The 121,896-nt window shown below is 39.5% G+C and overlaps 1 protein-coding gene across 2 annotated transcripts; it reads left to right on the forward strand.

Annotated features, from left to right (window-relative positions):
* Nucleotides 1–41,323: 41,323 nt before the first annotated feature.
* RNF180 (ring finger protein 180) lies at nt 41,324–120,601 on the forward strand. 2 transcript variants are annotated; one of them, XM_055699559.1, is made up of 7 exons: nt 41,324–41,520; nt 48,127–48,262; nt 50,571–50,666; nt 54,444–55,370; nt 94,650–94,875; nt 99,027–99,152; nt 117,361–120,601. In XM_055699559.1, exons 2-7 carry the CDS (start codon nt 48,161–48,163, stop codon nt 117,561–117,563), a joined length of 1,680 nt encoding a protein of 559 aa, XP_055555534.1. In that variant the 5' UTR covers nt 41,324–41,520; nt 48,127–48,160; the 3' UTR covers nt 117,564–120,601. The 2 variants fall into 2 exon arrangements, with proteins under 2 accessions (XP_055555534.1, XP_055555535.1); XM_055699560.1 differs by having other exon boundaries at nt 117,364–120,601.
* The last annotated feature ends 1,295 nt before the right edge of the window (nt 120,602–121,896 follow it).

Genomic DNA, 121,896 nt, shown 5'->3' on the forward strand with positions numbered 1-121,896 from the left:
AGTCTGTACTATACAGAACTTGTTTATCTTCTTGTGGACAATTTTCTCCTTTATTACCTTTAAATTTCTCTGCTTTACAATAATACATAGCAAATGCTAAAATGTTGCCCAAGATCACATGACAGTATTTTACGTTCCTTCTGCTTTGATGCCTACCCCATCATGCAAGGTAATAGAGAATTATTCTTTTAAGGACCTAATCTTCATGTGAAACAATAAAGAAGAAGATTCTATTTCACTATTTCATAAATATGAATGGAAAAGTGACAGAGTTCCTAATTTCTGCCTAAAGGTTGTGAATCACTCCTGCTATGCAACACTTAAAGTCTGTCAGCAATGTCTTTTAAAGGTGTCTAATCTTTTAGAAGTCTCCCTGCAGTATTTACTGATTATAAAAATAATATACAGCTGCATGCCATGCATCACATGGGGGGGAGTGTGTATTCTTTAAAACAGATTTATTCAGCCATTGTGCAATAGTTTCTGCAATGGAAATCATGTTTAGTGATGAATCACTTTCTATTGGAACCATCTGTATCTGCATGAAATCACTAAAATAATAAAATAGTTAGTCAAGATTCAAATTTAAGGCAAATAAACCTATTAGATACAATACCAAATATTTATTTGTCTCACTGCTTCTCCATATTTTTCTGACTTAACAGAATACCAGAAAGAATAAGGCAGGTACGGCTTCTCAAATCTACAATAGACTTTATACAGCCAGAGTCACAGTAAGCACATAGCCAGACACATGTCATAAAAATAAAACACTCATTCCATTAATGATCCTCAGACTTGTTAGAAATCAATTCCACCAACAGAGGAGAAGAAACCCCTTACAATGCTCCTCTTTCCTTCTCAGTAAACCTGTACCGTATGCGGTGTGTTGTCCTTCAAAACAGGGCATCCGTTCTGTCTCTGTAGGCAGGATCCCAAAGACCATGCTGATAGCATAGGTGGATTGTAGCTCCTTTGGGAGTGTTGTGCCCAAATTCTTGGCAGCACTTACATGTTCACAGCTCTCCGCTTGTGTTACTAGCCTTTTCCCAAGGCCTGTTCCCATGTGCCCTAGATAATCCAAATGGCAGTACCATGAGCTGGCAGGGACTTTGGCCTGTGGGAGGAATCCTTCCCTTGGTCATTTACATTTGTCAGGTATAAATTCAGAAGGAATCTGCTAACTCCATCATAACCTTCAGAGACAGTCTGAGTATGAATCTTAGAGGTCACACCCACTCATGTTGAACAGCTGGTTTTTTCCTTCTAGTACCCAAGAGTGTGCCTGGGGATTTTAAGTGGCTTAAGTAACTCCTGGAGATGCCATCTTGTGTGTCTTCTCCTCAGCATGTGTTCCGAGGAACAGATATATGTGATATGGCCCTTTCAGAAAAAATTCTGTCATCACAGGTGTTAATTCCATATTTAATCCAATCTGTTCAAAATAAATTATTTAAGATGTGGAAGGATGCTTGCCCTCTCTCCCTTTTCCATGCCTAGATGGCATTACAGAATTCTCTTTCAGTCTTCTCCCTGCATCCTTGATTCCGACATTTACCACAGTCACACCGTCAACTTTATACAATTATACCTCAAGAAATGTAACTCACTTTGAAAGTCCAAATATACTTGCAAGTTTTCTCATTCACAATGATCTACACAAGCATACTTGCCACATAGTCTTCTAGGAACAAAACTTTCAGTACTATCTGTGATCTGAGAAGCAAGTTAATGCCTGCATGCTAATGCGTTTCATCTACTCTTCCCGTGAGAACTCCAGGGTCTGTTCCACCTTCAGTCAAGAGACCTCTCTCTGTGTTTGCCACTGAACTAGGTAGATGGTGTAATATCAGCAAATATTAACAAGTAAATTTTTATGCCACCACTACATAAGTGGGCAAGGGTCTGGCATGAAGGACAGGGATCCCAGTGAAATACATAGAGGAAATGTTTTCTCAAGGCTTGAAAGAGCAGACAGAAAACACAGTAAGATGCACTGAAACTTGGACTGTTAAGCACAGATAAAATTAGCGAATGAAATATAAAAAGGACATTAAAAAAAATCAGCAGTTGCATTTTCTCTGCACTGAATTCTCAACAGTGAAGATAATTACTTTCTGCTCAAAGCAGGACTTGCTTATAGTCCTAGTCATGAAAATATTGTGTATTTTCACACTTTTACCTGTATCCACAGTACCAAATTTTATTGTCTTCAGATCACAGCTGAGTAAACTTTCTTATCATTACAGAGTTCTCATATACATTAACAGAAATGTGATTCTGCACTTTTTTCCTTTATTTGATGGAAATTCATGGCTGATATACGTTGATGTTTTATTCACCTCTATTTTATCCAACCTGATCTCTCCTGCCTGTTCACTGACAGAGAATCATAAAGTTACAGAGCAAGATCGGGATGTCCTTTGAAAACAGATCTTTCTTTTGACTTCCCCCTGCTTTGCTACTGCAACTGTGGAAACTTTTACCCAATGCTTCTGGTTTAAATGCTTCTGGTATTTACCACAGTTTTGATACCTTCAAAATCCAGTCACCTGTAGACAACTACAATTTGATAAATCTAAATTAACTTATTCTCCCAAAGCTATTGGTCCATTTTCTTGCTCATAAAGCCCCATAACAAACATACTGTAGCACAGTTCTGTATGAAGAGAGTTTTCTATGTATCTATAGCCTGACTATCTAGACAGTTAGAAAATCCAGAGTCCACAATGCCTCAAAAAAAGTTATTTTCTGTTTTGTCTTAAGGAAAAGAGAAAAAAATCCTGACCTTGCCATTAAGCCTGGCTAAAGTTGCACAGTCTTCTAGATGCAACAAATTCTTCTCCCTTCTAATAAAAAACAGTTTTTCAGTATTCAGACATCTGTTATGATTCATCATGCCAGGAGCTGCTTAGAGTAACAACAAACTCCCTGGGAAAGTCCTATGGAATGCAAAAGTGAAGAAATCAAGGATGAAATTAGAAAATCAGATTTCAGAACTTACTCAAACAAGCTGATTTGTACTCAAGAAAGACATCCCTCCAAAAGGATTTTATTTACAAATTGTATGCTCTTGGATGATTCTTAAAAACCTCTGTGAAGTAATCATTTTTCCATTAAGTTCTATTAATATTTCCCCTATAAATGTTACTTCTGAAAAAGCGAATTGAACCTGGTATTACAGCATCACAGAATCACAGGATGGTCAGCGTTGGAAGGGACCTCTGGAAATTACCTAGTCCAACCACAGGCAAAAGCAGGTTCACTGAAAGCAGGTCGCAAAAGATCACATCCAGGTGGGTTTTGAATGTCTCCAGAGAAGGAGACTCCACAGCCTCTCTGGGCAGCCTGTTCCAGTGCTCGGTCACCCTCAAAGTAAAGAAGTTCAGCCTCATAGTCAGGTGGAACTTCCTCTGTTGCGGTTTGTACCCGTTGCCCCTTGTCCTGTCACTGGGCACCACTGAAAAGAGCCTGGCCCCAGCCTCTTGACACTCAACCTTCAGATATTTGTGGACACTGATAAGATCCCATCTCAGTTTTCTCCAGGCGAAGCAGGCCCAGGTCCCTCAGCCTTTCCTCAGATGGGAGATGCTCCAGCCCCATCACCATCTCTGTAGCCCTTGATGGACCCTCTCCAGTAGTTGCCTGTCCCTCTTGAACTGGGGAGCCCAGAACTGGACACAGCACTCCAGGTGCTGCCTCACCAGGGCAGAGCAGAGGGGGAGGATCACCTCCCTCGATCTGCTGGCCACGCTACTCCTGATCCCCCCACGATCCCACTGGCCGCCTTGGCCACCAGGACACACTGCTGGCTCATGGGCACCTTGCTGTGCTCCAGCACTCCCAGGCCCTTCTCCGCAGAGCTGCCTTCCAGCAGGTCAGCCCCAGCCTGTGCTGGTGCGTGGGGTTGTCCCTGCCCAGGTGCAGGACCCTACACTTGCCTCTGCTGAACTTCATCAGGTTCCTCCCCACCCAACTCTCCAGCCTGTCCAGGTCTCGCTGAATGGCAGCGCAGCCTGCTGGGGTATCAGCCCCTGATCCCAGCTCTGTATCATCAGCAAACCTGCCGAGGGGACACTCAGTCCCTTCATCCAGCTCACTGATGAGTAAGCTGACCAGGACTGGACCCAGTACTGACCCCGGGGGAACACCGTGAGCTACAGGCCTCCAGCCAGACTCTGCTCCGCTGATCACAACCCTCTGAGCTCTGAGTTCAGCCAGTTCTGCATCCACCTCACCGTCCACCCATCCAAACCACACTGCGTGAGCTTACCTATGAGGATGTTATGGGAGAAAGTGCCAAAAGCCTTGCTGAAGGTAGACAACATCCACCGCTCTCCCCTCATCTACCCAGCCAGTCATTCCACCATAGAAGGCTATCAGATTGGTCAGGCATGATTTCCCTTTGGTGAAGAACCTGTGTAGACTACACCTGATAACCTGTTTTTCTTCCGCATGCTACAAGATGAACTCCAGGAGTAGCTGTTCTATCACCTTTTCAGGGATGGAGGTGAGGCTGACTGGCCTGTAGCTTCTTCCTGGGTCCCCCTTCCTGCTCTTTTTGGAAGACTGAAGTGACACTGGGTTTCCTCTGGTCCTCCGGCACCTCTGCTGTCCTCCATGACCTTCCAAAGACGATGGAGAGTGGCTTAGCAGCAACATCTGCCAGCTCCCTCAGCACTCAGCAGTGCATCCCATCAGGGCCCATGGACTTGGGGGTCTCGGGTTTGCCTAAATGACCTCTAACCTGATCCTCCTCAACCAAGAGGAAGTGTTCCTTTCTCCAGACTTTCTCTCTTGCTTCCAGGGTCTGGGATTTCTGGCGGCAAGTCTGGGCAGTGAAGACTGAAGCAAACAAGGCGTTCAGCAACTCAGTCTCCTCTGTGTCCTTCATTACCAGGGCACCCACCTCATTCGGCAGCAGGCCTGCATTTTCCCTGCTCTTCCTTTTTTTACTGATGTACTCAAGGAAGCACTTCTTGTTGCTCTTGATGTCCCTTGTCAGATTTATTTCCAAAGGGACCTCAGCCTTCCTTGTCACCTCCCTGCAATTTCTGACAGTGCTCCTATATGCATCCCAAGTGGCCTGTCCCTTTTTCCACATTCCATAAACCTCCTTCTTCCGTTTGAGCTTTGCCAGAAGCATCTTGCTTATCTGTGCAGGCCTCCTGGCCCTTTGCTTGATTCCTTACTCATAGGGATGCACCGATCTTGAGCTTGGAGGAACTGATGCTTGAATTTTAGCCAGCTCTCTTTAGACCACCACCACCCCACCCCACTCCACCTTTTTCAGCCCTAACCCATGGGATTCCTCCAAGCAGGTCCTTGAAGAGGCTAAAGTTAGCTCTCCTGAAGTCCAGGACTGCAATCCTACTTACTGCCCTGCTTCCTCCATGCAGGATCCTGAACTACCATCCCATGGTCACTGCAGCCAAGGCTGCCCCCAACCCTCACATCCTCAACCAGTCCTTCTCTGTTTCTTAGTACAAGGTCCAGCAGTAGACCTTGCCTTGCTGGCTCCTCCACCATCTGTGTCAAAAAGTTATCATCAATGGTCTGCAGGAACATCCTGGACTGCCCGTGCCTAGCTGTATTTCCTTTCCAGCAGTTATCAAGGGGTTGACGTACCCCATGAGAACCAGGGCCTGTGACTGTTACCCTCCAGTTGTCTGTAGAAGGCCTCATCAGCTTTCTCTTCTTCATCAGGTGGCCTGTAGTAAACACCCATAACAGTGTCCCCCTGGCCCCTTAATTCTTACCTATAAGCTCTTGGCTCACTCTTCATCCACCCCTAGGTTGAGGTCAGTACATTCCATTAGGAAAAGTTAACTTGATATGAACTTTTAAATAAAAGAAACAGGAGGAGTTCAAATGCGTCTTGACAGTTGAATACATAACAAACACAAGCAGAAAAGTAACTGTCTTCCATAACCCCAGGAAATAGAAAAAAATCTGTTACTGTAAGATTTTATTCTTTTTTTTATATCTCAGGTTTCACATGTACTAGAAAACAGGTTCTTAGTTTGGGACTTGTGAGGAGATTGGGTGGTATTAAGAACATCTTTCTCTTAACAGCTGGATGAAGATGTTGAAATTCAGGGGCCAAATATACTTGAGAACAAATCACATAATAGTGTGACGATAACAGCACTAACATGCTTCCTTGGCCAAACTTTTGCAGATTTTCTATTTCTATTTTATTATATTGAAATATTTCCTTTTCACTTTTTCATCCAGAAAAGTACTACTGACAATCTAGTGCCCAATATATTTAAGTGTTTTAAAGGAAAATACATCAAAAGTGGTACCTACCAAGGGCAAACCTATCTCACAAAAAGACTGAATTTGGAAAATGTGTTTTACAGAAAACCTCCAGCGAGATGCCAGCTTTTACTGGAAGCACTGTATTGCATTTGTGTGGCAAGTTTTGGTAGAAGCAGGGCTACAGGGGTGGCTTCTGTGAGAAAACACATCTTCCCCCATGTCTGACAGAGCCAATGCCAGCCAGCTCCAAGATGGACCCACCACTGACCAAGGCCAAGCTCATCAGTGGTGGTGGTAGCACCTCTGAGATAACATATGTAAGAAGAGGGGATGAAAACTGCTGTGGAACAGCAGCTGTAGAGAAGAGTGAGACTGTGTGAGAGCAACAACCCTGCAGACCCCCAGGTCAGTGGAGAAGGGGAGCAGGAGGTGCTCCAGATACTAGAGCGGAGGTTCCCCTGCAGCCCATGGGGAAGATCGTGATGAGGCAGGCTGTGCCCCTGTAGCCTGTGGAGGTTGACAGTGGAGCAGATATCCACCTGCAGCCCAAGGAGGATCCCATACCAGAGCATGGATGCTCGAAGGAGGCTGTGACCCATGGGAAGCCCAGGCTGGCACAGGCTCCTGGCAGGACCTGTGGCCGTGTGGAAGCAGGAGCCCAGGCGGTAGCAGGTTTGCTGGCAGGACTTGTGGCCCTGCGGGGGACCCACACTGGAGCGGTCTGATCCTGAAGGGCTGCACCCCGTGGGAGGGACCCATGCTGGAGCAGGGGAGGAGCGTGAGGAGCCTCCTGCTGAGGAGGAAGGAGCAGCCAGCATGTGATGGACTGACCGCAGCCTGCTCCCACTCATCACAGCAGGGGAGGAGGCAGAGAATTCAGGAGTAAAGTTAAACCCAGAAAGAAGGGAAAGGTGGGGGGGAGGTGTTGTAAGATTTGGTTTTATTTCTTATTACTCTACTCTGATTTGATTGGTAAGAAATTAAACTGATTTCCTCAAGTTGAGTTTGTTTTGCCTGTGAATGGTAAAAATAAGAAAAACAAAAACAAAAACAAAAACAAAAAAAAACAACAAAGAAAAAACCTACTGTAATGCAGGGGCATCAGGATGCCATTTTTGATAATTTCACCTCCAGAGAGAGCTGGGTATAATTCAGGAAAAGCTGATACGATCTTTTTAGGAGATTTTGTACACACTCTGGCAGTGACTCCTTTGAGAATCAGTGCATGGTGTTTGTATTGGACAACTAGATCAAACACATCCGGCAAGGCTGAATCATCTGTGTTATATTCCATAATTTTGTAAAAAAGTAATACAAATGACACAGACTCACTTCTGGAAAAAGAAGATAATGGGGAGAGGAAGCTGAAGTGGGAATAGCCAAAGAGAAAATCCCTTCCTTCCATGGACAGATCCACTTCTGTCACATTATGTAATGCTTATGTGATTTGTGGACTCTGGTGGTATGCTATATGTACCACATACTAAAGGTTTGGACTCATCCTACTTTTTGTTAAGCAGGTCCTAAGATGCCAAGAAAGGCTGAAACATCAATGAAACAGCAAATCCAATATAATTATTTTAAAGTGCTAAACATAGCATTTGATGATTCTACTGTACAGCTCTTGCATGCAGTATGAAGAAAAAGAAAAAAAGAAAAAAATAATTTGCTTGATTAATTTTAAGTACAAGGTAATCCCTTTTTCTGAGGAAAAATGAAAGTCTGGCAAGTTTTCTTATAAAACCTTGTAACTGACTACCCACCACCCACCCAGATCTTGTTAGTGTAGGCACAGACTGCCTCTGAGCATAGGATCTGATACAATTGCACTGATGACATCTGCCTAAAGCCAGGTTTAGGCAGTGGAGAACAAACCTCAAACCACTAAGTCAATTAAATTTGAATTAAGCTGTGCCTGATTAAAGCACAGATTTACCAGGAAGACAAGAAAGGTGTAAATAGTCTATTCTTTAACCCCCAAAGTTGCCTAATACCATAGTAATTTGTTCTTGAGGGTAATGTAGTAGCTGCTGCTCAGTAGAATACAAATTCCATCAGCAGTGTTTGAATGCGTGTATAACTTCAAGTAATTTCATTTTCTGTATTTCAGATTTTCCTGCCTGTGGAAGAAATGGAATGATTGCCTTTCCAACACCGACAGATTTTGACAATTCCTCATTCCCACCCCCCACCCCACCCCCAAATAAATTACAGTTGCTGTGGAAAAATCATTAATAATTATCATCAAAATCTGATCTCAAATACATCATGAAATGCAAATAATTCCTCCTTTTGCCTGTTGTGCTAAAGGTTATGCAGAACTGAACAACCCTTCAGATACCATGATGTAGAAATTCTAACTGGAATTTTTTTTTAAGCTGGGTAGAAGGTATGCTTCAAATGACTATTAGCAGTTCACAAGGAAACCTAAAAAGAGTAAATACTGTTTAAAACTGTTACACTTATCACTGGCTACAACAAAGGAAGTCTTTAAAAATTATTACGTGTAGCCACGTTCAGCATTTTCAGCATTTATTACTGCTTATTCTCATACCCTGATTTTCTTTCCTGAGTATCTTTTGAGCTCAGCAACTGCAGTTTAGCTATCGTTCTGTGAAAGCTTTGCTATGACTGGATATAGTGCAGATGGATTTGCTTAAGACATTATCATTTTAGATTTACTGAACAATCTTGAATGTCTTATAAGACAAAATGTAACTAGGATCACTTCTAAAAAATTGCCACTGAAACTAGATTCTTTAGTTGCTGGCTAAGACCATTGCAGGGTGCATTTAGAATATGGTCTCATACTACTTTAATCTCAACATAAATGCAGGTTGCTACTGAAGGAGGTGACTTACATCATCCACATAATCCTCATCAGCACATTCACAGCACACATGAACATTTGTTTGGTCACTAGATGGATCAGAACAGGAAACTGATCCTGCTGAAAATTAATCTTTTAAGCTATTTGTTTGTTTTTCTGTTTCCAGCTGGATCACTTCCCAGGCCCAGCTCACTCACCTCAACATGAAGATCTGGACAAGAAAGGAACTAGGAACAAGTGGCTGGAGGTAGAGGAAAGGGCATTCGTATCAGATGAAAACAACTGTGAAACCACTACCTCAGAGCACAACAGTCAGTAGCTGTGCTTCTTTATTAGGGTGCTAGCTAACACCTTTTAAATCTGTCACTTTTTGAAGGAAAATTATAATCTAAAATATTAGATTTTGTCAAACAGAACTCTGGGTAAATCAAATTCTTTAGGTAAGAGTTTATCTTGACTATCTAGTACATTCAAAATACAATATGTCTGCATTTTCAAAATGATATTTTAAGGTTATTAATTAATGTGTACTAAAAGCAAACAAAAAATCTCAGTTTTACCTTGAGGCAGATGTACAGAGAAGAGAACCAATACAAAAATACCTTGTGATCCTATTCTATCAAAGACCATTACAATAATAAAATAGTTTGCAAGAGGTGTTTTAGATGAATTGCACAGAACTTAATTGGTAATCTGTAAGTGTCAAGACAAACTGTGATATATACGGTTCATCAGAGTGCAGCCTATGATATGAGCACAGGGAAATCTTAATTTTAACTAAGAACTTTAAACATAGCCTTGTAATCTTTTGGGACTGAATTGGAAAATAAGGACAACATTTTTCATCAAAAAATATTTTACTCCTGTGTATTATTGCCAAGTAGCCCAAATAACATTGCATTTCTAAAGCCAAAGGAAAAATCATGTTTAATGGGCTCCTGTTTTCTAAGTTGCTGAAGACAAGCATTTTCAGATTTTCTCTTACTGCTCACCAAACTATAAAAAGGCCCTTACTGTAGAGACAATTTAGTTGAAATCTTGTCTATGTCATTTTGCAGAGGTAACTTACTGACTCAAGTGAATTCAGTTAAACAATAATTAAAATAGATTAAGCATGTTTTTGTTAGGCCTTTGAACTTCTCTGTGTAAAGGACAAAATGGGGGACTGTTGTAACTGTAAGAATCAAGCTGCAGTCTGAGCTAAGGAATCCATGACTCAATGGTTTGAAGGGACAAGCAGGAACAGAAAACAGAAATACATACACAAGCACTAGATAAGACTATGGAAGGTTGTATAAGCCAAATGTCAGGAAAGGTCAATGTTTTTATAGACAAATTATATAGTTTATAGCTTTCAGGAGGCAGCCTTTTGTATATCATGTCCACTAATACACCCAGCCAGGCAAATCTATTGCTGAATGCTCTTCCATATGTGGAAAAGCCCCTGGTCAGGGAATTAAGAAATATTCTCAACTCCAGAACTTTGGATGCTGACTATCTCTCTTGAGCACCTTTTGCATCTTGAAGAAAGTGTGGAAAGACAGAATGACCAGTTCAGTAATAAAGGAAATTCTATCAGAATCTATTCTAGTAATATTTATTGAGTAAAACAGGTTGATACACCAAAAAAAGGAAAACCCCTCTAAACTAATTGTAAAGAGTGGAAACTTGAAGAGATCAGATGAAAATTCTCTCATATAATTTCATAGTCATTTTAGTGGAAAAGACAAACTCAGCAATTTTTATTTTGCTCATACATCTTGCCAAAGAGAAGATTCTCACAACAGCCCTCTTCAACAGTTTTCTTCATGCAGATATCTCAGTTTGTTGTAACTGGGCTTCATCTCACTTGAGAAAAATACTCTTTCTCCTAATTTCTTTCTGGCTAGTCATGAAGTGTGGATTAAGAACAGGACTCTTAAAAAAGCAACCTGTGAGCTTAAAGCATGTCGCTACTTTTTAAAAGTAAACCAGATAGATTATTTAAAAACTATCACTATATGTTTGGAGTTCTGTGTAGAAGCAGGATGATTATGTTCTAACGTGTCTTCTGTTCCCATGAGACACATTCTTTAGTTTAGGTGATCTATATGCATGGTGAAACTATTTTTTAATTCTTATTCCTCAAATCAGTTTGGGGTTGTTTTTTTTTCTCTCATTTTAGACATAGGGGGATTAAAGCAAGTGTATCCATGCATCCTAGTGCACCCTCTGCCAAGCACCGGCACCACTTTTGGATCTAGAATCAATCCTCAATGCCTTAGAGGTTCCATGCAAGGGCTTGGTGGGGCATAGTACTAACACAGCTGAAACCCTCAAAAGTTGTCTTCTTTCAGGGTAACTTTGGAGAAAGATGCTGGAAGAAAACTACTGTAATGGTAAAAGATTGCAGTCTTTTACCATTTTGTATTGTTTCAATACTGATAAAAGAACATAGCTGTTCAGTTGCTGATGTGTACAAACCACCAGTTTTACTAGTCTGGGAATCTAAATTCTTCCCTCATTGCACAGGGTCGTGTTCAGCGAAGTATAAGAAAATCCAACACGAAAAAAAGAGGCTAGTCTCTCCTGTGCCTATTAGTGCAACAGAACTGCTCAGCTACAGAGGAGAAAGAAGGATTTAACTCCTTACCAGTTACATGTGACTCATGCAGAACTACATCTTTACTGAACACTGGAAGAAAAGAACAAAGTTTGATTTTCTGATCCCAATTGTGTCTGCACATGAAGACCGGTGAGGGTGGGGGGAAGTAAAATAAACAGTTTTGAGACAGAAATAACTATGATCTTTTTAAAGACATTTCCCTGATCAAGAAATCATTGTGATGTTTGAAACAACAGTGCATTGAACACAGTGGACTCTACCAACAAAAATAATGCATTTCACAATTGCTATCAGATTTTTGTATGGCAATGAGAACTTTCATGAAGCAGACTGAAAAACTATGCAGTTCTCTACACGCTTGAACAGGCGTGCACAAGCTGTCTAACTCAAAAAATCACTCCAGCCAGTAGAGATTTTGTTGAATTATGATATTGAGTAGGTCTCTCATAATACATATTCTAGGGCTCAAAAGCATCTTAAATCAGATTTTTATTTTTATTATTCTGAGTTCAATCACATTGTTGCAAAGAAAATTCTAAAGAAAGAGAAAATAACCACAGAAGTGCAAATTTTATTCTGTATTTTTTTGAAAAGGGAAAGATGGTTTGTAGTAACTCACACTGAGATCAATAGAAAGCAGATTAATCAGTTCTGTTAAAAATCCCACACATAAATGTCTTCTCTAAAAACTTGCACTCCTCTAATTAAACCTCTCATAAGAAAATTATTTTCAGAAAACAGCAAAGGTGAAAAATACTTATTTGTATGACATGCCTTCATGATTCATGTGATTGCTTACAATGGCAATGGGATTGTTCAGCCTGAATAGGTGAAAGCTCAGGGGAGATCAATGTATATGAAAAGAGGACGGAGCCAGGCTCTTCATCGTGGTGTCCAGTGAGAGGACAAGAGGCAATGGGCACAAACAGAAATACAGAAGGCTCCCTCTGAACATCAGGAAACACTTTTTTACTGTGACAGTGACTGAATACTTGCACAGGTTTCCCAGAGAGGTTGTGAAGTCTCCCTCCTTGCAGATATTGAGACCATACCTTGAATATCTCACTACAAGAAAGACACTGAGGTGCTGAAGTGTGTCCAAAGGAGGGCAACGAAGGTGGTGAAGGGTCTAGAGAACAACTTGTATGAGATGCAGCTGAGGGAACTGGGGTTGTTTAGTCTGGAGAAAAGGAGGCTCAGGGGAGGCCTTAGGGCTCTCTACAACTACCTGAAAGGACGCTGGGGTGAGGTGGAGATCTGTCTCTTTTCACAGGTAACAAGTGAGAGGATGAGGGTAAAATGGCCTAAGCTGTGCCAGGGAAGGTTTAGATTAGGTATTGGGAGAAATCTCTTCACCAAAAGGGTTGTCAAGCATTGGAACAGGCTGCTCAGGGAAGTGCTGTACACTTTTTCTGAGGTATTCATTATAATTTGTGAAATATATGACTTGCAGTCAGAAGAATTACAGTATTTTTCCTCCCCTTCTATCAAATCCACAAGCAATTAATTGTATTGCCAACTGTTCTTAATATCTCATCCCTGTGCAATTTTAGCACAACTTTAGTCGTAGGGTACATGAAGGAAATACGCACAGCTTTAAAAATAATAAGCAGCTTAAATGCTAACACATTTATTTTCAATGGACAAACACTAGACTAATATGAAATCCCCATTCAAAAGTTATTGATACCTTATACCAATGACCTTCAGAGGGAAGGACAGAGAACTTTGAAAGTGGTTTCTTCCAACAGATAATCCTTAAAATTACTGAAGTCTTCAAAACTGTTTTCCAGACAAGTGCAAGAAATACTGTTCAGAAATAATTCCAGATCTTCCCACATTTGTAGTAACAAACTTTCAGCAATTCTTGATTCTGTACCTTCATTATTTGGGTCTTTGATTCTTTCAGCTAGAATCTGCAGCACCACAGATGTAGCATGTTGCAAGCAGAATACTGTGTTATCTAGGAAGAAGAATGAGAGTGCTCCAGAATGTAGAAGGACATCAGAATAATGGATAAAGGATACCTTAACAATTAGCAATTATGATATAAACTCAAGGCTTCAGTCAGTGCTTCAGTGCCACTTAGGAATTGAGGCAAAATAGATTTGGCCCTAAAGTGGGAATTCTATTTCCATCACAAGTGAAGACACGAAATGTTTGAATGCTTATTTCAGATTTCTGCAGAATATATTTAACATAAGACAGGTGTGATTAACAATTCAATCTCTTGCCTTCTGTGTGTTCAAGAGTTTCTCTGATGTCTTTATATTTTAACAAGTATGAAAGCCCTTAATAATATGAGTTAACTATTCTCATTGAGCTACATCACTGTATTAGCAACTGTTTTCAAGTAAAGCTAAATTATCTTCTCAGAGTACCTTAAGTCAGAGTAGTCTACTCTTTTAGAGTTAATTTTCTTCTTAGTAGCTGGCGCAGTGCTGTGTTTTGGCTATGTTGTGAGAACAATGTTGATGGCACACTGATGGTTTTAATTGTTGCTGGGTGATGTTTTTACTTAATCAAGGACTTTTCAGTTCCTTGGGCCCTGCCAGCCAGAGGGCTGGAGGGGGACGGGTATTGGGAGGGGACACAGCCAGGACAGGTGACCTGAACTACCCAAAGGGACATTCCATACCATATGACATCACGCTGAGTATATAAACTGGGAGAAGAAGAAGGAAGGAGGGGACATTTGGCCTTATGGTGTTTGTCTTCCCGAGAAACTATTACATATATTGGAGCCCGGCTTTCCTGGGAATGGCCGAACACCTGCCTGCCCATGGGGAGTGGTGAGTGAATTCCTTGCTTTGCTTTGCTTGTGTGCAGCTTTTGCTTTACCTATTAAATTGTTCTTATCTCAACCCTTAACTTTTACATTCCTTTCCAATTCTTATCCCCATCGCTCCAGGAGAGGGGGACTGAGCAAGCCTCTGTGTGATGCTGAGTTGCCAGCCAGGGTTAAACCACAACAGATGGGTACACACAGAGCAGGCACCTGTTTTAGAGTGATATTCAGAAACATAGCTTGTATCCTGCCTGGTTTATGTCTTTGGGATTTCTCACTTATAACATCTAATGAAGTTTTCTGCAATAATGTATGATGTCTGTGATTTTTAGTGTGCATTTGCACTTTTAGCTTGTTTTTTATTGCCTAGTTTGGGTGATAAAATGCATTCACAGATGCATTTTAAGAAGCAGAATCCATGCTTTCACACTGGTAAATGCTGTGACTGGGAGCTAGCAACCATCTGTGCATTAGTATGTAAAGACTTTGTTACAGTGCGTATCATCACTTTGGGTTGAGATTTGAGGGAAAGAAGTAAGCAGATTCATCTATCAGCTGGTCTTAGGATGCTCAGCCCAGATGTCAAGAGGCCAAGGTCATTCTGGATGGCTACCGTGAAAGGGGAACTAAGTGAACCTTACAGAGTGAGATTGTTACTAGGCCTTCATTACACCAATGAGCAAAATGATGCAGTCTTTCTTGTGTCACTTGATATATTCCTGCATACCGGTTGCTGACACCAACAAGGAGAGGATGGTTCACTTCCACACTCCTGAATTATCTTAGCCTCTAAAGTAGCATGGGCATGTACAAACTGCCTGACGCAAATGATAGTATAGTAGTATATCACAAACTGAGCTTGGAGATTGTTTGGAACACCGCAAGCTCGTGTGGACCAAAAGAATGCTAGGAACCACAGTAAAAACTTCACAGCATGTACAGTTGAATGTCAGTGCTCAGGAGTGTTCCCTTGCACTGTTCCATTTCCTAGTAGGTTTCAAAAAGGCAATTGATAACAGTGGGGTTCTTTTGCCCTTTAGAACTGTTTGAGGTAGTTTGTTTGGTTAAGTACTGGTATAATCTAGACAGGCATGCAAGTTTCTGTGTATCTGAAGTGTGCTGGCTACAGCTACTTCCTGTAACAGAATAACAATGTTTAAAACAACAGCTGAGCTGGGTAGTCATCACACTGAAAGAAAAATAGAATTGCTCATTTGTTTTCCTCTGTGAGAAAGTTGTATGTGTGTATATATATATATATATATATAAATAAATATATATATAATTTCAACCCTTGCACGAGCAATTCTCACCATTTCTTTGCAACAATAATAACACCTACATGGTAAACAGTGTCAAGAGGTTTTTCCCCAATATTCCTATGCACACTTGTTGAGAGCTCCAGAGAGCCGGACAGTCTCTGATGCAGAAGTTCTTCAGTTTCCTCAAAACTTGCAGAAGACAGAAGAGGAAAAAAGCCTAATCTGAAGCATCCTGAATTATCAAAGAAATTCTAAGCAAAAGAAAATGGGTGGTATTAGAGAAGTCTAACTGACTTAAGTATGTCTTTATGATCCATGCCTTTGCTGCTAATCTAAAAGTTAAAAGCATTTGGGGCTTTACTGCTAAAGCTGCATTTAAAAAGAAAGTATCTCAGAGATTAAAAGGATGTGCACAGAATGGAAATTTTTTATTCCCATTCACCTTCTGGGATGTCTCCTGTTTTCATATAAGCCTGAGAATTCTCAAACTAGGAAAAGCTAGAGCAAATGAGCTTCCTAGCAGAAACCTTCAAGGGGGCAGAAGAACAAATAAAATACTGTCTTACTTAAGATGCTTTGAGTTTGGAAGTGTACAAGACTTCTCAACCAATGAGAAAACACTCCAGGAAAGATAAGTGTAAAATATTATTGGAAATCCAGTTCAACCAAAAAAATAAATGGTCCGTCTGTGCATTTTTAATATCTCTTAAAATTTTACATAGTACCTAAACCTTCTTTCTTTGCCTTTTTCATTTTGGTGGGTTTTGGGGTTTTGGGGTTTTTTGGGGGGGGTGTGGGGTGGTGGTGTCTTTTTTATTACTGTAGGAGAACAAATTTCCCTATGTTTTCTGAATTTCAAAGATTTCTATCAGGATTTGCTTAAATTTTGTGTACTTAGCAGTTTTGCAGATCAAGCCTTTCAGATGCTACTTCCTGTATCTGCAGCTGTGGCTCTGTGCTTGAAACCTGTGTGTGATCCAAATGAGAATGCAGCTCAGTGATGTGGAACAAGAGTACAGAGGAAGGAGTTGAAGGGCATTATTTATGTGTGAAGTCTTAATTATGGAGTCAAATGGAGGCATTTGAAATACCAATACTGTCAATTCTGTTATATTCGGAGGCAAAAAATTAATTTGAAGGGACATTCCAGGGGGATGACAAAGCATTAGGGCTTGAGGGTTTTATGCCTCACTATGAGCATTATTGCCAGCTCTGGAACTTGAGCCAGTATAGATGTTACACCATTGTACCTGCTCACCACTAGGAGACTCCTGCCCTCCAGTTAATTGATCACAGCGTGCAAAGGGTAGAAACAGAATAGTTAAGCTTTGGACATACCGATTCAGATTTCTTTTACAGAAGCTGAGATTGTTCCACATTTCCAGCAGTCCTGGCAGTAAATGCATGGGTGTGGAGCAGGCTTCTGTGAAAGGCAAGCAAATAACTGCCTCTTCTGAAGAGGTGGAAAATAGCTTCCTTCCAGTCTTGCTCTGCTGCATGAAACACCAGCTCAAAAGTAAGTCCTTTTAACTGAAGTTTTGGAAAGTAAAGAGCACTGAATTGCCCTCTTTTTGCAGAGGTAAATCTTACTTATATGTAGAAGTGCCAAGTTAGGTTGCTGAATAACACCTGGAACAAAAGGGCCCCACTGTGCAGATGTTCCAGTGGTAAAAAATATTCGTGGCTAGGTGAAGTATTAGCTAGAGAAGACAGAGCTGTTCCCTTATCCTGTTGCCTTTCTAAATCGTTAATGAGGGTGTACAGCTGATTTGTCTTATCAGTAGAAACTTTTGCCCCTCCTTCTCACCATGCTTTGAGAAACCACAAGCTGTTCCAACTATTCTCAAGTAACACCTCTGCAGGAGGGGAGATTGTTCTGTAGAACTAACACCTTAGACTTCTTCCATACACTGAGGAGGTTCAGAGGAGCAAGCCTAGGTACGAGGCAAATTTTAGCCCAGCTAATTTTATTACTAGACAGTGGAAAAATCCTTTTCAGCGTGGGCTAACACGATGGGTAATCTATCTGTTTGTCATCTAGTAAGCAAAAAGGGAGTCTGTAAATCTTAGAGCAGATGGTAGATTTTGCTACAGTCTGTGTTCTTTTCATGGGATTTATTACCATATGTGCTGCTTCTATTTTACCATCCTTCTGTTTTGATTACTGATACAACTCTATTTGAATGCAAGAAGGATTAGGGCTCACTGTAATGAATCCAAGTCGGGTTCCAAAAGAGCAATACACAGTGCACTTATCCTTATGTAAAGATGGTACCAGATCAAACGTTAAAATTATATGAAAGAAATCATCAAATTGGTATAGTTATCTCATTTTTAAGATGCTATACCCTGGAATTTTAGTTCATCAAAGAAAGGGTTAAAGGCCATCATAAGCTTTTAAGAATTTTCATGCTAAATTAGTATTAATTAGCATTAGTATTACATTTGGCTACACACTCAAATCCATACGGCAGTCAGCAACTTCTGGAAGCCTTCTTGGATGGACTACTTAGGGGTCTCCTCTGTGTCTCTTCATTCCAAGCTGCAGTACTATTATTCCCATTCTTCCTTCATCCTCTCATCCCCTTCCTGTCTCTCTCTTTCTTCATTTCAGGTAGTTCACTTCAACAGGTGGGAGAGGAGCAGCCAAAAGGTAAAAACATTCAGCTGAAGATGAAGTCAAATATACTTTTTATTTCCCTGAAGAAGTAAGGGCTTGTCACTAAGTTGCAGATTAAGAAAGAGACTTAGTATATCCCACTGAAAGTGGGAAATATTTTTGCAATAAAAGCAGCCCAGAAGAGATCTGTGATTTCAGTATCAATTCTAGAAGTTCAATAAGAGGCTCTGTTTGAAATCCTAAGGCTCAGTGTTCTCTTGCATACCTTTATAATAAGGAAAAGCATGGCCAGCGCCTAGCCCATAAAAACCAACGATGGTTGTGGTGCTACCTGTGTTGAGCTATAAAGTGCCCTAGGCTGGCCTGTAAACCCCATCATCTTTCCTGGTGTTCATTTGGTTTAGTTTGGTTGAGGAAAAGGGGAATCTACCTTTCTAAGAATCTGTTCTGTGTTTTTACCTCCACCAATATTTTGGAACGAAAGAGGTTCATTGCACAGTATTGATGTCTTATTGTAGTTGTCTTCTGTTCAGGGAAAAATCTGTAACTTCTGGACAGCCTAGGACAGCTAATAATCAGAGAGTGGTGTATTTATTTGTTCTATTTTGGTGTGATATAAAAACTAAAGTTAGGGCACATGTTGGAGAGGGGAATCACAGTCCATTCAAATCTGTGTACACTTTACACATGAAACCTGGCAGAACCATTAGGAGCCACTAAATCCCCACTCAGAGCATCCATTACTGACACACATTACAGTTTTTATTTAAAAGCACTTGCCATGCCACAGGGTAAATTCTGGCAAAAATCAGTTAGAAACAAAAAGCCTCAGCTAAAGTTCAGTTGTCTCCTATCAAGGCACTTTATAAATAAAGGTAACTTTCAAAGAAATTACAATAACAGAAAGGGAAACCACATTTTACAGTGAAAGCCTACTGCCAGGATGCTTGAGAAACCCTCAAGTGTGTATACAAGTCTGCTCACACTCAGCACCATTCAGCACCAGTACTAGCAATCATCATGCTAACTAAAAAGAAGCTAGCTCAGGAACCTTTGATAGCCTAGCCACAGTCACACAGCTCAGCAGAAGTTAAATTTAGCCTGGTAAATACCAGTTCTTAACTCAATGCTGCTTTGAGTGGACAGGTTTTGATTCTTAGGCCAGGTTTGGTACACCTCTATAGTTTGGAGCAAGTCATGTCTTTACTAGCCTGTAGAAAAGCACTGCACGATGACCTGGAGAGTATACTGAGAGAAAGATCCTGCCTGATATAGGAGAGGGGAGAAACAACTTTCTGAACTAGTTATGAAAAGGAGACACTTGAGTGCAAACCTTTATCACATCTTTGCATTGGAATGTAAAATTTTCATTTAACTGATATCTGTGTATGCAAATGTTTGTTACGCATATATTCATACATTCATTTTTTCTCTCAAACATTGGACCTCACTCTCTTAAACACTGCTCCTTTAGAGCTTTTAGAAACTACACAGTTACTGTGCTTTGGCAAACACATTGCAACCTCCTACTAACAGTGATAAATAAATTTTGCAAGTTGACATACAAGTCAACATACAAACCAAGCAATAACATCCACCTTCATCTTTTTAAGCTACTACAAGTTCTTTTCAAAGTAAATACTACTGCTAGTGAGCTGACAGCTAATTAGCTAATTATACCAAATATAAAATGGTGACTACAGAAACAATAACAGCAAATCCATCAAAGATACTTCAGATGAATGTCTAGAAAAATTCATGCCAGAGAAAGGAAGGCTCTTTGGGGAGAGTAATGGGGAAATACAAACTCTGCTGAAGGAAAATATCTATTTTTACTAGTAGTGGTTTCTCTTGGGAAGATCCAATTATAAAAACTCTGTTTCCCCACTTCTGTCAGTAGGTTCCAATCTCTTTTAAGTCTACCAAAAGCATTTACCAAATGGTAAGTTACTAATTCCCAGAAAAATCAGAGGAAAACCAATGTGCCAGTCATTTTGACTGTTCTGTTATCGCAAACCTGATGTCCTTTCAAAACCATACAAAAAGTTGAATATATGTTTTTTAGTCAATTTGCATTAGTGGTCTTTTCCACCATGCATTATGTTTCTTGGAAAAAAGTATCTCCAGAATACAAATAACACTAAGTGAACTCTGTATTCTGGGGGATGTTTTGGAGCCAGTTTGATGGTGAGACAACGGTGGGAGTTAAGATACATGATTGAAGTGTCATTGGTATATCTCACATTAAAAAAAAGAGATTTCATTAGACAATTATCTAAAAGTTAATTAACCTCGTGGTGGCACTGCAGATTTTGATGCCCAAAAATCAGTGAAAATTCCCTTCATTGATGAAAATAGAGTTGTGGGTGAAATTAAGTAAGTATAGCAACATGTCTGAATGAAGTCTTTGTCTTGGTCTTTTTCTTGCAAATACTTAAGACATTTATATCATGATAAATGGGATGTTGTCTGTAGTCTGATGATGTCTCTTTTAAAGAATGTCAGCCATCTGAAATACTGATTTATTTTTTTCTGATCACATCAGGCAGTCTAAGATAAGCTATTAACTGTCCCTAGAAACCTGTATCATAGAATAGAATCATCAAATTGTTTAGGTTGGACAAGACCTTTGAGATCATCAAGTCCAACTATTAACCCAGGACTGCCAAGTCCATCACTAAACCATGTCACTAAGCACTGCATCTATACTTTTTTTAAATACCTCCAGGAATGGTGATTCCACCATCTCCCTGGGCAGCCTCTTGGAATGCTTGACAACCCTGTCAGTGAAGAAGTTCTTCCTAATACCCAATCAAAACCACCCCTAGCATAATTTGAGGCTGTTTCCTCCCAAACAGAAGTGTTCCTCCAAAACAGAAGAAACTGCCTCAAATTAAAACAAAAATAATAAAAAAGACATTTGCTGGCAAAACATTTCCAAACATTCAGTCTATCAGTAATACTCCTTCATATATTTAATAACATATTATGTCTTTCAAACCCTCTAGCTATGTAAACAAGTCACAAGAACTGGGTTCTTAAATTCTGTATAATATAAATCCTAAAATAATCACAGCGGCTAGAGCCAAAAATAGCTAGTGGGTCACCAACCAAGCATCTCCCTGCCAATATTTACATTTACTCTTGTGGATGTTACATGTTGACCAGACTTAATGACATAATGTAGAAATCTTTATATTAATCTTTGTGTTCTTTTGAGAATGCCAATGCATACAGTCTTTACCATCCCTTAATACTTCAGGTTTAATATTTTTTACGGCTAACAACTGAAATCTCCTTTACCTTTTGACATTTTTATTTTCCTTTAAGATCTGGATTACATGGATTCTAGTCAAGAAAAGAAATTAAGATGAAAACATCGCCTGCCTTTCTGAGGAGAATACAAATTTGGCTGATGTTACCAAACTGCTAATTCCTAGCCTTATGTTCAGACTGCAACAGACTGTTGAAGTAAGTGACAGGTATCCATCGCTTGATTTAATGCTTCTGTTTTATTAGATGACAATACATGTAGGATTGCACTCATTGATGGTTCCCAGCTTGAGACAGGACTTTTTAGAAGTATTCTGTCTCAATATGATACCAAGCACAACAGGCCTCCCTCCCTCAGCTGTGGCTACTGTGAAATTAATATAATATTTTGCAATTAATTATGTTGAGCAAGATGTTTGTGTGTTTTCCCTTTGAATAGTATTACTAGGTATTCATAAAGTATCTCCTTATGACCAAAGCCATGACGAGTTCTATTGTGGCAGGTGCTGAACAAATACATAGTAAATAACTAAACAATGTTGATAATTTTCAGATGGATTTGCTGGGGGGTTCCATCACCTTTGCATTGAATTCTAGAAGTATTTCTATGTATTAAATAATTTACATGCACAGTTTACAATAAGGTTTTAATATATTGAGAACATGCTATCAAACCAAAGTAATCCCTGCTCAACAAGGAAAAACATCCTTTCACTACCTATCCCAATGACAACCGTCTAAGTAAATAATACCTTGGCATTTGACATGACCTAAGGATCAATACCAGTAAGTCCCTTCAGCCAAGTTTCAACCAACCTGTACATACTACAGATTGGATTACTTACCCAGAACTCCACTGGGTGTGTTTCAGATTGTGATTTAGTATTGCCTATTGTTGAAGAACTTTGTTACAGTATGTTTTCTGAAAATGATACGGTATTCTATAATTTCCTTTTACCTTGTGCTTTGATCTAAAATGGCATCCTAAAGCATTGCCAATCCATACATTAAAAAGTTACTTGAATCATTGAATACTTGAAACAAGGCACATTGAATGCTGTTGTTCCCAATATTGACTTTGTTGAATCCTGACACTTACCTCCCCACAATTAGTCTGAGTAATTATTCTATAGTTCGCAATAATCAAGCCCATTAATTTTGTTTCTAATCTAGGCACAAGAGGGCTGTTTCCCAGCAGACATATTTTTAATAGAACTGAAAATTAATTTCAGTAAATTATGGAAGTGTCCTGGTTTCAGGTGGCATAGAGTTAATTTTCTTCTTAGTAGCTGGTGCAGCGCTGTATCTTGGATTTGGTGTGAGAGCAACGTTGGCAACCCACTGATGTTCTTAGGTGTTGATAAGCAAAGTTTATATTAAGTCAAGGACTTTTTAGTTTCTCAGGCCTGGCCAGCAAGAGGGCTGGAGGGGCACAAGACACTGGGAGGGCACACAGCCAGGACAGGTGACCTGAACCAGCTGAAGAAGTATTCTGTACCATGGGACATCATGCTCAGTATATATACTGGGGGGGGGTGGGTGGTTGGCTGGGGCTGCTGATTGCTCCCTGAGGACCGGCTGGTGTCAGCCAGCTGAAGGTGAGCAGTTGTACTGTGTGTCACTTGCTTTCTCCCTTCCCTTTGGATATTATTCCTCTGCCCCTCTCCCTCCTTTTCATTATAACTGTTATTATCATTATTATTGTTGGGGGGTTTTGTTTTATTTTATTTCAATTATTGAACTGTTCTTATCTCAACCCTTGTGTTTTGCATTCCTTTCTGATTCTCTTCCCCATCCCTCTGGGTAAGGCGGGAGCGAGCAAGCAGCTGTGTGGGGCTTAATTACTGGCTGGAGTTGAAAAATGACAGGAAGGATGTGCAGATACCAAAGTAATCGCAAGCTGGTTTGGGTCAGTTTAATTCCTGGATTGTTATTCAGGTCAGTCCACTTTGTCTGTACCTCATCTCCATTCACTCTCCTCTGATTCCAGTAAAAACTGAGAGAAACCAATAGCTAAATAACTCAGCACAGTCCACACCTTTCTTAGAGCTCATTACAGCTAGAGAGCAACGACTGCTTGCAAAATGCTGACGGCAGTGGTAGGTCAGCCTGCCTTTCCCACTCACTCCCAGGAACGTAATTCAGAAACATCTTCAGAATCATTAAGAACAAACATTCTGCAAAAACATCCAGAGAGTCTTGCCTTGTTACTTACTCAGAACATACTGATCACAATGAGATTCTGTATGTCCCAGGCACTACCTGGGAATTAATTACTTATTACATGGGTTGGTTTTTATGAGTTGGGCTTTTTTGAATTATTTGTTTACTTAATTTCCATAGTTAGTGGTGATTTTTTTGTTAAAACAATAAGCATTTCAGCATGAAGAAGAATTATATTCCGGTAATGAAATAAATTTCCCTGTTAAAGACTTAACCAACACCTCACCAGTACTTGATTCGTAGCAATCACGAAACCAGCCACCACCATTGCTCAAAATTATTTCCTCCGTAACATCTCGCAGCTCTAGTCAGCTCACCCTTATTTCTGTATTATACTTCTCCTAAATTCCTCAGGCTTTCCCCCCAGTTAAACACCAGTCTCGCCCATTCCCGGAGAGCGTTTTGCGGTGGGGCAGTTACTCGCCGTGCCCAGCGGCGCCCCCCGCCCCCCCCGCCGCCCGGGCCCCGCCGAGGCGCACTGCCCGTGGGAGGCGCGCCCCCTGCCGGTCCTGCCAGCCCCTGCTCCCGCGCAGCCCGCCCTCGCCAGGCGCAGCAATCCATGCCGCTCCCTCGTCCCACCCGCTCGGGCCCGCCGCCTGGCAGCGCGGTCAGCGCCTCTCCTTCCCCCACACCCCCGAGCACCCTCACACCTCTCTTCATAGCCAGCTGCTCTGCTCTTCATAGGTGCTGCCCGCGTTCTGCTGAGCTCAGACAATGAAGCGTGAGGGATGTAACAGAAAGAGGAGCTACCTGGTGAACAAATACAAGAAGAAAAGCCACGCCAGATTAAAAAAAAAAACAACCACTGAAAGGAAATAAGAAAACGGTACATAAAAATCGGAACACAAGAATAATACTACCTTGACAAGCTAAGAGATACAAAGATTGCAAAGGGGACAAAGAAAAATCTGAAGGGTACTGAGGGAGCTGGTGGAGGAGCTTGCCAAGCCGCTCTCCATCATTTATCAACAGTCCTGGCAAACTGGAGAGGTCCCAGAAGATTGAGGTCAGCCAGTGTGATGCCCATCTACAAGAAGGGCAGGAAGGAGGATCCCAGGAACTACAGGCCTGTCAGCCTGACCTCGGTGCTGCTGGGGAAGGTTATGGAGCAGATCTTCCTGAGTGCCGTCACATGGCACGTGCAGGACAGCTGGAGATTTGTGAAAGGCAGGTCCTCTGACCAACCTGATCTCCTTCTATGGCAAGGTGACCCACCTAGTGGATGAGGGAAAAGCTGCGGATGTTGTCTACTTGGATCTTAGTAAAGCCTTTGACACTGTCTCCCGCAACATTCTCCTGGGGAAACTGGCTGCTCATGGCTTGGATGGGTGTGCTCTCTGCTGGGTAAAAAGCTGGCTGGATGGTGAGCCCAAAGAGTGGTAGTAAGGGTGTTCCCCAGGGCTCAGTACTGGGGCCAGTTCTGTTTAATATCTTTATTGATGATCTGCATTAGAGGATCAAGTGCACCCTCAGTAAGTTTGCAGATGACACCAAGCTGGGCAGCAGCGCTGATCTGCGGGAGGGCAGGAGGCTCTGCAGAGGGATCTGGACATGCCGGACCGATGGGCTGAGGCCAGCTGGATGAGGTTCAAGAAGGCTCCGTGCCGGGTCCTGCACCTGGGTCACACCAGCCCCACACAGCGCTACAGGCTGGGGCAGAGTGGCTGGAAAGGGCCTGGTGGGAAAGGGCCTGGGGGTGCTGGTCGGCAGCCGGCTGGGCATGAGCCAGCAGTGTGCCCAGGTGGCCAAGGAGGCCAGCAGCACCCTGGCTGGTATCAGAAACTGTGTGGCCAGCAGGACTAGGGCAGTGGTTGTGCCCCTCTACTGGGCACTGGTGAGGCCGCACCTCAAATACTATGTTCAGTTTTGGGCCCCTCACTGCAGGAGGGACGTAGAGGGGCTGGAGCGTGTCCAGAGAAGGGCAGCAGGGCTGATGAAGAGTCTGGAGCACAGGTCTTACGAGAAGCAGCTGATGGAACTGGGGTTGTGTAGCCTGGAGGAGACTCAGGAGGGATCTTATTGCCCTCTACAACTACCTGAAAGGAGGCTGTAGGCAGGTGGGGTGGGTCTCTTCTCCCAGGTAACTAGCGATAGGATGAGAGAAAATGCCCTCAGGTTATGTCAGGGGAGGTTTAGACTGGATATTAGGAAAAAACTTTTTCACTGAAAGGGTGTTGAAGCATTGGAACAGGCTACCCAGGGAGGTGGTGGAATCGCCATCCCTGGAGGTATTTAAAAAACACATATATGCAGTGCTTAGTGATATGGTTAAGTGATGGACTTGGCAGTCCTGGGTTAATGGTTGGACTTGATGATCTCAAGGGTCTTTTCCAAGCTAAATAATTCTATGATTCTATGAAAATATTTTAAAACTATTACTACAGGAAAAAAAAGAAAAACCAAACACCAAAAAAACCCAACCACAAACCCATAAAGGCTAAGCAGGTATCAAAAGTGTATTAAAATACCCAGTTAGGAGAAACATGGGAAATACAAAAGCCCAGGGTCAGATACTTGGAGCTGGATTCTGTGGCTACCTCAAGCATGCACTTTCTACAACGCAGTGTAAAAAAATTATGTATCCTGTGTAGTGCAGAATTTTAACTGTGCAGGACCATTAGTTTAGAACAGGGCTGCACTGATCCTGATCGCTGACAACTGAACCTCTTGGAAGATTATGGACAGCTGAAAATACAATTTGCCTGACATTTCCACTTCATTTAAAAACTGCTGCATTAAAAAGATGCCAAAGCACACATCTAATTTCACAGACTTGAAGATGTGTGGGCATGGTTATGGGCACAAGTGTTCTAATGACATCTAGTTGTTCCTTCCCTCAGATGCAGAAACAGCACCTTTAACTCTTTTGGTCAGTGATGTAGCACGTCAATGCCACACCACAGGTGGATTGCTTCAGGAGATGCTTGTGTCTCAGGATCATTCAGAAGCATCCAGAGCAGTGACAGATGTGCTGCCTACACACAGTGACACATCAGGAACAGAAAACCAAAGGGCAAGTGCCTAGGAGGGAGAACTCCAGTCCACAAATCTCTCCAGCTGTTATCCTGGAGATTTCCAAGCACTAGCTTAACTAGGCTCTCACTGCCTGATGCTCTCACTCAGCCTGACTCATGCAATACTCCAGGTGGGGAATGGGATTCTTTGACCCATCTCCTAGCTTCTTCCTGGCATGTTGCCCGGTTGTGAGAATATGCAGAGCACAGAGGACTTTGTGACATTTAGATCCTTTTAGCCATCTATTTAGATGCTTTAAAGACTTATTTTTTCCCAACGTTTTAGATGAATCCATGTTTTCAATGTAATAGGAAAACATTTTCTTTCTCATTTTTATTAATGCAGAATTACACTTTCAAGAATTCAGCTTTAAAGGACAGTAAAATGTTACTACTACCTGCATCTCTACAGTCCCATGAACTGGACAGGGACTGCTGTAGCAAACTAAATTTGCTTGCAAAGTACTAACAGCTCTTATCACTTCACCTTACCTTACAATAGTTAATAAGAATTAAATGTTTTTGTGGAAGTATAGAAGGATTTTACTACTCATTATCAAAATTAAAGAACAGCTTCTTAAAATCCTTATTATTTACATTGTTTATTCATTTAAAAATATTTTGCTGTGCTACACTTAGCATGAGAAACCACAAGCTCCCTTGTAATTTCTAACACTGTCAATACAGGAATCAACAAATATTGTTTCTCATATGTTAATATTAGTATTAATATTAACAATATAGCCAAATGTGGGGGAAAAGTGCATCAAAACAAAAACCTGAAACTTACACAATCACAGAACTTAGATTCTTGCAGCGGAGAAAAAGAGGTGCTGTAACAAATACTTAGCACATTCTGAAACAGCGGTGTCATGGAAAAGGACAAAGCATTGGCTGAAGACTGCCATTTAATATAAATGTATTACATGCCAACTGTATATTGCATTGCCACTGTTATACAGTACCATTCTTCAAGAGTTCCAGTCACAGATCCAGTCTCTGTCATGCTCATCCTTGAAGATACACACACACACAAATTGCTACATCTTCCCTGAGGATTTTCAATTTCAGTAGAGTGGACCATCTGGATGTGGGAAGTGAGCTTTCCATGTACTATTATGTTATAAAGACTGTACAGGTCACATTGATTGTAAAGATTGTAAAGATTACGTTGTGAAGATTTTGTGTTTCATGTTATTTTTGCTATGTCATGACTGACTGGACATCTACTGTGACAAAAGAAACTCTTCTATCATTTTTAGTATAGTTAAAATAACATAACTCAACAGCAAATTTATTAAGAGGGAAAAACTATGGGAAAAATTGAAAGTAAGAAAATCTCCTTTTAATTACCTGGCTAACTTCCAATCTTTTATGTGTGAATAAACAAGTCTTTCTTTAAGCTTGATAATTTTAATAAATTCAAGTTTAATAAACTCAGGTTTTATGTGTATCTGGTATTTATGAACTCAAATATTTCTGGAGGCATTGAATCTAATATCATAGAAACATAGAATAGTTTGGGTTGGAAGGGACCTCTAAAGGCCACTGAGTCCAATCCCTCTGCAATGAGCAGGGACATGTTCAACAAGATCAGGTTGCTCAGAGCCCCATCCAACCTGACCTGCAGTGTTTCCAGGGATGGGGCATTTACTACCTCTCGGGGCAACCTGTGCCTGTGCCTCACCACTCTCATCCTAACAAAATCTCTTCCTTCCGTCTAGTCTGAATCTACACACTTTCAGTTTACAACCATTAGCCCTTGACCTGTCCCAACAGGCCCTACTAAAAAGTTTGTCCCCGTCTTTCTTACAAGCTCCCTTTAAGCACTGAAAGTCTACAATAAGGTCTCCCTGAAACCTTCTCTTCTGCATCCTGAACTACCCCCAACTCTCCCAGCCTTTCTTCACAGGAGAGGTGTTCCATCCCCCTGATCATTTTTACGGCCTTCCTCTGGTCCTGCTCCAGCAGGTCCTTGTCCATGAGCTGTGCTGAGGACTCCAGAGCTGGACACAGTACTCCAGGTGGGGTCTCACCAGAGTGGAGTAGAAGGGTAGAATCACCTCCCTCAACCTGCTGGCCATGCTTCTTTTGATCCAGAGCAGGATATGTTTGGCCTTCTGGGCTGCAAGCACACATTGCTGGCTCACATCCAGCTTTTCATCTACCAGTACCCCTAAGTCCTTCTCCTCAGAGCTGCTCTCAATCCCTTCATCCCCCAGACTGTACTGATAACAGGTGTTGCTGTAACCCAGGTGCAGGACCTTGCACTTGCCCTTGTAGAACCTCCTGAGGTTCACATGGGCTCACTTCTTGAGCTTGTCCAGGTCCCTCTGGATGGTATCTCATCCCTCAGGTGTGTCAACTGCACCACTCAGATTGGTGTCACCTGCAAACTTACTGAGTGTGCACTCGATCCCACTGTCTATGTCATTAATGAAGACATTAAACAGTACTGGTCCCAGTACAGACCCCTGAGGGACACCACTTGTCACAGATCTCCACCCGGACATTGAGGAACTGACCATTACCCTTTGAATGTGACCATTCAACCAATTCCTCATCCACGAAACCATCCATGCATCACATACCACCAAATATCAAGTACCTCTCCAGTTTAGAGAGAAGGATGTTGTGGGGAACCATGCCAACAGCCTTACAGAAGCCCAGTAGACAACACCCATAGCTCTTCTCTTGTCCACTGGTGTAGTCACTCCACCGCAGAAGGCCACTAGCTTGGTCAGGCAGGACTTGCCCTTGGTGAAGCCATGCTGGCTGTCTCAAATCACCTCCCTGTCCTCCGTGTGCCTCAGCATAGCTTCTAGGAGGATCTGTTCCATGATCTTCCCAGGCACAGAGGTGAGTCTGACAGGCTGGTAGTTCCCAGGGTTCTCCTTTCTAGGCTTTTTGAAAATGGGTTCAATGTTTCTCTTTTTCCAGTCACTGGGGACTTCACGTGACTGCCATGACTTTTCAGATTTCATGGACAGTGGCTTGGCAACTACATCAGCCAATTCCCTCAGGACTCTTGGCTGCACTTCATCAGGTCTCATAGGCTTATGTTTGTTCATGTTCCTCAGGTGGTCATGAACCTGATCTTCTCTTACAGTGGGAGGGACTTTGCTCCCCCATTCCTTGCCTTGCAGTCAATCCACTTGAGAGGTGAGGGAAGAGACAATGCCAGTGAAGACTAAGGCAAAAGAGTTGCTGAGTACCTCAGCCTTCTCCTCATCTGCTGTTATTAGGTGCGCTAACACTTGTTTCCCTGATGAATTTTTTTTCCCCATGGTATAATTCAGTAAGGGTTTTGGCTGGTTATTGTGAGAAGACAAATCTTTTGTAGAAATACATATTTGTCATAAACAAGACTTTGAGTTAAATCTTTTTTACAGTAGAAAATCCAAATATAAAATCCAAGACTACTTTTTTAAATAATGAGCATGTCTGTGTAATTAAGGCTTGAGAAATACAGTAATTCGTTATGGAAGCTAGAGTGGCTGCATATGCCACAGGATGTACCTTTTTGTACCAAATTTCATCTCTCTATAGGTGTTTCTATATTTCAAAATTCAAAAAATTGTTGTTTGTTCCCATACAAAACACATACAAAAACATTTTGTATGCCAGGATGTGAGAATATGTCTTGCTACATTTAGAGATTGCAGGAATTGTTTCCTTTTTTCTTTCCCCTCCCCCTTCTCCCTTTCCTTTGCCCTCTCCTGTTCCTTCTTTTCCTTTTCTTCCTCCTTTCCATTTTTTAAACTTTTTTTTTTATGGTAATCATGATAATTAGGTCAAGTTTCATACAGGATGAAGGCTTCCTGAAATTCAGTCTGCTATACCTTTTCTACCACATATCTTTTAAAGATTCTGCTGAACGGTGTCAAATATTCATCACCTGATCAGCTTGCTATAAATCCTGACTTTTTTCCATATTTGGAAAGTCTTGTGTTTAAACCATTATGACTGACTACTATACATTTTGGGCTCATTCAACAGTACCCGTGTCCTGAGAGACTGCCAGGGAAGCACATTTATCACAGTGTGGAACCTAAATGATGTATATGAACAGTCAACTCTACCGAGTTAATGAAAGCTGTTCAACATCAGGATGCTGAGTACATTTTAAGTCTGGGTTTGGCAAAGCAACCCGCAGTCAGGGGAGAGAAGGCAGATGGAAATAAAACTTAACTGCAGGCAACTGTTATCTTACAGAACAGTGTGCTGCATGATCACATTCTCATTATCTTGTGTAGAATGATTTTTACCTGCAGATTTTTTTCCCCCGCTATTAACAGCAACCATTTTTTCAGTTCCTTGTTACTCATTGGAAATTTTGACATTAGGATGGTGCCCTGTGCCACATCCACCTCCCACCGGTGGCCCCATTACAGTACCTGGTTCAGCCAGGACAGCAGGGGCTCAAGGATCTCTGAGCAGTCCCAGAAAAGGCCTTTGCAGACCTCAAGCTGGAAGACCCAGCATGTAAGTCCTGGGCACTAGCCTCACAAAACACTGCTCATCGTGGTGGCCAGCAACCAATGGATCTGAGGGGTACTGAACAACCACGTCAAAAAAATTGTCCTCTGACCACACAGAGTAAATGATGGTGTTGACAGCCTGCCTGCAAAGGGGGGGACTCTGGTTTCCTCTTTGCCCACCACACAACGCATCCCAGGCGGCACTGGTGGAGACAGGGGTCGCGTAAGTGACATCATCTTGGGCATTGCAGCAGATGGGGCAGCTCCACTCTGTCTGCACAGCCATGTTTACTTGTTGCAGCAGGCCGGGGAGAGCTGAGGACAAGGAGCTGCTCTGCCTCACTGGCACCACAGCAGCAGGTGTCACATGCTGCAAAATGGAGACAGGTCACTGTCATTCCCTGCCCTGGGGAGGGAAAGGAAGGGAGGGGAGGAGAGGAAGAAATGTCTAGATCCCTAAGGACACCCTCCTGGCCCACTGCGGCTCAGGTATTTCCCAGGTACTTCCCACCTAGACAGGGTCAGGCTCAGTCTGTGAGGCCAGAACCTTCCCAAGCCCTATTGCCCACCTCATGGCCATGCCAGGAGGATTCTTCTCCAGACAGCCCACCTCTGTTGCTGCAAGCATGCCTTGTGGTGCCTGACTGCCTGAACCAGGCAGGACTGGAGACAATGCAGGTGATGGCTCCAGGGACAGGCACCAAGAACTGCTGATGGCAGCCCCCAAATCAGGACCCACTACCAGCAGAAGTCTTGCTTGACCCTCCAGACCTTGCAGGCAAGCTCAGCAGGAGTCCAGGCAAGAGCCAGGCTGGGGGCCACTGCAATGCCACTTTCCACTCCCCTCACCTTGTGTCTTCTGCTTGCCATTGGTGTTTCACATCAGTCACCAAGGCCTCAGCTGTGTTCTCCCAGAGTCCCATCAGGCTGCTCTGGCCATGGTGCTCATCTCTGGCAAAGCTGAGTCAGAAGGCTGTTTAAAAGGTCTTACTAACCTGAACACCTCCACAGTAACTATTTCCAGGAAGTGGCATATCCCACAACATGTAAAAGATGGCTTGGTTTTTTACCCATTGCCCCCAGAACATGTCAGGTCTTATGAAAATGAAAGGGTTTAAAAGATTTCTGTTCAGACCCAGTGAGTTAAATGGAGAGTCAGTGGAAGGCAAGCTTTGGTGTGATCAGCAAAAAGGCACTAACCCCTCACTCAGCAGGACACTAGTGAAGACACCAGGAGAAAACCCAGTGTGAAAGAACCACCTTCAAAAGCACTCTTTTCAAGCAGTGCACCTTGCATCCACTCCCTGTTCAGAACTTCACCTATAGTTGGCTGTGCATTTTAATCAGCTTGGATGTTCTAAGTTATACTGATCTAAGCGGATAAAAGTTTCCAAAGGGATAAAACTTCTTGGTAAGTCTCAGGCCAATCACTTGCATATAATCAGATGAAGCATGTGTAGGAATGAAGATGCTTTAATATCTGGTTGCTTTTATCCCTTCAGGCCCTGCCTAGGGCTATACTGTACAGGAATACAGGACACAATGGCCAAGACCATCACAACATTTTTACATCAATTAGAGAGACGCAGAGAATTTTAAGGTACCTTAATTACAGTGAGGTATTTCCTCGTAATGTGTAAGGATAAGACAAGTCCCACAGACTAGTACAGGAAATCTCAAAATAACTATTCCACAGTTTTTTTCAATTTTCAAAAAGTGAAGTATAAAGTGGGCTTTCTTGAAAGAATACTCTTTGTATTAAGGAAAATCTAAAATGCTAGGCTGATGTCTAGCTTCTGCACTACCTACCTAGTAAGATCCTACAGAACTGCTGGGACGTCAATACCTGAGTCAATACAACATGATGTTACCATATATTTCAATTCATGCATAAGGCTAGACAACAAACACTATAAGGTACATGTGGGCAGATGAAAAATGTATTAATTCCCATATGCCTTGAACTCAGAAACTAGCCACTCTTTGTCTTGAACATGTTTGACTGAAAGCAGAAGGTGTCTAGATATGACATAGCTGAAGCAGGATGGATGAGAAGAAGCCATCAATAACTTTACTGCTTAACTGCCGTTAGGAAAGCTCAAAAGCAAAGGCACAGTTTGCACCGAAATTCCCTTGATATGGCAGAAGCATAAATGTCACTTTCAGAGATGTGCAGAGTCATTTTGTGTATCATCCAGATACAGGAGCTGATGCCCAAAATGTTTTCTTTTACTTTCCTTTCCTACTCATCTTCCTTGAAAACTGAAATACTTGGGCAAATGAGAACAGCTTCTTTTGGAGCATCTCAAATACACTTCAATGGAATATTAGGACTTTGTTCAGCTGTCTGTAAATAAGCTCCTAGAGCCATCTGAGATGCCCCTAGGTACTGAACTTGACCTCCAGCTGCTGCTCCAGAGGGCTATGTCATATCTGCCAGTATCATAAATACATGAGCATTTTAAGTAGCATTGAAGACATATGTGTGGGTATCTCAATTCAACCCTTGTATCAAAATCATAAAAAAGACTCAGAACACCTGCTTTCCAAGGCCAAGCAGCTATTAAAGTGCCTGTAGTTTATGATGTCCACATTATGAACTACAGAATTGTCTAAATGTTTAAGCCTAGTGTCTCGCTCAGAAACTGTGGGCACATAACTTTGTCCTTAATTCTGCTGTGGCTTAAGCCTGAAGTGGGGATGTGACTAAACCATGTCAAAGGTCATAAAAGAGACCACTCTGATAGTTTGCATCATCTACCTAAAGGGAGTGCAGAGTCATGATTACATGGGTGTACATTCTTACTCACCAGCTCTGGCAGCATCCTGCTCCGTGCTGGAACAGAGAATCACTCTTTAAAGAATCTCACTCTTCACTGATGCTGCAAGGCACATAGCTGCGCTGAATCACTTCACTAAAGCAGGGAGTTTCCTTTCAGCCCATCAGTACTTATTTTTGGCAACCAAAATGGTCACTTTAATAGGTCCCTTGTCGGGATAAACCAAAGTTCATATCTAAGGATTATAGAAGGGTTTCCATGGCAAAAGGAGTGAGGTAACACTCAATTTATATAGCATATGGTAACAGATAAATAACTAAAGTGAAAACATTGCTTACTGTAGCGTCTTACTACATTACACGTTTTAGATGACTATATGATAAAGAGAATTTTGGATCTCTGTGAGATCAGGCAGGAGAATTTATAGGCATAATATTTCAGTAATAGCAAAAATATTATGCATAATCCCACATAAGTGTAGGAGGTTCTTTAGACTACAAGAGAGTATTTACATACAGTATCATGTTAGAAAAATAAAGCTTCAAAGTCCTCTGCTTTTGTTATGCCATCAAACTGCAAACACCAAGCACAGCATAGTATTTGTCAGACATAAAAGCGATCACTCTGATAGTTTGCATCATCAGTGCTCAACTCAGAAACTGTGAATATAAAAAATTGACATATTTTTCCAAAATGTAAAGCCAGAAAATACCTCAAAATTATTTGTCTTCAACTGAAATGGATATCTGAATGAGGATACCATCCTCTGAGTGCAAGACAAGTAAGTTTCACATAATTGAACATTTGGTCATGTAACTTAAGCCGGAACATGTACATAAACAAGCTAACTCCAAATTAATTTAAAGATTAATTTATTCCCCATTGATTTATTACATACCAAGTTTTATAGTTTATAAATTCCACCAATGTAATAGGCTAAAAAGAGTACAGAATGTCATTAACAGAAAATAAAAAATAATACAACTGCAAAATCTCTGTAAATCATTATTTAAGCAAATATATATTCACTTAAACAGGTCTTATAAAATTATTATTTTGACTTGTTCTCAAGAAGAATGAGATAACCTAGGGTGTCTTCTAAAATGAAAAATAGATTACATTGCTTTCTTCAACAGTCAGACAACTTGTTTATTCTACTTCTTATGTATTTAATATTTGGAGTATACAAGGTTACATATATCAGGCATACATACATTTATGTAAAAGAAGAACAATACTTAAAAGCTAAACTGACTTAATGTTCCTGTACACTAAAAACAATTTTCAGTTTAACAGGATAATTTATTTGTATCTCAGCCTGAGAACAAGCCTGTTACATGTAGGCATTAGCACTAATGAGTGAAAGAAACTGTCACTGCTTTCTATCAACCTACTGAAAAAATGAAATTGGTAATTCTAGAAGGGGAATTAATTTCAGGCTACTATCATAAACTATATAACAGTGGAATAAAAAAAAAATGCAAAGATTTAATTTAGACAATGGTAAAACAGCAGATGATGCTGGAGTCATATGAAAGCTAAAATTTCACCAAATAGAAAGTACTATGCAGAGCTGTTCAGAATGTTTGAATGACAGCATCACTGGAAAAAAACCAATCTCCTTTATATCCCTTCTGAAGGATATAAAATATATTTTTGTGCTTCTTGGGAAATTGTATTTTATATACATATTAAGCACTGACGAAGCAGTGCCTCTCCTGGGACAGGAAAATCAAGACTAAGCACAGACACACTCAGTTACAAGGTAGCAAATTACGAAGGGTAATCTCCTTTTCCCTGAAAAGCGTAAGATTTAAAAAAGCAACAAAAAAACCAACCAAACAAAAAAACCCAAACTAAACAAACAACAACAAAAAACCCAAAACCAAACAGCTGGGAGTCTAGTAAGACAGGACTGGAACAAGCCTTCCAGAGCATCAAGTCCCACCAGCAGCTGCTGTAGGCTTCATATCATACAGCTGTACTTCATTTTCAAGTAGGTTGGTGGTTTTGTCCAATACTTTTCTTAGGAAGCTTTTCCAGTAATCCCCCTGGTGGAACAGCTACAACTTTTCCATTTCCACCCTAAATTTCTTAATGGCCAATTCATACCTACTTTTTTTTTTTTTTTTTAATGCATCTTCTAGGGTATGTAAGACTGTCATAATCTTTTATTTCCTCACTGATGAACTATCAAGGAAACAGTTCCACAGTATTTGTTTTGCTGAACTGAGTAAGCAAAGCTTTTTCTGTTTTCCCATAAGGCAGGCTCTATCCATCTTGATCATCTTAGCATTACTTCTTTGTGCTTACTCTAGCCCAAATTTATTTCTTGAAAAATGGATTATTACAACTATCTGTATTATTTCAAATAAAGACTTGCTAGAGCATGTACTGGAAATATACCCACAGTCCAGGTCACAATTTGCCTTTCCAGAGTTACATCGCACTGTCAAAGCACAGACATCCTGTGACCAATTAGTATACTCCAACATGTATCTTTATTGCTTCCATTTGATGAGTCCTTGACTGACAGTAGATAATCCCGTCAGCAGCCTCCAAGTACATACCCCTACACATTATTCACCTGAACCTTATTCATTTTCCATATCTCTAATAGCCAAGGTTGTAAAGTTCTTTCTTAATACTCTGCAAATTCTATTCAGCTTTGATTTAAACAGTTTTTATTCCTGCTCTATATTCTAAGAAGTAATGCTATTTGCTGATGAGTATTTTTTAACTCCTTTCAGGTTTTTTCTATTCCTTTAAGTGTTCATGTATTTATAAAATCCTTCTTTAAGTAACTATTCATTGATGTCTGGCATTATTTCTGGAAGTCTTTTCCTTCCTCAGATGTAAATTCTTGGTATTTCAAATAAATTTAACTTCTATTTCAGATATCCTCCCATTCAAATTGTTGCACAGTTCAGACTGCCTGAGTTATGATTGCAATTTCTTTAGCTTATCTAAGCTCACCCTTCAAGTCAAGCACTTTACTCGAAGACATACTTTTGTCTTTCCATTTGAGCTAAACTGAATCAACTTAGTCAAAAGCCCTGATCAAAATTTATAGTGACTGGCTTAACTGTAATGTTATTCTTAGTTACCCAAACTAAATATAAAATAGTACAAAACCCTCGCCAAAAGGTTGTTGATATATTTTTACAGTCTGCTTAGTGTAAAACACTTAAGCTGGTCCTTGAAGGTCCCTGAAATCCCTTTTTCCATGTGAGTTCTAAAATTCTTTGGGCACATGTTCTCTTCCATCCCTTATAGTCCCACAGATCATAAATTCTTTGAAGCTGTAGCACCATCAAGAAAAAGAAAACATGTTTTTATCTTTATCTGGGTAACCAGTATGTTCTCCCAAGTTATGGGAAATGTGGGATGGATAAGCAAGTTATAGAGGGAAGTGACCTTTGGTCTCTTTTCTTTATGAACACTTTCACTTCTGGGAACTAGTTCTCAAGAGGTGATAAACAGAACACATCTAATAAACTTCACTGCCCTTACTCATTTGCAGCAAATGACTTCTTTATGGCATTTTCTTTTATCCTACTTCAAAACAGAAGGAACGCTTGATTAGCAGGATTCTGAAGCGCAGAGAGGATCCCTGTATTTAACACAGTTCTGGATTCCATTTCAAGGAACAGCAACCACAAACTAAGAAAACACCATTAAGAATTACCTTATTAGATCTAGTCCTAAGTGACTTAAAGTTCCTAGCTCTAACTCAGCCTATGACCATACAAAGGAATTTTAGATCGCTCTGATTGTTTTTAAAAAACAAGCAAAAGGAAAGCAAATGATTCATTCATTGACGTATATTATGTATAGGCTTTAGACTTCTTATACGAGTATGACGGGCTTTAAAAATCAGATTTGGGACCTTAACTGCAAATATAAACCACAACGTTCAAAGATAAAGGAGAAGAAATGTCTTTTTCTTACAATTTCCATTGTAATAAGAAAAGCTCTTCAATGGTAAGTTAAATTTAAAATCAGGGTGTATTTTTGAAAGGGCAATAAAATGCAAGAAGATGCTCATCTCCACATAGTGAAACGTTATGCTTTATGGCTACTGTAATGTTTTGTGTTACCAAAGTTTTTCCATTAATGAATCCCATAGTGAAGGGCGAAACAAGTCAGTGTTGCTCAGTAGGCTTCTCCTGATACAATCCTGTTCAAGTATGCAAGCCACTTACAAAAACCAAACCAAACCAAACCAAACCAAACAACATATTATGGCAACAATAAATGTCCTCCTGTGCTCGATACCAAGTCCCAAAAGTTCTACCCAACAGCTTTCATGTCTTCATTAATTTCTCTTCATGCTCCCTCTCTCACCATATTCTAAAATATTTTCCTCCAGCACAGATGATCAAATAATAGATATGCAGGTCTCAGAGATGACCCCAGCTGATGGGAACAGCCTAATGGGTCAAGGATAAGGGATTACGTAATTAGTGCACTATTGAATATCTGGAGAACATGTAAATTCTTCTATTGGAGAAGATGTATTTGGGGAAAGAATGCAACTCTACAGGAGTAAAAGTCAGGTCATCTATTGTCCTAGGCAGCTAAGGATTATTTCTTCCAGCTTCATCAACACTATTGGCAAGGAAAACAACATGTCCCTGCTGTGGCAACTGGAATGCACCACCACGTATTAGAAGTGTTCATAGAGCACCGGTGAACTGGATATACTATCCGTGTGCCATGGATGTGAACACAGTATGTGCCACTGTGTAGGCACAAATCACTACACAGGCAGTATTTCACAGCCTGCAATATAATCATCCTGCTACACCATCCTTGTGTCAGAACAGCAAGTAAAAAAACCCTCTGGATTGTGTTTTACTGTGTGTCAGTTTGGCACTGATCCTTAGACTGCTCACTATAGACTCAAGGGGCTATCCCAGTAAAAACCACTTCATATAATAATATTCTGCCTTGGAATTAACTTCTGCACCAGGGTGTCATGTATCCTAAAGCCACAGCACAAGCAACACCCATTAACCCTCTTAGTGATCACTTTACTCACTCTTAACCCACTCCCCATCCGGTGACACTCTCTGTAAATCAATAAATACAGATAACCGCACAGCTGAACGGCACATTCTCCTTGCTTAACAAAACCAAATATGCTGAACAAAATTCTCAAAATAGGATCAAGGTTTTATTTTTCTCATTCTGTTTGCTCTTACTGTGACATGAGCCATATGGTGAGTTTCATTTTTTATTTCCAGTGCCATCTTCACTGCTATTACTCCTTAACCATGGAATGCCATTAAATTAGAATAGTCCAACCCTACATCTTACTTAAGCAGAAGCAAATGAGATGACAAAATTTTAGCAGAATGGAAGATCTCTCCCCTAATAGTTTCAATATTCTTTTATGTCAGAAGGTGAAGCCTTAAATTAGCAGCTAGTAATTTTAACCTGTATTTGATTTCCTCCATTCATCTCCCTATTTCTCTTGTTTCCATACGCCTTTACCAATTAAGTCTGCTAGAAAATGCCTTATAACCTGCAACTCTATGACTGATAAATAGTGCTTTTTTCTAAGTAGTCCTGTAAGTTTAAATTTGAGCATGTTGTACCATGCTACAAATTATTTCAAAATAAGTTTGTCTCTTCTACAGATAATTACTGTACACCCACGGCAGAGCAAAACAGAATTTAATTATTGTGAGCATCATACTTGTGAACTTCTTTACGCAGATCTTCTTTACAGGGTCTACATTAAGCACGAAAAAGTGGCAATTACCACAACATCTCACCAAATATAATAATCACTAAAAAGACCCTAACAAACCTCTCCTCAAAAATAAAACCAACATCTTTCCTAACCATGGAGTGGGAAAATGGTAGGACAGAAAAATGGTTCGTCATAGCCTAGGGTAATTTGTTGGGGGTTTATTGTGTTTGTTGGTTTATTTTTAAACCACCATATCCAATTACTGTTTAAGCAAAACCAAGTATAAAGTAATTTAGCTAGCTGTAACTACTGAAAAATGTAAGCCTTTCTGAATGAATAATTCTGCTGTTACAAGGCAGTCTGTTAGAATAGTAACGGGGTAGCAAAGATTAGCAAAAAAAACCCCCAAAAAACCCCAGGTAAATGAGAGCAATGGGGGAAAGGAAAAAAGAAGTGGTCGTAGTGCACTTCTGCATCCGTGAGAGCCCAAATCTTACGGTGACTCCAACATCATTCAAAATAGCTACCTGGTAACAAAACTTTTTGTTCACCTACAGGAAATGTACATTGAAATGCAAGAAAAATCACAGGAATTAGATACTATAAATGCAGGAGAAACAGTGAAATGGAGGTTTCAGTGTTTCAAACCATGACCACAGGCCAACAAGTGGGCAGACTCCAAATTATTTTTTCCCCAGCGATTTTCCAGCCTTTCTTACCTTCACACTGTCCCAATACTCCGAACCCTTCCTGTGTTTGAAACGGAGCAGTTACTATCAGCAGATAGTCAGCTATGAGCACGTTAGCTCCCGATCAGGTCAGGCTGTTACCAGGACAGGCGGCAGCACAGCGGAGGCGGCAGCGCAGCCCACCAGCCCACCGCGCTCCCTTCCCCACCGCGGTGCAGGCGGCACCAGCAGGGCCCCGCCGCGCCCCCCGCTCCCTTGCCAGCCTCCGGGCGCACGCCTGCCTCGCCTCACGTGCAGCCGCGCGGCAGCTGCCCACACAGGTCCCCAGGTTTACTTAACCCCCCTCCCCATCTCATTCAGAGCTTCCTCTCTGGTCCTCCAGCCTGCTAAAACAGCGGCTACTGACGGCAGCGCGGCCAGTATGTGACTGCTTGCTGCGCTCATCGGTCCCTCTGACGTCGCTGGCCCCGCTCCGTGCACGCTCTCTGGGCCTGGGCTTGTTCCTCGGGCCTGGAGGAAGTTATTTTGTGTCCCGATTTCTACGGCAAAGCGTTCATTCCATTCCCCCTAACTCCCTGCCGCGCCTCCCCACCCCTGTCGCAGGCCGCCGCCGGGGCTGACCCCACCCCGGCTCCAGCTCTGCCAGTCAGGAGACGGGAGGACGTGCCACCCCCGGGCCTCGGCACGGCGCGGCTGGCGCGGGCGCTGCCCTCCCGCCCGGCGGCAGCAGGGCTGGCCCCGCAGCCGGCGATGGGCCCGGCCTCCCGCGGGGACGCGGCGCGCAGCGGCGGCCTGCGAGGACCGGCCTGACCGGGGAGGACTTCTGCGGCCGGCCCGGCGCCGCGCTAGCGGAGCGCTTTCCGCCGCCGTTTGTCTCCCGTCTCTTCCCGTTCGCAGGAGCAGCTGCTGCTGCTGCGCAACCCCTTCCCCGCCCGACCGCTCGCCCCAGTGGCGTCGCCGCCTCCTCTCAGCCTCGCGCGGCGCGGCCCGGTAAGCTGAGCGGGGCCGGCGCCGGGGGGCGGGGGGGCGGAGGGAGCCGCCGCCGCCTGTTGGGCCGAGCGGCGTCCCGGGCTGGGGCTCGCCGGGCAGCGGGGGCGTTGGGGCCGTCGGGGGCGCGGGGCGAGCGCCGTGAGGTGCGGACACCTGCGCGGGGCTGGGTGGGCGGCGGGGCTGCCCGTCCCGGGGCGAGCCGGGCGCCTGCCTGAGGGGGCGCCGGAGCGCGGCAGCGACAGCCCCGACTTCTCCTCAGAGTTAACTTAGCGGTGCCGCCGCCGGCTGTCAGCACCCGCAACGCCCGGGAGCCCAGCGGCGTGCGGAGCTTCCCGCGCCGCTCGGGGGGCGGCTGCCGGGCCCGCCGCGGCCCTCCCGCCCAGCCGGGGGGCGGTTCGTGCCCGGCCGCCGAACGGGCTCGCGGCCGCGCCGCTGCCCCGCGGCGGGGCCTGGCGGGCGCAGGGGCTGTCCGGGCTGCCCTTTGCCGCCAGGAGCGAGTGTTACGCTGGGAGGCGGCACGGTGTTCCTGCTCCTTTCGCCTTTTGTGCAACAGCTGGTGTTCGTACGTGCAGCAGCGTGGCCAGTAGCGGTCTGCGGGGTCTCATGGAAGAGGCGACACGCCAGTCCGTGGTTTTCCGTTGACCTGCTAGATCTGTTCCCAAAGCGATTTAAGCAGTCCACGTTCTCTTGCTGAAGTCAACAGGTCTACCTGCAGCATGCACTAGGATTTTTTTTAGCCAGTGATACTTTGCCAGTAACATTCTTTCCCATTTTTCTGTTAACTGTCTTTTAATTACATGGGCCACTCTTGCTGTAAGAGAAGGAGTGCCACACCCAGGCCACCCTCTGTCATCAACTAGAGGTCACCAGTATGGAAGCTGATGACACAACAGTGGCTGAACTGGTAGAAATGTTGATCATTGAGCAGAAGCCACTACAGGAGGAGATGGCACAGCTCTTCGCTCATCTTACTGCTTTGCTTCTCTGGCAGCCTGGAAGCAGTTCTTTAAACTTTCTTTTCTGTCTTCCCATCTAAGTGCTATGTTATTGAGAAACATGGGTTAAGTATGCTTTTAAAAGTGTCTCTTTAAGCAGAAATACTTTGGAGATCAGAAGCTAGCAGCAACTTTTTATGTCTACCTGAATGCCTTCCATGATTGTTTTTCTCTGTCCAGCAGTGTCAGTTCCTCCTCCCTTTCTGTGAGCAGGAATTTCTGGTATGGATTCTTCTCTCTGTTATTCTCCTTCAAAGCTGCCACACATCTAATATTTTTTCAAGACTGAGTAACTAATGCCCAGGTTTCTGTGTCCTGATTTCTTGCTGCAACCTAACTATTATGTGGTCTTCATGACTGCTGTGTTTTGAAGGGGTCACAGGTGACTTCTGAACAAAAAGGCATTGAGAACCACTTGTCCTGCTGTACTCATTTTCTTACTTTTATGCATTTGAGGATGAGGGGCAAGCTAGTTGAAAAGAAATTCTAAACCAGCTTTTCAACAGAAATTTAGGGTTTTTTCACACTGAAAACATGAGAATTTTTTCTTGGGCTTTTACTTCATGTTTTCTAGCAATCTTTTTGAAGAAGAAATGGCCAAAGCTTAATGCATTACACATTTTGGACTGTATAAGAAACTTAGATGTAAGTATCAAAGGTGACTTCCTCCTAGTGAGAGATGCCAGAAGGGAAAGCGTCCCATTCAAGGAGTGATGAATAAACAGGAAGCTGATCAGCTCTGTACCATTCCTCTGGCTATGTTTGCTGCTTGATCCTTCACCTGTTTTTTGTTGATTTCTTTGTGAACAATTCCACTAACTTTCTGTGGTGTTGCTCATAGGTTTTCCAGATGGAGTGGTACGAGGAGAAAAATTACAGTTCCTGTTTCCTCTTCCCTTAACATATTGATGAGCATGTATGAATTTGAAGATCTTAAGGATCTCATGCTGAAATTACTTAAAAATTGTTTGCTGCTGGGGAGTTATTTAATCTTCCACTGTTTTTCCTGCCCTTTTAAATGTAAGAAACAACACTTTCAAATGGATCTAGTGAATTTTGTGTTAGTTTCTACCCTAGCAAGGCATTCTCTGTTCTTCTTTCCCTTGGAAATGTATAGACTGTCTAGACCACTCAGTGATGGTAAAGCTTCATTTTGAGTTCTACATCCAGATTTGAACACTCCTGTGCAAGAACAGCTGACCCATTTGAAAGAGTTCACAAACTAGCAGTGCAGGTGGTGATCAAGAAAGAATGATCTGTGACAAAAAAAAAAGGAAATAACTGGATTTATTTAGCTCAAAGACAAGTTTGAAGGGGAGCTAATATATAATAAGTGTTTAGAGTTGTAAAATATTCTTGCACAGAAGAAAAGGAGCCATTTTGTTCTCAGTATTCACAGCAAATAAGGGAAATTGCAAGAAAATTCAGGTCAGATGTTAGGGGAAAAGGTAAAATCATAGAAGATAAGAAGGTAATGAATAGTTTGGGAAGGCTGTGAAATCTTCATCACATCAAAGGTCTGTAAGAGAATGTTAGACAGTTTTCAAGAAAGGGAACTGGGACTGACTTGGGAAGGAAGTCTTAGGACCCCCTGCTTCTGGCTTTTATGGGACTGAACCACAGGAAAATATGTGAAGGACATAAAACCAATAGTCACGGAGGAGCATAGGCTTTTAAACACTCGGATATGTCTACCTGCTATTTTGAAGGCAAACATGAGCTCACACAAAGCAACTGATCTGAAAGCAGTGCAGCAACAACATGGCCCAGTGCCAAGCTGGAAAGGCCCACTGAGAGTGATACTATCTAGCTCCTGAGTGCCAAACTGGAATCTTTTATCTTCATGTTGGCATTGTTTGCTGAAAGACAAAGCAAGGTGAGAACAAGATGTCTTCTAATAGTTTCAGGTGCAAAACAAGACAAATAAAAAACTTAGTAAAATATATCCAAACCACTATGGTTAAACTGTGTTCAACTGTAAAAACACTTGAAAATCTTGTGTTTGTATGCTTTTATTTGAGTTCCAGTTGAAGTTATGTGCAAATCAAAATAAAAATTAATGCTTATGTGACAAATCAGAAATATCTCATTTGCTGTTTTCTAGTGTGATACATGTGGAAATGTGTACATCTGTAGTGGGTTTGCATGGCAGAGTTTTGGTAGCAGGGATGCTATAGGGGTGGCTTCTGTGAGAAGATGCCAGAAGATTCCCCATGTCCAGTGGGTGGAACCAATGCCAGCCAGCTCCAAGATGGACCCACCACTGGCGAAGGCTAATCCCATCAGTGACAGCAGTAGTGTCTCTGTGATACCATATTAAAAGGGGGGGGGGGGGGGGGGCGGAATCTGTGCCAGCAGAAAACAGGAGTGAGACTGTGAGAGCAGCTCTGCACACCCCCAGGTCAGTGCAGAAGGAGGGCAGGAGGTGCTCCAGGCACCAGAGTGGAGATTCCCCTGCAGACCCTGCAGAAGATGACGGTGAGACCGGCTGTCCCCTGCAGCCTGTGGAGGTCTACAGTGGAGCAGATATCCACCTGCAGCCCATGGAGGACCCCACGCTGGAACAGGTGGATGCCCGAAGGAGGCTGTGACCCATGGGAAGCCCAGGGGGGGACACATGTTGGAACAGCCAGTTCCTGCATGACTGCACCCCATGGGAGGAACCCATGCTGGAGCAGTGTGTGAAGAACTGCAGCCCATGGGAAGGACTCGCGCTGGAGAAGTTCATGAAGAACTGTCTCCCATGGGAGGGACCCCATCCCATGCTGGAGCAGGGGAAAAGTGTGAGGAGGAAGGAGCAACAGAAATAACATGTGATGAACTGACCATAGCCCCCATTCCCTGTCTCCCCTATGCCACTTCTGGGGAGAAGGTAGAGAAATCAGGAATTAAGTTAAGCCTGAGAAGAAGGGAGGGGTGGGGGGAAGGTGTTTTTTTTTCTAATCTGAGTGGTAATGCTTTAAACTAGTTTTCCCAAGTCAGTCTGTTTTGCCTGTGAAGGTAACTGCTGAGTGATCTCTCCATCCTTATCTCAACCCATGAGCCTTTGTTATATTTTCTTTCCACTGTCCAGCTGAGGAGGGGAGTGTTAAGAATGGTTTTGGTGGGCACCCAGCGTGCAGCTAAGGTCAACCCACTGCAGCATCTGTAGAGTTTCTTCTGTCCTCTGTAAGAACTGCAAAAGGCACATACATGCAGAATTTTAATAGATCCACAGGAATTTTCATTTTTAAATTCTGCTAGACCAGAAGGACACTTCAGCCTACTGTAGTAGAGTCTTAAAAAGCATTTGCATATTGATATTCTTTTTCCATATAGTTCACTATCAGCATTCTTTGTTACACAAAAGACAACCTGTGCTGTGTGGGTTATTATATGTATTATATACCCTATATTAATTTCTCTTACGATTTTTTTTTAATTGAAATGTATTATTTTTTTTAAAAAGAGCTTTTATTTTTCATTTTACGGTGGTAAAACAAGTGCTTGCTTGCTAGGTACTGTTTAAGTGAGGGGGATGTTTACATCACTTCAGATGCCGGTCATCCTTGAACAGCCTCTGTTTGCATGACTTGTCTTTTAAATATAGCAGGTGCATTTATCCATCAGTCCTTTATCTGTTGGTTCAGAGGACTCTCACCTATTGTTTTATATGCAGCTCTAGTAAGCATCATCAGCCTCAAATGAAGCAGCTGTTCAACAGGTTCAAAAACAGCTTTTTCTAAAACAAGTTAGCAAAGGGGAACAGAATGTATGCAGAGACTTAAATATATACCATTTGAATACACAGATACAGCAATAAGGTGTGTGAAATGTGTATCACTATCTGTAGTATGTTTCAAGAATGTATTTTAGTAGATGGGGATAGAGCTGTACTCGCAAAGCACGTCTGAGATAGCCTAATGCAGAAAGTCTGTCAGTCCTTCCTGGATGGTCTTACATTTGAGGTTCTTACTGAGCTGTTGTAAGATTAAATGCATTCTAGGAGTGTGTTATGAAATTCTGAGCAATAAATTAATTAGAACAGCTTTAATGTGTTTGAGTGATGCAAATTTGTAACTGGTAACCATTTTTTTCAATACCCTGTGAAGTCCAATGCTGTATTTATCACAACAAAGTGATACACACTGCTTTTAAAAATCTTTCAGAGCCTGAATTTACTTTTTTAAAGTCATACATAGAGAGGTCCAGCATTTTTACACATTGCAATTTCAAAATGGGTCTTGTACAGAAAGTAGCAGCACTGACATAACAAGGTTAATAAAAACTTGAGAGAGATTCTGCTTAAGTCAGGGTATTTGAATCATCACAGTTTTGTCATGAATAAGACAGGTTTCCAGTGTAAATTCTGCCTTTTCTGTAAATGTCTCTTCCATGATCTTTTGCTTGGCCATCTTAACTTATGTTAAAATACTGTAATGGAATCTTAACAAAAAACCATTTTAATTTATTGTGACATTACAAGAAAAGATTTGATGTTTACCTTAATTTCACTTTCTAAGCTTATTGTGGATTTGCTTATTAAAAGCTGCTTGTGCACTTGAGCTAGGAGTCTAATGTATGCACATGTTGTTTCTGTTCTTCCTTGTCAAACTGTATTTCAGACTTTTCACATATGTAGAAAATGTAGGAAATCTGCAGTATAGGCTGTCTGAGGACCTCAGAGTTGCTTTAGTTAGTGAAAACTAAATAAAAATTACATTGTTGAAATATCTGCAAAATCAGGTGTTTGTACTGTGGAAGAACAGAAATACTCTTTTAATACTGGTTTTAAGTTTTATGTCCCAGCTTTCCTGTCAGTAAGTGCTGTGCACTTCAGCACTGTGAGTAGGCATAACCCTAGCACAGTGCTTGAATTGAGTGTGTTGATGTAAAAAATTTTCTTATGTATTTTCATGTAGCTAGCACAAGTGGCTAAAACCAGAAGCAGGTAGAAAGAAGAGTTGGAGAACTTTTGGAGAAAGCATGGCGAAAAGGGAAAGCTTTGTAAACATATTCTAGAAGACGAGGGAGACATCAGAACACAGCAAGGCACAAAGAAAAAAATCTTTGTCTTGTCCTCTGTTGTCTTAATGTAAGTCTCTATTTTATTAGGATGCTTATTCAGGTCTGTGAAAAGCTCTCTTGCACCAGTAATACTGCTCCTCCCATGCAAAATAATTTAAGAGAGCAAGCCTGCAGGGCCACATTAAGAAAAGAGTCTTTGTCTTTTGTAGTTTTATGTTGCCATTCATTTTTGTTATGTGCATCGTGTGTGTGTGTGTATGTGTGTATTTAATGTGTTGGATAGCAATGACTTATTTCTGTGGACACATTCTGGGAAAACCGGAGATTTCTTGTCGTTTGTCCAAACATCAAGGGAGTTAGTTTATTTTTTTATTCGTTTTGGGTTTGTTGCTTTCTAGTTCTGTATGCAACCTGGAAATAAAAACTGTTTCGCTTTGCTATTTAAAATGTCTAGGTGTCGTGCTATACAAGATCAGAGGGTGTTTGTAAATAAAGTATTAGTCTCCTCTGCGGTGAGGTGACTACTGATAGACTTCTCAGCATGAGAGGAAATCATGTGTGGTTTCAACAGATGACTGAATTGTATGTTTTGTGGTCTTTACAGATAGACATACAAAGCTGAAGAATCACAAGCCGAAATGAGTAACCAGGAGGATGATGTTCTGTGTTGCTGGAGATGTAGAAAATACATAGCAAATTCTGTTTGCCTTGCTAAGTGTCATGGAAAAGAACCATCTGAAGTAAGTATAGCATCTGGATGGAGTTTGTAACTTTTTCAGTGCCATTGGTTTCAAACAAAGGAGAAACATTAGACTTGCCCTCACTTAGTAATTAATCTCCTGTGGAGATAAGTGCTAAAATTATGGACGATTCCATAAAGAGTAGTGGAAGCAGTAATGCCAGTGAAGCTGAGTAGGCAGTGATCGCCTTTATGTTCTGTGACGTGAAGGCTAGTATTCATGATACATTTGACTACTAGCTTGTGTAGAGTATATAGTGTTACCATTTTTCACATAAAAATGAGTTCTGTTTTTGACAGTTTTAATGTGGTCATTTTTTTTTGTTTGAGTATTTCTTAACAGAGGCTCTTTGTTTCTAAGGTGTGTTTTAAAAACTGATACTAATTTCCACTGCAGTCATTAACTGTGTCTCAAATATTCCCACATCAGAAACATTTGCTCTTGATTTTGAAAAGGGATAGTCTGTGCCCAAAGATAGTTCAGAGGATAGCCTGCCCTGAGGGGGGATGCCCTGCCAGGCTAAAATACTGCTTAGTAATTTACATCATCTTTATTAAAATGAAGAGAAAGATAATTTTACAGAATAAAATAATGACAGAGTATTTCTTGCTGGTGTATAATGGCAGTTACTAATCACAAAGAGTTCAAGTCTTTCCAAATATGCCAAGAAGACTATGCTTACATCTTATGACCTTGAATCACAGCAAGAAAGCAAATAGAAGGGAAGGTGTTAATCTTTTTTATTAGTGCACTAGAAATGCAACAACCTTCTTTTTGGCACTGGAAAAGGGTATAACCAATAGAGGTGGAAACAATATAGTTATTTTTTAAGATCCTGATATAAGTAGTATTATTGATAAACCCCATTTTAGTCACTCCGCTTACAGAGCTTGAGGTTCTGGAATATTTGTCATGCTTTACGCTTGAGGAACTTTTATTTTGTGCATGGTTTCAAGTGGATTTTTAATTATTTTTTGGGGGTGGTGATGGTAGAATTTCAACTACTTTCATGGAAAAAAATGTAGGGAAAAGAAGGAGGTATCGTTGTCCATGCCACCCAGTGGAACTTTTAATTGCTAGTGGAGATCCACCATCATTGTCCACAAGACTGAAGTAGTGCCTTCTCTAAGTATGTAGATAACAGATTAAAAAGATGTAATTTAATGCTGCTTCCCAAGATACTGAGAGGCAAAGATTCTACTCTGATGAGAAGAGTAATGTTTTCAGTATGTTGGCTTTCTCTGATGAATTTTAGACCTTCAGTCAAAGACATAGCTGATATAGGAGTAAAAGAGAAAAATCTTGCAACAAATCTTGAAACCAAATGTTGAAGTTACAAATGCAGTATAAATACTTTAAATCATAATTATATCTAAGTTGAAGTACAGGTACTCTCCACACATAGGAGGAAGACGATAGCATAGACATGACAAACAGATCTATCTGTCTTGTCATTACTTGGAGGATTTCTAGGAGTTTCTGTCTTCTGTGTATAGCCCCACTTTAAATTTTCAATAATGAAAGTTTCAATAATGAAGCTTCTATTGCCATGAATTTTGTAACACAGCAGTCAGTGATTTTCCACATTCATAAATTTATCAAATGATTTTAAGACTCTTAACACTCATCAGAGTTTCCGTTATATTTTTAGCCATCTTTATATATTTTCTGACATTCTAAACCATATTAAAAGATTTAATTACGCTTGTGTCACTTCTGTGCTAAAAGGTAGTTAGGTAATTGGTTTTATTTTATTATGAGTAGTGAAATGCTACAGTTTTTGAGATTTTGTTGACCAGCTCTTCAGCTGGTCACATCATTGCAGTAAAAACTCAAAAGTTGCTGAGTCCCTGTTTTCTCTGCTAGTTATTCTAATAAGCATTAGAAAATGAATTTACAATTATTTTGGGATAGTTGTCTAGTACTGACCGCAGTCTTCATATAAACTAGAACTTAAAATTTTCCTGTCTTTACTGGAAAATTGTGCTGGCTGATAGTGCTTCTGAAATTGATTTCTGAATATATTTGGAAGATCAGCAATTGCATACTTTCTGTTGTAAAAAACCCAAACCCACCCCCAAACATCTCCATCTCCACAATGGAGTCCTCCAGTATCCTTAGATTCAAAAATAGAGAGTTGTTGACAGCATCTACCTGTTTTTAGCTTAAAGAATGCACCAACATCTTTTGAGTTTTGTCATCTGTTAATAAAGTATTTACTGAATTTGGGAAGGTGACTTCTGGCTATACTGAAATAAAAAAGCTTACATGAATGTTGAAAATCAATACAATAATTTGTTCATAACAGACATCACAACCTTCAGCTGCTGCTCAGGACTCTTGTAACGTATGGCATGTGAACATAGAAACCATTCCAGAGTGGGTGAAATGTGCCATTGAAAAGGTAAATCTTTTTTTGCTTGCATCTTTTCAAAATGTGGAATAAGTAAAGGGAACAAATTGCAAAAGTGTAGCAGCTTATGATGTGTCCAAACCTCAGCGCAGCACCTGAGGGACCATCAGCACTCAGACTGTCATGGAGAGGAAGGCAAAATGGCAGTTTATTGAAAGACACAGGCACTTATATACTAGTAGCAGAGCCAGCCCTTTGAGGGTGGTTTTCTACTTAGTTCCTACGTTTCCGTCACAACACGTGATCTTCTGCATCGCCACATCCCTATGCTACTACACAAGAGCACTTTTCTGCCAAGGTCCATGTATACTAGAGACCTTGTAACTGAAGGAATTCTTCTCAGTAACTTCTATCATTAGCATTTACAGAGGCTTTTTTCTGTCTTAAGTGGTTTTTTATGTATGCACAACACCTGCAAGTGATAAATACTCTTCCTGCTTATGTAGAGATGGATGTATTTGCGATTGTCCAAATAACTGTCATGGACACCTCTGCATATTTTGTCAATGCTTGAAATTATATTTATCTGTGCTCTGGGTTTTGGTTTGTCTTAATCATCATATCTTGCAGTAGTAATGCATATGTTGACAATAACAGTAAGAAGCATATTTCTCCAAAAAACTGGATTGGTGGGTTTGTTAAGGGATCTGTTGTTGGAATATGATGTAATGGCTTTCATATTTAAAATGCTATTATGTCATATGAATAGAGAATAGTTACCTTTCTGCAAATTAAAAGGTCTGATGACAGGCCAGCATCACTGCTTTTGAGTTCTAACTGCCCGTTTGAAATTACAAACCATCTCATAACTTCCTTGTTGTACTGGTTGTTTCAGTTCAGTATTTTCTTTATTTCAATTTTAGAAGTTAATATTGTTGCATAGATACAGTAAACAGGAACAGTGCTTTTCTTTTGGCCCACAGTTTTTCTCTGATGAGTCTTTGATTTTGAGAGCCAAATGCTGTCTGCATTCCTTTCTGCTTAGACTTCAGTGTTTGTTTTACTACATTGCAGTTAACTTCTGATTTAAGCAATTCCACCCTGACAATGATACACAAAGAAAAAAATTGTCATGACTGTAAAACTAACATTCAAAAATTTAGAAAATTGGTTTTATCTTCATTCGTTGTTCTGCCCTATGTTTTATTTTGTTAAACATTAAGCTTTTTTAAAAATTAATGATCTCTTTTACTTCAATAGTGCTTGACAGAATAGTGTATCTGTTTCAGAAACAATGATCTTGGGGGATGTGTGTGAAAATTAGGGGTGGCAAGGTATTTCCCCACTTCACAGCACTGCCTAATCTTGAATGTCTGATCATAAGCATGCAGTTTGTTACAGTACTTTTTATGTTATGTTATTTCACTAAAATTGGATTATATATTGATACTGATATTCTTTTTACCTTTAGCTGTAAATAGCCAGCCTTCAGCATTTTAAAGCCTAGAGGGTCAGGCTGGAGACCTAGGAAATACAAAACCCGTGGACTGCTCAGAAAAGTTTTAATGTATTTGCTCAAAATTGCAGAGGAGCAATGCTGCTCTGGTGGCAGAGACAGCAAATGCAATTCTTTATGAACACTTTTAATATCTTAGTGTTAATTTTCTCCTGTAATATCCTGGGAACTCTTACCTTATTGACTTCTGACTTCTCTGGAAGGATCCTGTGGATTTATGGATAAATGTGTGGGGTTTTTTAAAAATTCTGGCTTATTGCCAGATCCTCCTGGCTCTGAATAATTTTGTGATCATGTGTTATTTTCTCCTGTATGACTCCCGAATCAAAGGCTAAATCATTATTACATAAGCACAAAGTCTATTTGCAGGCTGTAAAAACCCACTGCTTCCCAGCCAGTTCTATTTTGCCATCTGTCCCTGTTCTTTGCGTTTCATGCACACATTAGTGTATAGGTAATCTTCAATAAATATAAATATCTGGCTAGTGCTGCTAGTGAGCTTTATTGACCTGCATTTTCTTTTCTTCATCACTTGTAGCTTCTTTGGCTAACCCTTCCCAGTTTTTCCTCTTTATGCAGTCCATCATTAAATCTGTGTACCCTCAGCTCCTTTTCAGATCTTGCTGATTTTCCCCCTACCACCTCCTCCACTAGTAGGCTGTTACTTCTTTTACTGAGTCAATGCTTCCACAGTCCATTGCCAAACTTATGCTAAATCGGTCCTGGACTCCCTTATACTGCACCTCATCTCTCAGGCTCTGTGCACACAGGACATAGAGATGTCTTTTTTATTTGCTGCTGTCTCTTGCACTTCCATTTTTGCCAGACTCTTAGCTTTCTCTAACCTTCATGAATCACTCCTCTCCATTTGGAGATCCAGTATTCCATAGCGCCTCAGTGCCAGAAAGACTCACTAAAGGCACTAGAAAGTGCTTTTCCCTGAATTTTAGTGCCTAGCCCATGGCATCTGGGGAATGGAGTGTGGGAGACTTACTGTACATCTCTGAACCAACTTAATTCTTCATTGGGAATGGCATATATACACATTGGACAGCCTTATAAACTGAGAGGGACTGTGCATGTTCAAGGAATTTTCAGGGATTTGAAAGCCTTTGGGCATATGTAAACCGATTTTTTTCCCCGGATTATAAAGATGACCTGATTTAAACAGATTCTCATAGGTGCAATGAAAGTCATGTCTTTGATACTTCATGAAATTTTGAGGTTTTAACCCACAAGGCAGGAGGAGTAAGTTACTCAAAGTGTTTCCAGAACTACTTCTGGTATTGCATGTGAAAAATAACCTTTTCTTTCCACACAAGTTTTTGGGTTTTTTTCTTGAAACTGTAAAATTGGTTTTACTGAAACTTTCTGAAGCTTTCAGTCAGATGAGCGTCAGTCACAGAATCATCTTCCCAAAGTACCCTGAAAGGCATTTGCAACTGAAAGCAATGCTTTAGCTAGAAATCTTGGGCGGCTTCTGTATTCACGGCTCAACCCCACATCAGGCTCAAGAGTGAGTAATGTGTGACTGGAGTTGAAAATGTTTCTTGTCTGGGCTTTGATCTTACACACACTTGCATAATTTTAATCCTCAAAAATCTTTCTGCTGACAGATGAATATATTTACTGAAAATACTAATATTTGTGCAAATACATAGGTGTTTATAGATCTTTAATACATAATTTCTTCTGAAAAAGTGCCTTTAGGATTGAAATAAAAGTCACAGAATTACAAATAATGAAAAGAACTGTCTCCATATAGATAATTAAGGATTTGTCATGGTATCTGCACACAGCTTATGTTGTAATACTACATATACCAAAATACAAGTACAATATCAAGCTTTCATGGGCTAAGCAAAGTAAAAAGCTGTATTCTCTTGTAAGAAACCTCCTTCCACTTTACTTACTTAGTATGCAGGAAATGTATCAGCACTCAGAAAACTCAGCTGAGAAACAGCTTGCCAATTCCAGATTAACATGGTAAATGATTTCACTGCTTTAAACAATCTAATGTTTTCATTAGTATTGCAGCATTATTCTATGGCCAAATTGTAAACATATTTCAAAGCCTCTACGTTTTGAAATGTGTGTTCTAGATTTCCTAGAATTAGTTATCACTGCAGCAAGCAGAGTTTTGACCAGAACATTATTTATGGTTTATTTTCTTTCTGCTGTGAAATCTCTGTAATTATGTTTGAAAAACAAAAAGTAAACCCTTTGATTAAAGGAGAAAAGTAACTAGTAATGATTTTTTAATCATTTATTTACAATGAATGCATTGGCTATTTTTTTTTTCTTATCAATAGGCACAGTGGACAATTGGAAAACTGCGCTGTCCATTCTGTGAGGCCTGCTTAGGGGGCTTTAACTTTGTTTGCCACACAAAATGTTCGGGTGGACAGTTAGTAAATATATATTTCTGCAAAAGTCAGATTGACTATCAGCCAGATTTCTCTGTTAAACTGGCAAAATCATCAGGAAAACGCTTACCTCTTCTCAAAATTCAGTCTGGTTTTAGCAAGGATACCTGCCATGAAGCGGTAACTGCAACTCTGGAAGTAAAAAATCAAAGGCTTTCATACATAGCCAGAAGTAATATTGGTACTGGAAGATTAACAGAAGCACTCTGTCTAGAAGTAAGAGCTCCCAGTTTTGAGATGAAAAGTAAAAAACTTCCTTTAAAGGCATTAAATCAAAAAAGAAATATTTCTGCTTTATATCCTATGGATGATTCATGTGCTGTAAAACCTTTTCACAGAAGATCACATAGTTTGGATTTAAATATCAGAGAGAGACTTGTTTTGCCACCTGCGTTCTATGAAACTTGCAGTATGGGAACTATTTACCATGGCCAAAATGAAAATCTACCTGTTTACACACAAAGTGGCTTGCAGTTAGAGTCCAATAGGAAAGATGGTAATTCTTTTCAGGATCTATGTAGTTCCAGTGCTGACAGACTACAAAAAAGGTTTCAAGTTACTTCCTTTACCGCATTACTACATAAAGAAACAGAAAGTGAGCGTGATTTTGAAGCTACTGGACAGTCTTCTGGGAGTGCCATTGCTGATGGGTCACCTACAAGTGCTGTAGAAGAGGAACAATACATCACATCTGTTGGTCTTGTGCAGCCTTTGAGTATTTCTTTCAACCAAAAGCTGAGTAAGAGCGAAAGAAACAAATTGAAAACCTTGAGAAAGAAACAAAGAAGGCGAGAACGGTGGCCACAGATGCAAGTAGGTGTTTAAAATTACTTTGTGCTACTTTTAAAAAAAAAACTTTGTCTTTTATAAATCATTCTGACTTTTTTTATGCTGTCTTTTAACACTGGTTTAACATGGTACTGTGTAGAGTCATGTATCTTGCAAGCAAGGATTTATGACCTCTTCCTACGTGTAGTTTTTCTAATTCAACCCAGTCAGGTTTTTTCTGTGTAAAGTCAAACCTAGGGGGTATATATAACCATTTTCTGTTGGCCTTCTTACTGTTTTATGACGTAATAATACATTTGAAATGGGAAAAAATACAGAAAAGTTTAATCAGTGTGATTTAGAAAATGAACCATTCAAATGTTTTAAATGAGAAAGTCCAGCATTTCAAGATTTCCTGACTTTTAAGTAACAGCATTTTGAGTTAACTTTACGGTTAAGAAATATTTATGCTTTAAAAGATGTTTGCATTTACTATTTATTGTAACACAAATATTTTTGTTTGAGTAAAGAATTGATTGTTGCAATTTAAAATATGGTTTTTAGTAGGTTAATATTTTTTCTACAAATCTGAGAGCAATGTTACATGTTCTTACCAATTATACAGCCATGGTTTCCTTCTTCAAACCGTCTAAAGCAAAACAGAATTAAAGACCATAGTCATGCAATTTTTGTTGGGAGACAAGGGAGAAAGACCAGGAATATATCTTAAAATGAGTAAAACGGGTTTTTTGCTATGAATTTCAGTAGAAAAACTAATGACAGGTGCCTTTAAAACAAAATTTCCCATCATAAAATTCCTGCTACAAAATACTGTGTGGCCAGCAAGAACAAACATACTAATTCTCATCAGAAAGGGAGTATGTACTCAAGAAATCATTCTTGCTTTGGGTAGGTGTGTCCTTGTGATAATCTTAGAATATTCCATAGATTAACTGTAGTGACATGTAAAGCTCATGTAAACCTTATTTCACAGATATTTATTTTTAATGTGATGCTTTCTATTTTATAGTAGCCAAATCTAATTTATATTTATGCCTGACTGAGAAACAGTAAGGTTATTTGAATGGACTATGTTTAGGTTAGATACTAAATTCTTTTCATTGCTTTGCATTTAAGTGCAATATGATATATAGGACCAACAGTTCATGTATGGATCATTTGTTAGTCCTTTGTACCTATATGATTTTAATCCTTGATATTTTCTGCTGTGGTTATACAGTTCCACTCCGGTCAGGCACCAAGTGACTTCAACCTCTTTCTTACATACAATCAAGACAGCCTTTAGAATACAGTACAGATTGGAAGCAGAGCCCTGAATACAGATAGAGATACATACACAGAGGCTGTCATGGTTTAACCCTAGCCGGCAGCCAGGCACCACGCAGCCACTCACTCACTCCCCACTCATCCAGAGGGATGGGGAGAAGAATCAGAAAGACATGTAGAACTCGAGGGTTGAAATAAGAATAATTTAGTAGGTAAAGCAAAACCCATGCATGCAAGCAAAGCAAAATAAGGAATTCACTCACCACTCCCCACGGGCAGGCAGGTGTTCGGCCATCCCCAGGGAAGCCGGGCTCCATCATGTGTAATGGTTACTTGGGAAGACAAACACCATAATGCCAAATGTCCCCCCCTGCCTTCTTCTTCCCCCAGTTTATATACTCAGCATGACGTCATATGGTATGGAATGTCCCTTTGGCTAGCTTGGGTCACCTGTCCTGGCTGTGTCCCCTCCTAATTTCCTGTCCCCCTCCAGCCCTCTGGCCGGCAGGGCCCAAGGAACTGAAAAGTCGTTGATTAAGTAAAAACATCACCCAGCAACAGCTAAAACCACCAGTGTGCCATCAACATTGTTCTCACATCATAGCCAAAACACAGCACTGCGCCAGCTACTAAGAAGAAAATTAACTCTATCCCAGCTGAAACCAGGACACTCTCTCTATTAAATGTGAGAACCAGCTTGAAAATGTGATGGGTCTGGGACATACGAGACTTTTGAATACAGTGTAAATACATTCGTTCAACTTTGGGAAGGTTCTTTTTTGTTTTGTTTAAAGTAAGTTGTAAATTGGCATTGTGATATTTTGTAAAATGCTTCTCTGAAACTGAGAGTAAAAAACCTTTACAAGATCTGAAAGTCGGAGTATTGAATACTTGTTTTCTAGTAAGTCTAAAGATTCTTAGGTGTCTGAGTCCCTAAAGTGCATTTTAAAATTCCAGGCATCATTGTTTCTATGAAATGAAATGATGGTGCAAAATAATAGTATATATGAGCATTTGGACCTTGTACTAAGAAACCGAGAAGGACTGATGGAGGATGTGAGGGTTGGGGGCAGCCTTGGCTGCAGTGACCATGGGATGGTGGAGTTCAGGATCCTGCATGGAGGAAGCAGGGCAGTAAGTAGGATTGCAACCCTGGACTTCAGGAGAGCTAACTTTAGCCTCTTCAGGGACCTGCTTGGAGGAATCCCATGGGTTAGGGCTGTAGAAGGAGGATGGGGGTCGTCTAAGAGAGCTGGCTGATATTCAAGCATCAGTTCCTCCAAGCTCAAGATCGGTGCAAAGGGCCAGGAGGCCTGCACAGATAAGCAAGATGCTTCTGGCAAAGCTCAAACGGAAGAAGGAGGTTTATGGAATGTGGAAAAAGGGACAGGCCACTTGGGATGCATATAGGAGCACTGTCAGAAATTGCAGGGAGGTGACAAGGAAGGCTGAGGTCCCTTTGGAAATAAATCTGGCAAAGGACATCAAGTGCTTCCTTGAGTACATCAGTAAAAAAAGGAAGAGCAGGGAAAATGCAGGCCTGCTGCCGAATGAGGTGGGTGCCCTGGTAATGAAGGACACAGAGGAGACTGAGTTGCTGAACGCCTTGTTTGCTTCAGTCTTCACTGCCCAGACTTGCCGCCAGAAATCCCAGACCCTGGAAGCAAGAGAGAAAGTCTGGAGAAAGGAACACTTCCTCTTGGTTGAGGAGGATCAGGTTAGAGGTCATTTAGGCAAACCCGAGACCCCCAAGTCCATGGGCCCTGATGGGATGCACTGCTGAGTGCTGAGGGAGCTGGCAGATGTTGCTGCTAAGCCACTCTCCATCGTCTTTGGAAGGTCATGGAGGACAGCAGAGGTGCCGGAGGACCAGAGGAAACCCAGTGTCACTTCAGTCTTCCAAAAAGAGCAGGAAGGGGGACCCAGGAAGAAGCTACAGGCCAGTCAGCCTCACCTCCATCCCTGAAAAGGTGATAGAACAGCTACTCCTGGAGTTCATCTTGTAGCATGCGGAAGAAAAACAGGTTATCAGGTGTAGTCTACACAGGTTCTTCACCAAAGGGAAATCATGCCTGACCAATCTGATAGCCTTCTATGGTGGAATGACTGGCTGGGTCGATGAGGGGAGAGCGGTGGATGTTGTCTACCTTCAGCAAGGCTTTTGGCACTTTCTCCCATAACATCCTCATAGGTAAGCTCACGCAGTGTGGTTTGGATGAGTGGACAGAGAGGTGGATGCAGAACTGGCTGAACTCAGAGCTCAGAGGGTTGTGATCAGCGGCACAGAGTCTGGCTGGAGGCCTGTAGCTCACAGTGTTCCCCAGGGGTCAGTACTGGGTCCAGTCCTGGTCAACATACTCATCAGTGACCCGGATGAAGGGACCGAGTGTCCCCTCGGCAGGTTTGCTGATGATACAGAGCTGGGAGCAGGGGCTGATACCCCAGCAGGCTGCACTGCCATTCAGCGAGACCTGGACAGGCTGGAGAGTTGGGTGGGGAGGAACCTGATGAAGTTCAGCAGAGGCAAGTGTAGGGTCCTGCACCTGGGGAGGGACAACCCCACGCACCAGCACAGGCTGGGGCTGACCTGCTGGAAGGCAGCTCTGCGGAGAAGGGCCTGGGAGTGCTGGAGCACAGCAAGGTGCCCATGAGCCAGCAGTGTGTCCTGGTGGCCAAGGCGGCCAGTGGGATCGTGGGGGGATCAGGAGTAGCGTGGCCAGCAGGTCGAGGGAGGTGATCCTCCCCCTCTGCTCTGCCCTGATGAGGCCGTATTTGGAGTGCTGTGTCCAGTTCTGGGCTCCCCAGTTCAAGAGGGACAGGCAACTACTGGAGAGGGTCCATCGAGGGCTACAGACATGCCCTGTATGGTACAGAGATGGAGCATCTCCCTTCTGAGGAAAGGCTGGGGGACCTGGGCCTGCTTAGCCTGGAGGAGACTGGGGGGGGATCTTATCAATGTCTACAAATATTTTAAGGGTAAGCTTCATGGTGCTGGGGCCAGGCTCTTTTCAGTGGTGCCCAGTGACAGGACAAGGGTCAACAGGCACAAACCGCAACAGAGGAAGTTCCACTGGAATATGAGGCAGAAATTCTTTACTTTGAGGGTGACCGAGCACTGGAACAGGCTGCCCAGAGAGGCTGTGGAGTCTCCTTCTCTGGAGACATGCAAAACCCGCCTGGATGTGATACTGTGCGACCCAGTCTAGGTGAACCTGCTTTAGCAGGGGGTTGGACTAGGTGATCTCCAGAGGTCCCTTCCAACCCTGACCACCCTGTGATTCTGTCATGTGCAGAGTTGTGTTGTCTGCAGTCTCTCAAGGTACTTTACGCTTTGTTAGATATTACTTTCAAGAATAAAATGTTGTATAAATTTTCCAAATTTGTGGTAGCTAAGAAAGAAAAGTATACTTTCAGATCTTTTTTGTTAAACAATTCTTAACCAATTCCTACATTACTTTTAAGTTTAATATAGCAGATGATGTATATATATCAAAACGTTATCTGTCTAATCAGTAAACATAGGGTTAAAAAAAGTAAAAAAAAAATTAGTATGGAAAATAAATCTTATAAATCATATAGTTTCGAATAGTAGTTCCGATGGGAAGATATTTTGGTTTTGCATTGATTTCTCTAACTTTGATGAAAGTCTGTGATTGAGGCATGGAATATTTAAACAGTCTACTTCTCAGACTCCGTGTCAAGCAGTATGTGTGTCTAGTGCAGCCATGTTTGCCATCACTGTGGTATCTTCTTAGGAAAATGTGGATCTAGAAAATCACATACTCTGTACAGTCTGACATGTCGCAGAAGGGGGTGCTCCTCTGCCACGCACTCCTTTTTGTGGCTTCTCCCATCTTGTGTGTCAGTCTAGATATCCTCCCCTTTCCTGCAGATTTCACTTGCCATCCTTTTTCTTCAGCATTCTGACAACCCTTCTTGTAAAATTGTGCATTTGCTACAGTGGTATTTAGAATAGGAAGTTGATCTTTGGTACTTTTTAACTGTGATTTCCAGCATACTTAGCACATATGCTTAAGTAATCAGATGATAGAACTTCAGAAAGAAAAAAGCATAAGCCTCTGAGTGAATGGAATGAGATTTTTGATAAATGACAACGGGAAGTATTTAATATAAGTGTTGTTTTAAGAAGCACTTCTAGCACAACAGAACCCTGATATGAGGTGAATCTCTTCTAAGCTGTCTCTGTTAAAGGTACTGTGCATCTCATTTTTATATATAATTAAAGCTTTTCTGGAGACAACAGACCTGTTCAGACTTTGGAATTTCTTTGTAAATGCATAGGCTGCTTCACAAAGTTTATTTTGTAATGTGATAACTTTTATCTGTCAGACGTTTTTTCTGTCTTGCAGTAAGCCAAACCGTGCCCCTAAGTGTGGTGTTGCGGCAGAGTGCCCTCTGTTATTAAGCTGAAGTGTATAAGCCTTGGATAGTGAATAGGAGCGATTCTGTGAGCTCCTGACCCGCGCTTGCCCCCGAGGGCTGCACTGGTGCAGGCTCTGTGGTGCAGGTGCAGGACTGAGCTAGCCTGCTGACAGTAGAGGGACCCAAGCTTCCTCTGCTATACAAGGGAGAGCTCTGAATGCTGGTGAGCTGGATACTTGCATTTTGTGTGTGTGTGAGTGTGCATGCGGGATTTTTAGGTCTCTGGTATAGTGTAAGGGTATGATAATAACTACTTAAGTCTAGGGATTGCCAGTATTAATAATGGTTCTTGTTCCTGTTGCTATAGCTAAGAAAATGAAGTATTTCTGTTATAAATTCCCTTTTATGTACATCTTGTTATACATTTGCGTTGTTTGTTGGTGTCTGAAGCTGATAATAATTTTCTAAAAGATCTTAGACAGAGATACCATTTGTGGCTCCTCCAGTTTTATTTCATTTCTCTTCACAATCATTTTACATAGAGGAAGACTATGTAGCCAGCTTTTAAATTGCAGTATCCTCTTGGAAACGATCCTGATCCGCCAGAAAAAAATATTATTGGTCTTTTTGCTTCATTTTATAACTTGACACATCACCGGTTCTTTTATATCTTTTTTAAAACATGAAAGTTTTGTCTTACAAAGGTGACTAGTGGTCAGTTTCCATGAAGTGAGTTTGCTTTCATGCTCCCAGTATTAATCTGAACTCAGGATGAACAGGTGGGTGAGATACTGCGTTGTTTATCCACACTGTCAGATGCTGTTACCTTACCCTGCAGTCTGAAGTTTTCAAGTCCATACTGATGTTCTCTAGCAACTGTCAGTCTATAATGAAGGTGCTAGGCTTCAAAGGTTTTAACTTAAGATCTTAGTTTGCTTAATCTGTGCTTGTCTCTTGTTCATGTATACATTGGTTTATAATTCTTTTTCTTGCACTGGCATATTTGTATTTAAATTGTGAATCCTTCAGGTGTCTCATTATGTGTTTAGGTACTTGGATTTCAGTCACTCTTTCTATGATGGTACTCATAACAATAATTATACTTGGGCTGTATATAGATTCCTCAGCTGGCTGCTGGAGAGCTAAAACCATTAGTTAGTGTTAGTATCAAAGTAAAGCAGGAAGAGAAGGAAGGGAAATGAAATCACAGCTGGAGGAGGCAAGCAGTAACTACAAGGTCTCAATTGTGAGCTTTGTTAGGGAAGTATGAGGCCCTGGAGAAGCTGCTTAAAGTAAGCAGAGAGGAAGAGGGGGTAGTCATAGTCCCATACGCAGAGATTTGTACCAAAAGACTGTGGATTTAATATGAAGTAATAGTTGCAGACTAGCTGTGAATCTTCAGAATTAAGCCTGAAGGATGCAATTGTGGGAGAGCATTTTGACTCTGTGCTGCTCATGCTGTATCTACACCAGCTTTCTCATTGACTTCCTCAAGTGACTCCAAGAGAAATGAAGATCAAATATTAATACAAACCTTGCCAACTTGGGAAAGGTAGAAACTTCTTTCAGTGTTCAAAACCACTCCTCGTCTGGATAAGATCTCAAAATAACATACCAATTTTTAAGTCCTATATTTAACTGGTTGCATTTATGTTAAAGTTCAGTAAAACTGAGCTAAAGAAGACTGAAGTGCTTCTGTGTTAACATGCAGTTGCAGAGTTCACAGTCCCTGGCATGATGCATTAGTGATTTACTTGTTCTGAAATAGTAGTATTGCACTGATAGTGCTATAGCGTTAATGGTTTAAAATCCACAGAGCAGCAAGGGTGCAGGGTGTTACACTCACATCTTGTTCATGGGTATCATGGTTTAACCCTGGCTGGTAATGAAGTACCACGCAGCCACCCGCTCACTCCCCCTCACCCAGAGGGTTGGGGAGGAGAGTTGGAAAGGAGTGTAAAGCTCGAGGGTTGAGAGAAGAACAATTTAATAGTTGAAACAATAAAAATGAAAGAATAATAATAGCAATGGTGACAATAACAGTTATAATGAAAAGGGGGAGGGAAAGAATAAAATCCAGAGGGAAAGGAAGAAAGGAACACACGGTGCACGGTGCAGCTGCTCACCACCGGCTGACTGATGCTCGGACAGTCCCTGAGCAATGACCTGCCCACCCCGGCCAGCCCCCCCGGTATATATACCAGGAGTGACGCCCCATGGTATGGGATACCCCTTTGGCTAGTTGGGGTCAGCCAGCCTGGCTGTGTCCCCTCCCCGTTCCTTGTGCCTCTCCAGCCTTTTCACTAACAGGCCTGAGGAACTGAAAAGTCTCACACCAAAGCCAAAACACAGCACCTAAGGAGCTCCTAAGAGAGTAATTAACCCCATCTCAGCTGAAACCAGGACAGTAAGCAAAGAGGAAACACAAATTGTGTATATAAAGCCAAGAATTCATTCTTCAGCTAACTCAAAACTTAAGCCTGTGATTATCGTTAGTCCAGACTTAATTGTTAAAGAAAAAAGAAGGAATAATACTCTCACTGAGGCTGTTACATGCACTCATTTGTTCCTCCTGGTTCCTGCGGTTGTGCCTGTGCTGCGCATCAAGGTCTGCAGGCTGGCGGCAGACCTTGGGGTCTGGTGGTGGTGGGTGTTACTGTGGCTTGCCAACATCTCTTTCACTGGGAGCAATAGGGTGTTCACGTTGATGGTTTCTTTTTGTTTACTCCAGAATCCACTTGAGGTCGTTTTTATGTTTGGTAACACACTTTTATACCTTTGCTCTTTCTTCACTGGTCTGCAGCTTTAAGCTCCATCCAAACTACCTTATGTGGTGTCTTTCATGTGTGTGAGAGACAGTTTCTTCTTTGTTTGTTACCCTTATGAACAATTCTGTCTGGGCCCAAGTCTGCATTTCTTTTAACAGACCCCTAGGAAGTTGCCCATAGCTGCTGCGGTCTCTAGTGCCATCCCAGTGCCCCATCCCATGTGATCCCGTGCCTGAACTCCTCTGCACTGTGTTGTGGGTCTCCAGTTCTGAAGACCTCAGCTATCCTCAGCGGGCCCATGTTTCTTTATACTACGTCATTATATTAGTTATAAATATCTCATTCTACATGGAATAACTGCTGACAATGGTTGCACCATAGAAAGGTAAAAAAAGTAAGACAAACCAGCCACACACATCTGGTCAGTTAGAGAAATTGCTGTCACAGCTCAATGGAGGAAAACCAAGCGGCAGGCAGGGCAAGGGAAGTTCAGCCAGAGCAAGCGCGGTCAGCATCAGCCCAGAGGTGTCACGAGTTCCATACACAGCTCGTGGCTGATGCTGGCAGCAGCAGCACTGCATTACAGGGCTACACAGTTAGAAATAAGAAGCAGAATCTTTTTTAACTAGCTGACACAAGGAGGGGAGAAAACTGAGGCATGACAAACTTCTGAGTCAAAGCTTGTCTGTCTTTGCTTCTGCTTTGTTACTACATGGTGACTTTTGTAATTAGGAGATTAATTCTGTCACTGATTATAAACTGGATTAACAAGAAGGTACTAACGATGATGGATTCATATCCAAATGCTTGATGTACCTTTGTTAAATTGCAGTTGTGGTTTCTGTGGAAGTTGTACCTGAGGGAAATAGCACACAGAAGCTACTGGTTTGTGAGATGCATCTGGAGCTCCTGTTGCAAGCCTTCAAACCCTAGCACTTTAGACTTTAATTACATTTAGCTGCAGTCTTTTCATGCTGTTATTTGTGATTACAGCTTTTGAGGGCATTGTCTGACCTGTCCTTTCCTACTGTTTGATATGTCTTTTACACAACTGAGTGTTAATAATAACCAGTGGGATAAACAACCTTGCAAATTTGCCAGGTAAGTTTATCAGAAAGAAATTCTGCTTGCCTTCTGTCATGGATTGTATTGTAAAAGACTTAAAATTTCACACATATATTGGCAAGGAGGGAAAATTACTCAGGGAGCTACTGGATAAATATAACATCAGGATTGTCTCAGTGTATCTGTATATAGTCTCAATTTTTTTATGATCATCTTGAAGTTAGAATATATAGACTAGAATATAGTGGAGCTACACTGCCATAATACAGCTTTACAGAAGGCCAAAATAGTTGGCTCTGGTGTGAATATATTCCTTCATTTAAGTGAGATACAGATGAATTTCAGAATGTACAGATACTGTAGAATAATCTCAGCAGAGCAGAAGTCCATGAGCTGTTGTGCATTAAGTGCCCATCTTGCAAATGAAGGGATAATCTGCTATGTCATATATCAGGCCACCTTTAGTGGCTAAGAAGAGGCAGTGGTTTTCACTGATATTTTTTTTTTGGTGCTTTTCCAGCATCCTAGACACAGTCTCCAGTCACACAGTCTCCAAATGCAGCCACCTCTACCTGAAATAGTAATGTTGTACTGGTAGTGCTACAACCCTAAGATTCAACAGCCGGGGTAATATGCCATGCCACGGGCAAGATCCTGACCCATCCTCGCAGTTATTGTATCTTGCTGGACAAAAGAAACACAGAAAAGAAACTAAGTCCAGTGAAATAAGTTTATATTTTATTGTTGATGATCTGCCAAAAAAAGTGAGTTTTTTTTAAATAAATAACATTGCTGCTGTTCAAAGCTTATATAGATTGCCATTCCAAGAAAATATTGATGAACAGCTTATAGCTATAGAAATACTGTATGCTTTTTTCTTGTATAAACTGAAAGTATTAGAAACTGTTATTTTAGGTTTTCTGGAATCCCACAGACAACTTAGGTTGTAACAATTTCTAAGACCTGCTGTCCCTCAGCTAAGAAAAACGATGACCCATTCATGGAGGTAGGTTGCAGTGGTGGTCAGTTAGGTGCCTCCCATAATTTCAGCATGGATTCTTATTTCACAGATAGAGTGAAGAGCAGACTAAATTGCAGTTAGATAACATAACTTGTGGCAGATAAAAATCAAAGTTCAACAATGGTTTGAACAAGAATATGAGTAGTTTCATATTTATGAGATTTGCTGTGTGTTACCAGAAGGACCGCATCAAATGCACAGTAAGTAGGGAGTTTAAGACGAGAATTTACATATGAAAAGAATGGGTTGTTATAAATCTTGTAGAATCTTGTGCTCCAGGCCTGCAGTCCTTCACTTCTAGAAATTGTTATTGACTCAGTGACTAAGAATTTGAGTAAGTTTTATATTTCTAATTGGTTTTCATGATACTAAACTCTCTGAATACATATAAACCGAGTTAAATTAAATGCTGCTTGCATGGGGATTTAAGTAGAGTGTAGGGCATGTTTCTTCAAATTAAAAAATAATTTTTCTCAGGAGAACAGAAATTCCTAACATCTGGGAGAATTTAAGCTCCCAGTCTTTTTTTTTAAAGAAATATTTATTCATGCTTGTAAGTGGTCAATGTATCTATGAATGTTTCTCATCCATGAGCCCTCTTAAATTTTACAGTATCCAAATTCAATGATTATTTTTTTCCTTCATGTTTTCATTTGAGAGAAAATAATGCTATCTGAAAAGACTTAATTTTTTTTTTTTTTTACATTTCTTCAAATACTTTAGGTAAAACTTCAGGCAGTCGCTGAGAAGTAGAAGTCACTGTATGCATCAAAAAGATATATACATAGATTTCATACAAACTTACTGTTTCTGAAGTTGGTAAGCAAACAGTGATTCTAGAAGGAAATGGCAAAATTAAAGTAGCGAATTAGTGAAATGAATTATATATACTCAAAATGCTGAGGAGATGCTGTATGGTAACTGCATTTCAGAATTAAAAGTAAGGAAAGATAACATCTACTGTTACAGCTGAGGAAGCTGTCAGTCTTTTGGGCATGGGAACATCTCTTTCACATCCAAAGTACAAGCTTATGCCAATAAGTTAAATAAAACAAAAGTTTCCTATGTTATGATCTAACACCCTTATGGCTGTAAAACGGTGACAACAGATTTTTTAAAACTACCTGTCGCCAAGTTTTTATTTGGTACAGCGCTTTTTCTGATATCATGTGCTTCCTTAATGCATTCTATCAACACCTAAATTAAAGTTATTACATATCAGAAGGGAAAAGTTTCCGTTATAGATGACTTAGCTAAAAAGGTGTTTCATGTTGAATACAGTCTAGGATTATGGGGGATGGAAGGTATGGCATTTTTTTTTTCTTTTCTGATTTTCTTTCAAGAGTGTATCTGCTTTTTATGAAGATGTTACATTTATGAAGGTGTCAGTTCCCATTGTTAGTAATTTGCAATCAAGTTCCTAATTAAAATTATTTTACCTTTCATTTGAGCATTAGGAGATTTGATGTGTTATTTCTAAAGACTGGAAATTGGAGTATGAACAAGAAAACATTTGGAAATAGTGAATATGAAGAAAAGAAACATTCTGATTCATTAATAATCTCACATTTTTGAAAATGCCATTAGTCAGAAATAAACATATTCATCTTCACTAAGTAATGCTTCCTTCTCCTGGTCTTTATAAAAGAAGTCCAACAGTTTGACAAAAGGGTAATAAAATCTTAATCTTTTGTAGGTCAAAAAATTGAAAAATTTTAAGTGATCTTGTTTCGTATTTTGTAATCTCATTTTCTTCTATGTACAGAGTGAGGAGAGCTTGCACTACTTTCACTAAAGAATTTTTTATGATTAGTAAAAGTATGTAGAATCAAACACGTATTTGACATTATGGACACTTACTCAAAGAAATAAATTATTCTATGCTTTTCCCAACTTTTAATGGCATTATCTATTTAATTTATATTTTGTTCAGTAGTTTTTAAAGACTCTTTCAAGTATTGGTTTGTGATTTAGACTTTTTGCTGAAGTGCACTGCTAATAGAGATTCTGAAGCAAATTGCAAATAATTAACTAGCAACTTGAGAACTAAAATGGGATCTTAGGTAAGGGAGACTGGGGAAGCAACTGGTAGAGAAAGATGATTCTCTAATTCTTCCATAAGTGCAAAAATTGTAATTCATAGTTTGGTAAAAGCTGTATAGAAAATGAAGAAGTGTCTTAACAAAAAAAATGGGGTAAGAAAAAACAATTCCATGGACTTTTTAAAAAAGTAAAATTAGAAGATACAAATACATTTAATTTAGAATATCTCAGTTCCATTTGCAGGTTAAAATTAGTATGTCAGGAAGAGGAGAGCTAGAATTATGGTGCAACTGTGAAATGCACTTTACTGGAGTAACAAAATTCTAACTCCTACTGTGTGCCTACTCCACTACTATCCTTGTCTTACTAGTTTTCATGCAAAGCAATCCACAAGTTAAGAAAAGAAGTCATAGAAAGCTATTTAATTCATAAGAAACAGAGCAAAAATCATTCATTAAAACATGAAATAGGGCTTGACTGCAGACATGGTAGGAAGAAGCGTTAAGTGGTGAACAAAACAGTGCAATGTGGAGTATTACATGTGGTGAGCTCCCTGAATTGGAAAGAGTAGATTATTTTGAGCATTCTGTTTTCCAATTGAATATAACAGAAGGTTTGTTACCAAAAAAAAAAAAAAAAAAAAAAAAAGGCATGTATGATTAGAACAAAACATTACATCTGAGATTCTGGAAAAAGGTAGAAACCAGGTGCCAGTTATCCATACGGGAAAAAACTTCCATTCTTGCCTTTTTGTGAGTTTCCTCAATATGTTTTAACCTTTTTATTCATTTCAGCCACAATTTATGGTGTGGTAACTTTTATCTTCAGGTAATTGCTCATATTTAGGAAATTTTAGGAAGGTGGGTAAATATAGCAGACTCTTAAGTGCTCTAATGTGGGAAATGTTGTACGTGAACTTTGCAAAAGGGAAAAAAATACCAGTTATAAAACAAAAATCTGTGGAAACCAAGACCCACAGCAGTAGACCTGCCAGCAGTGGCAAATCCAGAAGCAGCATGTCCTAGAAAGGACCTGCTGTTCTTTAGTCAGATTAATTTGCTTATATTCCTCAAGTCTGATGCATACCATATAACTTAGCATAACAGGTAAGATCACAGAGACTTAATATTATTCTTTACAGAAGTATATAGTATTAAGTATATTCTTCCCTGTTAGCAGCAGAGTTGGTAGGTTTTCTATAGTTTAGAGAATTACTTGTTTATTTTATTGACAACATTGGAAAAATAGAATTCAAAAATAGCAAACCAGAAAATGCAGCATTTCAGGTGTATGGTTTTTATTAATTGCATTTTTTCCAGGTGTTGAGTGGGTTTGGTGCTCAATTTCATTTGCTACAAAACAGGTAAGGTTGTATGAAAAGATAGGTAAAGAGATTGTTTGAAGATTAGATACAGGCAGACCTGGTAGTTGCTCTTGATTGCATAATGGCACAGCTGTATTGTCAAGTACTAGTCCCCTGCGGTGGGTCCAAAATCCAAACTGAAATGAGAATGTTAACTATGTTACAGTAAAGAGGACTACTGGTTTTGATACACTAGCAAACTGAATTTTGGTTTTATGCATTAGAAAAAATGCTGAACAGAAATAGATTTCTTCTGGATGATCAAATCTCTTCTACAGGGGACTACAAAACTGAAAAGCAGAACACTATAGTTGCTGTGGCAATATGTTGTTTCCCTCTGTAGCACAGCACAACAGACCAATCTGGTTTCTAAAAGTAAGCTGTTTTAGGAGGATATAAATAATGCATTAGAATTTCTACTGGATGAATCTTTCTGGATTGAAATCTGTTAATCTATGGAATGTATCTGTATTTAGAATGGTATTAACCACTGTGTGGATGTTTGTCATTTGGATTTCTTTTGTTCTAATAGTATCCTAGTTCCCTTTAGCTTAAGCATGTATGTAGCATTAACTAGTCCACTGAAACTATTTTTATAAAAATGTGTGAGCAGTACTTAATTTTAGAAACAAATGCTGAAAAATACAGTATGTGACCCACTGCAGTAGGGACAGAATGTGCTGAGGATCTCCTGGGATTAACTTGATCCATTATTAGTAAAATATAATCTCACTTTTTAATGGAGAGCTGTGGTAGGAGGTGGTTGCTCAGCCAGAGTGCTGAGATGGGCTTGTAGTTCATACGTCCTCTGGATAACTTCTGTAAAACCTGTCTCAGGCAATAGCAGTGGAAGATCTTGCTGAATTTTATTTCTTATCAGCATGTTATATGAATTCTCTGTTTCACTTATCTATACCACTATTTCACCACCTTCGTCACCTACAAAGATATACTTTTCTCTGGCTTCTAACACAGATTTTGTTCTGCTTTTTAAATTACAACAAATCCAGTGATCTGGTTAGATGAGATTTAAAGCATCTGGTTATCTGTCCTAAGTTTCTCTGCCTAATCTTCTCCCTGTGCTTTTGGTGGCAGTTTGTCTTTTTGCCCTTCCAAGTGCTACACATATGGTACCATATCAAAAGACTTTGGACCACTGCAGTTGCTTTTTTGAAGCCTCAGGTGCATTTTCTTACCATCTTTTCTTCAGTTTATTTGCTCTTAAGACAAGGGTTTTTTCCTACTTGTCTTCTGTCAGCCTCCTGTCATTTCGAATATGGGTGTGCCTGTTTTGTGCGAACAGACATGCTGTATTTTTCCATGCAGTATGCTTTTTATCACCATTTAGAGCAGGTAGAGTTCAATTGTTTAAGTAATTCTTCATGAAAAACAGAAAGTGGGATTTTGGGCACAATGGAAGAAAGTAATTCTTACAGCTCAAAGTGGATACTGTAAGAAATGTCAGTATTTCCTTTGCCATATAGATGATGTATAGAACATGCAAGACTCCTCAAATAGTAAACTGTGGCCCAAACGTAACTCACACGTCACCTTCTGCGCTCCTTTGTGCCCCAAATACTAGTTTGTAAGGGGTCCTTTGTGTTTGGAGAGGGAAGACCTGGCACATGTCGAGCTAGCTGGAAGTTCCCTAACAAACTGTGAATCTTGAGTCCAAAAGTGAGACCACATAGTCTAAGAAATTAAGGGGAAATACACAAATTTTTCTTCAGCTCTCTCTTGTCATGCTCCTGCCATATTGGATAGGCCTGCCAAGTGGTGGTAGAAGAACAAAAGGTAGTGGAGCTGGAGTACAAATGCATGTTTGTTCCCTGCTTCTACTGTGCTTTCTTCTGAAGCTGGACTATAAAGAAGAAAGGGGAGTGGGGTGAAGTGGAGCAGGGTCTCCAGAGGCTATGACTTCATATGTGTACAGAAGTGAAATCTAAAAAGTAGAAAATGGAGACAAAGAATGGTGCCTATCAAGTTGCACTTATATTTGGATGTTGAAGAAAGAGGCCAGAAACTTGTGAGGGGATGTGGAACACAGAGTGGAGAATGTCTTTTGGCTTTATGTGTCTACTTTTAAGAAAAGGTAAGTTAAGACATACTAGTAAAAAGCAAATTGTAGCTATTTCCATGGTTTATCCAACAACATCCTCTGCATTTTCCTGTGATCTTAGGAATTTCCCTAAGGAACCACCCCTAGTTTAGTGTAGAGCAATAATGCTGACCTTCTTTGAGTTTATGAAATTTTTGTGTTTAGTGTCAAATTTATGCAGAAAACCCCAGTGTCAAAATTTTGTTTCATCAAAAAATTGTACTGAAATACAAACTTCTTATCAATGCCAATACCTGACCTTTCCTGATTTAGAGCCTGTTGGTGCAAGATGCATCTTCTAAGGGACATTCTTCTGGAAACTCACTAGGAGTTCAAGGTTCCTGCTACTTGATGTTCCTTTTGACAAGGTAACCAAGCTAGATTTTTGGCATAAGACAGAACAAAAGGTATGAAACTTGTACTACCCTGAATCACGTGCCCTCCTGCAAGATTCCTACTAGTTGACTTTGTTTAAGCTGTCTGAAGAATGCTGGCCTGTTAGAACGGTGGACTGGCAGTGGATTTGTGACTGAGCAAGAGCTTTCCAGGAATCAGTTTTACTTTTGCGGAGCATGAGCAGCAAGGAAAGTACATGACTCACCATGTCAATGATACACTATTGCAGCATAGTTTTATGAACAACTTTCTAGGCAATTTGCATAGTTCTTTGTTCAAAATACCTGCATAGTCAGAACCACATGGCAGCGCAAAAATATGCCACTATCTAATTATCTTTTTAGTTTAAATGATGGTGTGAACAGGCAATGTAGGCAGTGGTTTCATGTTACAGTGGTTGAAAAGGAATTCCTATACAATTCTGGTAACAGCTGTCTACTTCTCTCGTCTCATCTGACTCCACAGTGTCCCGATTCAGAGAGGGGAAAAAAGGCAAAACTGAAATATTTTTGTATTGACTTTTCTGCCACATCAGCTCATGGGTTCAGTAGGTTGTTGAAGCCAGCGTAGGAGTGTATTTGAGAACTGTGTTGTGGGAGGTAAAGAGATGTTAGCTGATCACCTGAGCTATAACATGAAAGCATGGCGTTATACTTATGATTTTTGCTAACTATTCATTTGTTTCATATTCTAACAATCCTGCTAGAAAATGCACCAGTGTTAAAAGAGTTTTGGTTGTTTGCAGTCATACTGTTTCCTATCAGCAAATCATCTTTACTTGATGGATGTTTCTTACAATGGCTATAGCAGTGTAATTATTCTCAGTGGAAATGTGTGAGACATTACCCAGAACTGATTTGCTATGAATAAAATTAGGTTGAGGGCTAGTGCATCATCACATTGTATTGATATCCTGACTCTATAATGTTAATATATAAAGTGATCCATCTTTTATCTTCATAAATTTTTAAGATGGACTTTTATATCTGCTTTGGAGCATTTGTAGCCTTACATATTTAACATATTTAATAATCCATACTTGAATAATGAATTATAAACTAGCATGTGTACTGATACGTTGCTTTGCAGTACACTCGGGGAGCTTGCATTTTGGCTTGTCAGCATTTTTATACTGCTATAGAAATTAATGGGTTTAGGTTTGGGGGTTTTTTTTAGGACTGCTTTTTGAGCAACAGAATCTGAAACATTATTCAAAAAATTAAGAACTCCAAAAGTAAATGTTTTCCTATGTGATATATGAAAACTTAAAATACTTGGGGAGGAGCAGTACCATGGAAGCTGTTGCAGATGGAGTCATGCACTCAGTGGTAAGACAGAGGCAATAACATACTGTATTGATACAAAACAGTGAGTTAACGAAATTCAATGGTGAATGCAACAGTGGTTTAACAAGTTTTGATGGCAAGGTACACTTGATTATTTACTACATAGAAGACAAGGTCAAACAAACTGTCAACACAGACCCTCCCATTCAGTCGTGCGGTTCAGAAAGGACTCCCTTTCTAAACTGCTCCTCAGAGAGGAGTCTAGGTGCAGTTGGATCCAGTCCTAGTCCCAGAGTTGGTCAATGGTTTATGTCTAAAGGATTACACATGCACAATTAATCCTTTATATCACTTAACTAAGATTTCGAAGTTCAGCTTGCTATTAATCACTTACAGAGGATCTGTTGCAGCAAGGACTCTGTCAGCCTCCAAGAGTAACCTTGAGAGGGGAGATCCTGGCATGCAGCCCGCTGCAGTGCAGAGCTCAGTGGGCCCTGGGCTTTTGACTTACGGACGTATTTGCATACTTGCAAGACATCTGGGTCACTGTTCCAGACAGCCTGTGGGAAAATTACTTGGGGGGTAGGGGGGCTGGGAGGTTGGAATTAGAGAAAACTGGGACCTAGTAGAAGCATGGTATTACAGAAATGTTTTTAGGGTAAAATGCAGCTATGGCTTTCAGGATGGCTGGCACGGACGGAATCTCCCTGGCCACGGCTCCCTAACCACACACCCTGCCGTCTGAGCACCTGCTGGTGGGAGTAACGGAGGCTGGAGCGGAGCGGAGACCCCGCGGCCGGGCTCTGCTGTGCTCCCTGCGGGAACGGGAACTCGATGGCACCACACAGCTGATACGTGCATAGCGGTTGTCACACCAAGAATACATGAGAAGATGTCCACTGCGGAGCCGACCGTTTTTATTTTCTTAGATGTAATTATTACATTTATTTTTTAGAAATTATTAAATTTAAATTATTTAATTATTAAAATTAAGTAATTTCCTTAGATGAAACACTCTCATTGCAACACCAACGCACACCTCCATCCCAAAGTCACCCGCCTCTGGGGCACTGCCACACCTCACTGGGCAGGCGACACCAGCCCCTAACAGAAGTGTGTGTGACTGGAGTCACTCAAGCTCCACCTAAATGCAGAGAAAACGGACTGGCCCTGAACTGGAATAAGTCCAAAGCCGGGGGCGACTTGTTATCTAAACTCACGAATTATCACATGCTGTTTTAGTGTTTAACTATGTGTTAAACGAATGTGTGCACAAAGTTTAGGTCAAGCTGACTCTCTAAAGTTGTTGAAAGTGAAGAAGGAAGGGACTTTTAATCAAGGGAGTCAGCCTTGGGAAGGACGGGAAACAAACAATGGATGGTGAAAAGAACACCGTTATCTAAGTTATGCAGAAAGAAGCTTTCAAGTGAGGAAAGCTCTGGCCACAAAAGGAGACAAGCTGATAGGTGTCGCAACCCCCCCACATCAACAGAAAATTAGTTGAAAATAGGACAGAGGTAATTGTGGCAGTGGGAGATTGCGACCTCTGACTCAAATAGCCCCCCGAGAGAGGGCAAAACCCCATTTGGGGAGCACGCGTGTTAGCAGAAAGCTTCCGTAGTGCTGTATGAGGATGCGCGCTGATCTGCATTAGAAGCGAGACACTTGTAGCCAGTCCTGTGTATGGTCAATGAATGTGCAACGTACTGTGAAGTACAAAAAGTGGATAAATGAGGGGAGAAGTTAGGGAAGGCGCCATCGTAACTCCTGGGATCAGTCGATGGGCTGAACCTGTCTTGTCCCGCATAGGGACACCTACTGGGTAAGAACTTGATTCTGTGACTAACCCATGCTAGCTGTTACTAAGTGTGTTGTTTTAAGCTCATTTTACAGTCAGTGTATTATCACTGGCAACCTTTGACCTTGATTCTGTCACAAACTCGTACTTTGTATAATAGAAGTCTTCAGCTGAAGTTCATTTTGTATAAATCTTCGGAGGTTTGAGTAGTTGTTGCAAGGGACTTGACCCAGTGATGCTGTCTGTGGCGGTCCCTGTGTATGTTAGTGGAATCACCCTGTGATACAGTGGGCTGTCAAAACACAGATAGCAGACAAACTAGTCAGACACAAATGTTTCATCTTGGGAAACTGACAGGCTGATCACATATAAAGGGTTCAAAGAAATCTGCCTTTTTAATGTGACACAGCCCTTGGCTACCATGTTGCCATCTGTCCCCCAAAGCCCAGAGTACTCTGGACAGAGCCATCACACCCCCACTGGTGGTTCTGGCTCAGGCAGGGGGCAGAGAGCGCACACCACCACAGAAGCATATATTGCTGCTTCTTTAATTAAGGTCAGCCTCAGTAACTATGCAGTACCATTTGTGTGTGGGAATTTGCGAGATATATTAATAGAAATATTTGTTTAATTCTGAATGGGCAAATCTGAGACCCCAGTTCCAGCTGTCTGTTCCATTTCTGTAATAAAAAGTAATTAATAGCACTCATTTTACAGAACAATTCCTAGGCACTAAGAACAGCCTGCCCATCTAGTTATCGACAACCTTCTTTCCACAAGGCACTGAGCACATTCTTAGGTTAAAAAACGTGCATGGTAACAAATAAGAAAATTACAGGACAAACTATATGTCTGGTGATTGCAGTGTTTCCTAAGAAAGTAACATACCAAATTCTGTGGGGTACATTTTAATTCCCACCCAGTAATGTGAAAACAATGAATAGGAGCATCCTACCTAACAAGTGTGCCTGGGTGACCTGCATGCTGATAATAATGAGTAACTGAAGTCTGAAGATGTACCTTGAGGTCAAACTTAGTCCTCAGTTTGTTCTAGAAAAGACAGGTTTTCACTCTCATGTTTGGCTCCTTACTTCTGTGCTAAATGTAGCCGGAGTGGACATGGCATACATCATAGACATAGTTACAATTAACTACTGTCTGCAAGTATTTTAAAAATTAATCTGAAAATACAGAAGTTACTGTATTTTTATACTTTGATAGCAGAAAAAATGTCCACCCATGTTTTAGAAAACTTCAGTCAGTGGCATTTTAATTTTATTTCCGTAGAAAAATTTTAATGCCATAATGGAATTTCTGAAAATGAAAATATACTCTGGAAAAGAGAATGTGTTCTAGGAATCATAGAATCATAGAATGCTTTGGGTTGGAAGGAACCTTAAAGATCATCTATTTCTAACTGCCCCCCTGCCATGGGCAGGGACAGCTTCCACAAGACCAGGTTGCTCCAAGCCCCATCCAACCTGGTCTTGAACACAGCCAGGGATGGGGCACCCACAGCTGCTCTGGGCAGCCTGTTCCAGTGCCTCACAACCCTCACAGTAAAGAATTTCTTCCTAATACCTAATCTAAATATACCCTCTTTTAGTTTAAAACTAGTACCTGTTGTCCTATCACTACATGCTCTTGTAAAAAGTCCCTCTCCAGCTTTCCTGGAGGCCCCCTTTAGGTACTGGAGGGCTGCTATAAGGTCTCCTTGGAGCCTTCTCTTCTCCAGGCTGAACAACTCCAACTCTCTCAGCCTGTAGCCATAGGAGGAGGGCTCCAGCCCTCTGATCATCTTTGCAGCCCTCCCCTGGACTTGCTACAACAGGTCCCTGTCCTTCTTATGCTGGGGGCCCCGGAGCTGAATGCAGTACTCAAGGTGGGCTGGCCATAGAAGGAAAGCAAGATGGATGGAGATAGTGATGGTTTAATAGGAAAAGCAAAAGCTGTGTGTGCAAGCAAAGCAAAAAGAGGAATTTATTCATTCCTTCCTGTCAGCAAGCAGATGTCCAGCCACCTGCTGTGAAGCAGGGCCTCAGCACACAATGGTTGCTTGCACAGAGAAATGTCATAACCACAAATGTCCCACCTGCCTCCTCTGCTCCCTGAGGGTTTTTTGCGGAGTGTGACACCCTGTGGTATGGGTCAGCTGTCTTAGCTATATCCACTCCTCGCTTCAAGGCTACCCCCAGCCTACTTGCAGCGGTAGGGAGAAAGGAAGCATTGGCGCTGTGCAAGCACTGCTCAGCAATAGCTAGAACACTCTGTGTTACCAGCACTGTTTTGGCCATAAATACAAAGAACAGCCACATACCGACTGCTATGAAGAAATTCTCTCACTGGTAGGGTTTTTTGTACACACTTTTTTGCTTTTCTGTGCATTTTCTTCCCAGCAGCATCTCCAGTTCCCTGCTGAGTCTGTTTCATTGCCATTTCATACCCCTATATCCACTGAATGATCCGTGGTTAAGTGACTCAATTTGACAGTGATTGGACTTCAGAGCTAAAACTGCACTCAGGCTTAAGAAGCGCAGAGTTCGCATGACTGAGTTTTTCTTTCAGGTTGTCTTCACCAGTTAGATTTTATTACTTTTGAAGGTTTATCTGCAGAATGAGGGCTAGGAACTTCTTTTTAGTAACAAAATGTTGGGTGCTAGTGGATTTGAATTTGTCATGTGCACTCTTAAGTATTTGTGCTGGTTGTACCCTTCACAAAAGCTTTATGTTGGATCTTCTGCTTGAGGGCTTTATCTTGCATCCTTTAAGACCCAAAATAAAGTCCTAGCTTCTCATTGAATGCACTGTGAAAGCCATAAAATTAAAAGTAGGTAGCATAACAAGTTTTGTTCTTTTTAAGATAGGCATGTCTTTGAACAATATAAAAGTGAGAGTTGTTTCTCTAAACGTGCCCTGCTTTTGCTTGAAGAACTGACTTAACACTTCTAAACACGATCACAGTTTATCAGCTATAAATTGACATTAAGAAGGCAATCAACCCAGCACAATTAAACTAAATGGCATTGGCTCACTTTGTGTGCTTCACTTTATTTGGTCTTTTGTCTTTGGCTGTTATGTTTCCTTATTAGAAAAGACTTTTTCTGTTCTGCTAAACAAGGACAGGGGGTGCTGCCCACATTAAGGAAATTAAAATTAGTAGCTAAGATCAGAAAGTTTCCAAGACCTTACTTGAGAGTCCTGAATTATGTGTGATGCTCTTGTGCAAGATCTGTCCTCTGCTGAAGTCTAGTAAGATTGTTTCGATAGTTTCTCCTTTTTCCCTACTGTTGTACCAGACAAAAAGTAGGAATTAGTGTCTTTTCTTACAATCAGTACAGATAAATAAAAATAAAACCATTTTTAACTAACATCAATAATAGTGGGCAAATTTATTGAATTTTTCAGAAAGGGGATATTATTCTGGTATCAAACTAAAATACAGTGCTTTGTCATGAAAAAAATTTGCAGTTCCTTTTGCATCATTTAGAGTCTGGAATAACCCTTTCTGATGTTCCTTTTTTCCTTCTGTATATTTTGAACTGTTCTTCACATAAAAACATTGTAAGCTGTGTGTCCCAGTTTTGTTTATATTTCTACAGATTTCTGAAGTCTTTTATACTTTCTTAGTGTCAGTCTTGCAAGGACTTTGAGGCTGCCAGCAGTGAAATTTTTGAGATGCCTTGTCTACTGGTGATGAATTATTTTGTGTGTTGGCTACCATAGTCAGATCTGAGTATTCATTTTTTCATATAACTAAGTCATATAACAGGTTAAATGGGTGAAGTATAGGACAGTGTATTCACTTCTGTAAATCCAGGTATCCTGAGACTTTTAATGAAAGTATATGGCGGTTTTGCTGCATGAGCAGTTAAGCTTTTAGATAAGGTGTACCAGAGCTAAGATAAATTCAAAAACTTGAGATCCATTTTAGATACAGAGAACAGGATCATGTTTAAGGGTTTTTTTCTGGACTACTCTCTTAAAAATTTTAACCCTCAAACAATAATCTTGAATGTATTTAAGGATCACAAATAATATTTCTATGGTAACATTGCTTTTGTTGACAGATAAATAACTGCTAAGACTAACTCTGTGCCTCTGCTTATATATAAAATTAATAGCTACATCCTGTGCATTTATAAATACAATTTTTTTGTGTAGTGTTCTAAATGAATGCCTGCTATAGTGCTGTAATAAACTCCTACTAGCCTGCTTAGTCATCTAATGCTGCAGAACAAAATCCTAGACCTATCCAGGTGACTTTAATGGGACTTTGGTTTCACCCTGTTGTTTACCAAAGTGCCAAAAATTTATACTTGCTGTTTGATGGAGTTAAATCACTTTCTTTCCTGTAGTCTCATCCTGTATTGTATTTCAGTTTTTCAATAACAGAAGTTAGTTCTGTCTTATTAACTTATTTCCTTCATATCCTCTTGAGTCTTGAAAGACAGGGCCCAGCAAGCTTTTCGAATTAGTGAGTAATCCCAGTGGACATTGTCTCTGCTCCTTAACTATGAGAATGTTCATATGTAACATGGCTTTGAATTGGATTCTTCCTGTAAGAGGTTATCCTAACATCTGAGTATGATTTTTTTGACTGACCCAAAAAAGTACTGTTTGAGTGAAGCAGTGTATTCCCAGGAAATTCAGTGACAAAAAAACCCCAGCAATGTGAAGCTTATCCATTACTCCCAATATCCTTTTTTTTTTCCTTAGTCTTTGTGTGGCTACTGGTTCTGTTGACTAGTGAATTCACCAGATACTCGCTAATTGGTTAATTGAATATCAAAATTATTTGCTTTAATTCTCTGTCTCTGTGTGCTCACTGTCGCAGCCAGGAGTATGTGCATTGTTTTCAAATTCTATTTATTACTATTATTTTGTATCAGCTGTATTTTTTGGAGTGCTAAATTATGTTTGAGCATTTCCTTCTTATTTTTTTTAGCAGTTTCAGCAGCTGTGGTTCACAATTTGTCATCTTCTCTATTCTTAATTAGAAAATTGTGTTCCATGTATGTTCTAGTTGACCATAATTTTCTGTAACTCTTGGGGAGGTCTGTAAGTGAAATGGGATCCACTGAACACCCTCATAAGGGAGATTTGAGAAGACTGACCTAATCAATCTGACTGATAGCTTCAGCAAAAGCTGATGAAGATATCTGTGGCAACTTAATTAGCTATAGAGATTGTCAGTCTTTTAGGACTGAATTTCTCCATTGAGTTTTTTCTAACCTTTTCATAGGTGATCTTTCATTACTCACTGTCATTTACCAAAGTATTTTTGTTCTTTTGTAGGGAAGCTTTATCATTTTAATTATTTGTGCATGTAAGCAAAATGAGAAGGAAGAAACTTGGTTGAAACTCTATTTGGAGATGAACATAGATGAAATGTAAAATTACCAATAAATTGGAATTCTTAAATTATACAGAATGTGTTGGAGTAGCTTCAGTTTCTGAAGATGATACAATATAAGATACTGTAGTAAAGTTTCGCTTACAGTGCAATCAATTCACATTTTCTTCTTACAAAGACATTATTTTATCAAAAGAATAATTTGTAAGTGAAAATGAGAACACAGAAGAGAATTTCTGTACAGATCCCTTCCGTAATGAAATATATTCCTGGCTTATATTTTGCTAACGGTAGAAAGATAAATTCCAAGTTAGTGTGCAGTATGAATGTAAGTGTTAAAAGAAAGACACAAAGTACACCTGAATGAAACATCTTCTATGGTAGCAGAATAAAACTTAGTGCTAGGCACATTTTCCCAAAATTAAACATTTGTTTCTGCTGTCCTATACAGCTAATTAGAATGTGGATTAATTCCATTAAGCGTAAGAAGATCAATTCAGCTTCATCCTTCCACTAAAAAAATAATCTTTTTTTTGTTGAGCATTGTAACAGTAGTGCTCCATGATGGCTTTTCCCCAGAAGATTCCCCTAAAAAAAGAGAGACGTGGGAGCCTGTCTTGAGGAAGGACCCTTGGCCCATACCCTGTGAGTCACAGGAGATGGATTATGTTGTCAACAAGCTTGTAGCCGTGGATCTTGTCACAAGTGAAACTGTAATGTTACAAGCAATGGATCATGGTTTAGTAACTGGCAGTGAGGCTTCTTCTGGAAGTCTGTTGTCCGAGACATTCTAAGCGAGAAGTCTAATTCTACCTCCTGAATACTGCCTGTATCAGAGCACCCTGAAATGCTGAGCTGAAGGCAGGTTTTGTTGCTTCCTTATCCAGCTCATTCTTTACAAAACTTTTTCTGCCACTTGTGTCATCTATAGGGTTATATATCCTTTATACAAAGACAATAGAAATTTTGAATTAAATTCCTGTGCAGATGTAGTCAAATGCTTGTTTCCTTTGCTAATAAAATTTCATCATCAGCGTAAGTAGAAAATAAAATCTTCTAGTACCACTGTTCTTCTGATTTTTTTAAAATCCAGAAGTTTAGTGTCATAGCAGCATGTTGTTTAAACAGAAACTTATGGCATAATAATTAGAAAATAGCATGTGTATCATAAATAAAACTGTGTATAACAACTTCATGCCAGCTAAATAGGTGCCACATACCATGCCTAGCCATGCTGGTACAAGAGAAGGGGACAGCTGGTAGGGCTTATCAAAAGATCTTGTCATCTGTCTGCTTCTTACAATTCAGAAAACTTAAATTTGTGGACCATCTAGACCAGGGGTCCTCAAACTTGCATAAAGTAACACCTGAATATTGTAATACCTGTTCAAGGAATACAGTTTGCTCTGTATAAAAGGAAATATTTATGGGAGTGTATAATGAAATTACTAATTATTACAGAAATATGCATACATGCATACAAGATTTTTCACTTATACTGAGAAATAAAAAAATAAATAATAATTTCTGCTGTGTTTATCAGATAGAAAAGACTTGGGTAACAGCAGCTTAAATCAAGTATCTGGAAAGAATTTATTTAGGTATCAGTACAGTGAAAGCTGACCCTGCTGAAGCCATTCAGCACTTTCAGACTGAGACATCTAATGGTTAAATTTGAGGTAAACAACCTTTTGCACAGTTTGGATGACTTTGGGTATGTGAATAAAATACCAAGGAAATAATGGAGTGCTTATTGGTGATAGCTGCCATCACAAAACTGTAAGTTATGATAAAATTTCTGGTAAAACATCATAAGGAATAAAAGCTGAGGAGAGATTGATTATCAAATTGAGCATCTAGATGTTATTTGTCAGAAAAGCAATATATGAAACAGTTGGATTGCATTTTGTTTCTGCAGATCTGTCTGGATTGGTTTTTTGTTAAACAGTGTAGGATCAAATTTGAGTATCACTCTCCAGTGTGAGAGTGAAGAAGGGACTTTTTTTTTTTTATTGCTACATTAAGACATCTGAAACATATTTGTATTTTGGTGGTTTATTGTTTTAATTTTGCATTACCATGTCTATCTACTCCAAGTGGATTACAAACGGCAATTTTTACTGAGTCAGGGTACCTATGTAACCAAAATGGAAATCTTGCATCTGTTGTTGATGCAAGATCTTAACCTTATGTAGATGTCTTAACCTGATGTAGAGTCTTAACCTTAAATCATTTTTTCTTTTCAGTGTCATTTACAAAATAGATAAAATTTCCAGAAAATCAATACAAGTTCTGTAGGAAAGCAAACAGACTTGGATTTCTTGCAGATTTGTAGTAATGGAAAATCTACCATAATTTTCCTGATTTTTTGAAGTAAAAACTTATATTTATGTATTTCAGTGATTTGTTTGTTTTCATTTTAAGAAAAAATTGTATGATTTTTTCAAGTCATCCTGGAACTGCATAAGAATTGATTTCAAAGATTTGATTCTGCTGAAGTTAGTTATTCAGTAGTGATTTTACTAGGTATAAAAAATCAAGTAATAGTGATAAAATCTGAATACCTTTCCCCTAAGTCTCTCAGATACATTCTTTTCTGAAACTCTTTACTTGTCTTTATTTTCCTTCAGTGTAAGTGAATGCTGTACTTTAAACACTGTTTAGAGATGAAGTCTATTTATTTAATCAATAATTAAATTGAGTTTAAGAAACTCCACCAAGATGCTTTAAATAGGTGGCCTGATTATTCTGAGCAAGGTGATCACCCAGTCACTCCGTCCAGGTAAGGAAACTTTTGAAAACTGGGACGATCATTTAATTGTCTAAATACAGTTTTAGGTTCCTAATTTTAGGCCAACTTATTTGCCAACTTATTTCAAAGCAATACATGTGACATGGGGACGTGGGAGGTGGGACATAGAGATGAGGGTTCTCCAGGGATTCCTGGGGGTTCCCCAACATGGGACGGTCCCCGGGGGACCCTTCTTTTACTGTAATATTTCACAAATTGTGCCTCAATTGTGGAAACAGAGGGTAGGTACTTGCAGATTCATAATTCTAGGGTGTCCTGCTTGTGTCTTTGGGGTGAGAGAGAGGCATGTCCCAGCCCGATGAGAAGGACACTGTGGGCACCCAGGCCAGATGGAAGGTGGTCATGTTCCACCAGAACCCAGCTGAAGGATCAGGGCTGGGCATACCTCAGTGTGCATCCAGGTGAATACAAACAGAGGCACAGTTAATTTATCTGGGTTAAATTCCTCTTTTGAGTCATATTGTGGTGGTTCTTACTTAAATTCTCTTCTGAGTAATGAAAGGCAAGAACTTTCTCACTTTGCCCTAGCCTGTGTTGGAAATCTGTGTTCCTGTATTAATAAAATTTTATTGGCCATGTAGCCACCACAATTAATGTCTGAAAGGAGGGTCATGCTTATGTAATACTGCTAAGGAATTTGTGTGAAATTCATGTAAAGACATTTTTGAAAAAGCCTGTGGTGAGAGTTCAGTTCAGCAAACCCATTTTTTCTGTCCAAAACATTGTAAGTCTTCTACAACGATATCTAGCAGCCATAAAATCTCTGTAACTCTGATTGTGTAGATCCTTGGATAACTGTTAGCAGACGAATCTGTGCAGTTGATGTAGACTGTATGAGCAGAGAGAACTGTAACTTGGAGCTGGCAAATCCCAGGAACAGTGAGGCTTTTGTAGGAAACTTAAAATTGTAGACTGACGTTGTTATTGATAGAGCTGTTTCCCAGAATATGAGATGCATTGAGTTATAAAGAGTTTGTAAGTGCTGTTCAGAACAGGAGCGGACGTCCAACTCTGAGCAGCACTCTTCACATGTCACCTACTATGCTTCCTGCTGTAGACTGATGGGGAAGAGACTTACTTTAATGGTAAGAGTAGGTGTTCTGCACAAAAGGTCCTTTTGTGTGCTGTTAACTCAGATTGTGTCATGCATCACTGTAATTTGCTTTAGATTTGTGCTGAATGACAAGAAGAATTTCAGATGTGTTGTTTGATATACTATGGCTATATTTATGCAAAGCTGCCAAAATATAGCAGCACTGTTCCAGACATTCTTTTACAGACACTTTGTTAGGAGTATTTTCCCTAACAGAGTAATATGATACACATTCATGCAAAGCCTAGAAGTAGAATGGAAAAATGAATGCATACAAATTGCCTGTCACTTCAGTGCTGTAATTGCCTTTGTTAAAACTAAAAGCTATGCTATTTATACAGGTATAACAGAAATAATTTATTGATTCTCAGCTCTTTATGTATGTGAATTGACAGGATTGTTGTCTTTTTACCATGGTTGCACTGGAGAGAAGTTGTGCTCTTGTACGAGAGAGGTGGATTCTTCCCATGTAGGTAGCAACTGCTTTGATCAAACTAACAGAAGGAAATACTCATGCTTGCAACTTGTTTACTGCTTCAGTACTATAATTTAACCTTGCAGTCCAAGTATGTGTGTAAGCCTCAGCAGTATGTTTAGCACATGTTACTACCAGTTCTACATTGTTTCAGTTTCCAAAATGCAAAGGAGATCTGTAATAAGCAACAATACTCTCCTTTTTTTCCCCTACAACTTCTGTGAGAAAAAAGTTGTTAAAAAAGATGTTTTCTCTGCATGGAGTTCACACCAGAACCAACCTTTTTTCATTATGTAGGCACAGCATCAAGGTTCTAGGCGATTCATAGAAGTTTCTGCAGGCCTCTGTGAGTGAATTTTCATCTTTCTTTGAAATACTGGTTACAATAAAGATAAATAATAATTAATATTTGCTTTATTGTTAGGTGTAGTGACACTAATAGCTTTGCCTGGATGCTGTACTCGGCATATTTATTTTTGGTGTGAAGCTTCATTTGCTATAATGCTTTCATCATTGTTCTAAGTGCCTGAATAAATAATGTGTGTATTTTAATTCAAGCACAAAATGCAAAATCAGAAAAATGAAGATAAGCTTGTAACATGGCACTTATTTCGTATATACTAGTTTAGGGGTGGGTATAAATATCAAAGCATTAAGATAATTGTGGTTCGAGTACTTTGAGTAATATTTATTCTAGCGGCTTGTCTCTGAATTCATGTTGATAATTACATTATTTTAATAGGAATAATATTTTATGATAAATCAGTTAAGTAGTTGCCATGATCTTCAAAAGATCTTCATAAAAGCTGCTTTTATAGATGTTCCTTAAACAATTAATATGGTTCTCCTAAGACAGATTTCCAAGAGGGTAATAATAGCTAGCACTGCCAGATTAGATGTGTATTCCAAAAGCTTAAAGGCTCAACTACTCCACAGAAGGAGATGCAGATATCAATCAAATTGCATAACAAAAAATGCTTCAATAATTTCAAATCCATTATAACAAGAAACTGAAATATATTATACAAGATGCTTGGAAAGAAAGGGGATATGTGCATAATACCTATGTACAACACCTAGCACAAGGGATATTCAGTTCTGTGCAGCCTGTTTCAATCTGATTAAAGCAGTATGAATCCTTAATACAGTAAAACAATTTTTATTCTATGTCTGTGAAGTGTGTACAGAAATAAAAAAAGATACTGGATCATTTTTTTCTCCTTTATCTGTTTCTCTGACTTTTGTTTTACACTTCTTCCACAAAATAATTCTTTATCTTCTAACATAAGTTAAGATTAAAGATCTGCTGAATTAAAAATATGTCGTTGAGACAAATTGGTTAACTTGCCTTCTATCAAAGCATGTTAGAAATTTATTTTTCTTAAGGTACTCTAGTTATGTCCTCAAATTGTCCTTTTACTTAGAAGAGATTATATTAAGAATGCATTTATTAATATTAAATACGTTAACAGGCTACTGAGGTTACTAAGTTCTGTAAGTCTCAATGAATCTCTAACTAGAAGTTTTAAAAATGCTCTAAATAATGTTCATTAATCAATTCGGTAATTAATGAAGTGTGTAAAAAGGATATGCTTCCTGGATTAAATAAATTTACTCTTTAAAACTTTAAAATCATGGCTTTTATTGTTTCTTTGTAATAGTTTTAGGCCTGTGAAAGTCAGATGTTTCCAGATTGTCGTGATATTTTCTGAATATGACTGCTCTCCATAGGAGAAAAGTGGAGGCTGAACCTACTCAGACTCTTTTGAAGTGCCCATGTATGAGAGTGGGCTTTATTTTCCACAGAATGCTGAGTTAATCCAGTCATTTCAGTGCTGGTACTGTCTCATAGGTGACTTCTGCCTGCAGCTGGGCTGTAATAGTTACACGCTGATAAAACTTTGCACTCAGTGTCGTACACCTACTCCACTAACAGGCCATAAGATTAGATACTTTGGAAAAAAATAGTCTGCATATATGTAGTCTTTAAGTGGTGGAGAGTTTATCACATTGATAATCCATTTAAATTGTTGTTCTCGCTTCATATTTGTGGCTTATCCAGTTTGAAGTGTTAATTGCATCTATAAGATGTCACATCTTATTCCTTTTTGTGGTAGATTTTAAAGAATCAAGTTGACAGAATTTCTTTGCCTTCTGTTGTAGGATGTATTTTAGGCTTTTATATGTTTTTGTAGTACCCTCTCTGCTTTGAAATGTCAATTTTAAATTGCAGATGTTCAAACTTGGGTATGTTATTTTAGAAGAGATCTCGGTAACAACCTGTACAGAACTTCAGGACAGCCTTTAAAAGCAGTCTTATGTAGGCAGCAAGAGAAGAAATTCCTCCTGGGCAAGCACAAGCTATGTTCTTCCAGTGTTTTTCTATGTCCACATTTACCCTGTGGTTGTGAAGGTGTCCTGGCCTTCAATACTTGAAGAATTTTTTGGCCTGACAAGGCTCCAAAGAACTAGCAGTTTTTTCATGTCCCTGCATCTTCCATTGATAAGGCCTTTGCTCTGCTAATGATGTGAATGGCCTCATCAGAGGGGCAACATCACATGGGTTAAATGAAATGCATAGTTCCTTGGCTCTGGGCACTTGACACAGTCATAAGGAATCGTTCCCAGTGCAGCTAATCCAGACGGTGTTGTTAAACTCTGAACCAAGGCCCTGTGTCCATGTGTATCGATTGCTTAGCTCCTAGTTCCCAGTTATCCCAGGTGTTCCTATCTGGGACCAAAAAAACTGTGTCCTTTCCTATCTCCTTATTTATGCTTCAACAGTATCTTCAAGAGCTAACATTTCCAGGCCAGCATATGACAAGACTTACTTATATTAGAGCATGCACGACACAGCGTCTTTTAACTTGAGAAACGTAATGAACTGATAGCAGTTTTCAGAGATTTTTTGACTACCTGCAGATTTGTTGGCTGTGCCTAGCCTTGTCAGCACCTTTGATCCTTCCAGGGAACTGTGTCTTATTGCACCTGAACAAAACAAAACAGTACTAGTGCTGGCTCCCACATCAGGGTTCATAACTAATAAGCATCATTTGCTCTCTGTGAGCACCTCATCTTCAGGCTATTGGCTTATTGTTTTAATCTCTAGTATCTTTTCTGTACGCTATCTAATTTTTCTGCATGCATTTTAATTTGTGGGTAACACTTGGAACTTCTAATAACTCCCTGGTGATTAGTGCAAAGGCAGTCACCTAGTCAAGTCCAAACAGCACTTCACAAGTTTATCATAGCTGAGTAGGTTGGCAATAGTACAAAGTCACAGTAGGAAAGTATAAGAAATTGTAATGAATCTAAAAAATGCATGAAAATAAATTCAGCTAACCAGACAAATTGTGATAACTTGCATTCATTAAGTGCTGAGATACTAAAATAATAGACTGAATATTTATCTTAGGCAGGGGTACGGTAAGCTCATAGAGTACTAACCTGGCTCTGTTTGTGGCATGCGTAATGTTTGAATACAGCAAACGTTAAAAACCTGATAATTTTCTCAACTATGGCCTATGCATAATAATTCAGTAAACTTTAACTAGGTAAGAAATTTAACTTGCCTGTGTTGTTCACTATGAGATCATTCAGGAGTAAGAAGAGATTGTAGTAATGCTGTAGTAGCCTTCATTACCTAAAGACAGAAACTGCTGGAGATTGATAAAGTTAGTATGTGTACATATATTTGATTAAACAAATAAAGCATATTTGATTAGGCAACCTGCTAAAGTGTAGAAAAACAATGTTTGGAGGGTCAAAAAGTATTTTCAGGTCTAAAAAGCAATAGCCCTCATGAATATACATCACCTCAGAACAACCTTTGATAGCTCAAATAGAGAGAGAAAGGGCATTAAAGTGTTATGGAGTGTATCTTCTCTGAGAAGCAGGAGGATAGGTGATTTATTTTCACTGGAACATGGCAGAGGCTAATGAGGTTAGAGTGCAAATATCTGTTGAGAATATTCTGATTTTCATTTTCATTGTTTATTCTGTTTATTTATGGTTGTCTCTTTAGAGCCCCATATACATAATGCATAGGTGTCCAACAAGTAGTTGTCTTAGAAGCCTTGGTCTACAAAGCACTTAATGACACAAGATGAACAACTCCACTGCTTAAAGATTCTTCCAAATAATACAGAATTTTTTAAAAAAATAGAGTTAGCTTTAAACAAAACTTTTATAGAAGAAGAATGAACAAAATGTCCTTCAGCTGTTTTCCTTTGAGCAATTTCCTTTGAGCAACCCAACCCAAATGCAGCAGAAGGGGTATGAATGTAGGATGTGGCAGCAGATAGCTCCAGAGAGCTGCTGAGGCAGCTTTGCCCTGCTTAGAAGTGTTTGGCTTGCCTTTGGATTCTTCTGAGATGTTGTATGGGGAGAAATACAGAGTGCAAGGAATTCAGACTGAATTGTTGATTTGTACAGATATTGAAGCCATGAGCATTGGCACCTCTGCCCTGTTATGATGTGTATGTTTCGAACCTAGGTTTGCTAGACACCTGAAAAGATGCCCTTTTGCATTCATCATACCAGTCAACCAAAACTGAATGCTCAAAGTCATATAAACCCCAGCAGACTGCATGGCCTGATTTGGAAGAACTTCTGCCAGTTTAGAGTAAAGATTTTTGGTAGGGTTTTTGCTACATTTTAAAATTGGACTTGAATTTGTTTTCTGAGTTTGCTTTTGTAACTCCATAAAAAGTCACCAATTTAGTCTGTAGAAATTAGGCTAAATAAGTTCTGATCAAAGCAACAAAGCATTTGCAGACTTTCCCATAGCAATGGCATTCATTTCAGTGTCTCTACTCAACCTAGCTATCAATTTTTATGAAATTTTCAGGAAGACAGTGCACCTGAGGTCACAAGCCATGTGTCAGGTTTGGTTATAACTGACTAACAGGTTCAAAAGCTGTTGTGGGACAACCTTACAGATGGATAGTCATGGCACTCCCATAAGCTGCATTTCTGTTGGAAGTCAGGCTAAACCCAATGGTTATTTTTTTCAAGCAGCAACCAAGAAGTATTTCTTTGGTTTTGCTTCATTTCTGTACAAAACGGGATGTATGTTCATTCTTTCCAAACTTTTCAGTCCTGGGGTGTATGATTCTGATTATAATAGTGTAACTGGAGGCTTAAAGTCTGTTTTAGAGCTGTAAATCATTGCAGATTTATTTATGTACAGCTTATGAATAGCATGGAACAGATTACTGAGAAGCAGCTTCCAAGAGAACAAAGGAGAATATGCATACTGCACTCTTTCAAAATGTGAGGTGTGCGAATGTGCAGCAAATCAGGTCTTCCTCCTGGCTTGTAAGGTGAATATGTGGCTTCTTGAGCCTCCCACACCAGTGGTCCCCTTTTGATGTACTGTATGAGGTATTGTTCGTGTAAGGGAACAGCGAAGGAGTTGCCTCTGCAAAGACACTACAGTTTTATCCATCTTTACATTAAGCATAAGGACAGAAAGAAATTTTTTTCATCTCCTAACCAGTTTATGTAACACCTAACGGATTATGTATTGTGATCACCACATATGTCAGATTCTTATAGTAAGGAATTGCTGAAAAAAGGGTTTTATTGCCCAGTGGAACATGTAGTCACATTTACGTTACAAGTGCAGTCTGGAATGGGATCCCCACAGTTTTATGGCAAAGATTAATAACCTTTCTCATTTTAAGAGAACTTTTGGATATATTTGGTGGGCCTCACACTAATAATGCATCTGTCTTGTTTCCCCCGTCTGTTCCACAGGGCTTTCCATCATTCTTACACAATTTTTTGCACCAGCTTGTGCTGTTTAATGCCCAGCCATTTCACAGTGCACATTACTACTCAGGCGTCTCACACCACTAGGTGTTTCTCTGGTCCTCCATACTGCACAGCACTGTGCTACTTGGCATATCCCATCCCAGACTATACAGATTCTTTCTCATTCTTAGTACCACAACGCTGCAAAGCACTCACCTGAAAATGTCATGTCCATGGTGAATGGCTTATCCCTGACTCTGCTCTCACACTGATTTTGTTTAGGTGGGAAAAAGAGAGTCCATGGCATGCTTCTATTTTAACTCTTGGTTAGCAGAAGAATGTAGCCCTATAAGGCATTTAGATTCTTCTGCTGCTGTCACTTAAGGGCAATTTATTGGCACAATTATTATGCACTACTAGTAAGTCACTACTAATTAACTTGGAGTTGAGTTTGCATTGACAAAGCATCAACAGGTATCTTTTGGCTTTCCTTCTTCTGTTTAAAAAGTGAAATATATTAAAAATTTTCTCTAATGTTTACTTAACTTCAAAGCCTTTACAAAAAATCCACCTTTGATCACTGATCTTTTCTGAAGTAATATTTCTATAAATACAGTTTTATGTATTTTTTCCAAATTTTATTTCAGGCAGTTATCTCTGCAAGATAATAATATGAACTATAGAACAGATTTTTTTCTTGATCATCATTCCCTTTAACTGTGGAAATTTTTGAGCTTACAAAGCATTCTGAATTGGTCAGTTTAAAATGAAGGGGTTTGCAAAGTTGGTTTTTTTTGCAGTTTGGCATCTTGGGGCAAATATTATATGTGCTTTATTTAGTTTTGTAACTGTTCTGATCATACTCCCAGATTTTACTCTGAGCCTCCTTTTTACTGGTAGCATACATATGGAATCTTTTCTTGTTAGTGTCTACATCCACTAGTGATAGGTCTTTCACATGATTACAGGTAAATCTTGCATTAAATATCATATTATTCATTGGTGCATGTGTTCTTTCTGAATATGGGACTGAATCAGACACTTTCATGTAGTCCAGCCAAACTGTGTTAGACTCCTTGTTAGTTAACATTCTTTATAGGCTTTTCAAGGCAAAATTGGTCCTCTATTCCTTTCTTCTTTCTTTTTTTTTTTTTTTAACATCCTTCTTACCAGTGAAATATGAGAGGTTGCCATCAGCTGATACAGTCAGTATTAGCAGTTCCCAAATCACTTGGGAAGATGGAAACTTTTGTCACTCTTACCATTCTTTCTTTTCTTAGGAGCGATAGTTTTGTTTTCAAGATTTTCCATAGTATTTGGCAGCCTTACTCCCATCACTGTCCTTGATGCCTACATGGCCTTTCTCAATTTCATCTGTACTATAATTCTGGAAAAACAACTTGTAAAGCTCTCAAAACACTGAAGCTCTGGTTCTAGTTGGAACATACAGGCACTGCTTAGTTGCAAACAAAAAACAGTGCCTGTTCAAATTATTGTGCGTTAGCTTCTTGTGTAAAGAAGTTGCTCTGATTTTAGCTTTGCAGTACTAAATTCTGCTGTGCATCTAAATATGTCTTTTGAGAAGGGGAGCAAAACTGTAGAAAAAACAGCTTTGTTTTTACTGGAGTAAACTCCAGTGCTGGAGTTTAGTTTGCACATCAGAATAGTTTTGATCTTCTTTCTAATTGCAAATGGCTCTGAGATTCTCCTGTCTGTGCATCTTACCTTGATTACAAACCTATGTCAAAACCAGCTGTTACCCTTGAATCCTGAGCCATTTTGCCTCCAGCTCCCTTATTTACTTAATCATTGGCTGATGTTTAACTTGCAGCCAACAAGACAGCCAGCTCGTCTATACACACTGCATCTTTCCTTTCTGATCAGCGCTTATCAAAACCAGTCAGCAAAAGCTTGCTTCCCCACCCCAGCCCACCTTTTGGGTTTGTGCTAGCTTTTAATTACAATTTTGCCCTTACTTAGCATCATTTAGGTTGGAAAAGACCTTTAAGATCACTGAGCCAGGCAGTTAACCTAACAGTGCCAAGTCCATGTGACTGGGTTGGAGTGGGTTCTTACTGTCACAGTATATTAGTGTTTTCTAATTTCTGCTGAAGTAATCTCTGTCATGTGTTAAGCTCAGACTGCCTTCCTCACCTTCTGTGCCAAATTACTTCCCACTTTTTGTCAAAGAAACGATATTATGAGGCTTCCTTCATTCTAAAATCACCTAGCTGTAATCAACTCTCAATTAACCTTTTGCCATCCTGTGGTGGTGCAGGTTGTCTGTGCTGTAAGTGTGGAGACAGTCTGGGTTAAACAGTGTTATTGATTAGTTGTAATACAACGCTGCTCTAACACTTTCCTACAGTGTGGAGCTAGAAGTAATAGTCCCAGTTGTTACTGTCTGGGACTAGCTTCTATAGATACTACAGAAGCTAGAAGCTAGTTCCAGCCAGACCTACACTGGCTGCTTGTCAGTACAGCCCAGTTGCCTCTGCAGTAAATTCCAGTACATGCTGAAGTTTTCTGGGCCTGTTTCAAGTCTGGCACAGAGAAAATCAAGGTGGAGTAATAAGTGCTGAGGTAAGTGCTACAAGGGCCACACAGGTATGGACGCTTAGGGTTGCACAAGAGCTTGCAATTGGACATGGCGCTAAACCCAGACTATCTCCATGCATTTGTATCACAGCAGGCCAGAATTTGCAAACCCTCTTGGCACCTGGCATTCTGGAAAGTGCGATGGATGCAAAGGCTGATCCACATTGGCAGGATGAGTCCTTATCCAGAACTCCTAAATTCTGGGTAAATGCTTCTGTTCTGTAATTTTAAATGCATTCCACAGTACCTAATCTGTTAGGGCTTATTCATAGTGTTCAATATTCCAGGTAGAAAAGGACTAACTACAATGAGAAACAACAGAAATTCAAACCAGTAAGCCAATGTAATAATCTCTGAAACAGATCTAGGGAATCCCATCTCTACAGCAGGCACAAAATAATTGCCATTAATATTTAGTGTACCGATACCAGGCGGTGGTTGTCTGCCATGGCCCGTGAGTGTCAAAAGTGGCCTGTGTAACATACAGCTAGTGGTGTGTAAGGTGGATGCAAGTCAAGCAGCTGCTCTAGCACGAAGTAGTATTTATTGGGTAGAAATGCATCAATAGGTGCACTTAACATCAATGACACATGTCTGGAAGGGCTGCAGGACTAGTGTTGCAGGGCTTGCAAAGAGGCAGGTGCGGAGCAGTGATTGATCAAGGGGCATGAGGGTATTACGGATATTGGATCCTACAAGAAGTCACTGGTATTACAAGGCAGTGTAGAATTAAGATACTTAAACGGAGATCATTAGGCAAGGATTGTGAGTTCAGAACAAGGGCCATGAGAGAAGCGTTTTGACACTCCATAGTGTCTGAGACCCTCCTCTGTCTTGGTTCTTTCCTGCCAGGTCTCTTGGATATTGGGCTGTGTTGGGTTCTGTTAACTGTGAAACAGAGAGGATAGACGAGCTATAGAAAAGTCAATGTGTTTTCTGGGGCTCCAAAAAAATACCTTTTAAGCCAAAACCTTTGGATGCCATTAGTATGAGTTCTTCAGATTACATGGAAAAGTTTAGTCATCCTACAAGAGCAAAGCAGGAACCTGGCAGTATACACATGTTGTTACACTCATATGGCATGTACACCATTTGGGAAGTCCAGCTGTGTCCCCCTACAAATATGTCAATGCAAGGAAATTTGGAGCATATGTGCTGGTGAAAACAAGCAGTTACCAGGGTTGTTAGGGGTTCCTAGACTTTCTACTCTAAGGTTTAGATTCTGCATTGTAGTAATAAGGTTGTGGCTTGTTTCAACTGTGAGTCATTATTCTTGATCAAACATGCCCTCCACAAATTACCTTTCAAGGGCAGAGCATTCCACAGATTATTTTTAGAGATTTTTGTTTTGTTCTGCCTTTCTTAGCAAAGTAAGCAGGTGTTTTGGTAATAAAGTTACAAATAAATTTGTTAAAGTTCATTTTAAAAGAAGAAATCTGATGATAGTACAGTTTTACTTACCCTTTTTGGTTTTGTTATTTCTTTCTTTTACTGTCTCATACAATTTTTGTTCTCCTTTCCCACAGAGTGCTTGTTCTGACATTGCTGTCTTATCAGGATGTTTCATCATCTCGTTAAAAGTAACCTGTATTAAAAATTAAGAATATCACCAGTGTTTACCAACTTCTTAAGCTTTTTTTAAAGTCACCTTCCTGCCAGCTAGCTTATCCAAAATAGTTATGAGCTAGCCTGTAAAAATACCTTTTCTGTTTCTTTTTCTTCTTACAGACTGCAAGTGATACCCTACATACAGACGATGAGCATGAACTCAGAGGAGATAAAGAAAGCTATCTCTGTGCGGTGTGCTTGGATGTTTATTTCAACCCTTACATGTGCTATCCATGCCACCACATCTTTTGTGAACCTTGCTTAAGGATGCTTGCCAAAGACAATCCAGCCAGCACTCCATGTCCGCTGTGTCGCACTACAATTGCCAGAGTCTTTTTCCAGACAGGTATAGAAATGAAAGTTTTTGCAATACAGAACAGTTTTCGTAGATTTCCTTCCCGTATTTCTGGCCTGAATACATACATAGTTAAAGAATGGTAAAACTTTACTAACCAAATATAGTCATAAAAAGAAGAAAGAAGTAGTAATATGCAATGGGCCACATCCCAAATGCATGTAGAGCAAAATTCCATGATGTTAATCCACTGTGAGGTTTTCTTTGCTTTTAATTCTGCCTAGGACTATTCCATGCAGGCTTTCTCTAGGGGCAAGAATCTTGTTACAGATGTGTATTTTAAAACTTGCTGATTTTTGAAGTGAGGTTCTCATATTTTGCATTTCTTTGTTTTCCTCTTGCTAAATAATCACAAACTCCAAACATAATAAACATTTTGTCAAAATTCCTGCCAGAAAAGCATTCTTAAAATTACTAACAATGACACACAAATAAATAAATGCTCTTTTCTTGGTTTTATGGCTTTAGTTTAGCTACAAGTGAAAATAAAGGCTGGCGGAACTATAGAATCCTCCTAACTAATCTTGTTTTTAACTTCTCCTTTCCTGGCCTCTTATGCCTTCATCTCTGATGTTCCTGACATAGCAGTAGGAAAACTTGGTGAGCAAGGGGTGTTTGATGTCAGAATGAGTACTGGGATAGAAGGAGGGTAAGTAGTGCTCTAGATGGGATACTTGGAACAGCATGAATTAAACTTTTATGTCTGGAGCTGAAAAAGGCAAATTTAAGCACCGTGAATAAAATTTCAGTATGATACCTGGAGTGAGGCCATTTAGAGCACTTAAAACTGTGCATAGACAGGTCACAAAGTAATGGAAATGACTCAGCCATGAAGGAGTGTTTTGTTTATTTTTGCATGCTGCAGAGACCTTGCAGTGATCCTCTTTAAACTGGGCAAGCACTGTGATGATGACAGGTTGGTATTGCAGATTAAAGTATGATTTCAAATTGATGAGCAGAGCTGCCCAGCTTCTATTTTTGGTTGTGCACAGACTCTTCCTCTGCACGGACACAACTTGGTACAATTTGATCACAAACCAGTTCGAGGAACTGACTGGGCTAATAAGAACTCATTTAGGTGGGAAGGAGACATTTTTCAAACAAACTAATTGTCCCAGAATGGTTCATTGGGGAGCTGCTGGTTTCCAGGGCAGGGACTGACTATGTCAGCCAGTCAGCAGAGAAAATGGATGGCAAGCTGCAGCCTGAGCTCTCAGCATCCTGCCTGGCTGGTGTATAGGGGTTTCAAGCTGTTCTCATTTAATTTGCTTCATGTTTGATGCTTCTTGGATTTGATGTACCAGATGAAGTGTGTTTCAACAATAGAGAAGATGAAGTGTGTTTCAACAATAGAGAATTACTTACAGTTGTTTTAGGGCTATTTAAATCTTAAAAAAGCTATTTAACAGATTCGCTGCAGCAAAATAGTACTGGGAGAGCACAAACAATATAGAAGCCTGCTAAAAAGTGTTTGCAAAACTTTTCAAGGCATTTGAAGTACTGCCATTTAAGTGAAATGTCACAAGGATTATTTGCAACCTTTGAGTACTTCATATACAATGTGTAAAAATACCTGATGGGAGGGAATGAAGAGGGAGCCAAATTCTTCTCAGTGGTGCCCACGGGCAGGACAAGAGGCAGTGGCACAAACTGAAACACATGAAATTCCATCTGAACACAAGAAAACACTTCTTCCTGTGAGGGTGGTGACACAACTTGCTCAGAGAGGCCATGGAATCTCCATCTGTGGAAACACTGAAAACCCAGCCAGACACGCTCCTGGGCAACCTGCTGTAACTGACCCTGCTTGGGCAGTGTGGGTTGGACTAGCTGATCTCAAGACATCCCTTTCAACCTAACCCATTCTGTGAAAATACTAAAAAGCTATGTAGTTTTGAGGAAAGGGATCTGTCTTGCTGAAGTGTTAATACAGTGTCATAAGTGTGTAAATAGAGAGTCTCCTGTAAATAGAGAGCTGTAACAGTGGGTGAGATTTATTTAGTATTAACAACTTCAGATAAGAGAAATCTATACGGCCTTACAGGAGATATCTGTATGCTTAGCTTAGCAATGTATTTGAAAAGAGGTACACTAATTTTACTTTGTTTTATTATACATACATTAAGAAAAATATTTGTAATTTCCCAGTGCATAACATACTAAGCAGCTTCTAAATCAACACATTAAGGAAGATGAGTGGTGCCAAACCACTGTAAAGGGTAGTAAGTATTTTTTTTTACTTATTTATTAAGCCTTTTAAAAGTTATGTTGAAGTATGCTGCTATACTTTTTGTATAGCAGCCAAACAAACAAACAAAGCAAAGTTGCTAGCATTCTTTACATATTTCTCTAATGCTGAAACTGGGATGTCTTATTTCCCTCACTAATTTATTTTGGATACTTCATGCAGCTTTCCTTTTGTATAACTGCATTTTATTCTACAAGGACATGTCAAAAAGAAAACATTTATTGGTATATTCAGAAGTTCACGTTCAGCTTGTACAGTTTTGCACCTGAACATAACTGCAACAGAATGTAACATGTCAAAAAAAGCTGAAGGCTAACAGGTCAGTTATCCACCAATTGTGAAGAAAAAATTGTGCTTAACCGAGAACTACAAAGCTGGATGCGATCCACGATGATACTTCCTCTGGCCTGTTGCCTTCACCAAGTCAGCTTTTTTCACTGATTCTCTTGAGACTTGAGTTCCAGTCCAGATAGGTTGCTCATGTGGTGTCCACCATGCATTCCCATCTTTCTTAAAAGATTTTCTTAAAAGCCCTTCTTTGATCAGGATAAAGTCACATCTGGTCAGATGACAGGGTGCCCAGGATACATCTACAACAACAGCTTTTGATCTGATTGCAGCAGCCCACTTCAAGTAACTCTGTCTTTCAAATGCCTCTCATATATGCTCTGTAGCATATAAAACACTTACATAAAAATTAAAAACCACTAGTGAAAAATACACAGCTTGTTCCTTTTACATTTAGGAAAGAAAATGGCCTCTTTCTCCTCAGTAACAGAGGTTTATGGGTGCAGTAGCACTCTTCTCACATAATGAGATAGAAGGATTTGGAGATTTCTGTACTCTGCATGCATTCTGTAGCCTCGTCCCACTTCCATTCTGACATGGTGAAATACAGAAAAATTTTTAGAATAAGACCAGCATATTTTTTTTTGCTTGAAATCTGCTGATGCCTCCCTCTTATATAGAAAAAAGCTACTGCAACCAAAGGGCATTTGGAATTTTTTCTTCTTCCTGGAGCCTGCTCACAAAAAGCTGAGCTTTCTCAAATTTGCCAGAGACGAAGATTTGATCCTTTCATAAAATATCAATTATTGAAAAGTATGTACAATTGCAATGAACCAGGTAAAGTAATAATACACAAGCCTTTTCATAAGATGTGTGAAGGGCCTTTTCTTTCTTTTATGGTAAGAAGGAATTATGGTAGCAGCTGCTATTATTAGCATTTATCTGGAGCCATGGTGGTTTGAAGGGTCAAAATGGGGGGGTTTGAAGTTTTTCTGTTAGCAGCAGAACACTTCTGTGGTAAGAAAATATGGTTATTATTAAATTTATTTCCATTTCTGTATTGCTATGGATAGGTTATTTTTGGCAGGTTCAAGTTGTAGTCCGCGTAGCTGTTTCCCCAAATTATATCCCAAGAAGCTAATGATTTCTTGAGATTAATAAAATATGTCAACCCTTGAAATCTGTCAGTAGTCATTCTACAAATGTGTTCTTAATTCCTGCTAATCCACCACATTTTAAAAAATATAAAAAATAATTTTTAGACTCCACCTCTCCTTGCATTACTGTTACTGAGTGATCGTGTTAAAAAACAGTATCAACTGAGCAAACATAGCCTGCTTTATTATATACTTAATTTTGCTAGAATTTGACATCATCTTTCCTTAATGCTTTTTTTCAGAGGAACAGAATCATAACAGGATGTGTAAGACTTGTTCTTGCTATATCTGGAAACGCTTGGTTTTATGTGATTTTAAAACAATTTAAAAGATGTTATAATCAGAAAATGGATTACACAGTAGATAAGGCATGTTTATTTTGTAGTAAAAATGTATCCAAATTATTGCTGTATTTACAGCATTGATGTATACATTCTTTCCCACTGTAGATCTGAACAACTCTACTAAATCTTTTTTCCCTATGGAATATTTGAAGTTAAAAGAAAATTTTCAAAAATCAAATTCTGCAAAATGGCCTTTACCAAGCTGCAAGAAAGCCTTCAGAGTTTTTGAAGGTAAGTTTTTTCATTTTTTCCTAAACTTCACTCAGTCTTGAGTATCACATTTGAACATGAACCTCTAGCTCTAACACATGCCGTAGAAAATCAGAGATGGATATTGAAGTAGAGCTGAGTTAAATTCTCCTGGGTGACTCATATAAAGACTATCTGTGTGTATACCTTTTTATTTATTCTTAAATCTTTAATTTTGTGCACACCATTAGGATAATTGTATGTAGCTTCCAGTTTGGAAAAAATTGTGTCTGCATAATGGAATAAAGAAAATTACTGGAAAATGTTTAAGTTGGATCACTGAAATGTAGGATTCACTGTTTACCCATGTTTCCCTGTTTTCAGTCTAGTGACCTTTCTTCACCAGGTTTCATCAATGTTTACCTACATACTTACTTTCTGTAGTGCTGAGTCTTGCTAGCAGATATATTTTTTCTGTTTCTAAGAACAAAATAGATTCTAAAAGTATATGGAAAAAATAAAACAGAACATCCTTTTTATATTCCTTTTGTGAGTCTCCACAGACCTTTCTACAAGTAAAAGTTGATAAATTCTGGTACTCCACTTCTAAAACTGTGTCATGCAAAGTCATGATTTGACACTGAAATGCTCCTACCTATGAAAAATTAGCAACTTGAGATGTTTGAGGTATTAATTAATTAATTGATTAGTTAATTAATATTGATCATCTTTGGTATTATTCAGAGGGGAAGCTGTTGGCAGGAAAAACAATGAGTATTTCTTTTCTCTATCAGCCACTAATGTAGTGTTATTGATGCAGAGCTTATTGGTCTGCTGTAATACATTACCGTATGTATATGACATAGTTCATACATGTTCCATAGTGTCATATGAATTGTGTCTTTTGTAAGTATGAAAAACTACCACGCTGAGCTTTGTACAAACATAAATAATTAAAAATAAAAGGAAGATCTGGAGAGGTCATACAGCTTCAGTATCGTGCTGCCTGAAAACTGGGAATGTCATTCCACAAATGTAATTCAGAATGCTGGATTTACATGTCTCCAAAGGATAGCCTAAAAGTCCCACACCATGTGGGAGCACGATTTGATCTAATTAATAGGTGACCAAACCACATAGCTGTCTGAAACTTTGTCTTTGCCTTCTTAAATACAAGTGTCACTGCCCTGTCTCTCTCTTCTGAATTTTTATTTGACTAAAAGCTCCTGCACGGTTTGTGTCAGTTCAAAATGCAAGTGTATAGTATTTTCTTCCTGGATGGTATTTTTGGGCTTACATCTAAGTTTTGCTTGGCAACATCTAAAGTTCCATATTTGATTTTCCTAGCTTTGTTTATGTTCCGTGCCTCAGGAGGCTCCCAGGGACTTCACAGGTGTAGAAGACTGAGCATACTGGCAGCAGCAGCCTTCTTACACTATAATAGATGCCTTCACAAATGCAAAACAATATCGCTGAGAGTGTACAGGAAAAGATGGTACTTAGATTAATTTTTGTTTAATTAGGAAGATAACAGCCTAATAACATTTTAGAATTGCAGGAAGCAAAGTGCAAAGATTAGGAAGAACAGAGTAAATACATGAGTAGAGTGACTGGAGTGAAAAAGGATATGATTACAGTGCTTAGAAAGCAATGAAAACATGCAGCTTTGAACATGAGAATAACTGGCCCTTTGCAAGACAATACTGCATTGTCAAGGAAGAAATTCTGTGGCCCTGTTAGAAATGTATATGCTTCGTTGTCTAGTTCATGTCCAGCAGATTCAGTGGTCACTGAGAGTCTAGTAGCTCTTTTCAAACTTCATATGATTCCAGTTTTCCATATGACAAAACTTCTTGCACAATATTAATACTCTGGACATAAAAACATTGAATTTTCAACAGTAAACTACTCATTAGAGATGCTAGGTCTGATTTTATCAGACCTCAGAATTAGATTGGGATGCAAGGAGAGAAAGATGGCTGTTGAAAAGCCTAGATTATGTAGTTGATTTATAAGTTTGAACTAATTTAGACTTTCTGAATGTTGTAGGACTGCTAGATAAAATGAAACATTTTCTCTTTTTCCTTTTTTGCCTGAAGTGATTCACTGAGCCAGATTTGGTAATTAATATCTGAGTTTTCTTTCATATGAGGAACGTAAAACTATCTTCTCACTAAAAACAATGCCAAACTTTTGTAGCTTTTGAGGTTTTGTACAAAAAGTAAGAGACTGCAGCACTATAGCACTTTTGTGCTTCAGGGCAGATGCAAGTTGCTCCAGAATAGCTTGTCCTTATAATGCATTGCATTTTCTTCCAATTATAATTATTAACAGAATTCCCATTTGTTTCATAAATATTGCATAGGGCATTGCTTTCTATATGGTATGCTCTATTTGGTCAAGGATAGGTTAATGGCAAAATGCTACTCAAGAATGAAAGCCGATCTTCTCTTACCATTCAGATTTGTAATATATATGAAAGTTAAGAAGCTAGGTTTAAATATTCCTCTAAAATGAGAAATGAGCTAAACAAAGATATTACTTTTGTTACTGTTTTCAGTGTTGGTAACTTTTAAAAAATGTAATTGCACAGTAGAAATAGCATCTCAAATAATGATTTCCCTAAATAGACTTAAAAATAATTAAATAGTGTAGTTTGAGTAGGACAGTTAAATAGCAAATGTGCTCAATTGGATCCTGTTACCATATATTTATAGTTTAATAACTTCGTAAGTGTAGCCTTTGCATGCCATTAAATGGGAGTTGCATTCTTTAACCACAGTCACAAAAAGTTCACAAATTAAGAGTAAGTCTCCAAAAGTAATTTGAGACCAAAAATGTGGACTAAAAGAAGTGATACAGATAATTTAAATTGAAAATAACGATACTTAATTTGAGTGACTGTGGTGTAGTCAAGTGCAGGAATTATAAAAAAACAGACTGTGACATTTAGTGCACTGGTCCTAAAAGGATTATTTGAAAAGCGTTTGCATAAATCTGAGACAGAAGTACATTGAAGAGACCAGATAGAGTAATCAAGATAGTGATGGTAATGTAAAAGGGTGCTGACTGACTGCTTATAGAGAAAGGTTGTAGCTACACCTGAAGATAAGTACATAGCTGGGCATTCAGAATGGAGGGGAGGGGGGTGATGAAACCTCTGAGTTACAGCCCTTGGTGACTATTTCAAGATATAATTATTCCCAGGCTAATAGGAAATCCTTCCAACTGTTTTTATGCTAACTTTATTATTTAAAATATGATGAGTAAATTGGAAGTGGAAAAGCCTATTTAGAAATAGAGTAATTCTTTTTATCTGTTTTTTTTTAAAAAAAAGCTTAATCTAGAAAACATTCCCCCAGTGCTGCATCCAGTGAAAACTGTGCTGGTTCTTTACTGATCTCATCTGTTTAGTGACTTAATAAAAAGCTATTGACTTCTGCATCAGTCAAGGATTACAAGAAACTGTTTTCAATGCCTGCTAATACTAGTGGCAATTCCCACCACCTCAGTGGGTCACATCTGCCATGTCCTTTTAGGTAATCATTCTCTAGAGAAAAGGGTGTGCAATCTCCTACCTATTTTTTTAAAAAAAGAAATGTTATGAAAGCTTTTAGTAATATCTGTCGATACATTTTTGTATCTCTGTCTTTGAAATCAGGGTGTAACACTTTAAAATCTGCTTTCCTGATTCCATATTCTTGTTACCATGATTTCAGTTAGATAGGCAAAGGAAGGAAGTTAGTAGCTGTCAAAATTTACTATGAAAAATTACCTCAATTAGGTTTTAATATCATACTTTTCTGTTTAAAAAAGAAGAAAAAAAGTAATGCTGTTTTTCAAGTTTCTGATGTGGTGATCTGCTGAGAAGAGAAACAAGATAGATGTTAACTGAAAATAGAAGGTGCAGCAATGATATTAGCTAGAAAGAGTAATAAGTCTCTCAGAATAATCTTTATATTGAGCTAATTTTTCCAAGTCTTACTATTCCATCCTTCCTCATTGCACTTCCCCCCCCCCCCCCCCCCCCCAGTTAATTTCCTTATTTCTTTGTTTTAAGTTGTTTGTTCCTTTGTTGTACTACTCATGACTGCAGTAGTGGAACCATGCAATGCTGCTTCACCAAAAGGCTTTCCTTTTTAAGCCAGGATCCATCTGATTCTTCAGTATTGCTTGTGGAATCACAAAAAGCTAATTTGCACACATACATTTCTCTCAAGATGCATTTACAGTCTATAGTCTTCACAGTAAGTGAATTTCTGCCTCAAGGAGACACATGTTACTGGGAGGTGTTGTCTTTGAGCATCTGTTATGCCTATAGTACACTAAGACGGAAAACACAGAATCCAAGCACTGCTGGTTGAGTTTGTCTTAGGTCAGCTGGACTGATGGCAACTTTTTCATTTTACTGATTTGTCAGAACTTGGACTCTAACATTTGCACCCATTTTCTTTGCCCCTAAGTCCTTACATCACTGGTAAGAAACACAAGACTGGTTTCTTGGTTCCAAGGTCCCACTTGGGTCCCATGGCGAGTAGCCTTCAAGCCTTCATTTTTCCACCTCACCAAGCAGAAGTGAATCTGAAAGATAAAATAATATAGAAGGGGAACTTCAAGGTACAAAGGTCGGTGCTACAGATATGTCTTAAGCTTCAGCGTGCTAGCCCTGCCACTTTCTGTCCCTGCTGTTTTGCCAACAGTGTTAGTACAAAGCATTGTGTAGTTATCAATAGCCGCCTTTATCTTTTAATCTGTTTTGCAGAGGCTGTTCTTTAGAGACTTCTTCAGAGCCACAGTCCCATTGGAAAAGATATTTCATAGCATTTTCCCAGTCCTAAAAACTGCATCCAGAGCTAGCCTGTGTAGGGGAGTGATATACCTCTCAGAAATCATGGCCACTCAGTTGTTTCTATTGGTTCATCAGTGCATTGAAGGGAATTAAATTCTAGGTAATCTGTATGTGTCATCAGGATTGCTTGTTTCCATTTAACCATGATACTATAAGAGTGCTGTACTAGGAATATTGATAGCTATAATTATGCAACACCAAGGATTGTGATAGAATAACCATGGTCAACAAGCACATTGAAGCTTTTCCCTGTGTATTTCTTGATATGTCCCTGAATGAATGTTAGATTGGCATATTTACTTCTGCTTGGTGAACAAAGTGTTCACACTGGCCAGTAAGACAAACCAAAATCATTTTAGACCTCTAAGGCAGCCATGGTCCCACAGCTTCACTGGAGGGACACAGATGAACTTGTAGGGCAGTTAGAGGTATTGCATCTTTCACCCTGCAGACTGCAAATTCCAAAAGTCTTTTAAGAACGTTTTTTTTCTGAAGATGCTTGAAAAACAGCTGTGTTAAGGATAAGAGGGAACATCCTCTCATCCATTAATAGCTGTTTGAAAGATACAAACAAAGGATGGAAATAAATAATTCATTTTTTCTCACCGGAGGGACATTAGCAGTCTGGTCCATATGGGTATATGGTACAGTTTGTACTATCCAGCATATTTGTCACAGAAATGTAGGTGATAACATTTGCTTACAGTACTGAAATATTGGGGATATAAAAATGAAAGCAAAGAGCAAGCAGTGACAGAAGACTGTCATGGTGCTGAGTGATCCTCAGCAATGTTTAAATCATTCTCCTTTCATCACAGAAGGAGGTAGTAAACTGGAAGGGTGCAAAGAAGATAAATAAAATCATCAGTTTTAAATTACTTCCTGATGAGGAATGTGTAAACAGACTAGGACGCTTCAGCCAAAACAGGAAATGACTAAAGAAGGAGGATGATAGAGGTAATTAAAATCATGGGAGGCATGGCAGAAGTGAATGGGCTGCTGTTATTCGCTGTCTCATAATGTCCTGCTAAAGGACATTAAATAAAATTATAATTACCCCAGAGCATGGTTTCAAATAATGGCAGATTTTTGGAAGAAAAATGGAGTAAAGTGTATTTAACTCAAAGATAACACGTTTGCCTGTAGAGATCCATGAACTGCAAGTCCTGGGACCTGAGAGAATACCACGAAAATACTGCAATATGCTTGCCCTTTTCTTAAGTTCTTTCCTTGCCATTCACGAATTCCTCATTGTTTGGCTTTGTCAGTGGAGGAATGATATGGTAGGAAGAAGACCTTCAGCCTACTCTTAGTATCCCTGTTCTTATGAGATATCCTACAATTTGATGACAATCAAATAAGATTGTATAAATATTTATTATTTGACCTCTATAAAGACAATGGAGAGCAATATGTAATCCAAGTTAAACCAGCCTAGGTAAACTTTGAATTAGTAGCTTTTTGAAGTGGTTCGTTACAGAATCTGTTTAAAGCATAATATAGCTCTTGGTCTTAAATTTTGTGTTTTCTGTAAGATCCTGCTGAAACTAGCTCAGGTTATGACAGGTCTCTGTGAACAAGTGGAAGCAAAAATGCCTTCCATCTTCATCACTGGCAGGAATTAGCATGTATCTTCCTGTGCATTTTGGTGAAAGTCGGGAATGATCCTTGCCAGCTACGCCAAACAGAATAGCAGAAAGATTGTGGCCACTGAGTAATGACCAGTAAAACTGGTTATATTCCTAATGGGCTGTGAACTGATTATGTTTAGTAAAGACTGTGTCAGACATGCTTCCCCAGCACACTCCCCCAGTCCTCTTGGCAAAATGCGCTGCATAGGAGAGCAGTTTGTACTGAAGTAGCCCGCTAAGAGTCTCAACTCAGCTGTTGTAAACATATCTTGCCTTGAAAGTTAAGTTTGCCTGGTATTCAATCTTTTGGTTTGATGCCTCATAGAAATCCCATTTACTGTAAGAAAACGAAGAATTTTTGGCTGGGAATAGATTGTAGAGATACCATTGGCTTCATCACTATCAATGAGTTAATAGAGAAGAAAGTAGGATGAACATGTACATTGTCTCTGCTACCTAACATGCCTGTGATTTCTGTTTTGTACATCTGTACCAGTGACACAGATAGATCCACACCATTCCAAAATCTGGACATGAGCATGGGTTAAGTTTGATCCTAGATCACTTACTGGGTAGAAAACTCCTAAGATTTCTGAAGGAATGTGTACTTGCGTAGCATAATTATAAAAAGTGAGGCAACATTTTTGGGGCAAGGCAAAGTTTTGGAGACCCCTAAAAGTGAAAACAAAACTTGAAATTTTGATTTGGTGAAGGACAAAAGAATCATGAGAGAACTTAAGGTGACATGTGAGAATAATAAGAAAGAAAAGGTGATTGTAGTTTTCAGAGCCAGATTAAGCATACCTTCTCAAAGAAGCAAGAGATGAGCAAACAGCAGACTAAGGTGAGGAGACTTTTGATTAATATCTTAGCTGAATAGATAAAGATGGATGTTTGAAATGGTGTCAGAAAAAGTCAGAGATAACCATTACAGTTTTAATGAGGGATTAAAGGATTTTTTTAACAGTTCATAAATATATTTTTTAGATTTTAAATAGCTTACTTCTTGAGAACTCTTCAAGTAACTTTCCTTGGTGCATTTTTTTTTAACATATATGAGTGCTTTTCAGCAGCTTCCAAAAAACTGTTTAAGTATTGTCAGCACCAGAAAACTTTCTGTTCAGAAAAACTGTGCCAGCTTTCTCAAGATGTGTTCTTGTGCTTTGTGTTTTTCATTCTCTGGAGGATTTAATATATATTTTGTTTGCTCAGATGGGAAGTAGGAATTTTGGGGGTTGACATTAGCTAAAGCTGAATATGAATTTGTTCAAAGACAGTAGTATGGGTCCAAGATAGGTCATTCACCCGTTTTTCTGGAGCAATTAAGGGAGGCATGTTGTCAGACAGCTAGATCTGCAAATAAACTTAAATGCTTTGTGTAGATATACACGGCCTTGTCTTACAGAGGGGTGTGGTGAGGCACTGGCATGCCTACCTCGTGTATTCCCTCTGACCTTTGCTGTCAGACTGACCCTGTCTTAAGACAAGTAGAGCCAATTCATTAATTTATTTTAACGAAAGTATTTGCATTACTGTTCTTACAGTGTTCCAGTAAAGTTGGCTTAAAACATCAAAGTCTTAAGCACTGAAAGAACTGTGGACAGCAACGTGTAACAAAACTTTGCAAAGTTTTTGTTAAATGACTTTAACAAAATGTAGCAATTGTGCAAGTCAAGAAATAAGCATCTAAAGACAATTAAGCAGTATGCCAAGTAGCATTCACACTAGAGGCAAGCATCAGTATGAAATCCTTTCTAATGTTATTTTATACTTACTCACTCATCTGGAGCTACCTTTAAGCCTATCTATGAATATCAATAGCATATTTTATGTATTTTATACAGTAGCAGTCCTAACAACCGGAGCCTAAAGGGTTGTAAGTAATTAGAGAGGAGTTCTGGGGAAGAATGAACCTAGAGGGAGGTGATGCCATTATAGTAATATGACATAAAAGGTTAAAGGCTGTTATGATGATAATTTAGCAAGGGTTGCTGACAGCTGAAATATAGTATGTGATCAGCTGGGGAGATGACAAATGTAAAGAAAACATAAACTTGTAACATGATTTTTAGAAATGTTCAGTGATAAAAAGTAGGAACAACAGAAGAGAGTGCTGATAATGAATAGAGTTCAAGACCATGATGAGTAAAAGATTTAGTAAAGAGAGAGTGGAAGAGAAATAGAAAATATATTAAAAATTAATAAGAAAGTTCATAGAGTCAGAATATTTTGCATACTTTTAAAAATTAATTTTTTATATAGGTTATTGGTGCACATACCATGGAAAGTTAAATACATCATGTTGCTGTTTGAAATTCCCTGCTTTTCATTGTCTGCACTGTCATGGCAAGGAGTGAAGCTGTCCACAAGTTAAATTCACTGTTAAGATACAGTTTTTCTACATGCAAATGTGAACAAAACTGATTACAAATCCCTACTTCAAGACAAATGTATGAAAATTACCATAACTATATGTCATCAATATACATGTAGAAAACCTACCTTTAAAATTAAAAGAAGACATTTGATGGTTTTGAATGTGTGCAGACTGTGAATTTAGATCCATGACATGCTCTTATAGGGAGACCATGCAACTTCATTTCTTGCTGTCAGTCATCAAGACTATATGGACTGCAGTCAGAACAGGTGTGGTGAAGGGGAGGGCGGTTAAAGAAGCCAGTTTTCTTTCAAATATATATTTGATAGTCAATATAATTCATTGAAATTCAAATAAATTTCATTTATTCACAGAGCTAGTTTGCACCCTGAAAAAGAAGGACGTGAATTCCAATTACTGTATATTATTTTTATTTCATGACCAGTAATTGAATTCTGAAATAAAGTGGTTTGAAAGTATGAGAGTAGATTTTGCTATAAATATTTTTTAAAAACTGTTGTATGATGTCCTGCCTGTTTGGTACTTAGTATGTTATGGTTTAGGGAAAGAAAGAAAAAGCAAAGAAATAATTCACTCAGTTACTTTAAAAAAAAATCTGCTTGCAGACTGGCTATCAAAATTCCTTCATGGCTTCCGCAGTCAAATGACTTTTATATTGTGAAATGTGAGATTAATTACTCCTGTTCTAGTATGCATCCCAGCACTTAAACTAGCCAATTAGCTTCTTTTTCTGAGTATTGATATTTATAGAACAATCACATATGTTTGGACAGAGTATGTTTTCTAAGTTCATTCTGCCCTCCCATGGTCCTCTTGCTTCTTGATTCATTTATTTCCAGGGAAATAAACAGCCCAAAATCAAACCCACAAGTTGTTCTAGTTTTGCTTTGAATTTATGAGAGAGGCTGGGCACAGTAGTTTTTAAATATTTCTCATAAAGTCGGTAAATAGATTTCATATTTAATAAATAAGCAACAATGCTAGCTATGCAAAATAATGTACAATGTGTATGTGTGCATTGATTTATGGATTTTGACATTCATTTTTAAATCTTTCTCTTGTTTTCTCTTTCAGTAACATGATTCTTTGATATATTAGCTAGCTTTATGGTTTGTGTTTTAATCAGTAAAAGCTGAATTATTAGCCTACAAAATAGCAAGAGGTAACTGCTTTCACACATTTTTATTTGGTTATTTACTTAATATTCAGAATGTTATTGTTAATTTATGGTAGCAGCACTATATTTATGTTTCAGAATTCAAACAAATGGTGGGAACATGCAAAAAACTTCATTTAGAAGTAGTTCTTCCTGAAATACAATGAGCTGTATTTTCATGGAAAAAAATCTCATTTCCTGTACAGACTAAAACCGTCAGATCTTTTTGTCAAGTGTAAATATTTGTAATTTTGAATGAATAAAATTCACAGTATTTCACAGAGGAAAAAGGCTTGAATGAGAAATTGTCTCCTTTCTGTCCTGAAGGCCTTAAAGGTGATAATTGCAGTGATTAACAATAAATTGTCCAAAGAAATGCTGAATTCAAGTACAGCTTTTATGCACTGATGTGTAGTATATAACCTTAAATCTTGGGTTTATTTTGATTACATACCTCTGTGGAAAAAGTCAGAGAATCCTACAGAAAAGAGGAATAGATGATCATATTTAGAATCTTGAAAAAAATATGGAAAGTTAGAGCAATATGAAATAAATATTTGTCAAAACTGTAACTGCTAGAAGAACTTCTATGGATTATTTTGGGTTGGTTTTGGTTTTTTTTTCAGTGATTTCTGGTTCATTTGCGTATTTTCACTTCCCAGATCCATGTAGGATTTATTAGTTTTTAAGAGAGTAGAGGTGATTCTTAGAAATAAGTGCCAATAGTTATGTTGATACTGATGGGTGAGAAGCAGCGTTTGCCTGGTAGTTGATTCTGTAGGGCTGTGGCTTTTATAAGGTTTTTGCTTCAACAGATGAAATAAATGTATGCCAGTTAGTGGCACTACCACGTTTTGGGATTTCCGCATAGTTTAGTCTGTAGCGTGATGTTCTTTTTCTTATGTCAAATGCCTTATGGAAGTCACAAAACAAAAAGTAATTTGTAACGGGAGTGAACAGTGGTTCCTAACCACTGTTATAAAAAGGAGTGCCCCTTATGCAATCAGATCTTGTGTCCTATATGAAAGGCTTCAGGACATGGCTTTTTCAGATTTTCACAGTAATCAGTTGCTTTTCTAGACCCTTTGCAAGCAACATTCTTCGGCATCTTGAAAAGCAATTACTGTGTGTCCCCTGCTAAATTGCCTGCATGCTGCTAATTTGTTCAGGTGCAGAAGAACTGTATTGTATGCATAGTGAGTTCAATAAATAGCACTTTATGCACATGCAAATAACTTAACAGCTTAAACAGAATTTACCTCTTGGGACTGTCGCAGATTTCAACATTTAAACCAAAAGCCCTGCAGAAGTCCTACAGCTAGCAAGACAGTCATCACAGTGAATATAAAAATGGTTTCAGATAAGGATTACGTCCGGTCTCAGTACATTTTACATCCAGGTTTTCTAAAGCCTAACTGCTAGCAGAAAGGAGGACTTGGATTTTGGGGATAGAAAAGGAATGCAGAGATGTTTAGACCATCATGTAAATTTAGTCACACATGGGTATAAGGTGCTGACAGCTCATGAGAGCCCACAGATGAAATCAGAAGGGCAAAAGCAGAGAAGTGTTCAAAGAGAGCAGAGAGGAAATGAGAGGAAGGTAGGAGTAGGATAGCGAGGGAGGTTTGGGAAGATGATTGGACTTGACAGCGAGAAAGGCCTTGAAAGGTGGTGGAAGAAGTTTTAACGTGGGAAAGCTGGAGATTCTGGTGTGCATCCTGGGACAAGAGGAGTTTGGAATTTGAGGGCTCTCTCTAGAAAAGAAAGAGATTTTGACTTCTGATAAAATCAGTGTGTGGAGCTGAAATATCTGAGATGGGAGGATAGGGAGGTTCAAGCTTTTCATGCAGGAGGAGGAGAAAAGATAAAACTTTGGATCTGACAGGATGTTAGTTGGGTTGAATGGCCTTGCTTTGGGAATTTGAGTTTGCCGGAGAGATTGAGACTGAGTTGGAGCTTGGGTGGGACACAAGATCTGAAGTCAATAGTATGTGCTGGCAGGCATTCACACAGGGTAAGTGCCTCATAAACTTCTCTAGTACTATACGCTTTTTGCTTTGTTGGAAATACAGGTCTCATAGCTCATTTTAAATAGCAAATCTTGCAATCTAGCTATTATATTAGCATAACTAGAATGTGATGTGCATGTTGTGCATATGGGAGAAGGCTGGTGTTTATGCAAGAAGTTTGGGATGATACCTTGTTTGTGAAAGCAGTGTAGAAACACTCTATCCTTGAAAAAAAGTACAGAATGCTGGGAAATTCTGGCCCATTTCTCCACACTATCATCAGGTCTGCAGATGACAAGAAATTGGAGGACCAGTTGGTAGATTCAGTGGTGGGGCTGCCATTCAGAGAGACCAAGACAGGCTGGAGAAATGGGCTGAAACACTAAAGCAGGTGCTCCAGCAGATTAAGTCCCTTATTAATCATACTAAATTATTCAATTCACTGATGATAGTAAATAAGGACTCAATATCTAACAGTTCTCTTGGTCAGTGACCTCGAGGAGGGAACAGAATGCACTCATATGAGGTCTGCAGAGGGCAATAAACTGATGGACAAGTTGGTAGACTCAGCAGCAGGGCTGCTGTTCAGAGAGACCTAGACAAACTGCAGAAATGTGCTGAAAAGAACCTTGTGAAATTCAACAAGGACAAATGCTGAGTCTTGCACCTGGGAAGGAAGAGCCCCTGGCTGTGAGACAGGTTGGGCACTGAAAGCCTGGGGAGCAGCTCTCTGTAAAGGACCTGGGGGTCCTGATGGAGAGCAAGCTGCTTATGAGCTGGCAGTGTGCCCTGGCAGCAAAGAAGGCCAGCAGCATCCTGGGCTTTATGAACAGGAGCGTGATGTATGAACAGCAGTAAATGAGGGAAGTTTGTCTCCCCTGCTACTGAGCAGACCACATCTGAAATAACTGCAGTTTTGCCCCACCTCAATACAGGAAAGAAGGCAGTAAATTGGAGCAGGTTTAGCAGAGGGACATTAGGATGCTCAGGCACCTGGAGCACTTGACCTGTGAGGAGAGGCTGAGGGAACTGGCTTGTTCAATCTGGAGGAGGGTAGGCTTTGGAGAGGATCACCAGGCAGCCTTTACCATACCTATAAGGAGACCACCAAGAGGACAGACCAGCTGTTCACAGTGGTGCGTGGCAGGAGGATGAGCAATAACAGGCATGAGAGGTTCAGACTGCAAGTAAGAAAAACACTTTCACTGTGTGGGGACAGACAAGTGGTGGAGCAGTTGCCCACAGAGGCTGTGCAATCTCCATAATACATAATATTCACTATGATGAGCTGTAAATTAGCTATTGTCACTTAAGAAAAGAGATGTGGGCAATACTTTGATTAGTTTTCTGAACACATTCAATGCACAGCCATCACCAGAAGGTAAGCAGGAATGATTAGGATCATAATAAAATGGAAAACGTTATGTCATTATCTAGATTTGTGGTGATCCCATATCTCCAGTTTTGCGTATAATTTTAGATGACATCATCACAAAGAAGGGTAAGTCAGGATGAAGCATAATGTGGAAGGGAAGATCAGAAGTATGGAAGCTTTTCCATACAAAGGGAATTTACAAGTTTTTTGTTTGTAAAGGATATAACAGAAGACAGATACAAGAGGTCTGTAAAATTATGAATGTCATAAAGATGTTTTAGGAAAGATTGTTTGCCGTATCTCAGTGGTATTCTTGCATTAGCAGTTATATCAGCCACAATAGATAGAGCACAACAATTGGTGCTAAGGGTCAGGTGTCCACATTTGCATTTTAGGGAATGGAGCAACTTACTTCCAATAACAGGGCTGAGTGCCAGTTTGTGGTTCAGGCATATTACTGGAACACATCAGATTCTTGGAGCTCATCTTCTGGTTTAGTTTCGCCTGAAAGGAAATTGATTTATTTGCTTTAGAACAGCTCCACGGGGGACACGAAGAGCAGTAAGTGGAGGGCATATGAGATCTGGTTCAAAAGTACGCAGAGACACATATAAGGAAAGAAAATCCTATCAGTGCTGTTTTAATGCATTGTTCTGATTACAGCTTCCATAGCATTGGGGTCCTAAGCTACTGGTTGCTGCAGGGGCATATATAGGAAGATGTCAGTCTGCACTTGCCTTTTTTCTTACACGCTTTCTGTAGCTTTATCTGCTGCAGCTCATAATCAGAAGAGACTGCATCAAAATGACCTTGGTACATCTGATTACCTAAGAACACTTGTTCTTAGGTAAGCTAATTTTACAAGAGCACTTCTAATGTACACGGTTATTATAGCTAGCATATTATTCATTTGGGCGCATTTTTAGAGTACAGATTTTTCATCTTCTGTCTTATATTATTTAGTCATAGCAAAATGAGGTCAGTCGATTTGTAAAATGGGAAGAATATTTAGAATTGTTTGTAGTCTTATTTTCAGCATTGCCAGTACCTGAACAAAAGGTTGCAAAACTTCAGCAGGGACATGTGCAACAGATGTGCCTATTGATGCTCTAGCAAAAATTCTTTTTGATTTGCGCACTTTGGTGGGTGTAAAAGTGCAATTTGCACACAACATTATATTTGTTTTCTAGTAAAGGGTTTCCAGTAACAGTTTGCCGGACTCTGGTGGCACTGTGCATGCATATTCATGTGATTTGAGTGGAAGTTCTTGTTCAGAGTATAGCAAAACAGGCACGCACAAAACAGTTGAATAAAATATATGTTCTAACAAATACATGCCTGTGTAGAAATTTTGTAAGTACTGTATTGATCAAATAAGATAGGGTTTCTTTTGAAAAATTGAGTGAATAGATTAGAAGTGATTTGAAGCTCCCTCATCTTTTCTGTTTCATAATTTAAACCCCTACTCCATGTTGCTGTACAGTTTTTGAGGAACTCTATAGTTCTTAGTATTTATCTGCAGGTGGCTAGAATCAGATGCAGAGACATGGCTTATTTCCATTCTAGCTGGAGAGACAGACATCTGAAGGTATTTTTCATGGCAGAATTTAAGACAATGCTCACAGTATGGGTCACAGAGTGTGTAGCAACCTTTGTGCACGATCATACAGAGTTTCTAAATCCAATTCTTGGTTTCAGTACTATACGCAAGTTTATTTGGTAATATACTTCAGGGAAAAAGTTGTTTTTCTTCATTAGCATCTTTCAAGTCATAGAATTCAGTTTACATAGTAGTTGTACTATTGACATTTTCAGCTGAAGCTTATTTTATTTACAAATGATGAAAAAGAGACTACTTCAGCAACGGAATTGAAATCTATTCCACATAACTGGCTGTCAACTTTCAATAGCTTTACTCGCACTCAGAGAAGCCATAGGGATTACACACGGTGTATAATAACCAGTTCCTAATTGTATACATATCTTTATATACATAATATATAATACAGCACCAACAATTTTTCTGTGGTTTTCTGTAGCAAGAGCAGTCAGAGAATAGCCAGTTTTCTATACTGAAACTGCTCATTTTGAATGTAGAATGATTACATTACAAAGTCAAATCTGTGATAAACTCCATGCATGTTTGCTTAAGGTGCATTGCTCAGACATACAAAACAAGACTATTACTTGTCCAAATCCTCTAGAAGGTGAGGGCTACCATTCCAAAACTAATGTAGCTACATTTTTGCATAATTCCCTGATGATCCTTGTTGATCCAAGACCAGCTTCTAGCGTTTTGTGTTATTTTTACTTTAGGTACAGAAATAAATAAAAAGAAAGCACAGATAGCGGTCTTGACCAAGACCCTCCAGAGAGGGTAATGTACACTAAAATTCATGTGTAAAAGGCAAAATGAATGATACAGCATTACTGATAAAATTTAATGACATTTGCTAATTGCATTTGCAAATTACATTTAAAAAGCAACATAAAACTATATTGCTATTTGACAATAATGTTTAGAAAGTGTTAGAAAAGAAATTAAGAAAAATACAGGTTTGAAATTGAAGTAAGTTGTTAAATGAGCATTTTTCAAGCAAGTTACATCTTGGCAGAAAGACATTTAAAGAAGACGAACATTTTTCAGAATTCTGTTACTGATGTTGTTTTCCAGTAATCAAAGATAATATTTTAAATTAATGCCATTTTAAATTAACACAATCTAAAGCATAACATAAAGAACAAGGAGGTCTATATCATGCTTTAAACAGATCTTCAGGATCTTTAAGCAGATATTTAGCTCATGCACTTGCATAAAATTTTGTGGTATTATAATAAAACTTTAAAAGTAAATACCTGGAATTTTTTACCTATTTTTTCCCCTGCAGTCAGTATAGCATATTTAGCTTGGGGCAAATCTTATCCCACTTGGAGTCACTGAAAATATTCATAAAACCTCATCACTCTTTTGACCAGATTAAGATTTCATAGTCTCCAAAATAAGATAAATTGTTAGAGAGATCCTGATGTATACAGATATAGCAACTTAGTATTTATACATGACAAACAAATATACAAACAAATTGTTGTGAAAAAATAAAAAAGAAAAAAGAAAAAAAAAGAAAAAAAGAAAAAAAGAAAAAAAAAAAGAAATGCAAAGATATCATGATGTCTAACCATGAGTGATTCTCCAAAGGAAGAATTTCTGTGTCTCAGTAGTCTAGTCAAATTTCTAAATAAAGCAGTCATTAACTGAATACAGGAGGACCCGTTTGCCTGTGTAATTGAGAGCCAAAAAGTCTCTGATTAACTGTTTTGAAAAGGATACCAAAAAGAGAGAATACTTTCATTTGAAAGGCATGGAAACAATTGTGCTATAAAAGTTCTGAGCAAAACAGTAATTCAGGAAAAACAAAGAAATAGTCAATAGCCACCACTGAAAAGGAAAAATATTGTAGTTCTAGAAAAGTCCTGTATTAGGATACTTTCAAAAAACACATTTCTCAATTATCTTTAATAAAGTCTGAAAATGCTAAAATTACAATTACTGGCATGTGAACACCAGTTATACACAATTATTTATATTAGTCGCAACCAGAAGACTGAGAAGCTTCAAGGAGTCTTAATCAAGCTGGACTAGAAGGCAACGCCGTAGTAGATTAAAACTGAGGAGTGCCCACTGAGACACACTGGTGTGTGGTCGTGCTCACTGAAGGAGACACGTCCTATCCAACTTGAGACTCCAACAGCCATGGTGTCAATGCAAGAGAGAAGAGTCTGGGCAGCTCAGCGAAGACCCGTTTTCCAAAATCAAAGAATGCATCATAAAGATTGAGAGTTACCTGAAAATGGAACAAAAATCCAGACCAGTACTACTGCATTCCCTTCTTGTCCTTTATCAGCATAGGACAGGACTCCAGCCTTTGCAGCGCAGCTTCTGGCCTCTTCCCTGCGCCACAGCCTGCTGTCTAACGCAGCTGCACAGACACTTCTCTAATCTCACGTGTGCAAGAACTATGCTCTGATAGTCCTTCTCTTACTACATGGAGAAGTCAGGGGGGAATGAAGAGGAAAAAACTTTTTGGCAGGACCCCACACTCAGGCCATTCTTGGAGTTGCAGTATTTCTACTTCCACTCAAAAGGCTGTGTTTCTATCTGCTTGTATATTTTAAAGGTACTGCCATCATACAAACAATAATTAAAAAAATTAATTTTAACCTGATATATATCATATACTAAATACTAATACATAATACTAAAGAAAGTAGGATTTATTTAGAAGAGTGTTTTAAAAAAAAAAATCAAATACTAGAAACAGGAGTTCAAATGTGTTTGAGCTGTTGAACTATGTGTGTACACATATGGGTGTGTCTCGATTGCTGAAGAATTCAGATAAGTAGACCTGAGGAATCCAGAGATTAATTACACAAGACATTAACTACAGTATAATATACATATTATATATCTGTATATATACAGAGCCTTTCACTTCTAGATCACTGAATCAAATTCAGTAAAAGAAGGCATGAGAAGTGTCCGTAGGCCTGGATAACTAGGCAGTTAGTGTTACTTTACTATAGTAGAGTGTGCCAAATCCAAACAAACAAATGTATTATTTTCCAGACATGGAATACAGAGTTACTTTTTAAATTTTTAAAAATCAAATCCACAGAGACCTGCATGTCCCACAAAGTGAGGAAACCTGTAGTGAGGTGTGAGATTTCCTGCTTCCATTTGTCATGTAAATAACTTGGGGAAGAATTTTTTTCTTTTTTTTTCCACTCAGTTTTGTTGCATTGATAAAGGTTTTTATCCCTCATCTGTTTTTCAGCAGGTTTTCAAAGACACTCCAATACTGTAACAAGGAGGCATTTCCCACATGCTGCTCACAGAATGGACTACATGGACTTTGAGGATGATAGCCGTGGATGGCGTTTTGATATGGACATGGTGATAATCTACATTTACTCTGTCAACTGGGTAATAGGATTTATTGTGTTCTGCTTTCTTTGTTATTTCTTTTTCCCTTTTTAGTCTGTAGTAACCACAGTTAAGGAAAACAGCAGTCACGAGCTACAATAATGTGAATAGAAAAAACTGAATAAGGCAAAATGTTTGTTTGATACTGCATTTTTATCATTCAGAATTGTAATAGACTTCATCCAGAATGCTGTGAGGCTATCTGATACTTTTGCTACGTATGACAAAGTACCTGGGTTTGGTTCCACATACAATGTGAATCCAGATTATGCTTCATTCAGTGGGAGTTTTGCCTTGGTTTTCGTGGGAACAGGATTTACCCCAATGTATGAAATAGTTACTCTGTAGAAATATGGAATCGTACTTGTTCTTAGGGGAGTTCTATGTACTACAACAGAATATGATCCATAGAGTCATTGTGGGGTTTGACTCTTATGTTAACACACTTCACTCACTCATTGGCGCTTCAATTCCTCATACATAAAAGCAGTAAAGATGCTTCCCATTTATAGTCAGATCTTTTGGGAACAGGAGATTGTAAGCAGTGCAGTGCTGCACAATGCATTATATAGACATTTGCGAGAGCTATTTCAGTGGTATAATCCAAATCCTGGAAAATTTTGACAATTGATCGACCTGTCAGCATTCTACTTTGGAGATGTGCTGTATTCAGTGCCTGAAATTTTGACCCTGTTAACCAAAAAGAGAAATACTGCAGTGTGCTGACAGTTCATATTTTCAGCAAATGGCAATCATAAAGAATCAACTAACAACCCCAAGTTCTGCACATTAAAGGGACTATTTTTGTGCGGATTCCCAGACTAGCACCGTACCTTTTTTTACCCATCCAGATGAGTCTGTCTGGATCCAGCAAGACACCTAATGAAAGGCAAGCAGCGGGCCTGCTGCCTTTGGTGCCACGAGACACTAAGCCCACTAAATACTGGAGAAAGAAGCATTCTTCAGTGTAAGAAATCAGTATCTTTATTAAATTGCTGTAACAATTTGAGGATACTCTCAAGTGTGGGCTCACCAGGACTATGTCTCCAGGGACCTCACATGTTGATTTGCACCTTTCATGTGAAACAATCCTAAAGCACTTTATAGTTATTCTGTATATAGATTGCTGAGTAAATAGCAAACTGCAGCCAGTTCAGCAATCACTCCATACTTGCTGCTTTACACAGTATTTTCAAATGAAAGTGAAAGAGCATCTATTATGTTATAAAAGAGTATTAGAAACTATTGTGAGAATCAGGTGCTGAAGAATGGTACAAAGTAGTTCAGGGGCTTATTTTTCAGGAAGGTATAAGGAAGTTTTTATTTCTAAGGGCATGAACCTGCCAAGTACGCTGTGGTTTCATCTAGAAAAGCATTTGAGTGTATGTATGTAGTCCCTCTGGTATCAGGATTTGTGTGGGAGACCTGTGGTTTTTCAGTAGGTGGTGTACTCCCCTGTTCTAGCAGAGAACAAGGAGAAATGTGTTGTGGAAGGTACCATCTGCCAAATGTGATGAAATAGAAGGAATTCAGGAGTTTTATTAAGCATGTGCTTACAGTTATTTACTGAAGCTGAGCCAGCATGGTCAGTCTTTTGTAGGCTATAAAGGGATCAGCACCAGAAACTTTCACTTAATCTGAAAAAGAGCAGTATATTGGCTACTAATATTTAGTTTTCTTACAGGCTGCATAAAATTATCTCTTTGAGAATATATGTGCAAAATTAAAATGTACAAGTCTAGCTACACTAATTGGACTAAGTAACTTTTGCCATCTTTTTTAATATATACAAATCTAAGAAGGTATAATAATTGAAATTCACCATCACCACATTTTCATGGTTGTGACAGAAATGCATTTTCTGTAATTACAGTACACCTAGTTACTTTGTCTCTACCTAAAAGTGATTGCCTCTATTACTGGTGGCATTAGGTATAATGTTTTAAAAGCTTTAACACTGTAGTAAAGCACTTGGTGAATTTCCCTCTTTATTAGGGGTTTTAGGTCATAGGCTCATGTCTTGCTACATGCAAATGTGTAGGTTTGTGTCCTCAAATATTATCAATTATTCAAAACGTTTTTCACATCTGTGTGAGGACTGGGATTCTAACTGCAATTTTTGACTTTCTCTCTAATCTTATTAATTTACTGCTCCGTCTCAGCAAAGAAAGGGACTGATGCACTTGTTAAGCCAAAATTGCTTCTACCTTTTGATCTCAGAAAATACTGAAATAAAAAGATGTCATGAAAAATGACTTTAACTTAGCTGACATAGTCTGAAGTTCCAGTAATAATGTAATTTAAAATTATTTAACCAGGATATCTGATAAAGCAATATCCTTGAGTAAATATTCCAAAATATATGGAAACATAAGAAATGTAGTATAGGTACTAACTAATAATATAAGAAAAAGTTACTTACATAATTTTTAATAGCATGTTACCATGGTTTTATTCTGAAAAAGACAACAAAGGAGAGTAAAAAAATCCAATGTAATATTGGCCCTTTTTGTACATTTACAGCAAGAATTGATGACTGAGGATGGCTGCATTTTCCTAAATCTAGTAGAAGTGACAATTTTGTACAGTATTTCTAACTATGTAACTGCCTTTTATCAAGGCCTAAACAATAAACTGTTTCTTGGGCTATATTGTTTAATTTTGTATTGGTTGTTATTAATTCCAGGGGACAATTAGTTTTAAAAGATTATAAATGTACATAATGAAGACTGTTGCAGCTCTGAGAGACATCCTTCATAGGGAAACACTTAAAAGGCATAGAGTGGAGGTATTTTTTTTTCCTTTATTGCTTTTTTTGAGATACATACTTTTGTAAAAATACAATAACAATTCAAATGCCCAAATTTGGTTTTCCTTCAAGCCTGTCTGTAAAATACAGTTGATATATGTGGGAGCAAGAGCAGGTTCTTTATAAGCAATTCTGTGGTTAAATTGATCCTGTTCTGCAAGCTTGTCTTTCTTATCTACAATAGTATTAAAATGTTTGCAATAAAGTTTGAGTTGTTTGTAATATTTTACAGTCATTTCACTAGATTTTGCTTGGTGGAATTAAATTTTAATATTTTTTTCAATCAGTGTCTTGTTTATTATCCTATCTATTCTGTTTCTGCTTGGGGTACAGCTAGGGTCTGTTGACTTTTTTACTACTGTGATTAACTCTTCTCATACTAGCAGCCTTTTATTTGTTTCAGTACTTGCCAGGAAATGGTCAGCTTTTATCAGAAGTCTTGGGGCAAGGTCGGAATCTTAACACATTCTGATAATGAAGTGCTGGTGCTGGTGCCGTTCGTCAGTACCGATTAACTGTTGCAGGCAACAGAAGCCCAGGAAAAGGCTAAGCTTGGCTGTGACAGGCAAAGGGGTTTTGTGCACACTCAGAACTTTCTTGCCTAGCAGTGGGTATGTTTGTAGCTCTCCTACCTGCCCAAGGCCCAGTCATCTTGCTTCTCTCACACAATTAAAAAAAAAAAAAATCCCAAGCAGTAGCTGCACAGGGAGTAGCTGCTGTGAAGCACAGTGGATTGTTTCACAGCTGTGTACCTGACCACAGAAACTGAGATCTAAGTTAAGCTTTTACCAGTACCCTGCATACACACCTGAAATATTTGCTGTACGTTAACAACAGCATTAGCACAGTTACTGATATTGGATGGAAAAGGATGGTGAAGAAGCTAGGTTTCTTTTGTCATTTTTAGAGAAAAGAAGTGCTGATAACATGAACTTCTAGGAGGAAGGTAGCTATTGTAGCTATCATGTGACAAGTAATTGTCTCGATGGTGTGTAGTGTGGCTTTTGTGGATATATTTTAATCATATGTTGTCCTTGGCAATCCTGACCACTTCATAACAGAGGATGCCCAGTCCCTTCTGGGGAATTCCAGGTCTGTACAATGGGAGTCACAGGCAGATGGAAAAGGTGAAGGTAGGACACTGGGAGCATTCTGCTGGTGTTTAGACCCACACCCAGGAGGATGCTAGGAGAAAGGAGGCAAAATACTCTGGATTGCTCTGGGCTAGATGTGGAGCAACCTTAGAGATACTCTTTATTTATCAAAAAGTGCTAAGACAGTAATAGCAGACAGCGAGGTGGATTTAAAACTGAATAGCTAAGCTCAGAGGGTTTTAATCAGTGGCAGAGAGTCTGCCTGGAGGCAAGTCACTAGTGATGTACCCCAGGGGTCAAAAATGGGTCCTGTCATGTACATCATCTCCATTAAAGATGTGGATGATGGAGCAGAGGATACTCTCAGCAACTTGCCGAAGACAAAACTGGAAGGAGTGGCTGATACATCAGAGGCTCATGTTGCCATCCAATGGGACCTGGACAGGCTCTAGAAATGGATGCCCCAGTATGTGCTGCAAGTCAC

Source organism: Falco cherrug, chromosome Z, assembly GCF_023634085.1.
Source record: "Falco cherrug isolate bFalChe1 chromosome Z, bFalChe1.pri, whole genome shotgun sequence".
In the NCBI taxonomy this organism is placed as follows: domain Eukaryota; kingdom Metazoa; phylum Chordata; class Aves; order Falconiformes; family Falconidae; genus Falco; species Falco cherrug.

Coding starts and splice junctions, on each gene's coding strand:
- RNF180 (XM_055699559.1), top strand. CDS start 48,161: ATGAGTAACCAGGAGGATGATGTTCTGTGTTGCTGGAGATGTAGAAAA. Junction 55,371..94,649: donor AACGGTGGCCACAGATGCAA/GTAGGTGTTTAA, acceptor TTCTTCTTACAG/ACTGCAAGTGATACCCTACA. Junction 99,153..117,360: donor AGCCTTCAGAGTTTTTGAAG/GTAAGTTTTTTC, acceptor TCTGTTTTTCAG/CAGGTTTTCAAAGACACTCC.